General features: G+C 39.7%; 2 protein-coding genes across 8 annotated transcripts; both read right to left on the bottom strand.

Annotated features, from left to right (window-relative positions):
• Nucleotides 1-35,795: 35,795 nt before the first annotated feature.
• LOC103289170 (cytochrome b5 reductase 4) lies at nucleotides 35,796-102,483 on the bottom strand. 7 transcript variants are annotated; one of them, XM_008145048.3, is made up of 16 exons: nucleotides 102,260-102,483; nucleotides 97,268-97,421; nucleotides 81,485-81,585; nucleotides 79,642-79,723; nucleotides 73,323-73,352; nucleotides 67,661-67,721; nucleotides 66,313-66,370; nucleotides 64,308-64,401; nucleotides 61,477-61,509; nucleotides 59,395-59,517; nucleotides 53,424-53,564; nucleotides 51,391-51,543; nucleotides 48,198-48,348; nucleotides 47,791-47,877; nucleotides 37,774-37,938; nucleotides 35,796-36,317 (listed from the first exon to the last, which is right to left on the bottom strand). In XM_008145048.3, exons 1-16 carry the CDS (start codon nucleotides 102,332-102,334, stop codon nucleotides 36,263-36,265), a joined length of 1,563 nt encoding a protein of 520 aa, XP_008143270.2. In that variant the 5' UTR covers nucleotides 102,335-102,483; the 3' UTR covers nucleotides 35,796-36,262. The 7 variants fall into 7 exon arrangements, with proteins under 7 accessions (XP_008143270.2, XP_027983884.2, XP_054578182.1 ...); XM_028128083.2 differs by lacking the exon at nucleotides 53,424-53,564; XM_054722207.1 differs by lacking the exon at nucleotides 61,477-61,509.
• A 2,414-nt stretch (nucleotides 102,484-104,897) lies between these two features.
• On the bottom strand, nucleotides 104,898-108,952 carry RIPPLY2 (ripply transcriptional repressor 2). The gene is made up of 4 exons (XM_054722574.1): nucleotides 108,843-108,952; nucleotides 108,579-108,657; nucleotides 108,204-108,259; nucleotides 104,898-105,045 (listed from the first exon to the last, which is right to left on the bottom strand). Exons 1-4 carry the CDS (start codon nucleotides 108,950-108,952, stop codon nucleotides 104,898-104,900), a joined length of 393 nt encoding a protein of 130 aa, XP_054578549.1.
• Between the last annotated feature and the right edge of the window lie 11,143 nt (nucleotides 108,953-120,095).

The following is a 120,095-nucleotide window of genomic DNA, read 5'->3' as shown; positions in this document are numbered from 1 at the left end:
ATTAAATTCTGACCTTTAGTTTTCCAATATTTGAACTAAGTTCTGCAGTATTATCACTGGATTGCATTTACCCAGAAGTAGAGTTATCTTGTGGCATCCTGGGCACACATATATGTATACACATATGTACACATAACGTGTCATATATTTATAAAGGCATGTAACACATTTATATATTATATGTAATACTTGAAAGAACATTGGAAGGGGGAGGGGAAGAACATTAGGTGATAATAACTTAAAGCTCACATCTACGTAGGTAGATGGGAAAACCCGCCAAAGCTCAGTCCTGAAGAGAGCTCCATACTCATGGGTGTCTGTGCCCTGGCAAAACAATCAGCCACCCTTGTTCATTTGAAAAAAAAAATTAAAATTGATTAATGAAACAAAGCTGTTTGGTGGGATCTAAGCATTTAAGGAGAAGCAAAGCAGCAGGCGGTGAGAATGCAGGGTCAGAGTTAAAGGGACCTGGGATCAAATCTGCTGATGCTGCGTTTGGTGACAAAGCCTCAGTCGCCAGTCCTCATAAGTAACAGCTAATTCTGTTTCAATCTCAGAGTCACATAAAAAGTGTAATCAAGGATGGGCTGCTTCAGACGAGCATCACCGTGAGATCTGAATGGGTTTTGCTCAGAGAGACTTTCCTAAAACTGGAGCGCCTCCCGGGGCGCCGAAGCAGCTGCTCTCTGTGGTGCATGCGGTGGTTTCGTTCTGTGCCCAAGAGCATCTTCTAGGGCTGGGTTACTTCCTTCTCACAAGAAATGGCGGCAGCTCGGGGAACTCAAGCAAAACATAATAAGGGGCAAAATTTGCCAGGAAGAAGTATTTCCAATTCAAGCAGAAAAGGAGTGTCTCACTGTCTGCTGTTTTGGAAGGTCTCAGAACGAGGCTCTTTCTTTCTTCTTTTTTTTAAAAAAAAATATATTTTATTGATTTTTACAGAGAGGAAGGGAGAGGGATAGAGAATTAGAAACATCAATCAGCTGCCTCCTGCACAGCCCCTACTGGGGATGTGCCCACAACCAGGGTACATGCCCTTGACCGGAATCGAACCTGGGACCTTTCAGTCCGCAGGCCAGCGCTCTATCCACTGAGCCAAACCGGTTTCAGCGGTGGCTCTTTCCTACCATGACAAGAGTGGACTCTGGGAAGAATGCTTTCCATATGGGTTCCCCAGAGCCACGCTCCCCCAGGCTTTCCAGTGAGCAGCCACTTTATCACAGGAGGACAAGATTAGCAGGTCTGCAACCCATCCTCCCTGCTGTTAAGTGGGCAGGAAGAATGGATTGCAGGAAGTAAAGAATGTGACTTGATCTAATATCCTTGTAAAGATATTAAAGGCAGGTCTCCCGCCTAGCCAAGTAATTGAATTGGTAGTTGGAGAGTCCTTCTCTGAGGACAGGCTCAGCCATGTGTACCAGCTTGCCTAGGATGGCTTCTGCTAAACAAAACAGATTAGTGAATTTCTGGGGCAGGGCTCTCTGAAAAGTCAGGTAAGCTATGGAGCTGCTGAATAGAAAGGGGAGAGGTCTCCAGACTAAAATGGTCCTCTTCTAAGTGAGCGATTCGACAGCGCACATTGCTTCATGACTGCGCAGATTCACCCGGGCCAGATGCGATCCAGTACTTTGAGAATGGGCCTGGGGACGTGGAGCTGGTTCTAGACAGGTTCCTGCTTACCCTTTGTCTCCTTGAAATGCTTAGGAAAGCTTGAGCCTGGGTAAGGTCTCTGCTTTGTGTGGGTCTGATTTGACAGTCCCATCCTTGTGACCTGTCAGGAGTCTGGTAAAGGAGGAGGGAAAGGTGCGTTCAGGTTTTCTGTAGCAGATATCAGGCTGTGGAGGCAGCTACATGCCTTCTTGGGAGGTCCAGAAACCGAAGACAAGTATCCATTTTTTGTTGTTGTTGTTAATCCTCACCTGAGGACATTTTTCCATTGATTTTATTTTTATTTTTTAGAGAGAGTAGAAGGGCGAGAGAGAGAGACAGAGAGAAACATTGATGTGAGAGAGACACATCGATTGGTGGCCTCCCACACGAGACCTGACTAGGGCCAGGGATTGAGCCTGCAACTGAGGTACATGTCCTTGACCGGAATCGAACCCGGGACCCTTCAGTTGTCAGGATGATGCTCTATCCACTGAGCCAAACCAGCTAGGGCAAGACGGATATCCATTTTGAATGGCCTTTGAGATCTGCCATATGTAAGGACTTGAGACTTGGTACTCAGAGAAGAAATAGTCTAGATTACTATTAAGAGGATAAAGGGATGGAATTTAGAAACCCAAGTATAGATATCATTCGCATCACACAGATTTCTCTCAAATTCAAAATAAAGGGCTTTCATTATAAACTGCTCTTTGACTCTGAATTCAGCAACAAAGCTAAACCTTGCCAGATGGATGAACGTTTGAATAAAAGTGGTCAATCAAACAAGACAATCATGCCAAGCAGGAATGCAGATATTTTCCAGGTAGCACGTGCATCAGTGTGTTCTTATCCTGCCTCCTGCCTGCCCCTTACCAACTCCACCACTTCAGTCTATAAAGTTCACTTTGTCCCCAGACTTCCTAATTATTATAATTTTCTACCCATTTCCTCTTACTTTTATTTTCATTCCTCTGGGCTCAGCACTGGCACGATACTTGCCTTAGAGGATAAAAACCAATGTTCCCAAGAACTTTCTAATAATGGAGAGAGTGTTCATTTCCTTTAGTCCTCCTGAAATAAGTCTGCTGTACAACTCAAATGAGTCAGTAAGCATCATGCCACCTGATTGGATTCAGAATATGAATGTGCGTGTGGTGGCTTTAGTCACCAGAAAGTCACCAGTGAAGTGGGGATGAGGAGATTGAGCTGTCGGGGCCCTCCAGGACCAGGTGAAATCATTTAATGCACAAATCAGACAAACTAAGCAAGGTACATCTTTAGAGGGCAATTAAATTGTTTGGAAACCAGTTCTTCCCTCCAGCTTCTGATGAAAACTCAGGGCTTGCAGTGCTAATGGGAGAGCAGTTCCTCCCAAACTCTAATGGATGTTCCCTCAGATTTTGGAAGCAGAATGAAAACCAAAGAGCAATCAACTGTGGCTCTATTTCAGACATCTCATTGGGCAGGAGAGGTTTAACTCCACACCAAATGCAAGGTTTAAATCGACAACACATGCTCCTTAAATTTCATGCAGACATCATGGGTTTCTGCATCTTCTAAAGAAGATAAGAAATATAGAGTATTTGCAACAGAATCAGAGACCAGAGACTATCACACCTCTCCCCAAAGACAATTGTTTACATTTAACATACATTTATATATCATTTACTACAGTTCATGCATTGTTATAAGTACTTTATGAAAACTAACTCATTTCATTCCCATAACAACTATATGAATTAGGTAGGTGTTGTTATGGTCTTTATTTCCACTTTATAGTCGAGGAAACAGAGGCACTCTGAGTTTAAATGAGTTGCCCAGGGTCACACAGCTTCCCTGATTCAAATCTAGAGTCTGTTCCAGAATCTATACTCTTACATACTCTGCTACTTTTTCAGGAAAATATTTAAAAGCATTTAATTTATTCCCTATCTTAAAATCTTCCTCCTCTATCTACAAAGATAAATGCATGGAAACCTCGGCACGTGGGCTGAAGACTCTCCAGCGAAGAGTGCACAGCTATCACTCACAAGACGACGGGCAAAGTGGGCAGCTGTGCCTTTGATTCCACCATCCTGCCTAAGCCTGCAACGTCCCCTCTTGTCCCAGTTCTGCCTCCATCAATTGGGTCTGAGTGGAGGGTCCCACCTGTTTCCTGTTTCCTGTTCCATGCCCAGGCTCCCACATTATTGTTGTCCATTGAGGATGCCAAACGACCCTCCTAAGATCACTTATTCATTCATTCCATAAACTCCTTCCATGTGCCAAGCCTGTACTTGGCATAAAAAATAATTGAGAGCATTTTCTAGGGGAGTGAGGATATGAGAATGCTACCAGAAATATAATAAAAACTAGAGGCCTGGTGCACGGATGCATGCACTTTGAAAGGAAATTAATTAGAAGGTAGCCAGCAGGGTGGGACTGGGCAAGACGGGCAGGATACGCCCTGGAGCCAACCTCCTGAGGTCCTTCCCTGGCCGCGCACCTGGGGCAGCGCTGGGGCTTGAAGGGCATCTGCAGAGTGAGCAGGGTCCCTCTGGCAGGTGGGGTCCCTCAGCCTGGCCTGTGGGGATCAGGCTGAAACTAGCAGTCCGACATCCCCTGAGGGGTCCCAGAGTGCAAGAAGGCACTCTGCAAAGTTGCTGTCGCTTGGCAGCTCCTGCGTTGAGCGTCTGCCCCCTGGTGATCAGTGCGCATCATACCTACCGGCCAGTCAGCCCATCGGCCAGTCACTTAGCCTTTTATATATATAGGTGGGGCTGAAAGGCCCTGAAGTTAATGCAAGTTACTCTAGCTTAGGCAGCCAGACCAAAGGCCATCTCTTCATTCCACTTTTATGGTACAGCAGTGCTAGATATTATGTTATTGTGAATCAAAATGAACATTATTAACTGCCTTTATATTCCTGGCTCTGTATTAGGCTCTAGGGATAAATTAGTGAACAATATAAACTTTGCCCCTGCTTCCCAAAACATACAGGCTGCCATTAAAAAAGCAAGTGCAAGTATAAATTATTTTAAAATTCTAAATATGTTTCCAGGTTTGACTTAATCAATGCTGAGACTCCCTGATTTGGCAGTTAAATTCTCAGGAGCATGATGTCCAGTCAGACAATTGTTTATTTTAGAGCTTTTAGAACATACATGATACTGGGCACAAAGCAACTGAATTGTAATTTCCGCATAAGCTGGTGCTGCTGGGTGGAAAGAGAGACTCCATAGTTACCCTCACAGTGGGGTGCAGGGGAGGATTCTCAGTGGGGAGAGATTCTTCCAGCCAGAACATACTGGAGGGGAGCAAACCCTCCCTTAGAAGTCAACAGACAAAGATTCAGTACATAAACTCTATAATTGGAGCATATTAAATTTTTTAAAGACAGACTTAGTCATAAAGGGCCCTGAGCAAAAGGCAGAAATTAATCCAGTACAGATGGTGAGGGCAAGAGCCACAGGGCACACACCTGAGTCCTGACCACTTTCTTTGTTATTATCATTCTCCTAAGAGTGAGAAGTGGTGATTGGCACCAGGACCCACTTTGCAGTCTCTGCAGATTGTTACTTACGTATAATGAGCCTGCATATTCTTCTTAGACAAACTGGCTATCACTTCTTCCTATAATTTTCATAATTAGCCAAACTACGTACACAGAGACCCCAAGAGCTATTTCCACCTTCTTCCCCAGAGCTGAGTTCTCTGCTCTTAGCTTCATTCCGCTGCAAGTGGCCAGTGTTTTGGAGAGGGACCATCTCATCAAGCAAACATCGATCGGTTTACTCACAGCTCCATCATTTCCTCTTGGAAGAGCACCTTGGCTCCAAGCAAAATGGTCAATGCAATAGCCTTAAGCATTGTGTATGGTGAGCGTTTCATTTCCATACTCTCTAGGCAAAGCCCCCAATACCCTTTGGAAGACTTCATTCATTTAATAGCTATTTATTGAAACATGTTTAAATATGCACAGTGAGTGGTAAATGTGCCAACCAGTGTGACAGGGCAAATCTAACTGAAGGATCTCTTGTCTGGAGAAGCTCAATGCCCTAAATAGTGTGGACAGAAGCCCTTGGCACAGCTACAGATTGGCAAATAAGTCTGTTTAAGGAAAGGGAGCTGGGAAGAAAGATCCGAGTGGTGACCTGCAGTGACCATGAAGCAATCGCCAGAGCTATGTGCTAAGAACCATGTTCTGAGACACCCCCTCAGGCAGGTAAAGGAAGGCTGCTCCGTCATGCTGATGGAGCAGGTAGGTTTACTTCAAAAACAGGCCAACCCCCTCACCCCCAGCAAAAAATCAGTTGTCCCTAATGATACCTGATTAAATTATTGGTGTTGTATGACCAGTCTGGGGATTCAGAGTTACATAGAGGCAACATGTTGTAAAATGGGATGTGGTAAGCGACCACAGGAAAAAGCAATTATGGACTCAGATATGGTTTTTATGTCATTTCCATTTGAGACACAAGATCTGAAGAAGAGATTTTAAAAAACAACTCCATTCTAATGGACACATGAGGGCTTTAATTGATAGGGTATAGGAAAGAAATATAGGTTAAAAAAAGATGCTCAATCAATACTTCCTTTCGAACCGGTGGACACACAGATAAGGATTTGGGAGGCAAAACGTAAAATCATGTAACAGGTCACATAGCCTCTGACCAGTTTATGGTTTGGGATTAGGAAGACCGCTGGTTTAAAGACTCCCACACTTGAGAGTGTCCGCAGGTCTCCCCAAACCAACCAGTATAACGGTTCCACCAAATTCCCCTTCAGCTGGAACACTGGCACTTTTATTTCCTAGCAGAAAAGTACGCTTATGAGCTCACACTTGTTTTCACTATGATAGCCTGACTATTCCTAAGCAGCCAGCACATTACCTGGGGCCCCACGTGTCTCTTTAGAAGGGAGTCCAAAGCCACAGAACAGAAAGAAAGAGAAAAATTCGATCATGACTTTTGATGCTGGGATTCCAAGGGCTTGTAGTACCTCCTTTGAGAGAGCTACAAAAACATCAGGAGGTAGAGATTCACAAGGTTATGTGGTGTGGCAACAGGGGAAAGCCATTTTTCAGCAGTTATGAGAGCTTGAGAAAGCATTATTTTAAATCTCTTCACCAGGCAGTTTCTGGCTCCTATCATTACTCAGGATGACCATCCTTGTCCTAAGCCACACAGGTTGCAATGACCACATAATGCAGATTATGTCCTTCTAGCCAATCACTTACTGTGCTAACCCAATAACAGCAACTGACCCTAAATTCTGGGAAAGTTCAAGGTCTGCTGCCTCAGATCCTGATGCCCAGAAATGCAGCTTCTCAAGAATGTGGCTCTGAATTAATAAAGGAAAATGGCGATTGAAGTTTTACTCTTTTACTTTCATCCTTTTGCCAAATTTTAAGAACTTTACCATGAAAATCACAACAAATTAAGGAAATTAAACTCACAATTATAGATGATTAAAAATTTTTCACTTCTTATTTCTAAAGAAAAAAATTATATCATACCTTTATGTGTACTTGTGTTCTAAGTACAAGACCAGGAAAATATAATTTAGTGAGGAAATTCAGGACAAAAGCAGGGGAAAAATTGTATTTAAAATAAGCCAGAAGTGACTTAAATTTTGTTTGTGTTTTTTTACAAAATTATTTTTCCATCACTTCTTTCATTTGGAGAAAGAAAGTCTGTTAGCAGAGAGAGTATGAATTTTACCAAAGGAGTTATAAGCATCCTTCTCTGAGCAAAAATCACAATCTGACCAGAATGTCTTGCTGGCGTTACCACCTAAATGTGACCCACAATTAGTCACGGCTCCTACTGGTGAACTGTATTTTCACTTTAGTATTTTCTAACTGAGGTTGAAATCATCATTTATGACATGGTGTGGCTCTAAGAAATAAAGAAATGAACAGTGAGATTGTAGACAACAGGAAGAGATCATGTATGATCATATTGATCCTTGAAGTTGTGTCTACAGGACTCCATCATTTTGGCCAGTGTATTGTATCCTAGGATTGTCATAGCAAAATCCCATGAACTAGATGGCTTAAAACAGCAGACATGTATTTCTCACAGTTCTGGAAGCTAGAAGTTCAAAATCAAGATACTGGCAAGCTTGGTTCCCTCTGGGGGCTCTGAGGGAGAGCCTGCTCCGTGCCTCTCTCACAGCCTCTGGTGGTTGCCAGTAATCTTGACATTTCTTGGCTTGTAGTCCCATCATCCTAATATCTGCCTTTATTATCGCATGGAGTTCCTCCCTGGGTACCTGTCTGTGTTTTCTTAAAACTATGCTAGTCGTAAGGGGCCCACCCAACTCCAGCATGACTTCATCTTAACGGATTACACCTGCGAAGACCCTATTTCCAAGAGAGGTCACCTTCACAGCACTAGGGGTTAGGACTTCAACATAGTTTTTTGTGGGACATAATACAAAACACAACAGTAAGAATTTTAACAAAAATGGCTGAAGGGCAAGAAACCATTTTGTATCCATTAACTAGCTGCTAAAAATGTCAACATTTAGCTTAACCTATGAGATCTGGATGTCAGCAAGTTATGTGTCATACAGGTCAAAACTGACAAGTGACTTTTTATTTAAAAGAGACCCATCTAGTCAGTGCCCTTTAGTCTCATTAAAGTCATTCATTTGAGTTGCTACACTTAGTCTCTAGCAACAGCCTATTTGAAGTTGACTTCTGGCATCCAGACTTCTCTGTATGAGACCAAAATTTAAGGTGTTGGAGGTTATGCCACTTACATATTGGATGACAAGATAGGAGACACAAAGCTGGCTACCACTTTGGAAGCTTCCTGAATGACCCACCAAAGTTGGACTGCTTCCAACGGAATGCCAAGACAAGAGTGCTTGGAAAGTAGCTTTTCGGATTTCAAAATAGTACTAGGAGAATTGCCTTAGCAGACGTTCCACTGAAATTGGCTTCATGTGGTGTTGTTCCCGTCATCCTTGGAGGGGTCCTGGCCAGGAGCTCCTTACTTTGGACATTGAGGTTAAGACATTCAGTCTCTTACCAAGTCAGTTGGGTAGCTTTGAGAAAAAGTCAGAGTAGAGAGAAATCATCAAGCTTTGTGACTGACTCCATTTCTATCTGTTGGAATTAAATATGGGAAGCCCATGATTTGGGAGCATTGTCAATGCCGTGAAATTAACAACTACATAGTAATTGCTTTCACTCCACAATCTTCCCCAACATTTTACAGTGAAAAATTTCAAGCATATAGCAAAGTTGAAAGAATTTTACAGTAAAAATCACCTAGAGTCATTTATTAATATTCATTATCCTTGCTTTCTCATATATCTATGCACTAGTCCAACCCTCTAGCCACCTATCAATCTATCTGATTTTTATGCATTTCCAAGCGAATTACAGACATCAGCACCTATCTAATTAAATACTTCTGCATGCATACTGTTAACCAGAGATTTCTTTTTAAGCTGTAAGATAACCTACATCACCTAGGAGCTATTTATAGAGGAATGCATAGCACCTCCATGAGGATATTTCATCTCAGGGTAAGTGTTCAGGTAGCATATTCCTTTTCCTATTTCGGTGAATATCTAAAACACAAGACAGGCATTGTTATAAAGTTTATATTAAGATATTTTATTAACAAAATAAAAAAATTATTTGAGCCAACTTATTGACAAATATTGTCCCTTCATCCCTCCCTGGTCATATATATAAGAACTTGGATTGTTACTGTTTCAGAATTCAGGCCTCATGGGTAGCTGTCTTAGAAACACACTGAATGTGCTGGCAAGTTCTCTCCAAAGACTATAATGACATCTCTACTGGGGCATCTCTCATGCTGCTTACCTATACTATAATCTCCTCTCAAACACAGGTTTAAACTCGGCGTCTCATCAATAAAAACTCCATAAAGCATAACTTTATATTTTATTAATATTTGTCAAACTCTCTACCTTTTCATTAAAAAAGAATGTATTCTCGCCCCATCTATTTTCATGGCCTGCTATGCATTGCCTGGATAACATAGCCCCATTCTGACAGAAAAAGGTTCAGGTAAAACAGAATTGTATTGATTAAATGGAGAGCAATAACAAGGACAGGGAGCTTCATAAACTTAACAAATGAGTGAAGCAATTACCCCTCTAGAAGACCAGGAAATAAAATACTGTGAGGCACTTTCTTCTTTCCTCCTTCCACACAGGAGACTCTCTTTCTGGCCTGATTATAACTTCCTGTTTTTAAAATCTGCACATTTTCATGCCTCCATGCCTTTGCTGCTGCAGGTCTCACACTCAGGAATACCCTTCTAAATGCAAGTACCACCTTTGTGACAGATGTTTGGAGCCCTCCCTAGTTATGGCATAATTGGCTGTGCCCTTCCATGTCTTCCCATACCCAATGCCCACATCTCTGTTTTATTGTTCGATGGGCTATCCGATGATTAGTGGAATAGATGTTTGGTGCCTCATTACAATCGACAGATGTCAGATGTAATCTTTTTATCCTTAGGAGCCAATATGATGGCCTACAGAAACCAGTATGGTGGCCTCGAATTATGCTGACCGCATGGAGTATGAGATATGAAAACATACTTGGGAATGAGAAAATCCAGGCACTCATTCTGTGCTTATAAATTTCAAACATTTTGAGGAAATGGAATAATTACTAGTCTGCTCTACTATGTTTACAACAATAGGGACAGAATACAAGGCAATCCTTTGGGTGCACTAAATAGATCCTGAATCCATTGAAATAGATTACATTTCAAAAGATGCATGGTGGGCTTGCCATCAATGCTGTTATCCTCTGAGGCATATGAACATGCACAAGCTCCATCTGTTGTATGTTGATTGTACTTGAGGAAGGCGATAACTTGGGTGTGTACTTTCTGATAATTCTTATATTTAAAACTTCCAAACTGAATGTGCTATTAATTTATATTATCATTTTGTTTTGTTTTTTCCTTGAGGAGAAAAAGCCTATGAATGTTTCTGCTGTGACCTCACCAACACCAACCTCTACATCTCCAATCATAAAATAAATAGATATAGGACTTCTTTATGAAGCCTTGGTTTTGGAAATGGTTTCCTTACACATCAGAAAAAATAGCCTTTCATTTATATTTCATAAAAAGGTTCCAATCATCAAATTCAATCTCAGGTTCATATTTTATATTTAATATCCAAAAGCTTGTTAAAACGATTGAGTCCCTATGTAATCATTTCAGTTATCTTTAATTGAATACATTATCCATAATTATCATAAAGGAACACATCATTTAGCAGAAAATGGAATCAACCAGAGAAGCATATGCCTTCTTTCAGTCCAATTTCACATTGAATCTACCCAAAAAAAGTGGGAGCAAGCCCCTCTGGAGTGAGGCTCAGATGGGCTGGACTGCAGTTCAGTCACTACTGTTGGACCTTGGGAAAGTACTCATCCTCTCTAAACCTTTGTTTCATCCCCTATGAAAGAGGAGTAGTAATAACAACATGTCATAGAGAGCTTTGAATTATGAATAATAAAAAATCAATACATGTAGTGCCTGGCATATAGCAGGTTCACAATAAGTGTGTTTTTTATTATATTACTAGAGGCCCGTTGCAGGAAGATTCCTGCAAGAATAAGGCTTCCTCAGGCCTATTCCTGCAAGAATAGTGCTTCCTGCGGCCTGAGCAAAGCAGAGAAGGGAGCGAAGCCCGCCGCCTCTGCCCCGCGCTTTCCCTCCCATGGTCGCCACCGCCCTGCGTTCTGCTTTCCCTCCCTCTTCCTTCTATGCTGTCTTCAGTCTTCGCTCCAAATTAACTGCCATCTTTGTTGGGTTAATTTGCATACTCACTCTGATTGGCTGGTGGGCACAGCAGAGTGATGGTCAATTTGCATGTTTCTCTTTTATTAGTGTAGATGGTTTCAACTGCCAATTAATATTTTCTCTGCCTTGTTGCTGTTTCCTCGGTCTGGAGAGCATCCCTTGCTCATCCTTAACTCAACCAATCAGTTAAGCTCATCTTGGTCCTTAAATACCAGGGTCAACTCTGGAGAAAACGTCCTGACTCCTTCTCACTTCTCCAAGCCAGGTTAGTCACCCTTGAATGTCCTGCTTACTTTTGTCATTGTCCTTATTATACACTGTAATATAATATTTATTTACTCATCTGTCTCCCCTGCAAAACTTAGTGTAAGTTCCTGGAGAAGAGAGATTGAGTTTTGGTTTTTATTCTTTTAGTATTTTTACTCCTAGCACCATGTCTGCATTTGGGAGGGAAATAAAAATAAGGGGTCTTAAAATGCTTTAATTCAGACAGCTAAAATTAAAAGAAACTAGGCATTAATGGCATTTTAATTAAGAATTCAGAGGGAAATTTCCTATTGTGCCAAATATTTAAAAAATTCAAATTTCTGAGTTAGTCATTACTCTCCTCAAAAAATAAAAGGCTAGTTCTTTTCTGTTAATCTAAAGAAATTTAGATTCTGGATCTAGTGTTTTCTTTGACTACCATATAAGTAAAATAAAATGGCAATCTGTCATAGGCAGATTCAAGCATAACATGAACAATGTCCAGAATATATGTCCATATTGTCCAAAGTCCATAATAGTGCCTCAACAAATCTATAGGTGAATAAAGAGTGAAGGAGAGCCCCTCTTTTTTAGGTGAAGTTAAAACAAGTTTGGGGAAAAGGTTAAGAAGGTTCAATGATGAGTATGTGAAAGCTGATTCTATGTTTTTAATTCTCTGGTAAACTGTGTGTGAGGGTGGTGGAGTGATGCTGGTTCCAAACTGGGGCTGGAATACGTAAGAATCCTCAATATTTCCCCCTTCAATCCCTCCTCACACACAAATGTTTCATCAGTTAAGGTTAATTTAATTAACAAGGTCATCTTTCAAAGTGGGAAACACCACAGCAGGGTGGGAAGCGGAGTGAGGAATCATTTGAAGGCTGTGATGCCGCACTCCGTCTGAATTAGAATCACACCTTGCTAAGTAAGGAGGCAATCTTGCACTAGAGAAAATGAGACAAATCTGGGTCTGAAAGGCTCAGGCTCCCACTTTGACTCTTTATACTTTTGGGGCAGAACAGCATGCCCAGATTTTGTTCCTGTGGGAATCTGGAGAGGCACTCTACTTCAAACACCAAGAAACGTGGTTTTCAAACCAAACACATGCAGAACCTAACATCACACAGTTTTTTAACACAAACAAGTAAACAGAGAAAAAAATATTTTAAAGTTATAAGTACCCCCTTTATCTAAGAAAGAAAGATTCTGCTAAGTGAAGGATTTTATTTATGACTAGATGCATGGTGCACAAAATTTGTGCATGGGGAAGAGGGGTCCCTCAGCCCAGCCTGCACCCTCTCACATCTGGAACACCTCAGGGGATGTCCCTCGGTGGACATCCCTCTCGCAATCTGGGACCACTGGCTCCTAACTGTTGGCCTGCCTGATGGCCCCTAACCACTCTGCCTGCCTGCCTGATCACCCCTAACCACTCACCTGCCTGCCTGATCGCCCCTAACCGCCTCTGCCTTGGTCCCCGCTGCTGCGGCTTTGTCCAGAAGGATGTCCGGAATGACACCCAGAAGGTCGTTTGGCTATCCGGTCTAATTAGCCTATTATGCTTTTATTATTATAGATGACATCTCACTTCCTTAAAAGATGGTTTTAAGAGATGGGTGTGAGGAGGCCCAGCTGGAGGAGTGTGCACCATCATGTGGGTCTGCCTCGGAGTGGAGATGTGGAGGAAGGAAGGGCTGGACGAGGTAGGAGAGGAGGGACTGTGTGGCAGGCTACAATGAAAGATAAGAGGAAAACGTGTCCCCAGTCGGGAGCAGGTGAAAGGCTCTGAGCTCTGTGGCATAAACCAGCTTCCCCACCAAGCCTTCACTGAAATGTCCATTTCTCACCAATGCCTGAGGAGATCAATGAATTTCCTTACTGACAGAATTGAGAGAAAAAGATAAACATACTCTAACCAACAGAGGAGATATATATATATATATTTCCATCCTGCAGGGCTGTGCTCATGGTAACTAGTCAAAAACAGTCATGTTATTTAGAGTCAATAATGAATAAACTCTTTAAAAATCCTGGAAACCAAGTTGAATGGACCATGCTTCACAATGTCAACAGACAGAGCTGTAAATATTTCCCTTCAAAATCACAACAGTCTAATGTAGGGTCTCTCTGCAGTAAATTCCTCCCTCCTGGCTGAGACCATCAGTTGCCATGGTAACAGAGTTAAAGCAGCAAGTGGCAAAAAATCGTTTTTCATCCCCAGCATGATGCCTTCCCCTTTTACAAAATAACCCCAACACTCAGACAGGCAAAATAACAAAAAAAGAAAAGCCCTAATTGTGGACACTCTCGAATTCACAGATGCAATCTCTTCCTTGCTCCACTAATCCATTTCCCCACACCACTCCATCCACACACCTGATCCCTACCACAGATATTTTTTGGTTCATCCCACCTCTTACTACCAATCTCCTGTCTCTTTGGACAGAAGTGCTAGTGACAGTGTCATTCCATGGTTCTTCACCAGTGCGCAGCCAGGAGCGGGGACAGCCCATAACACCCCATAGCCCCGTTCATCCACACTAACAAACCCAGCTAGACCCTTACCTGTGGGGGTAAATGCATCGCCTCCCCCTGCAAACTGGCCTTCTTTTCTGAGTTTCTTGTTTCCTCTCAAGATGGGGCCACTTTCCTTAGTCCCAGGTTCCTAAGTGTGGTGTCACCTTTTACTTCTCCGTCTCTTCTGCGGTTTCACCGGCTGCTGAGGGACGCAGACACGTCTTTGTCTTGTTGCTCCACGCCAGCCCTTCTCTGCCCTCCCCAGCCACGTGGCAAACGCAGAAATTTCATGACAGACACTTCACCAGCTGCCCTCTCTCCCCGCATCATCTTCCTTCTCTTCTCATTTCCCCTCGGACCTATTTCTTCACCCTCTGACTTTAATGCAGACGTCAAAGAACATTTTTCTACTCTCTGCCTTGAAAAACAGAGAACTCCTGGTAGGGCAAGACCTGTCCTTGCTGAGAGCATCAACTGCATTAGAATCAGCTGCTTTGGGGTAGAAGCTCCGCCACATAGGATATTTCTTACATCAATTAGCCTATAGTAAGATTGGTTGTGTTACTCTGTACATCATTTTGCTTAAAGTCACAGAACCCCGTAGAGCCGTGGTGGGCAAACTGCGGCTCTCGAGCCACATGCGGCTCTTTGGCCCCTTGAGTGTGGCTCTTCTACAAAATACCACAGCCTGGGCGAGTCTATTTTGAAGAAGTGGCGTTAGAAGAAGTTTAAGTTTAAAAAATTTGGCTCTCAAAAGAAATTTCAATCGTTGTACTGTTGACTAATTAGTCTGTTGACTAATGAGTTTGCTGATCACTGCTGTAGAAGATGTTAAGACTTACTGTATCTCAACTTTTATGGAATTTCTTTATTTTCTTTCAATAAAGTTTTATAATTTCCTTCATAAAAATATGTACATTTTCATTACATCCATTTTAGTATCTTGCATTTTGTTGCTATTGTATGTAATATGCTTTAAAATTTATACATATTATGTATACTTTGGTTTGTAGGAATGTAACTGATATTTATATATTTATCTTATGTCTAGTATACATTCTGACCTCAGTTACTAATTATAATAATTGCTCTATTTTTCTCTTCAACTTTCTATTTAGATAATGAATACTATCTATGAATAATGATGGTTTTGTTTCTTACTTTAAAATTCTTACATCTATAATTTCCCTTTTTTCCTGTACTGGAAGTTGACCCCCTCCTCCCTCCAAAAAAGAGTAACAGTGGAAAGTCCTTATCATTTTAAAGGACTTCCAACATTTCACCATTAAATAGTATATTTGCTTTAGTTTAACAAATTTTATTAGATTAGGGAAGTCCCTTTTTATTTTAGTTTGAAAAGCATTTTAAACAATTTCAATGTGTTAATTTTACCAAATTTTAAAATTCTGTTTTCTACATTAAGTATGATTTTACTGTTGCATTAAAACTTTTATTAGGTTAAGTAAATTTTCATCTGTTCAAGTTTGCAAAGAAATGTGCTTTGTTTTCTAAATCATCAATTTTTAAAATGTTTTGTCTGCATCTGCTGAGATGATTTTGTTTTTCTCTTTTAATCAGCTAATGTGATAATAGATAAAATATAGACAGATAAAAACAATAGATTTTTCTAAATTTAACTCAAACTTATATTCTTGGACTAAATAAACCTAGTTGGATTAAAATTACTGTTTTTTGATCATTAAATTTTCTTTGGTTATATTTAGGATGCTTTATCAGTATTCATAAGTGAGATTAGCATATTATTTTTACTTTTTAAATCAAAGTATTACCAGGTTTTAAGTGTTTTGGAGTGGGTGATTCTTCACTTCTGTTTCAAGGTAAAATTCCCATATGGCAGGAATCTGCTCCTTCAAAAGTTGGTAGATTTCATTTGTAAAACTATTTCATCCCCTGATTCCATGGGCAGATTTTCATATTCCTGATTGATTGTCTTTAATATTTTTAAGTCTGCCTTGAGATGTCTTAGACTGTTTGGGCTGCTATAACCAAATACCACACTGGGTGGTTTATAAACAACAGAAGTGTATTTCCCACAGTTCTGGAAGCCGGAAGTCAAAGACCAAGGCACCTGCCAGGACACATTCAGGTGAAGGGCCTCGTCCTGGTTCATAGGAGGCAGCTTCCTGCTGTGTCCTCACAGGGCCGAGGGGCTAGAGGTGTCTCTGGGCCTTTTCTATAGCAGCACTAATCCTGCCCATGAGGCCTCCCCTCTCATGGGGTGAGCATCTCCCAAAGGCCCCATCCTCTAACACCATTACCTGTGAGGCTTAGAATTTCAATATACTGCATGGATTTTGGGGGATAGGATGGGGTGGGGCACAGAATTTAGACCATAGCAGGATTCTGTGATTTTTTTTTCTTTGAGTCAGTTTTACCAACATATTTACCTAGAAAAGGATTTGTTTCATCGAACTCTTCTAATTTACTGGAAAATTTTGTTCAAAGTATTTTCTTGTTTCTCGTGTATCTGTAGTTAAGACCATTTTTTCATTTCTATTATTTACCAGCTCTCTCTCTCTCTCTCTCTCTCTCTCTCTCTCTCTCTCTCTCTCTCTCTCTCTCTCTCATTAGTCATTTCAAAGCTTTTATTGGCATTTTAAAAGAATGAATTTCTAGTTTGCCCACCGTTTCTAATGTATTTTTGTTCCCAGTCTCAATACTTCCGCTCTTACCTTTATTATCTACTCACTGTGGATGCTTTATTACACCTCCCTTTCTTCCTGGGACTAGGAGCAAAGGTTGAGAGGAGGAAGAAGGAAATGTACTATTCTTGAAATGAAATTAAACCAAGAAAAATTAAGACTGGCATTTCCTCTGAGAAGGGCTAGACTCGAGTTGTTCTTTACAGGAGGTTTTGAAACCCTTCTTCTGAGCTATTTGGAAAGCCTGAAAAGCTATGTTCTAGGGGAATGTTTTCAGAGAATATTAATGTTTTTGTTGCATAATGAATTTCTATGAAATCTTAGAGGCAAAGGAAAAGGATTTTCTTTTTTTATGCTGTGATTCATTGCAGAACTCGTCACAAATGCTACATTACAGCACGGATGTCAAGAAAGAAGAAAATAAGAAAGCAATGACTATATAATTTATAAGTCACAATCCATGGCCTGAGCTTTTTTAGTATCTGGCATTCTGTCTAGCTGATGAGCTCCTACCCACATGTAGCCACGACCCACACAATTGGCAGGATTTCCCTATCTGCAAGCACTCAAATGCTACGGAAGTATTGGGGAGAGTTGGTTCATATATGTCTTTATTGCCATTCACCAATGTGATCCCTTTGGTAACTCAGAATTTCTGATGTCCTCTGAGCTCACTGGGCTGATTCTTTCATCCCTCAATATAATGGAGTTTATTTTTCCATCAGGAAGCTCCCAGTTTAATGTGCACAATTAAATCGACCAACAATGATGGTGCATGACAATAAATGCCACCCTAGAAATGTGCAAGGGTTGTTATGGACGAGAAGTAGAGAAAGAATCCCTCACTCAGCCTTAAGGAGCCATAACAGGATTCCTGGAGGAAGAATTGAAGTTGAGATTATCAAGCTGATGGAATCTCTTTCAAAATGGGCATGGATGGGTAAGAGGAGTTGGCACCAGATGGGTGATGGAACTGGTGGTCTGTATAGAGGCAGTGAGGCCAGGCCCACAAAGGGGCCAGTGTTCCCACTAAAACACTCTAGTAGTGAGAAAGGAGGCAGGAGAGGAGGGGTGAGCGGTGAAGTGCACCTTTGTTCATTGGAACGACTGTTCATTGGAATGGCTGGTGGTGCCTTCCCCCACAGAAGAGGCTCACCAACTCTCAGCTCCCACCCAAAGGGGAACCATGCCACTCACTGGACAGAGCCACTCCTAGAATGAGCCATCTGCCCTCGTCTCACCTGACTGGTTTGCTGCCTGCATGTGTGGCTGTTAACTTTATGTGGACGACTGCACACTTGTCCCAGTGAGATGATTTCTGGGTTCACAGCTGAGGTCCGCGGGGTCAGAGGACAGCTGCCTGCTGCTCTCTGCTGGAGCCTGCTTCTCCTCCCAGAGTCAACACTCTGTAGCTCAGACGTCCAGCACATCTCAGACCTGTCTTTCGGCTGCTCATATGGTTTTGTGTTTACCTCTGACCCATCAAGTGCCCTGCAATGAAGCTCACACATGTCACACCCACGTAGCCTGACTCTGCTCTAAGGATCTGCCTGCGGCTTTACCTCAGTGCATCAGGCGAATCCAGAACCATGAGGAGGGCACTGGGGCGGCTGGGAAGTCAGTGCTACTCAGTCTCACTGTGGCCTGAGCACTTCTACGCACACACAGGCCTGCTCTCACCTCTGTGTTCACGCTTCCTGTGAGTCCCTCGGCTCATCAGAGATGCCTCAGAAGTGCCCAGCATCACACACAAGTGAAGCAAGCACCATCTCTGCCTTCAGGGTGCCTACAGGCACTAAGTCAGACTAGATGATCAGAGCAGAGAAAAAGGCCTGCACCCCACAACCATACAAACCCTTAACGGATGGATCAAATGCATCCTAGATTTGGAGTTAGTTTTTACCCCCAAGCCAGAGAACTTGGCATAGGAGGGACAATTTTAATCTGGTTTGAGAAAGAATAATAGTTGGCAGAGAGATAAAGTGAAGCAAAGCTATAAAACACCCCACTGCACCCCAGATTACAGACTATTCTTAGAATTCTCTTTTTATTCTAAACTAGAGGCCCGATGCATGAAATTTGTGCATGGGTAGGGTCCCTAGGCCTGGCCAGCGATCAGGGCCAATCTGTGGGGTGACCAGCAGGGTGATCGGGGGGCCCTGTTGGCACCTGCCTTGGCCAACCTAGTGCTGCCCGCTTGCTGGCCCCCTCCCCTGCCCCTGCCGCTGATCACCCCCGTCTGTAGGGCAACCAGTGGGGCAATCAGAGTGGGGGGGGGGCGCTGGCACCCACCTTGGCTGGCCTGGGGCCTGTGGGCTACAGGCAGCTCCTGTATTGAGTGTCTGCCCCCTGGTGGTCAGTGCACGTCATAGCGACCGCTCGTTCCACCAGTTGTTCTGCCTTTTGGTCAATTTGCATATTAGGCTTTTATTATATAGGATGGGAGTATGACAACATTGGTTTGTGTTTCCCAAAGTGTGGGCCAAGAGCCCTTTTCCTAGAATCACAAAGGGGCTTATTTTAAGTATGATTTTGTGGACTCCATCCCAGAGCTAAATCAGAATCTCTGGGTTGGGGGCATGAGGGAATGGGGGTAGGGGTGGGGGTGGGAAGATAGGGGGATAGGGATGCTGGGAGTGTGTACTTGAACCAGATCCCAAATCTGAGACCCACAGCTGTTGGAAATATGGATTTTACTAACTTCATCTGTTTCCCAAATGTGCCTGGATCCTGAGGTTCTTGTTCCAGACTCCCAGCTCCTCCCTGGAGATGCAGGTTCAGCAGGTCTGAGGCAGGGCCCTGGAATCTGTTTCACAAGGGGCCCAAGTGATTTTTGTGATGGGGCAGGTTTGGGGAACTCTGATAAATAGCTGCTTAAAGCACATGTCATAATCAAGCTGACAGTTATTGAGTCCTAACTACTGAGCACTTTCCTGACTGTTCTCTGTTAGCTCACCTCAAAACAATCATATAAGATAGGTGGTATTCTGATCCCTCTTTCATAGAGGAGAAAATGAGACTTAGCAAAAGTAACTTGAGGTCATACAGCTAGTGAGTGCTGGAGACAGAACTTGAACTCACGTCTCGGGAGCCAAAGATCCTTGCTCTCTCCCATTGGGCTCCCCTGTCTTTCTTTTTATACCAGACTAACCACCGGGATGAGTGAGTTTTCTGTTGCATTGCACCTGAGAGAGTCTCCTCTACGTTGTTTTGCGATTTTTTGAACCAGGACATAATACTGAAGGTCATAAAAATCGATTTCTCTTTATTTTGCAATGTTTTTCTGATCAAAGCCTTATTTTTAGGTTTTCACTTTTAAAGTAGTTTTTCTGATGTTTTTATTATAGGTCAAATTTTCTTTGTTATCAGAACACCTGAAGTTTGTTTCTACACCATTGGCTTCTCCTCCAGGGGCCCTGTTGACTTTGCCTCTGTGTTGTAGCCCAGAACTCAGCATTATTACTGCCAAGAGGCTAGAATGGATGTCACAAAATCTCCCTCTGAGCAGCTGCAACAAAGACGCTTGGGTCTTAGGAGGTCTTGATTTTTTTTTTTTTTTAACGATGTCTGTTGATCATGCATAAATTTTGAGTCAGGCTAATCTCTTGAGCTCATTGACTAGTTTTGAAATTTGCTGAAGAAAGTTCATAAAAAACACTTTTCAGAAAACTACCTCCTGTACATACATATTGCCTGGAACTGTGATCCATCATGGGAAGGTTTGTGTCAGGGTTAGAGAAGGACATGGAAAGGTCCCTCTCCCTAGATGGGGGAGGGAGAAAGAGATGAAGTTGATCTTATCCAAATGAATAGATATTCTATGTCGTGTTTGTTGTTTTTTTCTCATTCAGCTTCAAAAGTGGGAAGAGCAGCTTGATGGTGAGCATGCTAAGCCTGAATTGGAGGGAGGGTGCCTTCTTGCAGGGTTCTTTGGTTCTGGGAAGTCCAAACTGAGTAATGGATCATGAGTAGTCCAAATGGACAGGAAAAACAAATTGGGAATTGTTCTTAAAAAGTAATTGCATTTCTGTGACCAGATGAAACAGTGGCCTCTTTAATTATCAGGAATGCTTTAGGCACCACTCAGGCCTGACTGCTTCGGAGTCTTCTTTTTGTCTTTGTTTTTTTCCTTTAAAAAAGGTTTTAACTTCTTTGAGGTTCAATCGGCATAGAATACACTGTGCGCATTTAAAGTTTATAACTTGATACGTTTGGGCACCTGTATACAGCTGTGAAACCATCACCGCAATCAAGACAGTGAACAGGGCACCACCAGCCAAAGTTTCCCTGTGTACCTAGCCTTTTGTAATCACAGCCCTCCCTGCCCATCCCTCGGCAAACCACTGATCAGCGTCGTCACTATTGACTTGCATTTTCTAGAATTTTCTAAAAGTAGAATCATACACTATGTATACTTTTTGTCTGGCTTCTTTCACTCAACAGATTTATTTTGAAATTTAATCTATGTTGTTGCATGTATCCATGTTGTTGTGTGTATTGCCTTTCTTATTACTGAGTAGTATTCCATTGCATGAATATACCAAGGTTGTTTATCCATCCATCTCTTGATGGACATTTGGGTCATTTCCAGTTTGTAGCAATTTTTGAATAAAGCTGCTATTTTTAATGTTTTGAGGAACCTCCACTCTGTTTTTCATAGTGGCCGCACCAATTTACATGCCCATCAACAGAGCATGAGAGGAGCATTTAAAGAGCCTTTAAATAACTGAGGCCTGCCTTCCTTTACCTAATACCAAAATTCAACAGTGGTAGTTTCTTCAAGATAGGCTGTATTGTGGAATCTGAAATGATATCAATGAACTTTTTATACTTCGTAACATTAAAAGCCACTAGTCTACCTTGCACTTTAAATGGATCTTTTATTCATGCATATTCCCACCAAATCACACATTGGTAATTAGTTCTCCAAGTTGTGCAGATTTTCCAAAGGTTGATATCTAACAGTTATACAATATAAAATAAATCACACTTATTAAAAGCTCCATCAATCTCATAAAAATATCTTGAAATATTAAGAAGCTGTCAAACTCACATTAGGATACAAGTTTTTCAAGATTCTAATCTCTTGAAAGTTGAAACTGAGTAAAAAAATGACTATTGATCATGCATAAATTTTGAGTCAGGCTAGTATTAATAATGCATAATATTTGAATTAAATATAAAATTAGCAAAAAATGTCAGTCCTGGCAATGACAGGTTACTTAGTTAATTTTCCAAAAAATGTCTGCAAAATAAACTTGTCTGAATAACCATAGTTTGTATGTCTCTTGTTATATCAAGTATAAATGGTCTATAAATTAAGCAGCTAGCTCAATTTGTAATTCAAAGTGCTTTTCCTTGAAACTACTGTCTTCCTTCAGTACACAGCAGAATGTATACTGTATACTAGCCATTTTGTCATACGCACTGTGTTTCTGCATTCTTAATTGGCCTTTTATTTTCCTGTCCTCATGTGAGGTTGAATACCCCCACTGGTGCAGAGCAATTACCTTAACTTGTATTAAGCCACCAGCAGTTTTACCCACCATTGCTTTGGTGTCTTCAGTAAAATGCCAACACATTTGTCCCAAGGATAAACCCTAAGATTCAAAAAAGTTACTCGGCACTTTGACTATTTCAGTGCCACTGTGGTTTGTTGCCGACAGTCACGTAAAAGAACCTCTTCTTTGTGCTTACTGGTGCTGATACCTGATGAAAGCAGGCAAAAAAGCATGTCCAGCCATTAATCCACTTGGAAGGCAGGAGCGTAAATCTGCAGAAGAGAGGTTAACGCAGTCTTTGTGTGTGTGGCTACATATTTTGTTGTTGTTGTTAATCCTTACTGGAGCATATTTTTTTCCATTGATTTTTAGAGATTTGAAGGGAAGGCAGGGGCAGGGGGGAGAGGGGGCGGGGGAGAGAGAGAGAGAGAGAGAGAGAGAGAGAGAGGAGAGAGAGAGAGAGAGAGAATATGAATGAATCATCGATGTGAGAGAAACAGAGAAAACATTGACGTGAGAGACACAGCGATCGGTTGCCTCCTGCACATGTGCTGACTGGGGCCGGGATCAAACCTGCAACCCAACACGTGCCCCTAACCAGGAAGCTGACCAGGAATCGGACTCTCAACCCTTTCATGTGCAGCGGACACTCTAATCACTGACACACAGGCCAGGGCTGCAGCTAAACCTTTAATTCAGCGAGTTGCTATACATTGGAAACTGGTACTACTGTGGTTTCCTTTGCTTACTTTCATCCCACAGGCATTCAGCATTGTCTGTCAAATTGCTAAAGACTTCGCTTGTCACTCAGTTACTGTGTGTGTTCCTGCAGTCACATGACTGGTCCTGGAAGATGATTTAAAAAGTTTTCATTTCCAGTTCCAAACGCTGTAACCAATACTTGTTGGTATGAAAAGAGCTCTTCACCACTTAAATATTCAAGTATTTCTTCTTTAAACTCTGACTTAGTGGTCTCAAAATTGGTGGTAGAGCATGACAACTGAATTGATACTCTACATTATCTGTAAAGTTTCTATTGCATAGAACACAACTAGGAAATTATTAACATCTATAAAATGAGGGAAACATAGCTTTGTCATTTGTTTCATTTACAGTTTTGCACAATTTTTATGGAGAGTAGAGAATTCTCTGTTATATCAGTTTTCATATTTTCAGCATTTTGAGACAAGAATGGTACAATTGAGGGCTGAAAAAGAAAATTTTCTAATCTTTTTATTCCCATAACTTATTTTTTTACTATAACGAAAACTTTTATTTCACAATAAAATTATTGAATTCTTACATTTTAAATAAAAATTTTAAATGTTTTCAATAAAATATTTAAAAGTGTTGCAAAATTGCATATATAACATGATCTCAATTGGTTAAAATTATATATGTGTATTTATCTAAACAGAAAATACATGCTAGAATGGTTACATGTTAATGGTGCTCACTTAATTTAATGGTGAGATTTTAGCCATTTTTCTTTATACTTTTCTGTATTGTCTAAAATTTTAGCATGTATTATTTATAGAATTTGAAAGCTATTTTCCTTATTTGTGAAGTGGAGGGAACCTTGCTCCCAGTGGTCACTGTGCAAATACCTTGGGTGCTACTTTATGAGGAGAAGAAAGGGTGAGAGGGACTAATCAATGATTTGGTAAGTACACCTGGAAATAATTTGGGAGGGAAATTGTCCACAATAACCAGAGCCCACAAAGGTGGATTTGGACACCAAAACGTGACTATTAATTTACTAAAGAGGTGTCCAAGTCCACTGGGATATCATCTCATTCTCTTCCAAATCGCAGAGCTGATTTGAGAAAACAAAGGACAGAGTCAGAGAAGAGCAGAAACCTGGGCCCCAAGAGGAGGAAGCATGTCTTCCCGGTCATGGAAAATCTTGGTGTGTGTGTGTGTGTGTGTGTGTGTGTGTGTGTGAGAGAGAGAGAGAGAGAGAGAGAGAGAGAGAGAGAGAGAGAGACGGGGGGGGGGGGGGGGGGGGGGGGACCAGTGCCATTCAGAGGGCAGGCATTCGTCCTCATTAGAGCCCTGATCTGCCAGCCCTGGAGAAAGTATCCCATCTCTTACTCTCCATCTCTCTCTTGTCGACATCGCCAAAACCTTCTGTAAGCTTCCAAGATCTCTGCTGATCCTGGTTTAATCACATTTTACTCCACAAACTTTGTTTCTTCCAGGCTTCCACCTCATTCTTACACCCGTGCCATATCTAAGTCTCACGGCAGAATGAGCAGCAGCGTAGGTGGCAGCGTTAATGCTCACTAGTATGACAGCAGATCCAATAGTATTTCCAGATTCCAGAGGTCAGCCTCTGCTGAACCCATCATTTCTATTCTTTTAGTGTTTTTGCTGTAAGAGTAATCAGACGGGAGGTGGGGAAGAATGACCTGGAACAGTAAGCAATAGATTGGGAGGAAATAAGGGAAATCATTAAAAAATAATCTATGGAAGGTACAGTCATTTCACTAAAAATAAATTGCTTGAACCTACAAAATGTAAAATTAAATTGTACTGAATGTGGCTGCTTAGTCATCTGAAAATACTTTGGAACAGTTGGGATATGTATTAGGGTTTTTCAGAGAAAGAGAGCCAACAGGAAATATGTAGATAGGTTGATAGATGGATAGACATAGTTAAATATATATTTATAAGCATATGTAAATAATATATATTTATTTCTCTATAACTCTATCTATTATGTATGGAGGGAGAGAGGTGAAGAGAGAGAGAGAGAGAGAGAGAGAGAGAGAGAGAGAGAGAGAGAGAGAGAAGCAGAGTATTGTGTATCAGTTACCAATCCCAGGGGAGCCAGATTCCTGCCTTTACATAAACTGATGAAAATATAAGAAATTCTAATACAATGTGCTTACATTTCTTGTTGCAATAGCTTTGAAGTTCAGGACCTCTGTGCTGACTCTAAGCACATGGCGGGTCAGCCTGTTGGTAAACCAGCATGGATTTCATCCTGTTCTCCTGTCCAAACACCTGGCTTTTCCAGACCAAATCAGCCTAGGCCCCAATCCCCTACCACCCTGGTCTCACTTAGCTGATACTTTCTTCTAGAAGTGACAGCGTAGGTTAGCAAATGTTGTGGTCCAGATTAAGAGAGAGAGAGAGAGAGAGAGAGAGAGAGAGAGAGAGAGAGAGAGAGAGAGAGAGAGAGAGAGCACTTATCTCCAAGTAAGTCATTTGAACTGAGGGTATAACTAGAAGCAAAACTGCGTCCCCAACCTGGGGGAGCCTCTTGCTAAATAACTGCCATCTCCAAAATGGACATGAGCGCCTGTGGGCAGGTGAGCAGTGGGGGTGGGGGGTGGGGGGAGCTTCACCCGGCATCCGCCGCCTCTGAAAATGGATTCACTCTGTCCTTAAAAGCCAACCCAGGCACTCACGGCTATTTTTCATAATGTTCCAATTCAGAACTCTGCAGTTCTTGAAGCTCATCTAAAATAATGATCAGGGAGCTTTCACATCCTTTGATATGTGACAATATAAAAGCTTGAAATTTACCTCTGAGAAGCAGCAGCAGTTAGAGAGAGTTAGGAGGAAGAATAAAAATTTGGGGAGCACTAAAGTCTATTCTGATAGACTTCCTCCAGGATATATCTTCCTGTAATGACATTTAATGTCTCATTTGCTGGGAGAGTTCTTGGCAAGTGATTTGCACTCCTAGTTTCTCAGTTTCTTCCCTCCTGGTCCACAGCCAGACACTGGGCAGGTCATGTGCACACACACCCCTCTCCTAAGAGTGAGGACTAAAGCGCTTTCCACAACTCCACAGGGATCATGCGGCTGAATGATGAAAGGATAAGTAGCTTACACTTAGAATTATAGGTAATAATGGAAATTGTCAGGATGAAAGTTTTCTTACAAAAATTCTGGCAATCTCAGTGTGCTGAATAAAAGGTTTTGCTAAAAAAAAAGGGGGGGAGTGCTTCTTTCTTTATTTATTTTTTCTTTATTGATTAAGGTATTATATATGTGTCCTTATCGCACCATTGCGCTTCTTTGTTTTTTAATGGCCACACAGGATAACACCAATAAACAAAAATCTCATTAGTATCCTTTTGCCCACACATACCTGCTCCAAATAGCTTAGAGGCAAAGGAAGGATTATTGTTTTGTATCATGAGCATGGAGGTCTTCAGAACATGAAACCATGAATCAGTCTGTAACAGTCACAAGTGACCTCATCATTAAGTTCTATTTGCTAAGTTCCCATATTCACAGAACTCTCCCAACTTACACATCTCAAGTCAGCTTGTAAACTTCATGTATTATTTTCCTCCCATCCTTTTATCTATCCTCCCTTCCCTACATATTAGTTAGACATGCTTTTAGCTTCAAGTAACAAAGCCCAATAAGAGTAGCTTAAATCATGGGCATATGTGTTGTTTACTTAATGAGGAGCCCAGAAATAAATGGTCTGAGGATGGTTGGGCATCTCTCTCAACAACACCATCAAGACCCAGACTATTTATCCTGTTGCTTCATCATCCTTAGTGTTACCCTACTGTCCTCTTGTTGTTCATCAAATGCTCATTAGATGGCGGGTGTGAGCCCAGCATCACACCCTTCCCACCATTTTCAATGCCAGAAAGCAGGAAGAGAAAGGCAGGTACAAAACCAGGCGGTTTGGCATTGACTAGTTTCACAAGCAGTGAAAAGAAGACTGGCCCCTTAGCATGGTGTACCTAAGGAAAAGGTGAAAACAAAGGCCAGTAACATTGAGCACCTTGTGCCAGGCATTACGCTTTACAATTGTTATTTAGTTTCCACACCAGTGCTGTGAGATGGATACTATTAAAATCCCATTTTATAGAAGTAAATATTTGATGTAACAAAACTAAAAGTGATTTTTTACCAAAAAATGTTTTTAAATGACATTTTACTCTACCATTTTATACAAAACTAGAGACCTGGTGCACAAAATTCGTGCACAGGTAGGATCAGGGCTGATAGGAGCCTTCCAGCTGCTGGCCGGGGCCTTCCTTCATTCTGTGCTGCCCCCTGGTGGTCAGCTCACGTCATAGTGAGTGATCAAACTCCCGGTCTCCTGGTCGAACTCCTGAGGGGACACTTTACATATTAGCCATATATATATGTTTTCGTCCCAGATATGGACATGTGTGGCTCAGGTTCCCCTTCAAGGAAGGAATTGGTGGCTACCAGGCATATTATCAGCAGCCTGCCTGTCCCAAGGTCACCCCTGCCTATCCCAAGGTCACCCCTGCCTGGAGCAGCCCACTTCCAATGACTGATTGGGGTGGGAGTGTGCAGGGCAGGTATTGCAGCCAATGGGGAAGCTGGACCTCACCTTCTGCCCACCCTGCTTCTGCTGGCCCTTTTCCACGGGTGTTGATCCTAAGGGCTGCCTGATAAACACCTTGAATCCAACTCAGACTCAGAGTCTGCTTCCCAGAAAAATCTAATTGTGACAGTTTTTAATAGCCCTTTCACAACCTGTCTGCACGTATTACATTTTTATTTTACGTTACTGCAGACATGGTGAAGTACTACTTTAATTCTAATTCTTCAACTTAGCATTCTATCATGAACAGTTCCTCATGTTATTACGCAGCCTTCATAAGTACTTATTCAAAATGTAGAACTAAAGTAACATCACCATATTACAGAATCTCTGAAAAAGGGAAAAGAGAAAGTGACTTATAACTCCACTTGATTTCATATTTTGATATATTTTCTTAATTTTTCCCTATAAATAGTTGTTACAAGGTTACAATCACAATGTATAAAGTGTCCCACCTTCTTTAAGATTCTTTTTTTTTCTCTTCAATTTAGTGCTCTCCCTTGGGCCAGCAAGGATTAAAGGTAGACTGTCAAGCCACATACATTTAGTAAAGTGTAAGCCCCTTAGCTAGGGGCTCCTACTCTGCAGATATTTATGTAAATACATATCCAACACAGGACACATGGCAAGTGAGAATCCAGAGCCCTCCTATGGTTTTGAGAATTTCTGACTGCTCGCTTGTTCATATTTTCCCCAGCTGCCTATCTATAAATGAGATGACTGGCTGCCCAAGTCCTGCCATGCCCACCTGGATTACACAGAACATTTAAAAATATTTTTTAAATTAGATTTCAGAGAGGAAGGGAAAGGAGAGAGATAGAAACATAAATGATGCGAGAGAATCATGGATTGGCTGCCTCCTGCATGCCCCACACTTGGGATTGAGCCCACAACCCAGGCATGTGCCCTGACTGGGAATTGAACTGTGACTTCCTGGTTCATACGTTGATTGATGCTCAACCACTGAGCCACACCAGCTGGGCAACACAGCACTTCGATTAGTTGCCGCATATACACAAAACCCCACAACGTAAACAAAACCAGAATCTACTTTCACCAGACATTTTGTGACTTTGCATACTTCACTAAGTTTGGGGGGGCTCTAGGGTGCAAAGACGTCTGCCATCTTGCTGGCTCCCCCATCCTTCCTCTCTCTCCTGCGGAAGCAACAGGCAAACCCCCTCACCTCACCTCACAGGACAAGGTCACCACTTTCAAGCCCTCCAGGCCAGCGGTCGTCAACCTTTCAGACCTCACGACCACCCGTGGTCCGCGGACCACCAGTTGGCGACCGCTGTCCTATGACATTTCATCAATGTTATAACAAAACAACAATGTGAAATAACGTAATTTGAGGACCTGATGTATATACCAGGTTCAAGGATAGGAAGAACAAATATTATAAAGCTGTTATTTCCCCCCAAATAATCTATAAAACTGAGGTAATTCAGTCACAATCCCAACAGTATTGGTCATAGAATTTGACAACTTTGTCTTAAAATTCATATAGAAAAGAGCCAAGTACAGACATGACAATTTTTAAGAACTTCAGGGTAAAAATCCTCATCCTAGCAGCTTGCAGACAACCCCAAACCCAGAAGAATGAAGCAGTGTGGTACCCAGGGCGGGGCCAGACTCAGAGACCTAGGAACAGAATAGAGACCCCCTGTATCGGCATATTCACATGTGAAAACCTGACATATGGCAGAAGCGGCTTGTCAAATCATAAATGAAAGGACAAAGCAGTCCAGTCTCTTTCACATTTTTTTCATATCAGCTACTCACAGTAAGAAATTTATTTTATATTGCAATCCAAACCACACAGTTTTGTGTACATAGGTAAACATACACATATAACAAAAACAAGGTTCAAGAAAAATAGTTATAATTACCATGTGTGATACATTCTGGTATTTTCTACTCAGTCCCGTTTTATAAAAATGTAAAACTCACAAAATTGCTGCAACCCGCAAAATTGATTTCATAACCACTGCACCATTTTGACCTTCAGTCTGAAAGTCGTGTATCGTAAGGTTCTGGATAAAGAGTTCTGCCAGTGCCATGCTAGTGGGGTGGGAGTGTGCAGGGCAGGTGTTGCGGCCAATGGGGAAGTTGTGTGAAACAACCGTTTCCTGCGGGTCAGAGAGGGAGTTCATTTGCAGCATCTGCCCATTTTTGTGCTATAAACGTACCCGCCATACTGATACAAGCTAGCAATGTGTTGTGTTTAAAGAAATTCCTCAGAATTCTAGTCCTGGCTCCACTGCTTCGCCTCACTTAGCTCCTTTAAGCCATCACTGCAAAAGAGAGTACTTAATACCAGCTCACTGAGTATGTCTGAGGGAGTTCATGAAAACATGCACAGTGGCTGGTCCACGCCGCTCGTGAGACTGTTACCCACTGGACAGAGCCAATGGTGCCATCTCTTCCCAACTCCACGTTCAGTCACCTCACACTGACATGGGCCACCGTGGAAACTGGTGGTTAAACATTTACCAGTAACCACCGCGGGGTTGTTGGAAGTGGCTTTGCCAATTGCAAAGCATTATATAAATATTAGATTACATATATAACACAATATATAATATATGTAATATTTCATGGCCAAAAGAACAAAGAGGAGACAACTTTAGGGCTGAAAACACCATCACAAGAATGTTCTCCATCTCACAGAGCACCTCATGCCAGGACCAAGTTTAAGGCCCTCCTCTGCGGCCCAAGCCAGCCTGGTGGTCCAGGCGACCAGAGTCTTTCAATCACCCAGCACAAGGGGCAGAGCCCCAGGGTCAGCGAGCAGGCCGCATCTCCCCGTTACTTTTGACGGTGCTGTGCCCCTCCTGAAACCCTGCTAAGTACAGGGAACCCCGCCTTTGGGCCTTCCTTTTCTGTTTCCTTTGCCACATCTTAACGGGGTGAGGGAGAGTATTCCTTCTTTTCATCGTGTATTGTGCAGAATTCCCACCTCACCAAAGGTTTACAATAATAAAGATTTTAAAATGTACTTATCTATATTTAAAAACATCGCACTTAATAAACGGTAACGATGAAAATCTACATGCTGCATAATGATTTCTGTGATTTTTTCCTAAACCCCACGAGAATGTGGCAAGTCCGAGAATTGCCTGTGACAACTGTTATATAAATAAAACAATAACTTTCTCAGAAAGTGAGAAATCCTCAGCATAACCAAACACCTGAATGTGTTTTAGTGAAAATGTCAGCAACCTTTCCTCAGACATGCTTAAAGAGCAATTGCAGAGCACAAATAACTACTTTTCCCAGCATGTTCTAAATGAGAGGAAATAGACCGTAATGAACCTACACAGGCTGCCTCAGCAAACACTACAGAACAAACACTCCCCTTGCTATTCTATCACCGGGGGCTGAGACGGCTAATTAGAAAATCCTAAGTCAGAACACAAGCTCTCTGAATTCGAAAAAGTTACCAGCGCATTTTCAGGTTTACCTCCAAGTCTCCTGTAGCTACAAAGCAGCAGACGGTATGTGCTACAACGTGGAAATGGTCTGTGCCCCGCCTGCCTTCATGGCTGCAGTTATGACTTCCATTACTTACGGCGTTCCCCACAGAAGCAGAGTAGGTGTCTTGTCACCCCATTGGCTGCTGCCTCCCAGACTTGTCCCCTCCAGACGTCCCATCTGCTGCCAGAGTTCTCTTCCTCGGATCTGTCATCCACATGTCAACTTCACAGTTGGTTTCTGTACTAATATTTATTTTATTTTGCTCAAATCTAAATTGGTGTATGTCTCTAAGCTTGTTCATGCCCTACACACTAACAGCTGTGAAGCACACTTATGATTTACTGTCACACAACAGAAAATATTCATAAAGCATATCTGATAAAGGATTTGGGTATGGAATATGTAAAGGCTGCTTACAACTCAATAACAAGGAGAAAAACAATCCAATTTAAAAATAGTAAAAGATTTAAATAGACACCCTACAAAAGATAATACACCAAGCCAATAAGCACATGATGATGATGATGATGATATGATCAGTAATCATTACACATCAGACAAATGCAAATTAAAACCCCAATCAGCACTAACACTAAAATTTAAAAAATTAATAATTCAAAGTTGGTGAGAATCTGTAATAATAAAAGTGTAATATGCTAATTAGACCAGACGACCTTCCGGACAACCTTCTGGACAAACCCGGGGCTGCAAGGGAAGCCCAGGTCCTGGGTGCCTGCTGGCAGCCGGAGGGAAGTCCGGGTCCCAGGTGCCAGAGGGAAGCCAGCGCCGGCAGCCAGGGGAAGGAAGGCCTACTCTTGCATGAATTTCGTGCATCGGGCCTCTAGTGTGGAATAATTTAAAGTCTCTTACAGTACTGGCAACAGGATAAAATGGTATGGACCATTTGTAAAAATAACAAAACACAACAACACAAATAACTTGGTATTTCCTTAAAAGTCTGAAATAGTATATTAAAAAAGCATGATTAACAGATATGCATACCTACATTAGGCCTAGAAATATGCACAGAATAAATTAGGGTTAAAATAAAGTTATACAGTTAGCATAGAACCCAGCAATTTCATTTCTAGTGAATCATTTCTTTCAAGAAAAATGAAATATGATGGCCCCCAAAAGACCTGGACCTGAATGTTGGGGATGGGGACAACAGCAAGCTTCTCTCGAAGAGCTGAGCACTTGCTGGAGGGTGGGGGCAGCAGCCCAGGGTCCTCCCAGCTTGCTTTCCTGCTGTGGAACCACTGAGTCACTCTAGGGCTCAGTATTGGAGTGCTGCACCCGACGCAGGGCCTGCATTGCAGGAGTGGGGATCGGGCCGCAGAAGGGAACTTGAACGGAGAAAGAAAACTCGTCTTTGCATTTAGATAGGTTGCTCTGGCGTTGCTTTGAGGTCTGCCAAACTGGCAACCCAGGGTGAAGATAATTCACACACACACGCACACACACACACACACACACACACACACACACACAAAGCAGAAAGATAGCAAGAGACTGGGACAGGCTGAGGTTTAACTTTTCCTTTTCAACAGCTTAGCCACAATTTGAAATATTACAGACCAAACGGGGTCTGGTTCATTGGTCCAAAGTTGGGGGCCTGTGGTTATCAACAGAACAGCCCCAAACTAGCTTAGGTCAAGTTCATGTGGCAGCGTAGGTGCACCACAGAGGAGGGTGTAGCCAAGTCTTGGCCAGCATAATGAAGCTGATTCAGGCACACCTTGTTTCATTGCACTCCGCTTTATTGTACTTCACAAGGTGTTGCATTTCTTACAAATTGAAGGCAAGACCCTCCACCAGCAAAAAGATTATACTCACTTTATTGAGAGACTCCCTTTATCACAGTGGTCTGGAAGCGAACCCGCAGTATCTCTGAGGTACGCCTGTTTTCTGGAGTGTGAAAGCTCGTCTCACTACTCCCATTTACATTAAGGTGCACATTGAGGGCCCGTAGTGATATCTAGACAAAACACAATTATCTTACCTTGGACAGGTTTCTCTGTTCTTTATAGACTGTAGTAAACAGAACGGCTCCCCCAAGATGTCAGCACCCTAATGCCTACAACTTTGAAAATGCTATATTAAATGGCAAAAGAGACTTAGCAGCTGCCAAGTTAAGAGTTTCAGATCTGGAGATCATCCCAGGTGATGTGGGTGGTCCCACTCTCATCACGTGAGGCCTCTAATCACCTGAGGCCTTACAAGCCCGTGAGGCCTTCTAAGCAGTGAGCTTTCTCCAGCTGGGGCAGAGAGACCCGTGGCACATGCGAGAATACCCGACGCTGGAGGAGCACAGAGGCAGCCTGAGAAGGGATGTGAGTGGCTTTTACCAGCCAAGACTGGACCGAGGCTGCCAGTTAGCAAGGAAGAGTGGAACTCAGCCTACAGCGACAGGGAACCGAATTCTGCCAGCACTGAACGAGCCTGGAAGCACAGCCTCCCACAGCCTCCGGAGAAGCGCCCAGCCCCGCTGACAACCCAGGTCCAGCCTTGGGAGGCCTTCGGCAGAGGGCCCCGCTGGGCCCAGTTGTGCCCAGATTTCTAAGCCAGCTAAATGGGAGATAATACAGGGGTGTGATTTTAAGCCACTAAGTTTGTGTTGATTTGTCCTGGCAGCAATAGAAAACTAATACATTAACACTTTTTTTTTTTTTTTTTAAAAAAAGCAAGCAAGCAGAATTCTTAAGCAAAAGTGACTGAATATAGTTCTCTTTCCGCACTGCTCAAGCACAATAGTTACCACCTCTACTCCCCTCTGTGGCCCACTGTATATTGGGAGACTGAGGCTCTATTTAGGGGATTTTCTCTCCAAAGCATGCTAGAACACCCTGGGATGGAGAGTAGGTTTCAGTGAGAGCACACCTCAACAGGAAAACCAATCATCAGGTTCCTGTACTAATCCAGCGGAGGGAGGGCATGGTCAGCTGGTATGAGATCCGATTGGAGAGGGAGACGCTGATAGCCAATGGGTCTAGAAAGGCTGGCTAGGTGGAAAGTAGTCCCAGTGAACTAGAGATGGAATTTAAGAGGAGGGATAGACTTGGGGAGAAATGATCATGGTCTAAGTTTAGTTTGGGACATGTTGAGATTGAGAGGCTTGTGGAAGGAATATCGAGGTGGTATCCAGCAGGTAAGTGGGTATTGGAAACTGAAGCTCGGCTGATTTTCATTTTGGGAATTATTAACATATAGGTTGGTAAAATCATATGGGTGCAAGAGATAACCCAGAAGATGCTTATGCGTTTTCTTTTACTTTAAAATATAATAAGAAAAGGAATGAAGAAGAGATACATATAGGAAGTAACTGAGAGATTTTGTTTGCATGAGGTAGTTAGAAAAGGATTGGAGGTGAGAGAAAAAAAGGAAGGAGTTAGAAAAGATGAGAAAGTGTCTGGACAGAACATGCTCCCTCTTAGAGGAGAAAAAGGAGGTGGTGGGGAGGTGTGAAGCTAGAGAATGTTCCTATTAGCCAGCAAGGAGCACTGCTGGCCCAAGACAGCTAGATCCTGCCTGGGCGAATGGTGATGTGGGTAGAACTGGCCACTCATAGACACACAACAGCATGGTGATTACCAGAGGGAAAGGGGGGTAGGGGGAAGGGGGTAAATGGTGGTAGAGATGGGTAGAGAGGGGATAATGGTGATGGAAGACAACTAGACTTTGGATGGTGAACACATTATAATATACAAATGATGCATTATAGAATCCTAGGTAATTGTATTAACCAATGTCACCCCAATAAATTCAATAAAAAATTAAAAAAAGAAGAGGGAGGCACAGGAAAAGATGACAGTGTTCAACCAGCCACTTGTACACAGGGAGCTTCATAAGCTGGTGTTAGCAATTTGAGAAATATTAATACTGGGTTCCACTTGGTGCATCACTCATTCAGTGAAGATTGAGCTATTCCAAAATCATTTGCAGGGAAATTTGAGACCCCTCCCATCTCCCTATTTGTGTGAAAATATTGCTGCTATCTTAAACCAGACTGAAAAATCTATTAGCTTATGCAAACAGTCACCTTTGCATTCAATAGTTTCCTCATGAAAGCACACAAAGACTTGTCTTGAGAGCCTGTCTGCATCCCAACCTGGGAAGGCATTTGAAACTGTGCACACAGCAGCAGGGAGGGAGAGGAAGTGTCCAGTGTGAAACAGGGGGCTCCCTGCCGAACTGCCAGCCGTGTGGAAGCAGCTGGCTGTGCTCTTCACTGTCCCAGCTGGTCTGGATGGGCTCAGCAACAATTAAATTGAACCCATTCCAGAGCACCAAAGGATTATTTTAGGCCATGGGACCAGATGCGACACCTTCGTTCTCTTTCCCAACGCCTCTGGTTTGGGCCGAGAATAAAACCAGCTGTCAAGGTTCTTTTAAATTTTTCACCACACCTGACGTAAGCTGCCAGTGTGAGCATCTCCAGGATCTTTTATTGTTGCCTTTTAAAATTTCCCTTAGACACGGGCCCAATATTGTTGCATTCAAATACATTTCTAGGTCAAAGATTAAAAAGTACTTATATTTTTATTCTACTTTGTATCAATGCCACACACACACACACACACACACACACACACACACAAATTGTTTATATCACTTAAGTTATAACATTCCATGTTTTAATATTAATAACAATAACATAAATGATCATTTCCTGAGTTAACAGTGCAATGTGAAAATTTAGTCTGTATTGCTAAGACATTTTACAGCATAGAAACATGATCCAAATGATCATTTACTTTATCATGTCATAAAACACAAGAGCTCATCATAGAACAGTGAGACAATTTAAACAGTAAGAAACCTTGTGACTCATAACAAACAACCTGCATGTGTTTGTTGTCATGATTGACTTTCCAGGTCAAATAGCAGTAGTAAAATAATTTATGGTATAAAATAAAGTCAACAGGTTATCCATAGTGATGGAATATTTGATTTCATTTAAGAAACAAGCCTGGAGTCTCGTTAACCTCTTAGTATATACAAAAATGTTGTCTTAAAAAAACCCTAAGCAATCACAAATTTAGATAAAACAGTTGAGTAAAAGACAACGACAGCTCTTCGTTATGCAGTAAAACCATGGATCTCATCTTTGGAAAAGTGAAGATCATGCAGCATCCTGGAAAACAAATACAAAGCACAAGTCTCTTAGGGGAAGAGTTTAAAAATAAAGAAGTAACATCAAAGTTTAGCATCATAAACATAGTACTTTTTCATTTTCCCCATTTACTATGTACTGTAAAAAAATCCACAATTATCACTTCTAAAAAATTAACAATAATTCTTTAATATTACCAAATATCTAGTCAGTGTTCAATTGTCTCATAAGTGCCATAATTTTTAAAAGTTTATTTTAATCAAGATCCATTTAAAGTCTACTCATTATGATTAGCTGATAAAATCCTATATAATAAAAGTCTAATATGCTAAGTGTCCAGTCGACCAGTCAGCCATTCAACCAATCAAAGCGTAATATGCTAATGATATGCTAAGGCCGCTCAACCGCTCACTATGATGTGCATTGACCACCAGGGGGCAGACACTCCAACCGGTAGGTTAGCTTGCTGCTGGAGTCTGGCCAATTGGGACTGAGTGAGACGGGCCGGACATGCCCTGCAGCCTTCCCGCGGTCCCTCCCGGCTGTCCAACCTCCCAGGTCTCTCCCCAGTCCCAATCGTGCACCGGTGGGGTCCCTCGGCCTGGCCTGTGCCCTCTCGCAATCTGGGACCCCTCAGGGGATGTCAGAGAGCCAGTTTTGCCTGATCCCGCAGACCAGGCCAAGGGACCCCACCGGTGCACAAATTGGTGCACCAGGCCTCTAGTCTTTTAATAAGATTCCCTTCCATCTCCCTCTCTCTCTCTCTCTCTGTGTACTGCAATTTATCTGACAAAAATCAGATCTTTACGCATCGAGTAACCCACAGTCCTCATTTTGCTGCATCGCTATGATAAATGTTAATAATATGAACTTATATCCTCTTATTGCCTGTAACTTAATAATTGGATCTAGAACCTAGGTCAGGTCAAATTCTTTTTGACAAGACTACTTCATAGGTAGTATTCTCCCATCAGGAAGCACATAATATCTGACTGACTCTCTTTTGGGATGCTAACAATTATCCATGATTTATGGTCTATCCATTAGTAGTTCATTAGGGTCTGAAATTCGTGATATTCTACTTCTACTTCTATCATTCTTTCTTCATTTATAAGCTGAGGGACTCTGTAAAGGAAAAATTCTCATTTATTATGTGGTTACCCTGTAGTACACCCCATATAGAAAAGGCAACATAATGCTTGATTTTTTTCCTTCTTTATTCACCAGTTTTTAAAGTAAGGAGTTAATCCCCACAGCATTCTATCTTTACTCTCTCTACTGAACCGAAAAAGCAGAAATACTGCTTATGGGTAATTAAACTTGGAAAACACTATAAATGGAGAATGAAATCTTAGAAATGGCTGTTTAAAACATTCCTGAACATAATAAACATTTATTTAGTACTTATTGTATGTAGTCACTGTGCTAAGCACTTCACATGCATAAGGGTTCTTTTTTCTACCACGTTACTACTCACCTCATTCCTTGTTCTGTAAATGGTGCTGGTCCACAAATGCAGATGAGAACTTTGGATTTGTCTAAACTTCTTTTCAAAAATTCAGAAAGAAGACCTGGTGAAATGTATCCCTTTTTGCCATTCCATTCAGCAGTAGGTTTTGAGAGAACAAATTCAACATCAAATCTAGAGGGAGAAAATATTTTTTAAAAAGTCCATTATTTTAACATATGATTAACATGTCTCAAGTTCACTAAAACATCTTTTTTCCCCTCTTGAAAATGATATAATATGTAAAAACTGATACACTCACTAGAAAAGCACTACAATGGATTATAAACAAAGATTTAACAAAAACATACAGGTAAATCCATATTTACTAAGGATTAGTTTTTGCTACAGAAAAGAGGAGTAATTTGGCATCTTTTATTGAACTCATTAGAAAGGGATCTCAAAGAATTACCCATTCCTATTAATACTCTGCTTAAGTCAAGTAAAGAGCAATCATCAGTGACATGTGCACTTTAATCTCTGACTCAAACCTTTCATGAGTTCTAGACCCTTATAACCAACATCCTATTTGACTTTGTACTGTTGCTGTCTCAAAGGCCTCAACCTCATCTTACAGTCTCTCTGCCCCACACCTGACGTTCTCTTTGAGGATGGTGCCAAGGTCCCCTTGGTTGCACAAGCCAGAAACCTGGGGTTTATCCTGGGGACCTCTCTCTGCATCTCTCCTCCATATCCACTTCCTCACCAAGACCTAGCTCCCAGCTAACTGTCTGCTTCTTTGAGTCTTCACTGCCATACACTTCCATTCTTGCTTCTTTCCGTAATGCTTCTATCATGTCCTATTCTTCAGTTCTCAGCTAAGCACCATTTCCACAGAGAAGTACTGTGGCCTTTGGAGTCCTTTGTTATATGTGTTGTAGAAATACTTTCCTTTCCTTTTCTTCATAGACCTTACTTCAGGTTTTAAATATGAGGTCACCAAAATGATAATTTTATTAATGTCTACCTTCCCCACTAGACCATAAACCCTGTAAGAGCAGGGACCATTTTCGCTTTGGCTATCACTGTGTCCCTAGTGGCCAAGCATTGTGGAAGGAAAGGTATGAGAGAAAAAGAAAGGGTACCAAGGGCCTATCTGACTTAGTTCTGTTGCTGTCTCAAAGGCCTCAACCCTCAGAATTAAAATGAGAAAGAAGAACATCAAACCAAGTTTCACAATGTGACTACAGACCATTTCCCACCACAGTTTTATAATCTGTTCAGCAAATAGCTGGTGAAGAGTAAATGATTCAAAATTGTATGCTGTGCCTGTTCCCTTTGCTCCATTTTAGCAAAACGCAAGTAATTCTTACCATTTTCAACAGCATCGGATCAATGCATCTGCACACTTTCCAGTGATTAACTGACATATTTTCTCAAGAGTAGAAGGAATTAATTACATATTAATCTCAATATTAAAAAACAAGTTGAACAGCTTCTCTTGTGAAGGGGCCTTGTGAGTCCAATATGAGAACAGAAACAGGATGTGGCTGGTGCAGCAGCTCAGGTTGCTGTGCTGCAGTTGGGTTAAGGTTCTCAAGAGCTGAGGAGCCTGGCACAAGCACACAGACCAACTCAGAGGGCCAGCCGGGGAGAGAGAACCGGCCCGGCTCTCACCTCGCCCCCAGCCTCTAGGCTTTATTTGTCCATTTGTGCAACAAGGTGCGAATACTACATCATCTCTTATAATTCTAATATTCTGATTTTATATTTAAAAAGCTCTACAGAATTATGTTTTTTCTTACCTTCAAGGTTCCCATTTAGTTTTAGCAGATACAGAGTGGGGCAAAAGTAGGTTTATAGTTGTCCATATGGAAAATAATACAATAATTAATAAATAATGCAAAAATAAACGGTTTCACATACTCACATACATCTACTTTTACTCCACCCTGTATACTAATCCACCTTATACAAAATAACCTCCCAAATACTTTTTCACTAACTTATTATTTCCCTTCTAGCACATAAAATTAAGATAGTTTTCAATAACTATGGAATGTAATATTTGTTTACTGTTCCATGAGGGCGAGATCCTTGTTTGCCTTGTTCATTGCTGAACCCAGGCCTGGCTCAAGGTAAGTGCATAAAAAATACTTGTTGAATGAATAAAGGGATTTGCTTACAAAGAAGCCGTACTGACTAAAAATAAAAACTGTCAATAGAAGAACAAAGCCATAGGCTGGCATCCATGAAATTACACATAAAAACGGCTGTGAATTCCCTAATGCCTTTTCCGAGCGAGAAGGTCCACAGCTCTCATCAGATCATCAAAGGAGACCCAGAAGCATCTGCAGAACCACTATCCTAAGAAATTTCCAATTATACATAGACAATTAGACCAAAGATAGCAATTACCTTGTTAAATTAAAAATAAAAATCATTGGAATAAAACTGGTAAGATACATAAGTCTTATATACTGGCATTCCTGTCGTCTGAAAATATTGTAACTTTCCTTTACTGAGGTACTTTAAAGAAGAAAAAAAAGCCTAGTCAGTGGCATACTTTCTGCAGGCTTCTGCTAAAGAGTGATAAGTACCCAAGATCCTTATAAAGATGGTGTACACTTCTCATGCATTCGTATTTATTAGCATAATGGTCTCTTGGGCTATCACTTAACTCCATAGAAAGAGTGAGGAGGGGCATAAATGCAACTTTTAAGGATACTGTAAAAAGCCTGCTATCCTGCTTATCTCCTCCTTCACAGGACTAGAAAAGAGCTTAGCTGGAGCAGGTGCCATCCCAAGTTAAGACTCAAGAATACTTTAATGAAGGATTTCTTATACCACATCAAGATGCAGATGGTTCCTGTGGAATCAGTTACCTCTCCTAAAGTGTGCTGAATGAAGGCCAACTCACTATCTAGCGCCATTACAACCTGAGGCCTGAGGGCACATGGGCAGAGCCTGCCATCATCCAACAACTAACTCTCCTCTAACCAATCAGCTTCAAAAACCTACCTCTGTCGTTTCCTTAAGTATGTCCCGTACATTCCACTTTTGGTGCGACTGCTCCAAATACTGGCCTCATATCTCTTGCCTAAAATCCTGCTCTAACACCCTTAGCCTTAATCCACCTGACACACCATTGCCAGCAGTTCTCCTTAATACCCAGACCCCATCTTACACTGTCTTTGCTTTAACAGCTTCAGTGGTTTGTCACTGCCCACAGAAGAGGATTTCATAGTATTTGGGGCCTCTGCCTTTTCTGGTTTCAATAGCTAAAGAAAAATATTAGAAAGAGCAGGAAAACTTGGTATTTGCTCCCGAGAAAAACAGCTTACATGAACAGCTAAGAGTTAAAATTATACAAAATGCACATATTGTGGAAACATTTCTCAAAACGAGTCTATTAAACACTAGTGTTCCTCAAGATGTTAGTGGTATTCCATGAAAAAAGTCCAACTATGAAATAAATTTGGGATAGTGGGTTTTAAAAAGAAAAAGTTAAATAGATTTATTTAGAATTTCTCAAAGCCTTAAATATGCTAAGTTCAGAGTAAGTCTTAAAGGTAATATGATACACATTATTTTCAAAGTTTTTTTTTTTGTGTGTTTGTTTTTTTTAATGACAGAGCCCTTAAGGGAGAACACATGAACATTCTATGAAACACCCATATGAGGAGCATCTGGGAGGAACAGAAAGTGGTAGAAGAGTCCAGACTAGAGGCCCACATATCTGTGATTATCACAGGCTGGGGGTGGGGGGGAAAGGGGTTAAGGCACATTATTTGATTTACTGCAATCACTGGCTTCTGCTGTCTTAAAGGGGAATAACAAACCACTCATCCCAATACTGACACCAGAGTGCAGAAACTCAGTGGGCCATTGTCTACGGAGCCTGTCAATAATGAAGAGGTAAGCTGCCCAGTGTTGCTGGGCCTTCTCATATCCATCTAATACATATTTATTTAATATATGAATTATACTCAAGGTTTCCCATCACCCGATTTTAGCCCAGCCTGTTTCTTCAATTTTAAGACAGGAGGATTAGAAGCTATCACCACTAAGGTTCCACATAAAGTTTATGGCTTTATTTTTACAGTTACTTTACAGCAGCGGTTCTCAACCTGTGGGTCACCTAAGACCATCGGAAAACACAGATATTTACATTACGATTCATAACAGTAGTAAAATTACAGTTATGAAGTAGCAACGAAAATAATTTTATGGTTGGGGGTCACCACAACATGAGGAACTGTATTAAAGGGTCGTGGCATTAGAAAGGTTGAGAACCACTGCTCTAGAGGCTATTTGTCAAAATGCTTCAACAGCCTTAGGACTTGGTGACTCTTACGATGTATTTTTATCCTGCATAGTTAGAGGGGTACAGAACAACTTCTTTTCACTATGTCAAACAGCAGGGGATTGGTTAAATAAATTATTGTATGCTCACAGAACTGAATACAGTGTAGCTATAAAAAATCATGGTATAGAACATCAAACCTCAGTGAAGGTAGGGGAGGGTGGGGGTAAAGGAGAGAGATCAACCAAAGGACTTATATGCATATAAGCCTAATCAATGGACACAGACAACAATGGACACAGACAACAGGGGGGTGGGGGCATGAATGGGGGAGTGGGAGGTAATGGGGGAATAAGGACACATATGTAATACCTTAATCAATAAAGAAATTAAAAAAAAAATCATGGTATAGTGCAGGTTTTCCCAGCTGGCACTATCAGCATTTTGAGTTGGATTTTTCTTTGTTGTAGGGACTGCCCAGTGCATTGTAGGATGTTAGCAGCATTCCTGGCCTCTACCAACAAGGTACCTGTTGAACCCCCTCCATCAACTGTTACAACAAAAAATGTCTCCAGACATAAATGTCCCTTAAGGTATTGGGGGGATGGGGACAACAAAATCACTCCAGGTTGAGAACCAGTTATTTAAAGTATTCTATATACACAGAATATATGCAACACACTAAGTAGAAAATCTATATATATAAAATCCTAATATGCAAATAGACTGAACAGTGGAACAACCGAACAACCAGTTGCTATGACATGTGCTAACCACCAGGGAGCATGTGCAGAACATGGCAGGCATTGGCCGCAGTGGGATGGTGGAGCAGGTGAGCAGGGGCACCAGACCAAGGCGGGGCACCAGTCACTGTCATCAGGGCGAGCCTCTGGTGGTGACTGAAAATTCTTGCTCCCACGCGCAGTGGTCCCACCAAGTGCTCACACCTGCTGCCAGCGCTGGAGCTGCTGTTCGTACCCACTGTTGGCACGTGGCACCAGTCCCGATCACTCAGCACCGTCAGTGGATGTGAGCAGTGGCTGCCGGCCCCAATCCCCCCTGAGGGCTTCTCCACCTCCCCCTGCTCCTGAGGGGCAATCGGGGCAGCAGCTGCTGCTCACACCGGCTGCTGGTGCCGGCCCCAATTGCTCCACACTGTCAGCTTGTGGGAGCAGCTGCGGGAGCGGGGCGGCTGGCAGACAAGGGACCGGGGGCCACAGCAGGAGGGGCTGTGCAGGGGCACGGAGGATGGGCCAAGACCTGCCCCTCCCACTGCAGCCCATAGTTCCTTCAAAGTGCGTGAATTTGTGCACTGGGCCCCTAGTGTAATTATAAAAAGTATAGCAGTACAACTATTTTATTTTAAAAATACAAAACAATAAAGCATGTATGCATGTGTCAGTGTGTGTGTGTGTGTGTGTGTGTGTGTTTGTGTGTGTGTGCCTGTGTGTGTGTATCAGAAAGCAAGAGAGGTAGAGAGGGAGGGAAGGAAAGAATGGAAAGATACAGACCATAAATGTTAATAATTGTTCTTTAAATGATAAGGTTATGGGTTATGTTTCCTTAATTATTTTCAATATAATAAATATGTATTAATTTTGTAAACAGAGCAGAAAAATCAGCAAATCAATAAATTCCATTATTTTAAAAAATATATTTTTTATTGATTTCAGAGAGGAAGGGAGAAGGAGAGAGAGAAATATCAATGATGAGAGAGATTCATTGATTAGCTGTCTCCTTAACATTCCTCACTGGGGATCGAGTCCACAACCCAGGAATGTAACCTGACCAGGAATCGAACGGTGACCTCCTGGTTCATAGGTCAATGCTAAACCACTGAGCCACGGCCAAATTCTACTATTTATATAAAAGTACATGCTACTAGCTTTACTCAAATAAGGTCACTGTCTCAAAAATGATTGCTTTGAAAGGGAGAAAAATACTTGTTATATTTATATATTATGAATGTTGCCCAGAATTCAACCTCATTGTCAAACTGTCCAATCCCTTGAAACTAGTTCTGCAAAGGCCGAGACAGCACAGTTGGTGTATTTTACTGAGGAGAGAGGTGGACCATTGTGGAACGCTGAGCCAGCTAGGCCTTAACACTGCTCAGTGAATTAAGAGATGAGGGAAACTTAATCTGGATCTCAGTGTACATAGTAATTAGTTACATCTGCTACTGTACATTTTTGCTTCCTGTTTAGCAATGTAGGAAAAGGAAGATACACATTCCCTGGGTCACATGAGAAAATAACAGTATCTTGTTCACTGTTGAACTCCTGTGTATAGGCAAATAATAGATACATGTATTTCATGAATGGATGAATGTTACTAATATGCTAATTCTGGGTTAGGCACCTACATATACTCTCTCATTGCCCCCATATCCAAACAATTCTGTAAAGTAGGTATTGATATACCTGTTCTACAGATAGAAAGACTAAAACTCAGTCAGATCAAGTAACTTGCCAAGATCACAAGGTTAGTAAGTTTCCATTATACAATGACAATTCTAAGAATTTCATTTGCTAATGAATGATATAATCCAGATAAACTGAGGACAAACATAGCATGCTTGCTGAAAATGAAAATAATAGATAATACACCAGCCTCATTATCCACCCTTCCTATCCCTACAAAGCACTGAGTGGAAGGCTAACACCTAATACAGACAATAAAGTATTTCACTTGTTTTAACTACAAAATGTAAGAAAAGTTTATTTTATATATTCCAATCCAATAATAATTTAACCAAGAAATGTGTTCAGATGTCACATTTTGTCATCAGAAGCTTTATTACTAAGATTAGGAGTGACATGGGAGAGTGAAGATGTAGGAAAGGTGATTTAATATATAAAATTAGCTATGAATGTTAACTAAAATACAGATGTGGCTAATAAAAACTACCTTATATTGAATCTACTTCCCCTTTATGTATGAAACTCAACAATGATGTTTTTGAATGAGGGTACTAAAAACATTCAATAAGCCTTTAAGGCCAGGTTTCTCCTGTATTTGCATGAAACCTCAGAATATTTAAAACCCCTGATAAATGTTCCAAAGCCATCTCCATAAGCATGGCTCTTGATTCCCAGTGAGGGCCTGACCATGGGTCTCCAGGAAGCATTAACGCTATGGTGCTAGCAGTCAGTGCCAAGGACAACCTCTGCAAGGTGCCTCCTGTCTCCAAAAGGAGGAAGAGGTTAGGTAGTAGAGAGGGTAAAGGCACATAGGAGCAAGCAGATGAGAGCAAGGAGACAGAGAGAAGGAGCCGTGTGGGAGGATAAAGGCAGGCCGGAAGCCAAACACTGTCACTTCTCTCAGCGAGCTGGAGAGTGACACTCACCTGGTGAGTGCTGCTAGAGCCAGTCATCCAGGTGAGGGGAAAGAGGGGTCTTTCCTCATCCTCAACACTGCAGCCTATGCCATTCCACCACCCAAGTTATGTAGATGGGAACAAAACAGAACAAAACACACAGGGGACTCTGTCAAAGGATACTTTATGCTCAGAGGCTATCAACACATTCCGATTTACTAATTACTTCTTAAATCAAATGCAACTCCTATTGACTGAAAGTACAATGTCTGTTCATTAAAATGTAGGTAAATTGACTGTTCTTTTATAAGGGAACTATCTTAAAGAATATAAGAACATAGCCAAAAATACTTTTTAAAAAAACCTAACTAAAAAAGCCTACCTTTGTGTGTTTAAATTATTTTAAATGTTTAGGAAAACAGGAACTCGGATAATACAGAAACAAAACACATGTATAGAGGTCCTCCATAACCACAATTCAAAGTATCTGAGGTAGGCGTCACAGTTTCCAAAGCATTCACCCTTTTCTAATCCTCACAATAGCCTTATGAAGTAGGAAAGACATCGTTTTATTTGAAGCTAAAGAAACAGGCCCACAGAACTAAGTAATTTTTGAATAAAGTTTCAAGCTAGTAAAGGTAGAATAAAAACTAGAATTTAGGTCTTTAGGCTTTTCAATAAGTGCTACTTCCAATTTTCCACTTTGAAAATTAGTGTAAAAGACACTTGAAAACCTAGGACTTTGTATTTTTTTCTAAATCATGCTCCAATTGCCATACAATTACCTACACATTGTAAGTATTCTTAGGTTTATGTCTTGACTATGTAAGAAGAGTAAATATTTCAAGGATAAGTAAGTTCAGGTCATCTTTTATTGTGAAAGTCATTTATTAAAAGACAATGAGGAGGATGGGAGACAATGGGAAGGTAAAAAAACTAGAAAAGACTTCAGTATTATCTTATTAAGAACTAGAGGCCCAGTGCACGAAATTCGTGCATGGTGGGTGTGTCCCTCAGCCCAGCCTGCACCCTATCCAATTTGGGACATCCCTCTCACAAATAGGACTGTTGGCTCCCAACTGCTCGCCTGCCTGCCTTCCTGATTGCCCCCTAACCACTCCCCTGCCAGCCTGGTTGATGCCTAACTGCTCCCTGCCAGCCTGTTTGCCCCTAACTGCCCTCCCCTGCAGGCCTGGTCACCCCTAACTGCCCTCCCCTGCAGGCCTGGTCCCCCCCAACTGCTCTTCCCTGCAGGCCTGGGTCCTCCCCAACTGCACTTCCCTGCAGGTCCGGTCACCCCCAACTTCCCTCCTCTGCCGGCCTGATCACCCCTAACTGCCCTCCCCTGCAGGCTTGATCGCCCCCAACTACCCTCCCTTGCAGGCCTGGTCCCTCCCAACTACCCTCCCCTGCTGGCCTGATCACCCACAACTGCCCTCCCTTGCTGGCCATCTTGTGGCGGCCATCTTGTGTCCACATGGGGGCAGTCATCTTTGACCACATGGGGGAAGCCATCTTGTGTGTTGGAGTGACAGTCAATTTGCATATTACTCTTTTATTAGATAGGATATTCAGCAAATATTCAGAAGAACCTGGAGCTCCCAGAGAAACAGCTGGGTTTGTGAGGTCTTTAATTTTATAAAGCCTATAATGATCTATACTATACTATTATAAACATAAATATTTACTTCATATGCTTACACAGTCCTGAAATTATGAGAAACAAGCATCTGATAAGTACAGACATTATGTTAGGTTATCCAATTCACTCTTCTTCTAAAAAGTTTATTTAGAATTTCCCACTGCTTTCAGATTTCTTAGGGGAAATGGGCATACATCCATTTAAATTATCTTATTATCTCAGAGGCCTGTGCTAGGGCCCTTTTTCCAATGAAACAAATTTTCACTTTGCTATCCTTGCTGCCTCATTCCACCACTGAGTTCAGCCTAACTCAAACTTTTCCTATTGCCTACCCTGAGGACCACTGATGACACAGCTATCAGCAAATGTTAATGTCAACAAACACAAACAAAGAGAAGCTTGTAAACAATGGAAAGTCACTATGGACATGAGCATATTAAAGGCAGTAAAAAAACGTGTTTATTTTTGCATAATCTATCCACCAAATTTATTTAAATCTTCAATTACCAAATTGGCTACACTGAAACCCAACTGTATAGATAACATAATATAAACATAAAACCCATATATTGATACATATATGATGTCACATTGATCTTAGCAAACTATTTCTTTGGGCGGAAGGTAGTAACATTATTTACATTTAGAAAATTATTGATTAGCTTTTGTTTCTTTGACAAAGCTTCCTGGTCAATTAAAAATTCCACCCAAAGGAAATACTGCCAAGACTGACTATACATGTATGAATATTTAAATATAGAGTTAGTACCAGTTTAATACCTTTTATCTTTAAATGCTAATTTCTCCAATTGGCTTCTCCAAATTATATCATCCTCTGTTTTATTGAAGAACATCAGCTTCACCTTCCTTAAAAAAAACACACACAAAACAAGAAAAAACAGCAACAACTCAAAAAGAACTATTTTAATTACATTTAAAATATGCATGAATTGATCTAAAAGTAAACTAGCAAAAATGGTTTTTTTTAGTGCAATTAGGTAACTAAAAGAATCAAAATAAAAAGAATTGTGTTTATAATATAGCTAGGACTTGAGGCAGAGTTAAGAAATGAATGAGAGAATGAGAACATGTCTATTAAGGTGCACTGAGGAATTAAACAATTTAGAATATCTTGTACTAATCTAATAGCCTCATAAAGGATAGTAATTAAAGATAAAATTACATACCTGAGAGTGGATATATTGGTCAAAGCATAATTCAGTATTTTAACCATTGGTGTGAAGCCTGTTCCAGCTGCCAATAAAAAGAGATCTTCTAATTCTTGCAACTGGGATATTTTAAAATTGCCCTCAGGATTGCTTATGGAAACAAAATCTCCTAAACAATAAAACATAAACTAAATCAGAAAAAAAAAAATCAGGGAAACTGAGAAGGCTACACCTAGCTGAATTTAGAACACTGGTGAGTCACAGGATGAATACTTAGCTTTCAGACCCCATCTTAGTATTTAAGATAGTATGTAAGGAGTTTTAAGAGTATTCATTAGGCCCCCAAGTATGTCTGAATTATATCACTATAATCAAATTATTAAGGTTTTATTTCGCTCATTTAATTACACAATTACTTTCCCAAACCATCTGGAGTCTCTAATTTCCAAACTACTGCCAAGTATTTAAGTACAAATTACCAATAAAAACAGGCTCTACATAGATTGCTAAATTAAATTATAAGCACCTAAAAAGCATAGTCCATGTCTCCCTGCACAGTACAGGGTAGAGAAAAGGTATTTTCTACTTACATACTGATTCTTTTTTTGTTTTTAATCCTCACCAGAGGACATGTTTATTGATTTCAGAGAGAGAAAGGAAGAGAAGTATCGATGTGAGACAGAAACATCAATTGGTTGCCTCCTGTAATTGCCCCAACTGGGATCAAACCTGCAATCTAGGTATGTGCCCTGACCAGGAATTGAACCTGCAACCTTTCTGATGTACAGGACGATGCTCCAACCAACTGAGCTACCTGGCTGGACTACATATTGATTCTTAACCATAGTAATAAGACTAGTAGGAGAGAAAATTGAAGTAAAAATGTATTGCAAAATCTTATGTTAGTAAATGTGCTGACTTCACTTCCATCAAATCTTTTAAAAGACCAATGGATTAAAACAAGAAGAGTTTGTTCTTAATTCACTTCTATAAAAACAAAGCAAGTTCAGAAACTGTACTTGGAGCATGCTACTTCACAATATAGAATCAAAATAGCTGAGAAAAACTATTTTCTGAAATGCAGTTGAAATAACCACTACTAGTATGTACCACTCATATAAGAGAACTGCCTTTAGGACATTTCAGAAATTTTCATTGTAATTTGAAAAATAAAAAATAAAGCTGTCCATATTTTAAAAAACAATTTGAATTTTTAAATGCTGGATCTTCATAATTTTTCCTTTATTTTCCATAGCAGGATAGTAAGAACCTTGCAGTAATTGATTAAGTAAGTGTTAGAAGTAAAAGAGCTCCTTGTTATAGTTTGAAAGGGACCATAAGATCAGAATATCCCCAGGATATTACCAGAAAAGCTTCACAGAACAATACTAACTTGGTAACTTTTGTCCACAGTCCAGTCCTTCCAACATCATTTCACTGATTAGACTTAGGCAATGTACCTGTTGCTAATCAAGTTCACAAGAGATTCAAGTACACATGCCAGAAAGGTCATTGACTTCCAGCCAGGCTATCTGCATCTACTCACCCGAAATTACACACCCTATCTAGGGCATCTCATTCAGTTGACACTTGATAGGCCAAAATAATCACATAAAAGTTGCTTGGTGAACATAGGATTGAACAAAGTGGATAACATTATAGTGCAGTTTGTTTGGGACATAATGAGGCTGCAGTTATCACTACCATGCCAGCATACATGCCTCTAAGTCAAACAAGTGTGCGTGCCATGTCTAGCCCTGTGGATAGAGGTGAAAACACACTGATCCTGAGCTGCAGGCTTTCCTTTTCCATGTTCTAGGCTCACTCTCCACCTTGCTCTGCTCACTCAAGCTCTAAAAACAGGCTACAATACCGCTGGTTGTTTCCACTTGCTGTATTACAATCACGTGTCAGTCCTTCACAAAATAGATACCATCACTAGATTTGTGGATATTCCAAAATTCTTTAGGTTCCCATTTATAGCCAATATTTTGATTTATGTAACCCAAGATGACTCATCACATCACTGCATAAATATTTCTAAGCTTAACTTTCAGAAAACAATGTAATTTTTTTATTTCCAAATTTTACTGATCTACCTCACCGTTACTCCACTGTACTTTAATACTGCCTTAAAAAGGGGAAGAACACTTTTACTGTTAGGCTCAGGCAGTGAAAAACTGAAGGCATAGAAAAAGGAGTAAAAGCAGAAAGAAAATTCTCTAAACCTTAATCAATTTCATTATAGTCTTTTTAGTCATTCTTTCAAAGTATATTTATTGGGAGCCTTTTATGTGCCAAGTGCCATGCTAGGTGCAGGAAATACAAAGATAAATAAGACACTCTACCTTTAAATTCAAAATCTTGTAAAGAAGAAATACTATTTATTCTTATCCTAGAGCTATGAACAACGTGTTAGGATTTGCAGGGGTTCAGAGGAGGAGGGGAATGTTCATAGAAGAAGTGATATTTTTGTTTGGTTCTTTAAAAAGGGCACTTTATAGATAGAGACAGGGTTGATGGGCATCCTAGGTGAGGCAACTCAGAGGTGAGGTACCTATGAGTGAGTATGCCAGACTTGTGGAACTCTGAGTAGCACCAGGATCTGTACACTGAGAGATGAAGCTGGAAAGATCATGAAGTATTTGTAGGTCACGCAGGGGACTTGATCAGTTAGGTAATGGAGACTCAGCAGAGGCTTTAAAGCTGCAGAGCAACATGGTAAATCTATTCTCAGGGCAGTTTGGAAAAAGAAGTGGAAAATTCAGATAAACAGAAAGAAAAAGACCCCAGTTAGAGGCAACTAAGAGAGACCAGTTAGAGGCCAAGAGAGAAATGATGAAGGCTTGATCTAAGAGGGTGGCTGAAGGGACAGAAAAGATTAGAAAGTCACGGGGAGGTACACTCAACAGAACAGAGTACCTGACTGGATTGGGAGGAAGAAAATGGGAAGACTCAAAGATGGCTTAAATCTCCAGATTGGGTCAAGAATGAACAGTGAGTGATGCTGCAAATAATAGAGATGAGTATGGAGTAATGATAGGTTGGGTGGGACAAAGAGAACATGATTTTGGTTGCAGACATGTTGAGTTTAAGATATTTGATAGACTCCCAGATGGAGATAACTAGAGGGCAGTATAACATGTGATCCAACCTAGAACACAAATGGGGTAAACAAACAAACAAAAAAAAACAAACATAAAATACTAACCAATCTGAAGATGATCAAGCTCTGGTGTAAAGAGTCCAGCAGGATAGATTTTGATCAGAAAGTAGATGTATTTATTATTGGGAATAACTGGTTCCTTAAACTCTGAGAGTAAGGAATCAGATACAGGTGTATATGGCTTCACTATTTCAGTACCTAGAAAAAGTCATGACAAAGAAATTCAATTCTAAAAATCTAAAAAGCTCTGAATGAAGATAAAACACACAAATTTTATGATGCAATCAATCAGTCTATATTAAAAACTGTAAACCTAATGTTTATATAATTCTATGGTCTATGTGTGTATAGTAAAGATAGTTATATATACCCCGAGTTAATGTGAGCTGAAATAATTTTAACAAATCAATATTTTATCTATAATATAAACAATCTGTTTTTATTAAGTGTGACATATAATTGGGATTTATGTTAATAAACTCTCAGACAATCATCTCTTCTATCAGCATATAAACTTTGTAATAAGCCACACAAAAATGGCATAAAAAGTTTACACAGAGACTTAAGTAGGTACTGACATAATTTTAATTATACATAAGTTTTTCACAATGGTTGCTGATCATTCATTTGGGTTTGAGAAAGGGAAGAATTTCACATTTTACTTTATACATTTTAAATTGTTTTAATGTTTAATATAGTATATACTGCTTTGGTAACTGGATGAAAAGAATATTAATCCAACTACTTTTAAGAATAGATTTTTAAAAATATATATATTTTATTGATTTTTTACAGAGAGGAAGAGAGAGGGGTAGAGAGAAACATCGATGAGAGAGAAACATTGACCAGCTGCCTCCTGCACACCCCCTATTGGGGATGTGCCCGCAACCAAGGTACATGCCCTTGACCAGAATCGAACCTGGGATCCTTCAGTCCGCAGGACGACGCACTATCCACTGAGCCAAACCAGTTAGGACAAGAATAGTTTTTAAAAAGGGTAATGTTAATATTTCATGTTATAATAAAAGCGTAATATGCTAATTAGACGGGACAACTTTCCGGATGAAGTCCAGGTCCCAGGTGCCTGCCAGCGGCCAGAGGGAAGCCCAGGTCCCGGGTGCCTGCCAGCGGCCGGAGGGAAGCCCAGGTCCTGGGTGCCAGAGGGAAGCTGGTGCTGGCAGCCGGGGAAGGAAGGCTTACTGTTGTACGAATTTTGTGCATCGGGCCTCTAGTTTCATGTTATATTTTTAGCTGGCCAAATTCCAAAGAGAGGGGAATCATCACAAATTTGCAAGAGCACAATACTACACATGGCTGCTTGATATATATAAAATGAATGTATTTGTAAATTACACTGCACTGGGGAAGATACCAGTTATTGAATGATGACGTGGCATTAGATGATGACGAGAGAGACTTCATAGTGCCATCATAACCAACCACCTCCACCAGAGCCTGACTGGGAGTCTGTTAGATTGATGGCTGGAAACACCTTGACTGACATGAGAATGTTACATTTTGCAGCTTCAAAAAGCCAAGAAAATGTTACACATCAGTAAGAAGGGTATTTAAAACAAATAAATGAGGTAATTTTAGGATGAAAAGGAGAGAAAAAGACTTCACACAGTAAGGAATTTACAGATCTTATACTGGAGGCACAGATAAGGAAATAATTTATAATCATTCACTCATCTTGAAATTTTATAAATTCAACTTTGTAAATGACAAGACTGCAAGTGGCTTCTAAGAGATGGATGCTGGTATGTTTGCAGGAGTTGTCTTACGAGGGGCATTTGTGCACTCCTGCACCTTTCCTCTAAGGCTTGGTTAGTAATAAATGATGGACCCATGTCTGTGACTAGTGGCAGTTTCTTTGTTCCATGCAATACTATGTCATGGCTGTGGTTCCAACATGCAGGAGCACTGCATCCCCAAACTTAGAATCTGGCCATCCCTAAATCCAGCTGCCCCCAAACACTTAGTAATAATCTAAATGGGTGCTTTCTAAAGAGACTGAACTGTTTTTGAACAGCTTATAAAAGAAGAAACTGTTCCTCCAAAGGCTCTACTTGCCTTACCTGTAATAGTTAGCTTGAGGTAAACATGTTGCCCAATTGGCACCTGAAGGTGAGTGCTTGGTGGCAGCATCAAGCAGAAAAGCTTCGTATCAGGAGTGGCATCTTCCTTGGAAATTAACTGGCACTTTCTGTAGTACAAACCTAAAAAGTGATTCATTTTCTCTTATTGATAAATAAGTTAAGTAAGAATAATACTAGACCCATTAAGTGAAAGCACAAACTCAGTTTTTGCTCTTTGGTTGAGCTTGAATTTCACTAAAAGACCTATATGTTTTTAAAATTTATCAGTACTTTGAAAATTGTGTAGTGTTAATTTTTTCCATTTTATTTCCTGAGATATCTATTTTTCAAAACCTGTTAATACTTCTATAATTTGAAAATAAATTTTATAAAATAAATGAGTATTATATTCCTCATGTCTATTATAGCATGTTAAAATTACATTCTAAGTAATTAAAACCTAATTTATTTCTTCTTAAATTCACTCTTTTTTATAATTCCATTTTAAAGCCTTATTTTAACCAGTTATATAAATTGTAGATGTGAAAAATATTTGACAAGAAACAAAGTTACATTGTAAATTCTTTTCTTACAGAATTGAGAAGTTCTGAGACTCAACTATTGAAACTTTAACAATATTAGCCCTACTAAATAACTTTAGAAATATTTCTTTGATAAAGACTGGAAAAATATACATTTCTGTGTCTCTATGTTTATACTATACATATGTATTACATACACACACACACACACACACACACACACACACACACACACACACTAGGGGCCCAGTGCATGAATTCGTGCACCGTGAAAGGAACTGTGGGCCGCGAGGCTGTGGTGGGCACAGGGGCAGGTCTCAGCCCATCCTCCGTGCCCCCACCCGGCCCCTCCTGCAGCGGCCCCCAGTCCTCTGTCTGCCAGCAGCCGTGTTCCCACTGCCACCACCGCTCCCATGGCCTGACGGTGCCAGCCCCGCTTGCGCCCGCTGATGGCACAGAGCGACTGGGGCTGGCACCAGCAGCAGGTGCAAGCGGGGCTGTCGCTGGCAGTGAGTGTGAGAGGTAGCTGCCGGCCCTGATCACCCCTCAGGAGCAGGGGGAGGTGGAGAAGCCCTGTGGGGTGATCTGGGCCAGCAGCTGCCACTCGCACCCACTGATGATGCCGAGTGATCGGGGTCGGCGCCATGCACAGGCAGCAGGTGTGAGCAGCGGCTCTAGCACCGGTAGTAGGTGTGAGTGGGGCCGGTGCCAGCAGCAGGTGCAAGCGCCTGGTGGGACCGTGGTGCGCAGCAGCAAAGAATTTTCAGTAACCACCAGAGGCTCGCCCCGATGACAGTGACCGGTGCCCCGCTTTGGTCTGGCACCCTTGCTCACTTGATCCACCATCCCGCTGCAACTGATGCCTGCCATGTTCTGCGCACGCCCCCTGGTGGTCAGCGCATGCCATAGCAACCGGTTGTGCAGTTGTTCGGTTGTACAGTTATTCTGCCGTTTGGTCTATTTGACTATACTAATTTCAACATCTTTCCTACAAAAGGCTGCTATCATTTCAAAAGAACATCTTAACTATAGATTCTAAAAGTTTTAAGAAAAATTTAAGAAAGTTTTCCTATTTCAATTGGACTGAGGACAGAGAAAGTTATAGCTGACACAATATGAGGAAAAAGGAGTAGAAATCAGATGTGCTGGCTATTGCAGTCTGGACAATGCCATTATTTAAGTTTAAGAGTCAGGTTTTTGGCTCTGTAAGCATAGATAATTACACAAGAAAATGTCAAAGTAAATTCTAAATTTGACATGAGAAGACACTGCATTAAAAGTATTCAACTTACATGTATGTTTATTTTCAAAGTAAAATTCCTTTAGCTAAGAAATTTCAGTAGGAGGAAGCCAGTATACTAATCAATAATTTAAGTTATCTATACTGAAAACCTAAGTACCATGTGATGGACTAAACATTTAAAGATACTGACATCAAGTTAATCATTATACTTTGATGACATAAATATTCAGCTTTGCTACAGTGAATAAAATAATCTACAGCCTGGCCAGTATGGCTCAGTGGTGTCAACCTATGAACCAGGAAGTCACAATTACAGGGTATGCAGGATGCAGCCAATCGATGATTCTCTCACCATTGATGTTTCTCTCTCTCTCTCCTTCCCCTTCCTCCCTGAAATCAATAAAAAGATTTATTAAAAAATATAAATTTAAGAATAACGAAGTGCCATAACATAATTCAAAATGATTCATTTTTTAAAAAATCTACAGCTTTTATTCTGGTTTAAGAAGGGAAAGGAAAAATAAGAAATTATTTTTGTTAATTTATTCACATATATGCAAATATCCCCTAAATTTTGAGTCATTTAACAAAGTAGGAAACCTAATTTACTGAAAAATGCATTCCTGACTCCAATTTCAGACAAGAAAGCTAAAGCTACCTTATGGTGGTTCATACCTCAAGGAGAAATGTATGGCTGGGATAAAGAATTCATGGAAAGCCTTGGGAAATTACTGAGAAGAATAACTGAGCAATATTCATTCTATTTCCAAATGGAGGTCAGCCTTGGTTCTCAATATCATTTATTTCTTGGACTTGGCTTTTATAACGGCAAAATATTTCAATTTCATAATATCTCTTTTCATTTTATTGTCTTTTACCTAATCTCTTCAGGTCTGTTAGATCATACTGTTATTCCTTGACATTCTCCCTCCCAACCTAATACCACAAAATTCAGAACTACTGCTCTGGTAAAATGAACCTATTTAACCATTCCCACACATGGCTTACTCTTCCCCCCTCTAAAACCTGCAAAATACCTACCACAGTAAGTACCAGTAACAACAATTTGAAGCTCTACCTGGAAAGACTTTCATAGTTTTTGTAATTTTTTTGAAAGCTACTTTCAAAACATTGCTTGAAATCCACCTTCTTCAGTGTTAAATTCAAGGTTAAATTCATCTGCATCTGTTCCCTTGAGATTACCTCAGAATATGCTCTATTTGTACTATATAATGTGCCCTTATCAGCTTGTTTCATTATAAGAGTATTCTTTTAAAAAATTTTAGAGAGAGGGAGACATCAATTTGTAGTTCCACTTATTTATGCATTCATTGGCTGACTCTTGTATATGCCCTGACTGGGGATCAAATCCACAAGCATGGCATATCGAGATATAAAGTTTTAGTCAACTGAGCCACCCGGCAGGGCAAAAAGTATTCTTCAATCTCATATTTTGTGTAGTTTTTCCTCCACCTGGGAAAATAATTTCTGATGCCTTTGATTTGTTTCATAACACAGTACCTAAAAGAGGCTTCAACACATAATAAGTTCTTAAAATATGGCTACCTGATACTTTTCTGAAAATTAAAATATTATCCGCAATCATCTATAATAATAAAAGCATAATATGCTAATTAGACCGGACGACATTCCAGACAAAGCCAGGGTCAAGAGGGAAGTCGAGGGAAGTCCGGGTCCCGGGTGCCAGAGGGAAGCCAGTGCTGGCAGCCGGGGAAAGGAAGGCCTACTCTTGCATGAATTTTGTACATCGGGCCTCTAGTATTTATATAATTTTAAATATTTAAAGATGGTAAACTGAATACATGCAGTTAGTTCCTTCTAACTCCCCCACACCCCAAATAAAGGCAAAGATGTTTTTTGGGTGTGTTTGGTTGTTTTTTAAGGCATAAACCGGCAAGGATAGAAGAATGAAAATTTTAAATAGCAACAAAATTTTGCGAGCTGAGAAGCCAAAGGGATGATTAATAACTGACAGGCGCAATAAAGCTAAATCCTAAACTAGAGAAGTACAGAACGTCAAGAATCAACAACCCATTTGTAATACAAGATCCCTTTAAGGCTCAGAAATTGGCAGGACCAAATACCTCTGGATCAGAGGCAAGGCAGAGCTAGAACCACTCTGCGGATAGAAAGTTCATTTAAGAAGCTTAGATGCCCTCCCATTCTCAACTTTCCTGAAGTCCTCCCCTATTTAGCACAGTCACATAACTGAACCTCTCTTATTCTGGCAAAACATTTGAAGCTTGCTCTCCAGAGAGGGTAGAACATAGGACCTCTGAATTTGGGTTTATGTTATAGGCCAAACTGTGTCCCCTTCAATTTTCATACGCTAAAGTCATAACTCCAGTTCCTCAGAATGTGACTGTATTTAGACACAGAAAAAGAAAATTACATAAGTTTACAGGCACCTAGCATTTTCCCCCCACATGACTTCTGAATTGCTGGGTGCAAGGTAGGAGAATGTTCACTCTGGAGACTCTGACAAAATAATGGCATCAGACTTTCCCAAAGAAATGATCAGCCATACAGTGAAAATGTTACTGTCAACAAGTCACACATATATGCACAGTTTCCAATCAGCTTTTAGAGTTCCACCCTGAAATATGAGCAGATAGTCAAGGATAAACAGACATTCAAAGAAAGCATCTAATATTAAAAACAAAAAAACCCCACAAGTTTTTCTATAAGTGTGGCTCAATTGGTTGAGCATCATCCCATGCACGGAAGGGTTGCTGGTTCAATTCCAGGTCATGGCACATACCCAGGCTGCCGGTTCCATCCCCCTAACCTAGTGCATATGGGAGGCAACTGGCCTCTCTCTCTCTCTCTCTCTCTCTCTCTCTCTCTCTCTCTCTCTCTTCCCCTTTCTCTCTTTCTCTTCCCCTTACTCTCTCTCAAATCAGTAAAACATTAAAAAACAAACTTTGAGGACATAGAGATTTCACAGAGAAAAAAACACTATGGTAATTTTTAAAAACGTAAGAGAAGCTAATTAGAATAGGATACTAAAACAAAGAAACAAAAATCGAGAGGTCTTAACAGTTAAAAATATAAGAATAGAAATAAATAATTCAATAAAAGAACTGGAAGTCACAGCTAAAATAAAATCTTCCACAAAGTAGAACAAAAGGACTAAACTGAAAATAAGAGAGAAAAGATAAGATAATTAAAGGACTGGTTAAGGAGGTTTAAAAAAAGAATACTTCTAGAAAGACGAAACAGACCATGTAGAAGAAAAATCAGGGTCATTAAGTTTCCATAACAAGGATTAGCACAAAAGGATGGATATCCTGCCCAAAGAATGAAGAGAGACCCATACTAAGGCATATCAAATTGTGAAACTTCTAAACATTTGGAACAAGGAGCCAATCCTACCAATTTCCAGAGAGAAAATATAGTGTGTTGACTCTGAAAATTCATTAAGTAGAACAAAAATATGAACGCTTTTCTATAAATATGTTATACTAAGATAAAATGCTTAAAAAATAAAGGAAGTGAATGAAAAAATGAGATGAAGAAAGGAGTAAACTGAGGAACTGGTTTAGGTAAGCAGAAAAACAATAAACAAGACTTTTTTTAATAGAAAAAAAAAAGATGAGCATAGGAGGCATTAACTTAAACTTGTTTTGGCACCTTTTATGAAAATAAACCTGAATGGTTGGGTAGCCTTCTAAACACAAGTGGCTTCTCCATTCAGGTATCATTACCTAATGACTTCATGTTATGCCTAAACATTAGATAGTAAAATCTGAAATTTAATCTGTTAAAAAAAAAAAAAGTGCCCCATTTCAACTTTTTTTTTCCCCTTTTATTGAATTTATTGGGGTGACAATGGTTAACAAAATTATAAGGGTTTCAGGTACACGTCATCTGTTCACCGTATTGTGTGTTCACCACTCCAAGTCAAGTCTCCATCCATCACCATTTATCCCCCCATAACTTCCTATAGCACTCCCCCTTACTCTCCCAGCAATCACCTCACTGTTGTCCATATCCATGAGTTTTTTCTTTTTTGTTCAATCCTTCCATGCACACCCCTCTCCTATTTCAAATAGAAGGAGATACAAGCAAAAGCTCATCCCAAAGTGGCCTTTCACGCTCTGAAACAAATGTGCCAACACAACAATTTCTTAAACACAGGACTCAAAATAACAGCACAGCATACCTGTATCTTTCTTTGGAATAAGTGAATTATGATTCTCCAGGGGATGACCAAGACATTCCCAAGAAGTATTCTCCTTTTTCTTTAGGACAATTTCTATCTTTCCCACATTCGCAACAACCCGCACTGAAAAAATATAAATTTCATTTATGTTCATTAATACTAAATATAAAATTTTACTTTAAAACCAATCTTTCTCAAACAATCCAAATGTCCCAATCTGTATGAATGACACTGATAATTAGTAAAATAAATACAATTTTGTGCACATATTCATCAAAATTTTTATACCTTATATGATGTTAGATGCTCAACCACTGAGCACCACTGGCCAGACAGGTTTAATTTATTTTAAATTTAGATTAACTTCTTTCAAGCTAATTCATCAAGGACCAAACTACTATGTATTGCTAATTTTCATACAAGCTCAAATATAGCCATGGCAACTACTTAACATATATAAAAAAGGAGAGGGCTGATATATACAAATCAGCCATTGAATGGACCCATAAAAGCAAATATAATTACACACTTAGTAAGGATCTGAGGGGTCTTGTGAGTGAATTCAGTAGACCAATAATGAGGCTAATAAACACAGGAACCGCCTCAGAAGAATGAGGCCCTATAAAGTGCATGTGAATCTTTGATAATTAAAGTCTTATACATTGTCTTTATTTTTGAATGATTAAAATAGTTTAGAATAAATGGGTAAATAAACTATAGACTTCCATAACACTGATTAAATTTTATAAATTGAATGTGTTGAAGACCTGAAGTATATATCATTTTGTCTTTAGTAACAATCTGTCTATTCTTCCTCACCATAAACACAAAATTTTATAGCAATTTGACAACTTCTTATGATAGTCAAATGAATTCAATTTAATAAGCACTGATCTGAAGCTTACCAAACATAAAAACATGGTTTGTGACTTTAAAGAGCTAAATTTATGCAATTTATAGCTACTCTGTATGGTATATAGAAAAGGGGAGACAGACTCAAGGTAAGGTATTCTGACAGTACTTTAAAACAAGAATACACACACACAAACACAAAATGGATTGTTATTAAGCCTTAAAAAAGAAGGAAATCCTGCCATGCAACAACATGGGTAAATCTGGAGCGTGTTATGTTAAGTGAAATAAGCCAGACAGAGAAGATGAATATGACATGGTATCTCTTCTGGTGGAATCTTTAAAAAAAAAAAGGTGAACTCATAGAAACAGGGACGGGGGGAGAGGGGGGCAGTGGGGAGGGAAAATTGGGAAGGGTATAAACTTTCAGTTATAAGATGAATAATCTGAAAATCTAAAGTATAACATGGTGACTATAGTTGATAATACTGTATTGTATAAATGAAATTTACTAAGAGAGTAGAATGTATGTTCTCACCAAAAAAATAAAAAGTAAATATGTGAGATGATGGATGTTAATTAATTCAACTGTGCGAATCCTTTCACAATATATACCTATATCAAATCATCTTATTGTACATATTAAATGATTTTATTGTATTTAAAATAAAGCTTAAAAAATCCCAAGAAACCAGCACTCTATAACGAGTCTTCTGTTGTTAAACAGCTGTGTAAAATCTACATTGTGTATTTATATGCAGCAATATTTACAATTTAATATACTTTATCAACATTAAACAATCAAAAAAGAAAAATTTATCTAGTCTAGAACATTTCTACAAGCTGAATGTCAGGAGTAGGGCAGAGATAAGGAAGGAAGGAAGAAGGAAGGAGGAAGGGAGGGAGGTTGGGAGGGAGGGAGGAAATATAAAAGGGAGACAAATTTTTTTCCTAAGGAGAAGAAAAGGTAAGAGTAAAGAGATAGAAGGAACAAGCGGAAAGAAAAAAGGTGGGGGGGGGGAGACCTGAAATCAGAGGGAGAATATATTTAAAAATTAATGCATTTATCTAAAAAATATCACATCTTTATTTTGAAACAGGAATATAAATATGAAAAATAAAACAAATGCTAATTTCCCCCTCCTTCATATGTAGGTATGTATGTATGTGCATATGTGTATATGTATATATATATATATATATACATAATTATTTTTTGGTAAAGCGTACCAGAAAAATCTTCTTGAATCGCATGGCTTAGCTCTGGAAAAGAAAATGTATATATTTAGTTAAAACCCAGTAACCCCACTTCTAGGAATATATCCCAAGAAATCTGAAACACCAATCAGAAAGGACATATGCACCCCTATGTTCATAGCAGCACAATTTACAATAGCTAAGATTTAGAAACAGCCTAAGTGCCCATCAGCAGGTGAGTGGATTAAAAAACTGTGGTACATCTACACAATGGAATACTAGGCTGCTGTAAAAAAGAAGGAACTCTTACCATTTGCAACAGCATAGATGGACCTGGAGAGCATTATGCTAAACAAAATAAGCCAGTCGGAGAAAGATAAATACCACATGATCTCACTCATTTGTGGAATATAGAGAACAACATAAACTGATGAATAAAAATAGATCCAGAGACAGAGAAGCATCGAATTGACTGTCAAACCTCAGAGGGAAGGCAGGGGAGGGGGCGGGGGTAAGAGATCAACCAAAAGACTTGTATTCATGCATATAAGCATTACCAATGGACACAGACACTAGGGGAGTGAGGGCATGTGCTGGGGCGGGGGGGGGGGGGGCGGGGAGGGGGGAGAGTGGCCAGGGAGAAGTCAATGGGGGAAAAATATAATATTGTAACAGCTATGTGTGGGCCAGGGGAGGTACTTGAAATATTAGGGTGACCACTCTGTAAAGTATATGATTGTCTAACCACTATATTGTACACCTGAAACTAATACAGAATAATATTGAATATAAAAAAATAGAATAAAAAAAACCCCAACTTTAATTCACACAGTTCATGAACATCATATAAGATCATTTAAATGGTTCTTTCATGCACTATTTCAAATCTCTCAAGATAAGTAAAACACATTCTGAGAGACCAAAAGAAAGAAACTGTACACAACCAAAATGTAGAGTCAAATCATTTAAACATACTACATACATTTCTTCAGTTCTGCTTAATTCTCTGCCTATTAAGTAAAGAGTGAACACTCAATTGCTCACAGGTGGTAACTTATACTGCTCTAAGTGTGGGTCCCAGACTGATGACTCTACAAACCAAGAAGAGAGCAGGGGAGGGAGCGAAGTGTGCACGTGCACATGTGAATATAGGCCAGGCCAGTTTAGCTTGGCTTTTCCTTTCTCGTTGTTCTCTAAAGCTGAATGCTCCAGTTACTGAAGAAAGTTCACTGAGCATCTGTGTGTGCCATGCACTTTCTAGGTGTTATGGGCACAGCCATTGGTGAAAGAGAAAAATCCCTGGAACTTACATTCCAGAAGGAGGAGATGCAAGAAATATTTTTTACAAACATTTGCTCTAAATTTCACTGTGATAATATGGTTATCTAGAACTTAAAATTTTACATTATTTTAGTTTTCTGATCCAGTATTACCAACCAAGAGTTTCATTTTTTGAATGTAGAATTTTCGTTTGTTTTTTAATAAATGTGCAGAGATATGTTAGCTACATGCAGTGTGAACACTATTAGCCATAATATTTGAAAAATAATAGATGCTGGCACAGAGGTTTCATTTAAAAGAAAATTATGACAATGCTAATTAATAATGTATATTTTTCTAGACATCTAAGTGTTTTCTAGACATCTCCCATAAGAGGCAATTTACATTAGACCTTAGGCTAACAAGAAGTAGGATACGACACATTTCTAGGAGAAAGGTTTGATTTTGATTAATAAATGAAAGGAAATAAGAAAGAAAAACACATTTATCAACTCTGACCAAATTCAGGACTATAGGCTCTTCACTAATATAACAAAGCATCAAGCAGAATCCTGAGTCAGCTGAGATCTAGAGAATTTCAGTCTGTGTTTTACAAAAGTAAATGAAAGGTTGTTTACATAAGAATTCATGCTTAAACCAATTACCAAGATTATTTTCTTCTTGCTATTGTTTTATTTCATTTCTACCTTCTAATTAGAATATCATTTTCATAAAAGGAGAAAAGAGTGAAATCCAGAGTCAAGTTCATTATGGGTCAAAAATGGATTCAGAATCTGATATCTTTTATTCCAGATTTCAGTCCTGATTTTCTTTCTTTTGATAGGTCTGTAATCTCTCAAAACAGACAGAAGTGAATTCTTCAGTTGGTCTCTGACCATGGAGGGATATAATACAACCTTGCAGTCCATGCTGCTTCAGTGCAGCCTGACTTCCTTGTGACCCAGATGGCAAGAAACAGGCTGATGAAACTAGCACCCAGTGACGGGTGCCTACTAGAAGCATGTGACAGACAGGCTTCCAGAGATTAGTCTGTAGGTGTCAAGAAGAGTCTTACAAAGCTGGGCCAACAAATATTTCATATTATTATTTATTTTGATTACATCTAATTATTTAAACTTGGGAAAGGTGAGGTTATACTGTCATTTGCTAGGAATTTCTTTAATAGAAATGAAATATCAGAAAAAAAGTGGTAAAAATGATAAACCAAAATAATAGCAGATAGCCCTGGCTGGGTGGCTCGGTTGGAACGTCATCTTGTGCACCAAAAGGTTGCAGGCTCAATTCCCAGTCAGGGCATATACCTGGGTTATGGGTTTGATCCCTGGTCAGGGCACATACTGGAGGCAACCAATTGATATTTCTCTTTCGCATCAATGTCTCTCTCTCTCTTTTTTTTTTCCTCTCTCTCTTCCCCCTCCTTTCCTCTCTTTCTAAAAAAAAAGATCAATAAAAAGAACATACCCTTGGGTGAGGATTAAAAAATAATAGAAGATAAATATTTAGTACCTAGACTTCAGACCAAGTTATTGGCATATGTAAAGGACATTGGAGTTGTTTCCACTAATAAAGAATAAAGTACTTACCAATATGTATAAGATATGAATAATCCTTGATGATAGTTTCTGCTCTAAAGGAATCATACTGATGATCAACTATTACTGAATCTAAATTGACATCCTTAAATAGAAAGCAAAAAGAGAAAGATTAAAAGGTTTTTGCCAAACTTCTACAACTATACTTTTTTAAAAATATACATTTTTATTATTTCAGAGAGAAAGGGAGAGGGAGAGAGAGATAGAAACATCAATAGTGATAATTGATCAGCTGCTTCCTGCACACCTCCTACTAGGGATGGAGCCCGAAACCTGAGCATGTGCCCTGACCAGGAATCTAACTGGGGACCTCTTACCCTTCCCTTTTCTTCCCCTTAGACAAAAAACACTGAGAAACACCAGCCAGGCCAAAAGAATTTTTAAAAGATATAATACCTACACTTGATCTTAGCTAAAAATAGAAACAGAGGCATAGATACGTGGAACAGACTGACAGTTGCCAGAGGGCAGGGAGAATGGGAACTAGATGAAAGAAGGTGAAGGGATTAAACAAAAAACATTTACATAACACAGACACAGATAACAGTGTGAGGACAGCCAGAGGGAGAAACGAGGGTGGGGCCTAGGCGAAGAGCTGGGGGACAGAGAGGCAAAGAGAGTATGCCTGGGGTGGTGAGTGCACCATGCAGTGTGCAGATGGCGTTTTATTGAATTGTGTGTGCACTTGAAATCTGTATGGTTTTGTGAACCAACGTCACTCCAATTAATTCAATAAAAAACTTAAAAATGCAATACCTGACTATTTAGGCAGGGCTACGGACTTCTTTTCCCGTAGACTGTCAAATAAAATAAAATAAAAATGACAGCAGCCAACACAATAGCGGTCCAGTGTGAACAAATCAAAATTATACCCATTTTTTGTTAAATTGGCAAGAAATAGCATATTTTTTGGTGTGCTGCAGAATTTTAGTAGTTAATGTGTGCAATGAAATGAAAAAGGTTGAGAATTGTTGATTTATACCCTACACTGAACACATAACAACACATAGTCATCTGTGCCTCACTGATACTACTAATGGCAGTAAACCCCAGCTTCCTTAGGCGCTGCCCTCTTGGTTTTGGATTGTGCAATGAGACAATAACGAGGGGGAGTGGAAGGCGGGACAAGCTGTGCCTGTGGCACTCCTGGCTGTATCAGGCAGAGGCTGGTGGCGCTTATGGAATGGTCAAGTCCTGCTATAAGAGTCAGAGGAACTCACTGGCTCAGATGTGGTTTTGCTACTACAGAAGTAGCATGGCTTCTCAGAAACTCCTAGCTGCTAGAAGTTGTCTTTAAATCCACATGGTTTCTCAAGTGGGGGGACCTTGTCAGTTGCTGGAGGATGTGTTTGGAAATGTTGTAAGTTGCCTGTTTATTTGTCTGATTTCCCAACTGAACTATAAGCCCAATAAAAGCCAAGTCTCTATGTATCTGGTATATTATTAGATCCCTGCCATCTAAGAGAGCACTGCAAATAAAGTAGGTGTTCAAGAGATGGTGAATGAATTATGTCCTGAATTTTAATTTCAAGAGGGCATCTGAACCCCATTAGTGGTTTACCTATTCTAAGCCACAGCAATAGCCTCTCCTGTCTCTCAAATCCCAATTTATGGTCAGGAAATTAGTTCTCATGGTGAAGTTAAGTGGGATTCTTACTTTGCCATCCATGCTTAAAAAAAAAAAATCATAAAAAAGCACATATAATGCTTCTAGTCTAGTTTTTTCTAAGAGGCTATAGTGTGGTTGTTAAGAGCATACACAATGGAGCTAGCCTGCCTGGGTTGAAAATGCTAGATCTGCCACTTACTATGTGACTTTAGGTAAATAACTTAATCTCTCTTTGTTTCCTTATCTGTAAAGCAGGAATGACAAAAGTATTTACCTCATAGAGGTAAATGGTGAGGGGTAAATAAGTTAATACAAGAAAAGTGCTTAGAAAAGTACCTGGCTCATAGTTAACACTTATTTTTTTTCCGACTTTAAAGATATGTTTACCTTCTGTTTAGTATATATGACAATGGTGACTAAAGAATCTGTTTGGAACCAGTCATAGCTGTAAAATATCAAGAAAAAAATGAATTATTATATCAATAATCATGTGCATTAACATGATTAAAATAACTAAAAATCTACAGTAAGAAATTTAAAATACCTATACTTCCATGCTTCAACTTGGATTAAAAAAAACACAAACAGGTATTTCTGACAAGACACTTTTTATAAAAGTTATACATCTCCTTACTAAAATCTTCTTTCATAAGAACAAACAAAACACAGTATTTTTTTTTAAGGAACATAACAAAATCTACATGCTTATAATTACTTTTACTCCTCCCTGTCACAAATATTATTACTCAAGAAATTAATTCATCAAGGTGGTTTATTGAGTAAACGGTAAAACTTAAGGTAAAACTAAGTCTTCTGTTTTATAATAGCTATTAATCAAACTGTTAGTGTTTTGAACTTATTACCTACATACAGGCACCCATAAGTAAATCCTAGAGGAGGGGTATCCTTAGGGCCTTAACATATATAAAATAATTTAGAAGATTGCATATGAAATAATTTAACAAATATAGGAGGATGCTGCTATATAATATAGACCAATGATAGGGAGAAAGGCAGAAAGAGAAAAAACTACAAAGAACATAAATAACCCTGAGGACATCTGAAATATCCATAGTCCATATATATGTACGGACTATGGACTTTTCATAATTTACTAATTTACTAAGACTGTTGGTGTTAAATACATTTTGAAAGATTTATATTAAAAATTGTATAACAAATTAGATATACAAAGAACAGAATAGTTCAATAAATTATGGTATGGTCATATAATGGAATGCAGACAAAAATGCTTTTATAGAATATTTAATAACATAGGAAATTGGGCATAGAATATATTGTAATACCAATATTTTCAAAAGAGAATAATATTGAAGTAGGCATTATATGACTCAAACTGGGTGGAATAAACCAAATATTAAGACCATATATCTAAGGTTGATGGTATTAACAATTGATTTTTATCATTTTCTTTTGTATTTCCTGCATTTTCCAAGTTTTCTACCATAAATGTATATTTTATAATAAAAAATATTTTGATAGTTTTATTAAAGTATTGGTGTTTAAAATGAATCAAACTTCAGTTATATTAAAAACTCAAATTTACAGAATAGTTCATTCTCCAATAATGTCTGATAAAGAAAGCTCTTGTGTCAGAGAAGCATGACTAATATAGTAAGCAATAAATCAAACCCATCGCTGTTTTATTTTTTTAATGTGTATATTTTGGTCTAAAACTGATTTAGCTTTGAAAGAGAAAAACAAGAATGCATACCTTGGAGAAATTGGGCCTTCTTTGGCAAGTGCATCTGGCACTTGGCTCTTGGGAAGCATGCCTTCACAAAGAAAACAAACAAAATAGCCACAGTTCATCGATGCAGCACTTTTCTTTATTTTAACCTTTTCAGTAAACTTCTTATTGAAACATTATAAAAGGACAAAAATCACGGATGTATTACTCAATAAATGTTCATAAAGTAAAACATATCCTGTACCCAGCACCCTGTTTGTATAACCCCTTCTGATCACCACCCTTCCAAAGGTAATCACTTTTAACATCATGATTATATTATACCTGTATTTGACCTTTCTAAAAATGGAATCGTATGACATGTTCTCTTCTGATCTGACTTTTTTTTATGTCCAGCATTATAGACATTATAGTTCTTATGTCAAATAAGCATGATTGATAGCAATAAATCAAACCTGGAGCTTTCTGAGATTTTATCCATGCTGTTGAATGCCTCAGTAGTTTGTTTGTTTTTATTAATGAGTAGTATTACACTGTGTAAATGTACCAAAATTTATTCATTCTTCTGTTGACAGACATTTGGGCAGTTTTCACTATTATGCAAAGTGCTGTTATAAATATTATTGTACATGTACATTCTTAAAAAACATATATCCACATTTCTGGTAGGTATATAGGGTGGGCATATGCTTAGCTTTGGTAGATACTATTAAACAGTTTTCTAAAATGGTTGTACCAATTTACACTTTTCACCAGAAGTGTTTGAGGGTTCCAGTTGTTCTGCAACCTCACTGACATGTGGTATTGTTTTTTTTCCATTTCAGTCCTTCTTTTGGGCATACATCAATAAAACATTCTAAAAGTCCATTAAAGCTGTGGTTTTCAAGTTGTACTGGAAAACTCTGAGACATGGAAGAATTCTGTAGATTCTGTAAACATGAAATATTTTCCTCCCACAACAGGAATGCACTGTTGTATCTATAAATTTTCTTTGGAAAAAGAGTACTGCTGCGAAAAGACTTTTGAAAATCACTACATTATTTCTCAAACTGTGTAGGAAAGGAAAGTAATGTTTAGTTTCTGGTGAGCCTTGAAATTCTCAAATTAGAAGTCACAGTATTTATATAAAGTTAGAGTTGGGAGGTACCTTTAAGACAAACTAGTTTAGAGGTTTTCAAGATGCTTTTTAGTTGGAAAATCTTCTGTTGAAACACAAGCTTAAGTGCAAGCACAGGTGTCAAACAGCCATATTTTTAGGATGAGGTTGACTGAGAGCCCTGAATTCAGGCCTCCCTCACTTAGTGACCGTCTCATCCCATGGAACACTGCAGAATACACTTAATTTTCAGATAAACAAAGGAAGTCTGAGATGTGACATAAGGCCAAAGATATGAAGCAATTAGCAGTGAGCCTAAAGAAGAATGCTCTACCACAAAACTACAGGTATAATAAAAGAGACAAGACTACAATAAATAAAAATATATTCTTTCTAAAATGATAAAAACAAGAAAAAACTAAATTAAGTTTTTGAGAAGCCCTAAAAGATATTTTATTAAGAGATATATAGAAGCTCGGAGAGGAACCAAGATGGCGACATAGTAAACACCTGAACTTGCTGCCGCGCACAACCACATCAAAACTACAACTAAAAGACAAAACGGATATCATCCAGAACCATGGGAAGGCTGGCTGAGTGGAAGTTATACAAATAGAAGGAAAGAGAAAAGCACACTGAGACTGGGAAGAGGTGTGGAGGTACGGAAGTGAAGTGTGGAGGTGCGGACGTACGGAGGTGCGCGTGGAAAGGGGCTGGTAACTGGGGTATGCTGTTGTCTTTTTCAATCGAGAGGGAGATACAAGCTCCCGACTGGTCTGAACTCCAGTTCTGGGTGAGACTCTGGGGACCCAGACTCATAAGAGGAGAAACTGGACTGTCTGGGATTGGGCCAGAACACGAGGGCAGCTTTCTCTCAGAGGTGCTTGCAGCGATCATTGTTCCTGCACGGTGCCACGGGACACAGAGACCTGGGGACCTCTTCAGGGCAGGGCTGACGGTCAGCCATTGCTGTTTGCTCCACCCTGAGACCCCACCCCACCCAATTTACAACCCCACCCAAGCTGTGCACAGAGGCTTTTGCATATGAATGGCCTGGCCTTTTGCTATCTAAAACCTAACAAACTGCAGCTGGGTCAGAGAGCCCCAGAGCCTCCAAAAGAAGGCTCAAGGCTGGACAGCAGCTTGCATTGCTTCACAGCTGGGCCTCATCTGGGCACATCTAAACCCTGAACAAAGAGGAGGAATCTGCAGATCTCTCTGTAGCTCCTGCTGGGTGGCCTCATGCAGTGGCTGACTTTGCACCTCCTTGGAGATCCAAGAGCCAGTGAACCAAGTGGACAGAGTGAGACCATCCAGATTACAACTCTTCACACCCATAAGAGACACACTCAGGGGGCAGACTCAGTGAGCACCAAAGCCCCACTGAAGCAAGTCTTGTCTCATAAGGGTATCTCCAGCACAGAAGTTCTCCCATTGTAGACAAAGCTGATTCTCACAGCCAATTGGCCTGGAGGTCAATTCCTCCCAGTGATACCAACAGCAATCAAGGCTTAACTACAACAAGACTGTGCACACAGCCCACAGAGGAGTGCACCAAGAGTGTTCACCTCAGGTAATTGGGGAGGCTGAGTCACTGGGACCTATAGGACACCTAGCACACAAAGCCACTCTATCAACACAGGGAAGCAGCCAAAATTCGGAGACAAAGAAACAGGTCACAAATGAAAAGAAATGGAGGAAAGCAAACTACTGGATATAGAGTTCAAAACCATGGTTACAAGGTTACTCAAGAATCTTCTAGAAACCTCAGAGAAATTTAGTGAGACCCTCAAGGATATGAAAAAGGACTAACTAGAAATTAAGCATACACTGACTTAAATAAAGAATAATATACAGAGATCCAACAACAGAATAGAGGATCCCAAGAATCAAGTCAAAGATTTGAAAAGAAACAAAAAACACCCAACCGGAAAAGAAAAAAGAATCCAAAAATATGAAGATAGTGTAAGGAGCCTCTGGGACAACTTCAAGCGTACCAATATCTGAATTATGTGGGTGCCAGAAGAAGAGAGAGAGCAAGATATTGAAAACCTATTTGAAGAAATAATGACAGAAAACTTCCTCCACCTGGTGAAAGAAATAGACTTACAAGTCCAGGAAGCACAGAAAACCCCAAACAAAAGGAATCCAAAGAGGACCACACCAAGACACTTCATAATTAAAATGCCAAGAGCAAAAGACAAAGAGAATATTAAAAGCAGCAAGAGAAAAGCAGTTACCTACAAGGGAGTACCCATATGATTGTCAGCTGATTTCTCAAGAGAAACTATGCAGGCCAGACGGGAGTGGCAAGAAATATTCAAAGTAATGAATAGCAAGAACCTACAACCAAGATTACTTTACCCAGCAAAGCTATCATTTAGAATTGCAGGTCAGATAGAGAGCTTCACAGATAAGAAAAAAGTAAAGGAGTTCATCACTGCCAAAGCAGTATTATAGGAAATGCTGAAAGGTATTCTTTAAGAAGAGGAAGAAGAAGAAAAAGGTAAAGATAAAAATTATGAACAACAAAGTGACAACAAATACATATCAACAAATGAATCTAAAAAGCAAGTGAATAAAAAATCTGATGAACAGAATAAACTGGTAAATATAATAGAATCAGGTGCACAGAAAGGGAGTAGACTGACAATTCTTGGGGGGGGAGGAGGTATGGGGGTGTGGGAAGAGACTGGACAAAAATCGTACACCTATGGATGAGGACAGAGGCGGGGGGGGGGGGAGTAAGGGCAGGAGGTGGGGTGGGTACTGGGTAGAGGGAATCTATGGGGGGGAAAAGAGGAACAACTGTAATAATCTGAACAATAAAGATTTATTTTTAAAAAGATATATATATATATATGTATATATATCATCTTTTGGAGGCCTCTTATATAAATAAACACATCACAATCTAAGAATTTCTATAAGAAGAAACTATAAACAGAATTAATAAAAATGTTCTAAAAACTACATAGTACCATACACATATAAATTATTAGGAGAGAATAATGCCATAGGCCAAATAATACACACCTTACACATTATATCCTTGGGATAAGTTGAAGGAATCTAAGATTAATGTGGGGTAGAGTAAAATAATTAGGTAATGCAAGTTGGACTGAATGGATATTATTCCTCTCCATTCTGATTGATGGACTGATATCAAATTGAAGGGATCAAGTCTCTAATGGAATACTATAGTAGTCTTTCCATTCAGTATTTTAAACAACTGTATGAATAAAGACTTAGAAGGCAGGTAGATCACATCTACAAATACATACACTTACCACCAAGATTTAAACGAGCCGAACATAAGAGGCAGCTAATACAGCAAAAGTAGGTTTACAGTTGTGAGTAGGTAAAACAAAGTTTATTCTTGTATTATTATTATTTTTCCTTATAAGTGTAAACCTACTTTTGCTTACCCATGCATGTATATGTGTGTGTATAACAATCTCAGAGATCTAAGGTCTTAAGAGGTAACTGTGCTAGCCAGACCGCTGGTATGTTATAGTCCGTTTTTAGGGCCACCTTTAACTGAATAGTAGTTAAATGCAGTGCATCCAAAGTAGGGCAATAAAAAAGTAAAGGTTCTGGAAGCCATATGCGGTGGGAAATGAAATGCCCAGTCCATCAGTAATTAGTCTTTAAGTGAAGGTTGTTTGTGTAGTATTACAGAAGAGCCAATCATCAGATGAAATTTAAGATCAGTGCCTCATTTATGCAGTGTTATACTATTGGATAAGCAACTTTGGTTGTTACATTGCAAACTGCATAAATTAGTCTACAGTACAGACTATTTCCTCTACTTATAAAAACACTAGAGGCCTGGCCTGCAGGCATCAGGCTGAAACTGGCTCTCCGACATCCCCCAAGGGGTCCCGGATTGCGAGAGGGTGGTTCTCGAGTGATGCACCCCAGAATCAGGCTCCCTCCTCTCTGGTTCCGGGTGTGTCACCGAGAACTGCAGCTGCCAAGTCATCGCAGCTCGGCAACTCCTGCATTGAGCGTCTGCCCCTTGGTGGTCAGTGTGTATCATAGCTACCAGTCGGATGGTCGGATGGTTGCTTAGGCTTTTTTTATATACAGATAACTCATCTGGCAATTTAGCTTATTAGCTGAATTTCTAAAACTTTCTTATGCAGAGAGAAAAAAACCCTATTACTAAACATACAGTAATATAGTTCAGTCATAATTCCAAGTCATACTGAATGGCTGAAGAAGGCACTGCTGCTGAGCCCAGCTAGAGAAGAGTGGGTTAACAGGCTATGAGCATCTGTACGTAAATACTGGAAGTGACCTCACATGGCCGAGGGAGGTGACTTGTTCAGTTTTGCCTCCTAATGACTACAAGTCTTCAAGCTGAGGACAGATGAACACATGTTCAGGGATGTCATAGAAGGGACTACTATAAGAGTAATGGCTGGAATATGGGATCTATAGAGTTCTGTCAATCCTTTAAGTTTGGGAAAATAAAGACATCATTAGCATAAAAATATATATGGACACCCTAGGTGATTCTGTAAAGCAATATTATATATTATCAAATGAGTATGATTCATTTTTCACTATAAAAGTATGACTTACCATTTAAGACTTTCTTTTCCTCATGATAGTCTGTACAGTGATTTAGAAAAAAAGTCAGATAAGAATATTATAATACCAAAAAGAGTATCCTATATAATAAAGAGGTAATATGCTAATTGCCCATCATGCTCTCACAAGATGGCAGAGCCCATAGCCACAAGATGGCGGCGTCCAGTCCCCTCAGCCCCGCTGGGGGCAGGGGGGTTGCAGGCACGCTACGTGGCTAGGCCCGCCCCCAGGCGGGTCCAACCCCTCCACGCGCCTGCTGCCAAAGTCCCCCAGTCCCCTCAGCCCCGCCAGCAATGAATTTTCATGCGACCATTACCTTTTTAAAAAATCCTTACCCAAGGATATGATTATTTCTTTTAGATCATCTGTTCTCAGGGAGCAGGCCTAAGCCAGCAGGTGGGCATCCCCCAAGGGTCCCAGACTGTGAGAGGCGTAGGCTGGGCTGAGGACCCTCCCCCCCCCCCCCCCCCCGTGTGCATGAATTTTCATGCACCAGGCCTCTAGTCAGTTAATATTATTGACTTAAAGATATCAGCCCTTCTTTCTTGAAGGGCTTTCTTTTAAGCTCTGAGAGAGAAATAAGGGCTCATGTTTCAAACAAATTTCATCTCTGAAGATTGGCAGGCCATCTCTCCAGGCATTTCACTGGGCTTTTTATCTACTTATTTGATTATTTTTCTAATAACCCTGATTAACTTTTTAAGAAAGCATATAAAAACCAAAGTTTTTCCCAGGTTATCATATTTTAAATTAGTCAAAATTAACAAGAATTTATTAGATTATATTCTAGAAATGAAACATACATATTAACAACCCAAAGGATAATACTTTATAATGTTTCTTTTTTATCTAGGTCAGTATTTAAAATCACCACTGTTACTCCAAATTTAAATGGCCATAATGCTGAAAATATGTTGACTTTCACATGTATATAAAATGCAATTATTAGTGTTACAACCCAGAAAAAAAATTTAACAGGTATTGTTTTTCAGGATGGCAGCCAACTCACCAATCTATATAGCTTGATCACAAGAGTTATACCATATGGTCAAAATAAAACCCTCAGCAAGTTGCCAATGTTTAAAAAAATAACTGAATGACAAGCTAACACAAACTATCAAGCAGTAAAATGAGATCACTTGTTAGTGTGATAATACCTCGTTTTAAAGAAAAAGAAACTTAAATCAAAGCTTTCACATTTTTTATGTTCTGATTTTCAATCAACCAGAGAATCCCATAATAACCTCCATTTCACACACCTGTCATAAAATAATCATGTTTAAGGGGGCCAGATGACCAGCCTTTTTGTTTATTTTCGCCATTTTCCAAAATAATTTCATAGCTGAAAGGAATCTTAACAACATATAGGAAATTATCATGTGATACTCTATTTATGACTGAAAATCAGAGGTCCAGGACTTGAATGAAATCCACAGCTCTTAAGCAGCAAAGCCAAGATTAGACTCCATCTTTTCTGAAACTTAGCACCACATTTACTATAACATTACTAGAGTTAATACTCACTGAAAACACAAAAGACCTAAAAACCATTTAGACTGTACCTCAAAATGAGCTTTGATCAAATGCCAGATAAAAATCTAGTCATTATAATTTTCAAGGGACCGCTGATGTCCCTGTTTAGTCACTCTCATTCAATCAGTTTCATCTGTCTTTGCTATTGCAGTTGTGATTCTTTGTTTTATCTTAGAACAAACAGCAGTATCACAAGTAAATCTATTTTCAGTGTACCACACAGCTGGCAGTTTGATGAATTTCATTTATCATGTAAAACAATTTGTTTTTATCTAAGAGGCTCACAGATTTTGAGAAATTGCCCAAGTAATTAGTTTCTACTGAAAAATATGTATTTACTTCTTGCCTGATCTGAATTGATTTGAATCTGTCAGAATTTTCTGGATCCTGATAAATTAGTAATTTTTCCCTGGTTCTTTTTTTAATACAAAAAGTATCAGTAGGAAAAGAACTTCTAACCAAATGATCTAAATTATCTTTAAAAACTCCATTAGTCTACTTTTGCAGCTCTTTTCAAAAACTGAGTCATAGAAATAAAAAGACAAATTTTTGGGCTATTAAGCATATTTATATCTGAATCATTTTAGTCACATGAGACACTTTTGCTGACTATAAATCTGTTATTCTGTCTTGATAACTAATTGTATCATTTGGTTGGCTCCATGGCCAAGAGAATTTATCTTTTCTCATAATGTTGTATGAACTGCATTACTCTGTTTAGAACCTCTGCTTTCTGGAGAGGTCGGGGTCATTAGGAAGGCTAGCACTGTGACCTATCAGCATCCTGCTCTTCTTTGGTAAGAGGGCTAGGTAAGCACTTTTAATTGTGACCCCAATCTAGTTCACCTCTGCTGAGTGGAGCCACAGGCAGATCCCCTGGGGCAGTGGTTAGCAAACTCATTAGTCAACAGAGCCAAATATCAACAGTACAATGATTGAAATTTCTTTTGAGAGCCAAATTTTTTAAACTTAAACTTCTTCTAACGCCACTTCTTCAAAATAGACTCGTCCAGGCCGTGGTATTTTGTGGAAGAGCCACACTCAAGGGGCCAAAGAACCGCATGTGGCTTGCGAACAGCAGTTTCCCGACCATGGCCCTGGGGTAAAAAAGAAACAAAAACCCTGCTTTGCCAGTATGCTCATTCTTTTAACATATACCTGTTGATCATCATCTTAACAGGGATACTGACATAATAAGAAACTATTTGGATAAAAAGTTAGGACAATGTAAATATATAGATAGTTTGCCTATACAGGAATTAAGATAATTTGGAATGACTCACAATAAAAGTAGTAATATGGTTACCTTTGTGTGTGCATGGAAGGAGAGAAGGGTAGATGGGAGACAAGTATGATAAGGGCACTTCTCATTCTTGAATCGTGTGAATGCACTACTTACTCAAAAATTAAGTAAACCTAACTAAAATCAAAATGTCATTATGTTCTTTTTAATACAATGTGATAAATGCTGTAAAAGATGTATGTAGAAGGTGGTACGGAAGCCTACAGAGGGTGGGCATCTGTACTTACAAGGAATTAGAAAGACTCCACTAAGGAAGTAATATTTTAGCTACATTTTAAAACTATACAGGCATTTGTTAGAAAGGCCTTGAAAAAGAAAAAAAAAACATTTTAGGAAGACATATACTAAGCATTTATATCAGAATGTTTTCCATTTATCATGTAGCTACATACCTCATCTTCCCTTCTGACTCTAAAAGATTGATATCATGAAACCATCAGATATAAGTTTAGTCTTGTTACCAGAGATCTTAGTCACAAAGTCCAAAACATACCATCGTGTTCCCTTCACTGCTTAGCCTTGCCAGAAGACTCTTTGGCTCTCTACAATGTGTTTAACAACCATTTTTCTCTAGACTTCTTCCATTATCTCTAAATGGAACTCCTCATAACACAACTTAGGCCTAATTCTTGATTTTGTTTCAAAAGTTATATACTCATTTCTCATATCTTATAAAATTTCATAATTTTTATATTTCTTAATTCTCTTTACCTTTAACTTTCCTCTATTCATCTTTGAAATCATCTTCTGAATCATCTTTAAATGTTATATATCTCTCAAACTTGAAGGTCCAGAATTACTCCTTATCCTAGAAGCAGTTTACTAGTAGAATTACAATAAAAATAGAATAGTTCAAAATACATACTTTGAAAAATCCCAGGATTAAACTAATACAAGAGACTCTTTAGTAGCAAAAGCAAATTAAGGCAACCTGAGATAACAAATTTGTTCATTCAATAAAGGTCATTTCACCATGACACCCTGCCCTTTTCCTCCACTAGTAACTGTCTTGCTTCCCCCAACATTAGCCTCCGAGCTTGTGTTTTGCCCACCTACTTGAGCCCTGAACTGTCCCCATTTTACCAATGAGGAAACTGATGCTCTTAGGAAAAAGAACACTGACTCTTTAGTAGCTGAACTTCCAGCCCATCCAATGCTATCTTGTTTACATACCAACTTCACAGACATGTGCCACTAATACCATAATTTTTTAAGGATAAAAAATTAATTCATATATGAGGGTTTCTGTACTTCAAAACAATAAAAATTGGGGGCTGGATAATTCTTTATTGTGGGAATCTATCCTGTGCGTTATAGGGTACTTAACAGCATCCCGAACCTCTCCTCTAACCACTAGAATGCCAGGAGCATTTAGCTTAGTTGTGGCAACCAAAATGTCTACAGACATGGCCAAATACCTCCCAGGAACAAACTCAACCCCAGTTAAAAACCACTGGCAAAAGAAAACTGACTATGTAAAAGTGGATAATTAAATAACTATAGCCTTTGGAAACGTACATATACAAACAAGCCTCAGAATCCTCACTTTTAAATTGAGGGTGTTTAGAGCAGCTCTAAGCACCTCTTCCACCTCTTAAGTATTCTCTGGATCCATGGTTCTAAGTGAATTATAGTTATTAACTGCTTGAGAGTGGGTGTGAAAACTAAAACATAAAGTATTAGAAATCATGATAAAGCAATGAGAAATTAAAGAAGAAACATTCCTGAGACGGCACTATGCCATTGGAAAATATGAGATTTTAGAAATGAGATTTATGGTGAATTTTTTAAAAGTTCATTTATGATCTAGAACGGCACTGTCCAAAAGAAATGCAATGCGAGCCACAAGTATAATTTCTAATTGTCTATTAGCAATGTAAAAATAAATGGGTTAAATTAATTTTAATAATATATCTTTACTTAATATACTATATCTAGAATATTATCATTTCAACATATAATCAACATAAAAATTATGAGATATTTTACACTCTTTTTTTCATACTTAAAGTCTCAAAATGCAGTGTATACTTTATACTTTCAGCACCTCTCAATTTGGACTAAGCATATTTTGAGTGCTAGATAGCCACATGGGGCTAATTAGTGGCTACCATGACAGAAAAGGACTAGAATAAGGGCAAAGAGTAAGAACATTTTCATCTTTGCCAGAGAATGTAAAGAAATTATCAGCAACTAAAACTTAACTTTTCAAAGTTTCCTCTTTTATTCTTTATTGATATCTTTCTAAAGCATAAACCATAATATTTTTTAAAACAATGGAATATAAAAATCACAGTTAGCTTAATAAGGATCCAGTAGTATTATCCTATATAATAAAAGGGTAATATGCAAATCAACTGAACAGCGGAATGACCGGTCGCTATGATGCACACTGACCACCAGGGGGCAGACATTCAATTCAGGAGCTGGCCCCTGGTGGTCAGTGCACTCCCACAAGGGGAGTGCTGCTCAGCCACAAGCCAGGCTGACTGCTGGCAAGCACAGAGGCCTGCCTCCATAGCAGCACTAAGGATGTCCAACTGCAGAGAGGGCCTAAGCCAGCAGTCGGACATCCCCCGAGGGCTCCAGGACTGTGAAAGGGCACAGGCCGGGCTGAGGTATCCCCCCCCCCCCCCCGCCCCCACAAGAGCACGAATCTTGTGCACTGGGCCTTTAGAGTTTTATATTGACTCTGCTGGCTTTTCTGTTTCCTTCCTAGATACGCAGGCATTTCACCACTGCCATACTAGAAACCACCAGATAAAATGAAAACTACACTGCCCAACTGTGCGGATGCCCACAAAATGCCAATTCTGGATGCCCCTGCATTGATGTCTGGCAGGTGACCCCACCTAAATGATGGTGTCAAGGGTCTGGTATTGAGAGAAGGCCATATATAAAATTCCTCTTCAATATATCCACCGTCTCCCCACCCCCACCCCACCTCCACAAATCCTCATCTCAGCAAGTCTCTTTCCACCTACTATTCTCATTTTATCTCATTTCACTCTCTGTTCCCACTTCATGTGTTCATTCTCTATTTCTACTTAATCTATTTTCATCCTCTAGTCTAACTTCATCTCTGTTTCATCCTCTGCTCTTATTGCACCCAGGAGTTCTGATTATAGAGTGAACACATGCCCTGAGTTGTCAGAGTCAATTCACTACGTTATCCCAGCATAATTACTAACAGAATCAAACCTGTCCCAGTTTGGACAGTTACACAGTTAACCCATCTAATAATAGTCTCTGTCCGTAAGTCTCAGGCCAGTAGAGATCAATGATGAATCCCTGACTATAAAGGAAGAGTTAGTCATTGTTTTATTCTAAAGAAGAACTAAGGTAAAACCTTTATAGTGGCCAATGAAAATGAGAACAATATAGTGATATATTTAAATCTACTTGTTGAAATCCAAGTTAAAAAAGTTCAGGTGTGTCACACATCAATGTCAGCTTAGCACTGGCACCACTTACCTTTGGGAACAGCAGGTTTCACTGCCATCCTGCCAACCAGGCATTCTTTCAGCATAGATTCATAATTGACCCAACGATGAACCTGGTATGGGATAGAAATGACAGAAAAGCAACATGACTAACTCCATGAGATGCTCTGATTTTATTCTGAGCAAAACTAAAACATTTTTTACACTGCTCTGAAAAATGAAGAAGCAGATTATTTTCCAACAAGGGAGTGATGGAAAGGCAGCATACACAGGGTAACAATGTTCCCAAAGTGTTGTCTATAGACCCCTAGAGGTTCCTGATGCCCTTTCAGATATCCATGAGGTCTCGATTAGTTTCAAAATACACAAAAAATTTGCCTTTTCCACTGTGTTAACATTGGCACTAATGTCAAAAGTGTAATGGTGGATAAAGCTGCTTTCATCTTAGCATAAATTAAGGTAGTGATTTCAATCATAATCTTCACCAGACCCATGGTTTCATTTAACATCTTTCAGGAAGTAGAAAATATTATTAATTTTCTTAAATCTCAACCCTTGAGTACAAGACTTTTCTATATTCTGTGTGACAAAATGAAAGTCCTCAAAAGCACTTCTACTGCAAGGTAAGATGGTATCCCTGCGGAAAATCCCTTAGGCAATTGTTTGATTTGCAAATTGAAGTGAGTTTTCTTCTTGAAAGGCTGTTCCAGGCTTAGGAGAAAAAGAATAACCTATAAACAAGCTGTTATTCAGGCAAGCATCTAACAGATATTTTCTTGATAAGGGACACAGTTTCACTTAAAGGAAAACGATTAGGGTATTTGTTGCCAGACTTATAGTGGGAATTTAATTTAAACAACTTTTCTGAAGGGTACCTTCCCAATATACGTACAATAAAAGCCTTAAAATATGCAGCTCTTTCATTCATTTTGAAATTTACTTGAGAAAATATTTGCATTTGTGTATATACACAAAGATACAAGTACCAGGATACTCATCACAGCACTATTTATATCATCAAAATACTGGAAACATCCTAAATGTCCAATTGTAAAAGACCAGTATAGGAAAATTATACTATTATTTGATAAAATACTATATAATCACTAAAATAATCAGGTCAAATACTTCTGATGTCAGAATCTTTATGTATGTTCCTGAGCAAATAAGTATATACTAAAAGAGAAAATATGTAAAGAAAATATGTAATTATAAATAGACACTCATTTATTAACATAAATTAAAATTTCACTTACAAATATTTTTGGAGCATCCAATAATGTGTAAAGCACTATCTCTGCTTTCCTCTCATCATCACTGCCTCCCATAAGTCAGTCATAATCATTATCAAAATTGATCAAAACTGAGTAAACAACTGCCAACAGAGGCAATAAGCACTTAAGAGTAGATGACTAGTTCAGTCAGTGTGCTTCAGCGGTTGAGCATCGACCCATGTACCAAGAGGTTGCCAGTTCGATTCCTGGCCAGGGCACATGCCCAGGTTGTAAGCTTGATTCCCAATGGGGGGCGTGCAGGAGACAGCTGATCTATGTTTCTCTCTCATTGATATTTCTATATCTCTCTCTCCCTCTCCTTCCCTCTCTCTCCAAAAATTAATAACATATTTTTAAAAATTGTTTTTATAAAAGAGTAGATTCCTAGACACAGATTTGAAATCATCTTTAAAAGTTTAGTAAAATAATTCAGAGGCAACCTAAATGAACTGTTGTTACTTATATCTGAAATGTATGCAACTATTTTCTTTTTTTCCTACAACTATCACACTGCTAAATCTGTGAGTACTTTTCCATTATAACACTATGATTACTTTCAGTAATCTTACCTGATCAAAAAGGTCTTTGATCAGATCTTACCTGATCAAAAAGGTCTGTTCCATCTGAGCCTGCTGCTTTCATTAATTCATCTTCTCCACCAGGATGATACTCCATATATGGGCTAACATTGTAAACAAACCCTATGTCAAAGCAAGGAGAAATAATATCCTAAATAAACTTCTTAAAACTTGTACAAATTACAAATATAAGTTCCAATAAATCTTTGAAAATACATCCTATTTATTATGCTCAAGTATTAACAATAAAAAGGGTCTGATATTTCACCATACTTAGAAGCTAGTAAGTTAACCTGAAAGTTTCACGGGTCCTGTAAGAAAACATGAGACTACTAGGTCATAGACATAGGACAGTTTAATACTCACATCACTACCTGCAGCTAGAACAGCAGCATGTGCACAGTCCCCTAAACCCCAATTCCCCTCTTCTATGTGAAGAGGGCTAGATAACACCCGTATACTCAATGTGTTGCAGAACAGGAAAGAAACTCTGAGCTTAGGAAACTTGAATCTTTGTAATGAATGGGCAGTAAGTATGCCTGCCCTTTATTCTGGAGGGAGACATTACATACTTAGCAGTAAGCAAACGTGTCAGAGGAAGACACTAGCTCTACTACTGTTCAAGGTTGTTCACCATGCAAACATCCCTGAAAAGACTGTCTAGTGCAAAGACAGTCATGCCTCTGCTTTCAAGATCTCTCTTCCCTCTCCTCTCCCCTCTCTTTTCTTTCCCCTTCCCTCGCCCTTCTCTGTCTCTGTCTCTGTCTCTCTCTCTGTCTCTCTCTCTCTCTCTCTCTCTCTCTCTCTCTCTCTCTATCATACTTCCACCCTATCATCTTCTATTGCCCTGAACAATCTGATGGAAAAAAGAATTGAGCTCTCATCCAAGTGTCTGATCATCTCAGGAAAGGTGGAGCAATGTGACCGGGCCACGTAGGCATGCTCTATGAAAGCAAGTATAATTCTTTCCTGCAGGCCAAGGAACAAAGATTATTTTCTTGTTTAGAACTTAATAATCCTTTTATCTTCCCAAAATATTCATTACATCTGGTCATATCTTTAACTATAGTTTTATCTTTTCATAAAAAGGAATAGGAAACAACAAATAGAGAACAGCTCAATTAATAGCCTTACCAGGGAAGTGAATTGCTTTTTAATCCTTTACTTGAAAACCAGATACAGTAAGAGGCAAATCTAACGAGTGCAATGAGAACAACTGATTTTCTTATATCTAGGACTTGTCCCTCCTATATGATGACTCTCAGGAATTTAAATAACCCTGGATAACTTAAAATGTTCATTCTATATAATAATCTTAGAAGAAAAGAAAAATTTGTATTTCAGACCCAAGAAAATAACTGCAGTTTTTCTACCAATTTAATTTTAGAAAATAACCAACCAGTCAGGATGTCTTCATAAAATTGCTCAAGAGCAATTTAGGTAACAAAAAGAAGTAAATTCGCAAAATCTCCCAGCCGTACTCAAAATAAGTCTAAAAAAATGAACTGGTGGAGTCCTTCCTTTCTCCTGCCATACATCTTTCCATAGACCACAAATGTTGGAGGTAAGGATTAGGATCAAGATTATTCCCAATAGACTTTTTAAAACAGAGAACCCCTTTCCAAACAAAGGAATTCTGAATGTTCTCTGCCACCAAACCTTGACTAGAGTTCTAGAGTTTCTCAGGAACATGGTATCTACAACACATGATCATCTAACCTTCTGTGATAGAATTTCATGTGCTTCAGCAACCAGCAGGAAGATAAACAGGTAGCTTTACTATCTACCAATGATCCTATCTAATAAAGAGGGGATATGCTAATTGACCCTCACACAGTCGCAAAGATGGCGGCGCCCACAGCCAATAAGGAGGGAATATGCTAAATGACTGCCACACCCTAAAAGATGGTGGCACCCAGTCTCCTCAGTCCTGCCAGGGCAGCAGGTGCCCGGCCACTCTGCGCGCCTACCTCCGGAGTCCCCCAGTCCCCTCAGCCCCCCAGCTGCCCCGGGCCGGCCCGAGGCACAGGCAAGCCTTGGATGGCGGCTGCCCAGCTGCCCAGGGCTGCCCAAGGCTCAGGTAACCAGGGCTGTCCGAGGCTTGCGCTGCTGGCAGTGCAGCAGCAGAGGTGTGATGGGGGTGTTGCCTTCCCCTGATCGCCGGGTCGCCTCCCACCCCTGAGGGCTCCTGGACTGTGAGAGGGGGCAGGCCGGGCTGAAGGACCACCCCCTCCAGTACATGAATTTTCATGCACCGGGCCTCTCGTTAGCATATAAAGGATGAAATGTCCCATATGTGTTCTCTGCTTCCTCTAAACTCTTTAGACTGACACCCTCTCATAATCTTCCTTTCCTTTCTGATAGACTAAGACGCAGACCTAAAGAACTTCCCATCCTCTTCAAATGGACAAAACTAGGAAGGATAAAATCCCTCACTATAAGGAATTAAGACTGTTAGAGCCAACCACACCTGGCAGTGTCGGTGATTTGCTGATAATGAGTCTTAAACCCTGCTCCTTAATGCAACTGGTACATTTCCACTGGTCCAGAGGCTCTATCCTCCCTCTTAAGGTCTCCTTCCTTTTTTCCTTTTCAAAATCATTTTCTAACAACTAAAAGTTGGACCCCTGAATGTGGCAGAAGAAAAGGAACACAAAAAACTTCATTCTATGCTTTTCCTTCATGCTTTATTGTACTCTATTTGTACTGCACATGGCTTTTAGACAGCCATCTCTCCTGTGCAAGCTTTTCACTCCTATCACCTGGTGTTTAGAAACTAATTTTGCAACTCTCTAAATTTTGCAATGACACAATTAAATTCTTCCTATTGCTCTAATGGCACAGGTGTGGCAGATATGCACAACAATATAAATAAATAGTATTTATGGATCCATCAAATTGGACCATCTCAATTTGATGTTAAGCTATTAATTCAGCAAAACCCAAATCCTATTAATGACATTAAGAACTAAAACAGGCAGAAATAGATTCATGAAACATCATGAATGGTGCTTTTAGATCCATTTACATGGGGGACCTTTAGTAGCAGAGGGAGATTTAGGGAGTCAGTCTATTGTCGGTCTATCTATCAAATGGAGTCAGTCTGTCTAGCTATCTCCTCTTTGCTAATACTTTATTTTGTTTTATATTTTGTTTTTTAAACTCTAACCAGGAGTAGATCCAATAAAAGGATTGACTAATGCTAATAAGAGCAACTTAGTTTCATCAAACAATAAATTTATACAATGTTATTTTCAATTACATCTCAATGAAACTAGGAAAAATGGTATTTTTTTAAAAGGAGGAAAGAGGAGGAGGGGGAGCAGCAATTTATTAAAGTTAAAATACAACAGTTCTGTTAGGAACATATACTCTAATGTTTAAATACATCATTTTTAAATGCCCTAGCAATATTCAGGGGTACATTTTATAGCTAATTCATCCTAGCAGAGGTGCTATACAACAGAAAACACACATTAGGACAATTACTATACTGAGTTCTTTAGGCAATGTACTAGTAGTACCTGTTTTAATAGTTTCACACTAAATTATCTCTTTTATATTATATGTCTGAAACTTTGAGCTCTCAAATAAATTCTTAGAATAAAAATTACCCACTTTAAAATGACCACTGAGTGCTTTATATAGTCAGAAACTTACACTGCCAATTCAATCACAGAATGATAGTCTTAAGTCTGACCTCTCATCCAGTACAGGATTCACCTCTACAGACTCTACAGACAGACTGTCATCTAGAATCTGCTTGAAAATTACCAGTGTCTAGGAGCTCACTGTTTGTTTAAAAATCTAGTTAAGGATCAATATTACTTTTATAACTGAAAACTAAAGTTGCCATTTTACATAGAAAGAGCTCTTTTCCATCTTGGCAGCTGCTGCCTCTAGTTTTTCACATATACTTTTTATATTTGTTGTAATTTAAATCCCAACTGCTACTGATAAAGACCACAGGCATCTTACAAGAGAATACTTATATTTGTGTGCAAAATTTAAAGAACCACACCAAAACATGTAAAAGAAAATACACTAGTCGCCTAACCTAGTTAACAATGTTACTATGATTGTTATTAGTCCTGAACTTCCTAGCAGCCAAAGCCAAAAGAGATACTAGAAACAGTGGTCTCATTATCCAATCTTAAAAAACATTACAAGGACACAAGCAAACAAACCACAAAAAAAGAGATTCATTAGTTCTTTAAAAGACAAAAACTCCCTTTGAGCATTTGCTATTGATATTGTGAAGAATTATGAGTCCCTATGCAGGGGCCATTAACCACAACAGATAGTACAACCTAACAATATGCAGAAACATTCTTCATTTAGCATCCCTCCCACCTTCCCCAGCCCTAGGTAAAATGTACTTTCTCCCTCTTCAGATTGCATATTTTGGGCCTTTTGTATAAATGGAAACATATAGTATGTGGTCTTTTATGTTTGCCTTCTTTTACTCAGTATAATATTTTCAAAGTTCATCCATATTGTTGCATGCATCAATACTTCATTTCTTTTAATGGCTGAATAACATTCCATGGATGGACATGCCACATTTTGTTTATTCATTCATCAGCTCATGAACATCTACATTGTTTCCACTTTGGGGTTATCCTATATAATAAAAGGCTAATATGCTAAGTGCTGGTCGACTGGTTGGCCATTCAACTAATCAAAGCATAATATGCTAATGATATGCTAAGGCCACTCAACCGCTCGCTATGGCATGCACTGACCACCAGGGGGCAGACAGTTGACTGGTCAACCAGTCGCTATGACGTGCACTGACCACCAGGGGGCAGATGCTCTGACCGTAGGTTAGCTTGCTGTTGGGGTCCAGCTGATCAGGACTGAGCAAGACAGCCCGGACACGCCCTGCAGCCCTCCCGCGGTCCCTCCCCGGCTGGCTAAGCTCCCGCATCCCTCCCCCGCCTTGCTCGTGCACCGGTGGGGTCCCTTGGCATGGCCTGCACCCTCTCGCAATCCAAGACCCCTCGGGGGATGTCAGAGAGCCGGTTTCAGCCCGATCCCACAGGCTAGGCCAAGGGACCCCACTAGTGCACGAATTCGTGCACCAGGCCTCTAGTTATAAATAATATTGCTATGAACATTCATGTATGAGTTTTTGTGTGGACATATATTTTTATTTCTTTTGAGTATACATTTAGAAGTGAATTTGTTGGGTCACATAGCTATCTATGTTGAACCTACTGAGGAAACAACCTGCCATTGTTTTCCATTCTCAGCAGCAATGTGTGAACGTTCTAATTTCAGAGAGCTCTTTTTCAGGCACTACTCCAACTCTGCATAGGAGAACATGCCTTTCCCACCAATAGAACCTGAGTCACACCACATTTCTCAGATAACTGAACTCAGAACTGGATTACAGCATGCTCCAACTTATTCTCAACCCCAAGCTCTATGTGAGACAGTACAATGTTAGGCTTAAGTGACATTTTGTACTTACCTATTTAATCTATCCCCCATTTGAGGCTCCCACAACTTTTCAGGTTAGGCAACCATACACAGGAACCTAATAGCCCTCCACCAAGGAGTGACCTGCATCTCCATGATTCAGGCCATATACTCACTAATAACTTTTCTTTTTTCCTCTGTCCTATTTTGTAAGTCAGAGTCTAAAGCATGGTCCAGGGGCTCCTGAGGGAGCTCAAGACTCTTTGGGTGGTCCAAGACCAAAACTTTTTGGTAGTATTATGAAGATGCTATCCGAAATAAAAAAAAATCTCATTCTTCCACGGGTGTATAAGATTAAATAGAAAACGTGACATGAGACTACTGTGGTCATCTATTAAGCAATACAGTAAAAATATCTGCCAAAATGTAAAATAATATCAAATTTCTCACTAAATTTTTTAAATGTAGTTATTTTTCACAAATATGTATTATTTATAACACAGTGAGCTTATTTTTAACTTTCAACTTTAAAATATTCTTTGCATTTCTTAATTTTCATTTCTGAAAGGTAAATATCAATAGCTCCATCATAAAGGGCCATCACAAAGCTCTTTGGGGTCCACAATAATTTTTAAAAAGAGTACACAGAGCTTAAAACCAACAAGTTTGAGAACTACTGCTCTAAGTAAAAGCAGTATTTTTATAATTAGATTTTAAAATAATTTTCGTTTCAAAATTTAATCAGATTTAACTTCAAAGCCCCACAGTATATTCATTCAAAAAAAAATGTATTTAATGTCTATTATGTATGTGCCAAGTATTACGGCACCATGTTGCAGTATTCCTGTTTATTTCATTAATTACCACTGTTCATTTTGTTGGCGCTAAAATAAACAAAGGAAAAAGGTATGTTCACATAATAAAAGAACTGCATATTTCACTATATTTAAGTACACATCCATTTTTGCAAGCACTGTGACTACTGTGCCATCTGGTGTTCCGTGGAGAAACTGCATATTATTATTTTAGGTCTACTGGTGTTTATTTAGTTCTTCTAACTGCTAAGAGAGGGTGTTAAAAATATGCAACAACGATTGTGCATTTTAATTATCTTGCAATTCTGTTAATGTTTGCTTCGTATATTCTGAAACTTTGTCAGGCATAAACATTCTTTCTGACTTTAGAGCTACAATTTTATTAGTTTCTTTCCCCAACCCCAAGTTTTCTTCCCCACCCTAACCCTGCAAATTTTGTTTGTGTCTCTGTTCCTTTATTTCCCTGACTTCTTTTGAGTTAACCTAATATTTTTCAGAATTTCATATTATTGGTATTTAGCTATACCTCTCTGTTATATTTTCAGTGGCTGTCCTAGGGCTTATAATATATATACTTAACGTTACCCAGTTTACTTAGGTTAATATTGTATATCCCTTCACATTTAATATAAGGACAATTTACCACTCTCTATCCCTATACTTTATATAACGTCACAAAACAATGTTACAATTTTTGCTTTAAATAGTCATGCATTTTTTAAATGGGAAAAAAGTAATTTTATCTCTTTACTCACATATTTACCATTTCCTAAAGATCTGAACTTCCATCTGGTGTCATTACCTTTCAACCTGATCAACTTCCTTCAGAATGTAACTGATTGCTCAGAATGTTGGTTAATTTTTAATGCTTTTACTGGTAAATTTCCTTTTAGTTTATTCTTTTTCCTAATACTAATAAGGTCACATACGATGATCTTTGGTAATTATGCCCAGATGACCTTCTGAAGTGCTCAGAGACCTTGATCACATTCTGTTTAAGTTATTCGGTGCCCTGAGTAGGAGACAGAGAACATGGCCACTGGGGAAGTGACAAAAGTACTAAGAAGACTCAGCCCCTGGGGCTCAGGTGCACAGGACCTGCCTAAGACAGGGGCTAAAATACTACAATTGCAAAACACCTTCGGCCCCAAGTCTTGCACCAAGTAACAAGCAAGAGCAGCCTGCCACTGGGAGAGGAGCAAGAGCATAAAGAGAGAACCTACCCAGGTACGTAGAGCAAGCTGTAAGCTAAGAGTAGGACAGGAACAATGAGAAAAATCCTCTAGCAGTGCTGGACCCATACAAAAAACAAGGTAGCAATAACCCACTGTTGAAGGAATTTGAGGTCTGTGGTGCACTGATGATATCAATAGCAACAATAAACACCAAACCCAGCTCAGTAACTAACTAGACTAAATCAATTTAACTGTCTGCCAGGAAAAGTATACCTATTTCTGAGTATAAATTTTACTATTCTTCGATATGCAATGTGTGACACTCAACCAAAAATTATAAGATGCATTTTTACAAAAGATAAAACAACCCATGTCAAGAGGGAAAAAAGCAATACAATAGAGATGCTGCAATGTTGGAACTATCAGATAGGGACATTAAAGTAACTATAATTAGTATCTTTTTTTTTAAATGTATTTTATTGATTTTTTACAGAGAGGAAGAGAGAGGGATAGAGAGTTAGAAACATCGATGAGAGAGAAACATCGATCAGCTGCCTCCTGCACACCCCCTACTGGGGATGTGCCCACAACCAAGGTACATGCCCTTGACCAGAATCGAACCTGGGACCTTTCAGTCCACAGGCCGACGCTCTATCCACTGAGCCAAACCAGTTAGGGCAGTAACTATAATTAATATCTTAAAAGACTATCTGAAAATGTGGATGACATTTTGCAGATGGGAAAGTTCAGCAGAGATAAAAACTATAAAAAAGAGTCTAATGAAAATACTAAAAATAAAAAACATGATATCAGGTCCAGCAGGTGTGGCTCAGATGGTTGAGAGTCATCCCATGCACCATTTATTATGTTAATCTCTTTAAACGGTAAGTGACTGTCTAAAGCAAACATGATAACACGTTGTGGGATTTATAACATGTAGAAGTAAAATGAATAACAGTGCAAGACATAGGAGAGTGAAATAGGAGTATATAAGGTTCTTACACTGCATGGGAGATGGTATAATATTATTAGATTGGTAAGTAAAAATGTGTATCATAAACTTAGAATAACTACTAAAATGAAGACAAAGAGGTATGAAGAATACATTAACAAGATAAATAAAATGAATTCATCAAAATATAAAGAAGATATTATCAACAATGAGTCAATCCAGGCAGGTGAAGGGTTTATGGAGTTCACTGCATCCCTCTTGCAGCTTTTTTTGTAAGTTTGAAACTTTTTTCAAAATAAAAAGTTTAGTTAAAAATATTTAATGACAAAATGGCCCTTAAGCAATCTTAAATATTTACCCAATCCCCACAGTGTACAAACCCCCAAAAAGGAAATATGAAGCTATACAAAGGAAATAGAACATATGATCCCTTCAGGCTACAGCTCACATTCTAAAATGAGGCTAAAAAAAAAATGGCCATTAATATATATTAGAAAATTATCCAGCAATAAAATTTCTGATTAGGGAACTTGTATATAACTTAACTCCAGGAGCCAATAATCTGGAAACAGCAAATATGCAAGTTCCTCAACTGGTTACTTATTTGTGAAATCATTAAGATATCCTTACCATAATGTAGTTTTAAAGTATTTTACATGATTCAAAGAACATTTATTGACCACTAATCATGAGCCATGCTGTGATAGGTGTCAGGCTTAGGGAGAAAAGCAGCATATTAATATTGAACTCAACTTAAATGGAAAGTCAGAAATATAAAAAGTGTTACAGATTTTCTAACAGAGGTCCTACAATAAATGCTGAGGAAGAAAGAAAAGTCAGAGAGGACCAGAGTCAGGTTTTCAAAGATGAGGAGACTGAAAGAAGCTGTTGGAAGAAAGAAAGAACTGAGGATGTTAAACAATATAGAATGAGCAACCAACTGCCCAAGATCATAGAGGAAGCTGGAGAGATTAAGAGAACATAAAAGGACTACACTTAGGAAAGAGAGTGTCTTAGGAAGAATGGAGTCTTTAAAAGGAGTACATCGTTCTGATGAAAGAAAAAGAAAAGAAAGAACACAGACATCACTAGCTTTATGTTCCTCATGTTCACAGACGGGTGTGTACGTGTGGAGTGTTTTCTCTCCCTCTCTCTCATACAATCACACCACCCAGCCTTTGCACATGCTTTTTCCAGGAGCCTGGAATATTATTTCTATTCCTCTTTGCCTAGTTAATTCCCATTTATCCTTCACTAGAGGCCCAGTGCACGAAATTTGTGCACTCGGGGCGGAGGGGCCCTCAGCCTGACCTGTGCCCTCTTGCAGTCTGGGAGCCCTTGGGGGATGTCCAATTAATGGCTTAGGGGGAAAAGGGGAGTGGGGGGTGCTGGAAGAGACTGAACAAAAAGCATACACCTATGGATGAGGTCAGTGGGGGGGGGGGGGTAAGGGCACAGGGTGGGGTAGGAACCTGGTGGAGGAGAGCTATGGGGGGAAAAAAAGGAACAACTGTAATAATCTGAACAATAAAGATTAAATTTAAAAAAAAGAATTAAACACAAGCTAATCATGAAAAAAAAATTAGCAGTATCAGGAATAAAAGAGGTCATATCTCAATAGAACCTACATATAATAAAGAGATAATAAGGGAATATTGTAAACAACTTTATGCCACTTTGATCAATAGATGAAATTAACAAATTCACTAAAAAATAAAAAAGTGACACAAGAACAAGAGAAAGTTTGAATAACCACGTATCTTTCTTTAAAACTGAATTTATAATCCAAAACTTGCCTACAACAAAAATTTCAAAATGTAGGCTGAAGTTTATTCAGCCAAACATCTCAGGGTTACATAAGGCCCCAGACCACAGTTTTTTCACTCTATTAGATTTTTAGTGAATGGAAGGGAGGTACAGAGAGGAAGAGTTAAAAAAAAAAAAAAAAAAAGTAGGAAGAAACTGAATGACAGTTAAATAGATCAAGATAGAGTAAAAGAAAACAAAAGACTTGGATACCAGTCAGACACAACTAACAAATAAAGACTAGATTATCTGCATTAATCCTATATAATAAAAGAGAAACATGCAAAAATGACCGTACCTCCACTACACCCACCAGCCAATCAGGAGAGAGTATGCAAATTAACCCAACCAAGATGGCAGCGGTCACGGAGCTAGAGCAAGCAGGAGGCTTGGGTTGCCCCTGGAGATGGAGGAAGACAAATTTCCACCGCCCTGGCCTCCGCTCAAGGCTACAAAGTTTCAATTATAGAAGATAAATAAATCCCAGATACCTGCTTCCAGACTATACTTGGGTCACCATGGGGCGTGGCCAGCCTGCAAACCACCACAGGCCCCTCGCCCAGGCTGCCCAACACCCCAAGGGAACCCCCACCCTGATCCAGGACACTCTTCAGGGTAAACCAGCTGGCCCCCACCCCTGCACCAGGCCTCTATCCTATCTAATAAAAGAGTAATATGCAGATTGACCATCACTCCAACACACAAGATGGCTGCCCCATGTGGTCAAAGATGGCTGCCTCCATATGGACACAAGATGGCTGCCACAAGATGGCCAGCAGGGGAGGGCAGTTGGGAGAGACCAGGCCTTCAAGAGAGGGCAGTTGTGGGCGATCAGGCCAGCAGGGGAGGGCAGTTGGGAGGGACCAGGCCTGCAAGGGAGGGCAGTTGGAGGCGATCAAGCCTGCAGGGGAGGGCAGTTAGGGGTGACCAGGCTGGCAGGGGAGGGCAGTTAGAGGCAATCAGGCTGGCAGGGGAGCAGTTAAGCATCAATCAGACTGTCAGGGGAGTGGTTAGGGGGTGATCAGGCTGGCAGGCAGAAGCGGTTAGGGGCAATCAGGAAGGCAGGCAGGCGAGCAGTTGGGAGCCAGCAGTCCTGGATTGTGAGAGGGATGTCCCAGATTGGAGCGGGTACAGGCTGGGCTGAGGGACACACACTCCCATGCACGAATTTTGTGCACCGGGCCTCTAGTGTTATATTATGGGCAACCTGAAAAATATATGAATTAGATTATAGAAATGGATGAATAAAGGGAATTATACTGTAAAAATTAGGAAGCTAATTATACCGTAAAAATATAATAGGGCTACACACTACTTCTTAGAATCAATTTCCCAAGATTTTTAAAATATGAAACAAACAAAATACCAACCCATTTAAAGTCACTTTGTCAGGGGTCACAAGCAGACCTCTAATTTACTAGTATATGACAATCAGTATTAAGAGAAATCAAAGCAAGTTCATTTCTAAGCTATAAATAAAATCCCATTTGGAGAACTTGATCCACTAAATTTTTAAAATAGGGCCACCAATCTATTGACTGTAATCAACTATTTCTACATATCATTTATTCAAATGGATTACTGGTCAAGCCACATTTCCTCTCATCCTCATTAAGATCAAAGATTGCACCATGCTGCCAAATGATGATTTCACAACTTAACACATCATTACCCACAGTGACTACATACTACAGTAAAATATATTACAGAAAAAAACAAAGTCTGATTTAGGTTCTATAGAACTCTCACACATGAGCAATTTAGATGTTTGCTCAAAGCTTTACATGTTTGTAAATCACTTTTAGTTCTTACGAGGGAGAAACAGCAATAAGGCAGAAAACCACAAAAGCACGAATGAGAGGAAAATTCAACAAAGTTTTTGAAAAAGCAATCTTTCCCCCACCCATCCCCTTAATGTTCTAACTCCTACTGCATTCAAGAAATTACAAACTTTACAGAAAATGGTAAGAATTGAGTGAACAAATTAGAAACTCCGTATTACCTGCCTTAGAGAATGCCCACATTTTACAGTTTATACAATTAAGGCTGTTGCCAGCCAAGTACTCTTCTCACACCATCATTTTTATGAACATGACCCAACTTGGCAGAAATACTCCTATATCTCCCCAAAAAGAAAAGTCCCCAAAATATTATCTATAAAAATTATTTCTTGAAGAGACTAACTGTGCCTCCTACAGCCCAGTCAGCTGAATTTTAACCTGATTTAAAAATGGGGAAAAAAAATATAATTAATAAATAAATAAATGAATAAATAAATAAATAAATAAATGGGGCAGTTGTTAAAGTAAATAAAGAATTTAAAACTTAAAAAAAAAAAGATACTATAATACTTTGCTTCTCTGTTCTACAGCTTTGATTAAAACTTGGGCCCAAACATTATTTCTGACCTGTAAAGCTAAGGTTGGCACACATCTCCCCTTTAAGGTATTATTAATATTTTAAATGAGAACAGCTAAGAAGAAAAGGATAGTTACGTTTAGTCATGTGCTTCCTTTTACTTTCATTTAGGATCCTGTTAGAAATTACAGTAACCTGTCTCACATTCATCCTGTAACTCTCCACTGTCTTTGTCAACATCCTGGTTCACCTACTGCCATCTGAACTTCTGTACGAAGCTAAATGCCTTCCTAGTCTCATTTCAACTGACTACACCGGCACCAAACAGATCTTTCCAAGGCACACTCTGATCACACTGTCCCTACATTCAAAAACCTCCCATAACTTACAGCGCTGTCTAAATTAAGAACACATTCCTCAGCCTGGCTTTCAAGGTCCTCCACAACCTGACCTAACATTCCTTTGCAGTCCTCTTTCTTAGAGTTCTCCACCAGCTAACCTAAGCTCCAGCACATACCGCAGACTTTTCTGGGTCTGTACTCTTGTTTAGACCTTCCCTCTATTTGGATGTACCTCCTCCTCATTTCCTGTTGAAATCCTGTCCATCACTTCAAAGTTCATCTCTACCATGAAGCGTCTCTGGTTTTCCTAACCCACATGCCTCCCTCTCTTCAATCTGATGCCACTTTCTTTACAGCCCTCTTAGGGCACTTCACTCAGACTTGTCTAATAATCATTTATCTTCTCCTACTAGAATTGAAACTCTAAGGGCAGGACTGTATGGAATAAGTGTTTCTGGATAAAATACAAAACCAAATTCTTCCAAAACGGGGGGGGGGGGGAGGCCTTATTATTAACAGAGCAGAACAAATTCTCCAACAAAAACTTGTAAAAATATATCCTTAAATTGACACCTTTACCAGAAGAGGAGCCATGCATTCAGACCAGTAAGGAGATATGTAACTGGGAGTAGTGACTCTAAAAGTATATGTTACTTTTTGAACATAGCAAACCAGTCCTTTAACTCCATCAAATGAATAATAAAGTATTAAAGTATGACTATATTACAACAGTGCCTCCTTTATCTGATATAACTAGGATATGAGGGGTTCACAAAAGTGAGTTTTCTGGAGAAGTGGCTTCCTACTGAAGAAACAGAGCTCAGACATGCCTACAGCCTGAGCCAGCTGAGATGTTCCTGGGAAACGGACACTCCCCCACCCCTTCTCCCCCCCCCCCCCCAACACCCACCCCCCCACCCCAGTCTAGCAGAAAGCACACAGGCAGGATGGGGAGGTCATTTTGTATAGTTACTCGCATCTGATAAATAGGTAGGCAGCATAGAGGAAGGGCAAGGAGGGTATTAAAAGCCCTATAAAATGACAAAAGGACTGTATGCATGGCAGAATCCTCATTCCAAGTTGTTGGTGTTATACACTGCATTTCCCTGAGAAACCTAGGGGAGTAGAGCCGCTGTTCTTCTGCCTTGGAATGAGTTATCTCATCACCTGCTACAAAATTCTGTCCTCTTTGCCACTGAAAACATGTCACACTCTAATTATTTCTGTTATGGGTTGAATTGTGCACAAACCCGAAATACATATGTTGAAGTCCTAACCATGAGTACTTCACAACGTGAACTTGTTTGGATGTAGTGTCATTGCAGATGTAACTAGATGAGGTCATACTGGAGTAGGGTAAAACCCTAATGAAATAAGCAAGGCTGGTGTTCTCATAAAAACAGAAATCTGGCCCTGGACGGTTTTTGCTCAGTGGTCAGAACATCAGCCAGCGGACCAAAGGGTCCCTGGTTCGATTCCTGGTCAAGGGTACATACCTGGGTTGCAGGTTTGATCCCTAGCCCCAGTCTGGGCACATGCAGGAGGCAACTAATCGATGTGTCTCCCTCTGACATCGATGTTTCTCTCTCTCTCTCTTCCTCCCTTTCTCCCTCCATCTTCTTTCCCTCCTTCCCACTCTCTCTAAAAAACAAAACAAAAAAACAATGGAAAAAATATCCTCTGGCAAGGATTAATGAGAAAAAAAAAAGTTAAAAAATCTGGACCCAAGTACACAGGAGAATGCCATGTGAAGATGAAGGCAGAGATCAGGGTGATGCTTCTACAGGCCAAGAAACTCCAAAGATTGGCAGCAGACCACCAGAAACTAGGTAACAGAACAGATTCTTCTTCACAGCCCTCAAAGGGAACCAACCCTGCTAGCACCTTGATCTCAGACTTTTAGCCTCCAGACTGTGAGACAATAAATTTCTGTTGTTTCCGATGCCCAGACAAAATACCCAGTCTATGGTATTTTGTTTGGGCATTCCTAGCAAACTAATTGGTGTCTACTGGTGTCTTTCCAGTTGTCATAGCACCAATCTACTGTGACAACCATACACCTCTTTAAGAAACCAAACGTCTTAAGAATGATCAGTTACATTCAATCAACAAACACATATTGATGACTTCTATGTTCCGGGCACCAAGGACAAAGCAGTAAAACTGACATGGTCCCTGCCTTTATATAGGTTAGTGTAAATAGTATAACTGACAATACACCTAAATTATACAACAACAAATTTGCAATTGTGGTAATAGCAATAAACGATACACTTCCAACAGAGAATAGCGGACATATTTAACCACGTCTGAGTGACTCATAAACATTGCTATGGAGGCCTATTGTACAGTTCTGTGCCCTTTTATTATTTTGCTCCAATCTAGATGTCAGGTTGTTTGATACCATAAAGTCTGCTTTTACCAGCCACCCTCTTATATTCCTGCTCACCTTCTTTAATCCACTCATTTCTAATTTGAAGCTTCTAATTTGCTATAGGCTAGAAAAATCAGGTAACTAATATTGCTAAGAAACATACATTAAATAATAAAGATGGCTACAAGTGAGAACTAAAGATTGGGCTTTAATATGGGCTTTCTGATTTACTTTAGATTCTCAGAGACATTTTTCTGACAGAATTCTGTTATAAAGCACTAAGGTGGAACATTATTCTTTATAAACTAGGTGTTACAGAGTAATTTTACTACTTTGGTATTAAATTGCCTGGCAAACACTTTTCTTTAAAAGAGAATATAGTGTGGATACTATATAAACTGGTATAGAAGGAAGAAATACTGCCCAAATTTGGAATTATATAACTTACTACCCAGTATAAGGCACATTTTTATTATCTACTTGTGAATCAAATAACAGGAAGCATTACAACAGGAAGGCCCACCCAACGTTTTTTGCAGTACTTCATAAATACCACCTACCTCTTATGCATATCCAACAATCATCTTTTTTGTTGTGTTTTTTAAGTTCTTCTTCAGTTACTTCAATTAACCTGCCTTTTAATCCTGTTAAGTCCTTTCCACTTTTGGTTAGTCTAATCCAATCCATAAGACTTCTGCCCTGTTTTAGAGGTACCTAAAAAAGGAAGAGGGAAGAATTATATGTGGCTTCTTCAAGTTAGTTGCTTTTTCTTCCCTCCTGCTGCTTGCCTTCAGGCTACTTCATTACTCTTATTCCCATTCAAAAGAATAAGAAAATGCAAATCTAACAATTTTACAAATATTCTTTACAGCTTTAGGAGACTGTCAAAATCATTTTCTTACAACTAGAATTATAGACAGAACATTATATAAAATTCCTGGGCTATGAGGCAGGGCTTAGAAATTGTGTCACACAAATGTTCATCATAATGGTAACATGAACAGTATTAATCATGGAGTCAGAAAACAGCTTTTGGTCCTGGCTCTGTCACTAATACATTATAGTCACTTACCAATTTGGACCAAAATTTCTTTGCCTTAAAAATCAAGAGAGATTTGATAGAAGAAAATATAAACAACTGGCTAAAATTGTTTTTTTTTGGATTGTCAATATACACAGAACAGTGGAAATCACTAGGCAGCAATTAATTTTCTAAGAATCCACTGAAAAACAAAGGTTATCAAATAATGGAAAATAACACTGTAACACTATAGGGAAGGGACTGACAAATTGGCCCATGCCTGTTTCCATATAGCCCTTGAGCTAAGGATAATTTTCACATGGGTGGTGGTGAAGAGACTGAATCCTTATGTGGCCCTCAAAGTCTAACATATTTATTATCTGGCCCTTTGCAGAAAAGTTTGCCTACCCTTGCCCAGAGGATTTATAACAGGATACTTGGTTTCTTGTGTGTGTGTTTGTGTTTTTCCCCAAAATAAATTTTCAAAACTTTCAGATGAGAGGTCTTTATTAGTGTTCTAACCAGTTAAGACAACCCAGTAGAAACTTTCAAGACATCCCTATGGAGTAGGACTACTATCTAAACTTGTATAACTAGTTTGTAACATGGGACCAGAGGGATGTTTAATGTAAAAGCAGACACATTCAAGGAAGTTTATTGTTACAGACTGAATGTTTGTGCCTCCAGCCAAATCCTTATGTTGACATCCTAAACTCTAATGTGATGGTAATTAGGAAGTGAGGCTTTTGGTAGGTGATTTGGTATTAAAGACAGTGTCTTCATGAATGGGATCAATGTCCTTATAAAAGAGGCCTGAAAGAGATGCCTCAGCCCTTTGAAGACAGGGGAAAAGTCAGCTATGAAACAGGAATGAGGCCTTTATGAGACACAGAATTGGCCATTGGCTGGTGCATTGATCTTGAACTTCCCAGCCTGCAGAACCGTGAGAAATAAATTTCTATTGTTTATCTGCCTCCTAGTCAATGGTATTTTGTTATAGCAGCCAGAACAGGCTAAGACATGTATATAGCTCACTTTCCTGAGTCATACCTATTTTAGGCATTTATTTACCCCCAAAATAATCAAGTTTACAGGTCTATGGTGCCTTTCCAATTTTACATTCCTTCCTATCAACCTACATCGTCTCATCCTTACCATCACTGAATCTTTCTAGGTCTTTTGTTCCCAATAAACAAAGTAAAGTGTAAGATTATGATCTTTCCCATCCCAAACCAAATTCACTTGTTTCTCTTATCTGTGTGGATTCCATACTCTACATCAGTGATGGGCAACCTTTTGAGCTTGGGTGTGTCAAACTTCGCCAAAAAACTGAGCATAACTCGGGTAGTGTGTCACTTTGAGGAAAAAACTAACTCCAAGACTCTAGTCGCAAATGTTTCATCCTCAGGAGCAGCAAATGTTTCATCCTCCGCATGCGGCCGCGTGTCATCAGAAATGGCTACGCGTGTCAGTGCTGACACGCATGTCATAGGTTTGCCATCACTGCTCTACATGGTAGTTAAAAGCAATCTTTTGAAAATGCTAAATCTAATCACGGGCCCTCCCTCCTCCTTTGGTGGCTCCCCACATTACCTTATAATGATGTCTCTAAATTTCCTATAGTGGTTACCTCACTAGCTCCATGGTTTAACTTTTGCTCCTTCCCATTTATATGTTTTAGCTAAATGGGAAAATGGAAACAGACTCCTTGACTGCAATGAAACACTTGCTCCATGCCTGGATCGATCACCCCACTCCACCGCAGACATTATTTCCTCCAGAAGCCTTCTCTGACCCCAACTTATCATAACACACTATTGCAGTATTTATGGCATTTATAACTGCCTGTTTACTAGTCCATGCAGCCTACTAGACTAAACTCCTTGAAAATAGAGACCTATCTGTAGAATAAGGTAGGTTCTCAGTAAATATTTATTTACTAGTGTTAGTAGAAATAATAATAGCTATCAAATATTGAGGGCATACTTTAGCTAGGCACTATGCTAAGGGTTGTACACAACAATCCTTGATATTTAAATAAAAGATGAGAGGTATTTAGTTACATTTAGTGAGTGCTTTCAGTATACCAATACTGTGCTAAGAGAAACATTATCTCATTTAATCCTATAAACAACCCTATAAAATGGGTACTGTCATTCCATTTACACCTGAGTCAAGGAGGTTAAGTAGTAGAGCTGGGAAAAGAATCTGGGTCTTTCTCATTCAAAAGTCTGTGCTTGCCCAGCTGGTGTTGCTCGGTGGTTGAGCATCGTTTTTGAGACTTCGGTTTGATTCCCAGTTGGGGCAGATGCCTGGGTTTTGGGCTCGATCCCCAGTGGGAGGCATGCAGGAGGCAGCCAATTGATGATTCTCTCTCATCACTGATGTTTCTTTCTATCTCTCCCTCTCCCTTCTGCTCTGAAATCAATAAAAACATTTTTTTTAAAGTCTGTGCTTTTTAACTATTATGATATACAACCTCCCCAACTAGGTTCTATTTCTCAGTCTACCCATTTCATACAATCCTGACTCAGCTTCTAACATGTTCAAGAGTAGCTTGTTTCACAAAGAAAAAAAACAAAAAACAGTCTTAGCTTCCCTTTGAGTTGCACAATAATCTTATTTTGTTCTCTTTTTGGACCCAAAGATTAACCTTTACCATCACCACCTGTGAATCTTTTGTCTTTGCCTCTAAATTGTCTCCTTTAAATGGATATTGAGAAAATGACTAGTAGTTTAAATGGAGAAGGGCAGAAACTTATAACCTAATTCATAAATTCTTTCTCTGGGAAAACAGACAAGAGAGTACAGTTGGGACCAGGTGGATCACTGCCTGGATGAGGAAACAGTGACACAGCCTGTAAGCTGAAGATTTATTTTATAGTCAGAGCACACAAAGCAAAACAAGGGGAGTGGTCAACATGTTTACAATGTTCTTGCTAGTTTCTTACTCAAGCCTTGTTTTGTCAGCACTTGCTGCACCTCCCACAGCCCATTAGCTACCTATGAACAAGGGAGGACTATAAGGTCAAGCTTAATTGTGCTAGGAGGGCTCTGCCCTCCAAGCTGGGACTTGTATGTGGCTCTGCCACAGGTCAGTCAGAGGCTTGACCCTATAGCCGCTCCCTACAGCTTAAGAAGAGAAACAGGTCAAATATCAAGGAAGAGGGGGCAAATAATTAAATGGCTGGATGACATGTGGAGCAATAAATTAAAAAACCACAGCCACAGAGTCACATCACATCAAGCCTGTAAGATCTAAGGCAACATTCTTCACCAGATTCCTTTTCTGTGAAATGGAGATAACAAATACATGCACTTCATAGGATCATTGTAAAGATTAAACGGGTTAATACAAGTAAAGCAATGAGAACACTTAGAACATACATGGCCATCAGTAAGCATTGAATAAATCTCGGCTGTACTATTATTATAGTTGGGTTTACAGACTTCTGAAAAGCTAATGAAAGCTACATATCCCTGAATCCATAATTCAGATCTAGAGTCAAACTCCAGGTCTTAGTGGAGGAAAAAAAAAGAAAGGAGGGAGGGAGGGAGGGAGGGAGAGAGAGAAGGAGAGAGAGAGAGAAAGGCAGTGAAGTTCCCAAATGATGCTAAGACCCAAGAGCCCAGAAATGAAAAAGGAGTGGTCCAAGCAGGTGGAAGTCTCAAAAACAAAACACGATGTGGTTACAGAATGAGGAACCAACTAATAACAAGAGCAAGCAATTCATGTTGCAATGAGCAAAGGGGACGATTTTATTAAGTTTTGCAAATGTAAAATACATTTGTATTCCACCTGTTGTTAACAGTAACTATGTTCAACAAAAACTTAAAGAGTATATTCACTTCAAAGTCATCAAGTGTTATCAGTGGAAAAGGCAGTGGTTAAACACACACACACACACACACACACACACAACAAAAACAACAAACAACAACAAAAAACTGAAGTACCAGGGGAAGAAAGAAGGGCAGTAGGACTTCAATAAGTCTCCGTAAACTGGAGGTTTGCAGACCTGTGGTCTCCCTTCTCCGATCTCCCCTAGCTCGGGGAGCCCCCACCCCTGCAGGGATAGTCACGGGTCACTGTCGCCACCGCCCAACCTTTCCCTTCCGCTGGGACCCCACATCACTGAGAACTCCCTCAGAGAGAGAACAAAAGCCCAGAGAGGAGGATAGGTTGAGGGAAGAAAGCTAATCCTCAGTCCCTATAATCAGGAAGCACAGAGCCAGGCCTATCGGTTACCCCTGAATTTAGTTCGCGGGGAGACTTGGAAGAAGGGGACTGACAGAACGAGATAAAGGCTGGGAAGAAAAGCGCCTCGGAGGTGAGAGGGAGGTTAGGAGAGTTCGAGGGCTGGAGGCAGCGTGGGATCAGGAAGAGGTTGCCAACTAGGAAAGGAAGGGCCGAATGTGGGAACTGGAGGTGGGAGAGGGGAGGAAGCGGAGGATGGACTGTGCGGGAACACGAAACGCCCGCGGGAGGCAAGCGCTGAGCCGGACCCGTCCGCGGGTGTCAGCCGCTTACCTTGCTACGCCCCCCGGAGGCGACGCGCTGCTGCGAGCTGGAGGCTGGAAAGGACTGGGACGGGATGTTCAGCATCCTGGACCCCTGGCCCGGGCCCTGCCTAGGGTCCGCCGCTGGACGGGATCGCTCGGCTGGACCCCTCCGGGGTTACACCTCCCGCTCCGGCTCCCAGGCCGGGCAGAGGCCAAGCCCCCGACCCACTTCCGGGGTCGCCCGGGGTGAGGCGCGCCATGACGCAGCACGTCGAGTCGCGGAGGGCGGGGCCAACGTGACGGACAGGGAGTTAGCCGGGGAATCAGGGGGAAGTACGCATGCTCCGTTAGTTCTGCCTGAACTTCAGCACCTCAGGGACGTGACAGCTATTCTGCTTAAGATAAAAGAGTGGAACTGTTCCTTAGCCTTGGTGCTGACCGAATCTAAGACCAAATGCTTGCAGACACACCCACAAGTGTCTGTCCACTGTTAAACAAGCACTAGCATTATACAACTTAGAATTTTGATTTCTCTGAAACCCTCTCCTCTAAGGCACCAAGCTGTACAGGAAAGAGAAGCTTTAAAAACCAAGGTGTCAAGTGCAAACAGCCACTCCTGTGGGGTGAAGAGAAACTTCACCTTTAAGAACCCTTGCTAATGACTGACATTATGAGTCAAAGGCGTTAGTAAAGTCTTCTGCTCCATTCACCTGTTCATGAGTTTTTCCTCTTCATCTAACTTCCTGCCTTCCCTGAAAGATACAAGGAATTGTATACTGATGCAGCCCACCCCCAACTGCAGTATTTAAGAGTCAGGTTTCATTTGGATGCCACCTCTGCACTAGAGCGGCCTTATGCAAGGTACTTTAGTATATCAATGCCTCAGTTTCCCATCTGCATAATGAATTTATGTTTTAGTAAGGATTAAATAAGATGATGTAAACTACATAATACAGTGCCTGGTTAAAGGAAGGCACTCAAACGTATCATTGGGTATGTAAATTAATTTGTATTTTCTTGAATTCTGAATGCATGGTATCATATAAATATGCACTCTTTGGTGGCACCCAGCTTTTTTCATTCAGCATGATGATTTTGAGATACATCATATTATTGTGGGGGGATAAGGACACATATGTAATACCTTAATCAATAAAGAAAAAAACAAAGGAAGGCACTCAATAAATGGCAGTGGTTCTTCATACTATTCCAACATATCGGTGAGAAGCACACATACCACGCAGGTAAACAAGTCTTTAAGTCTCAAGGTTTCAGATTGGAGACCTGGTGAGTATTTTCCTTGGGGAACACACACATCCTGAGAACAGAATGCAGTGAAGGGAGAAAGTTTTCAGAAGAATATAGTTCTAAATAACTCTCCACAGCCTCATTCCATTAATAATTTTTCCTGAGTGTGAACTATGGTTTGAACTTGCCCTATTTCAATTGCCTTGTCCTTAAAGTGCCTGTAAATTAATGTCTGTCATTTTTTTCTTCAGTTAGAAGGGAAAGTGAGGGAATATAAGTAGCCATTCAAGTAAGAGGCATTTCTTAGCTAGGTAACCAATCGCAGACCTTTACCTCTGCCTATTATCATTCTGAAATATTGCAGAAGCATTCTTTATTTGCAATTGAAATGTTTATTGTGAAAAAAAATTGTATTTGAGCTAAAAGGAACTTCATTCATTACCATAGTTTATTCTGTTACCTTTATCTTGCAAAGTACTCTTTTTCTCTCACATTAAAAGAGTTGTATTCTTCTATAAATATACTTTAAAACACTAATCACTAAGAATTTCTTATTTCTCTTTCCATAAGAAAATGATTTCATGAGAATATCAGAGCAGAAAACTATAGCAAAGGAAAGTGATGTTGTTGGAGAATGTTTCATATCTGCCCAAATTCTCCCTTGGACAGAAAGTAGAAAAAATACTATCAAACTCTGACCTTTTGGCTGCCCTTTTTAGACTCCATTTAAGTAGTGCCCATTTAGACATTTTAATTCTGGGGATTCCTCAATGTACTGCCATAAGTATTGAACACCCATGCTATTTTACTACTGGATTTAAAAACAGCAGAATAGTATTAAAGAGAGAATTACTTGACTCATCATTCCTTTAAAATGCCTAAAATTTAATAGTCCTGACACTAATTCCCATTCTCAATTACAGACAATGATTTAAAATGCTTTTCACCATCTGCTAGCAAATACATAATAATAATGTGTAATTGGGACATAAGGTGATTTTCTTCATTATCAAATAATATTCATCTGTAACTATAATATCCAATGGAAATCAATAGGAAATAGCAGATGTTACAAGATTTAGTTTGAAAATATTGTCATTCTATGCAAAAATATAACTAAATATTTGCAAAATTATTACTAAAGTAAACTTCATAGTTCGAGATCAAAATGATCTTTTGTAAGCTCCAAATGTTTACAGTACAATCAAGATATTTGTAAATGGCACCTACTTTTAAATTCCAGCATTGAATAACAGTGTAGGGATTTTTTAAAAAGGCCCAACTACTATAGTACTTACAAAATATTCATTTTATTAATAATTTACATACAAATAAATAAATTTAAAGAATTATGATACATTTGCACACTAAATTTAAATCCTACAAATGCTTAATATTAGCAAAAGTAACTAATCAGATTAATTTTCACAGATCAGTTCCTCAATTTCATCTTCACTATCAGAATCTTCATAAAATGAAATTGTGGCTTGAATTGGAAAATTTTTCAGAAGAGCTTCTGCTTCTTGATATAAGTAATCATAACATTTTGATTTTGGCCAAAATAGTCTGAAAAAAGCAGACAACATAATACACTTTATCTTTTTTATATTTAGAATCCTTATACTCATGAAATGCTCAAAGTCAAGAACTCCATGTATTTTTAACAATTGATTTATGCCTTTATACACAGTCTTAAGATATAGGTTTAAAAGTGCTACTATCACAGCTTTCGTGGAGTCTACTTGCCAAAGTATCAATAACTGGTTGATTATTTTAAATATTTATCCAAGTTGTAAATTGAGTCAAACAAATTCACACTGAACCCTGTGTAAACCTAAGATCAATATTTAGCTTACTTCAGGCATTATAGATATATTTATTCTTTAAAAAAACAACACAGGCTTGTCTTCCAATTTCCAAATTTCTTAGGGAAAAATTGAATCCTACCATTACATTAAAAATTCTGACAGACAATTTAAAAAAAACACACAATAAAATGTTATGCCCTTACACAGAGGCAGAAATTACCTAGAATCTTGCTTAAAGCTCACTCATTTAACTCTTACAGATGTAGCCAATGTAAGTTTAGAAAAGTACAAAAAGCAATATTTTTAAAAGTTTGCTTATGCACTCACAACTTGAGGTACAGCAAGGCTACCTCTGAGCCCAATCTTGAGCCCATCTCCCTTCCCTTTCCCCATCCAATTAAATTTGGGACACCATATGGAGAATGAGAATGACACTGGTTTCATACAAATAATTCGCATGTAAACATGTTTATCTCAGAATTTCAAATTTTTGAAAAACACCAAACTTGCCATCTAATCTATTATTTTTCATCCAAGGAAAAGAAAAGAGGAGGTATAAGGCTGAATGCCCAACAACAGCGTAGTCATTTCAGTGTAAATAGCCCCATGAACTCATATAATAGAGTGATTCTAACAAAGAGATGGTACATTATGCTCAGTATACTCTATTTTAAAAGGCAAAAAAAAAAAAATAGGCAATGTAGTTTATAACTGTTTTTAGCAATGTGGTAAAAATAGTTTACAATTTTGATGTCAAATTAGTAACCATTAATAATGCAGTCATTCAATAAATATTTCAGTGCCGGACATACTCATAATTCAAAGAAGAATAAATCACAATCCCTACCCTCAAGAAGTTGACAATTGAGTAAAAAGAATTAGAAACACACAATACTACTCAAGATAGAAAATTTTAAAAGTAAAATAAACTTAAGTACAAACATAATTCTATAGTAGTTCAGAATAGGAAAGAATTGCTTGTATATGAAACAAATTGATTTTTTAATGTGTTACTGGAATTGGTCAACCCAAAGAATGTTGTTTAATTGTTATCATATCCTCCCCAGAATTTCTCACTGGCCATTTTTCTTCCAGGCACCCCATACGTTCCTGAATTCCCCCTTCTGAATAAGTCTTCTCTGTCTCCTTTGTGGAGCTTCTTTCTCTGTATACAGGTTAGGTGTTGGCCTTCCCCCATGGTTTTATCACAAGTGATCATCTCCCCTCTTTGACTCCCCAGAATGACCTGACCCGCTGCCATGATTTCTCCAACTGTTCATTTACCAAAACTCCCAAGTCTGCCTTTCCACTTGAGAACTTGATGGTGATTTCCAGAATTACATATGCAGTTCCCTAATGGACATTGCCACTGGGATGCCCCATAGGCACATTAAATACCATAAATGGAAAACTGGACCCATTAGCTTGCTCCCCAAATCTGTTTTAGCCCTAATTTCTAATATAGTAATTCAGCATTCAACCTGGTCATCAGCCACAAACTTGAGGGCCCTTCTGTCTTTTTACCTCTTCTTCATCTACCATATCCAGTACATTATAAGCCTAAATCTACTGTCACCTAGGTATACCCTAAACTCACCCAGTCCCATTCCACCTCCAAAGCCTGAGAATGGCTCCTTATCATTCTTGTCTGAACAACGGCAATGACTTCCAATTTCACGTTGGTGTTCTAAGACTACTAGTATATACCATTTCCTCTGTGATTTTTCTGAAATATAAATCTAATCACACGACTCTTCTGGTTAAAATCCTTTGAGTAATCCCCAATACTACCTACAGGATCAGGACAAAACTCTGCACCAAGGTGCACAAGATCTGGCCTCTGGCTTCCTTGCTGGAATGACCACAGCTCCACACACCCCAATTCCAGCAACCTGATGCTCCCAGAGGAGCCATACTGTTCCATGACCCTGTTCTCTCTCTCTCCCTCTGCTGTTTCTTCTGGCCCTGCCTTCCCCACCTACAAACATTTGGCTAACTTGAAGACCACAACCTATAATACACTTCCCTGACTCTTCCCCACTCCCAAGACAGAGTTAGGCACTTCATGCCCTGAAGTGTAACACTAACCAAATTGAACTCTCTCACAACACTTCCCAGGGGGCCCTGATTATTTTTTTCCTGTGTCCTGCGCTAGTGCTAGCACATGGTAGGAAATCAAGCAACGTGTTATTTATAAACACATACACATTTTACAAACATCATATAGCTCTTCTCCTAACAGCTCTCTGAAGCAGGCAAACTGCAAAATTAACCTTTCACCTGAATAAAAGCTACAGAGAATCCTACAGAAAGGCTGACTTCCTGTGATTAGAATAGGAAACTAGCTCCTCATTGTTATGCCCTACAACCTGTGATCCCTTTTATGACCCTTAGGGACCTTTAGAATTTTCATCACATTTCTATTTTGTCCTCTGGCGGCAAGCTCACTTTGCTCCATTTGCTAGAAAACTGCAACTGTGAACATCTTTCTTCCTCCTGGTTTGCAGGAGAATGAGAATATACTAGTATACACTTTGCCTGGCGTGAAGTCAATTGCATTCGGACCCCTTGACCTTAAAAAACAAACAAACAACTTTTGCAGGCGCACGATGTCAACGTTCAACTTTTACTGTATCATCATTCACTTTCCCTATTTATACAATATTCCTTAAGCTTTTACCGAGTGTGCGCTGATTAACAGTTCTTCTAAGTGAGAGTGTGAGCGCCTTACATTTTTCAATTCGATGAGTAAAAGACCCCTGGGATTGGGAAGACAAAGTAACCTTGAAGATACCACCTGGAGGATTTTCCAATAGAGAAACTGCAGGACCAGCTGCTGAGCTGGGCCGTGCAAAGTCTCCGGCTCTTTCCAGGGGCTGGAGCAGCAGGAGACCTTAGGTTTGGCCTGTCACTCACCTGACTGGGTGCCTGTATCGCGAAAGCTTTCCAGAGGCTTCGGTCGTCCTGGGCATCTGGGGACGTAAGGAGATGAATCAGAGTTATCATTCACCTTTTTCTAGAATCTGGGAACTCGCGCGGCCAAGCGTTCCTCGCGCCCTCAGGGAATGTGACCCCAGGGCTCTCTGCAGCCTCGCTTTTGGCCCGATCCCCGTGTCGCAATGGCTCTCGCCTCATCAGCACCAACACGGCCACGGGTAGGAGGACCACCAGCAAGCGCGATCTTAAGCGAGGGGCTGGCCGGGCGCGTGTCTCCCTCGGGCCGGCGTCCCCAGCCCTGGAGAACCACCTGCGCCCCTCGGAGGCGCGGCCAGCCACGCGCGGCTCACTCACCACCTCCTCGGCGTGGTGCGGGTCCTCCTCGTCCTGCTTTCCTCGTGCGTCAACCCACGGTCTCCAGAAGCCTCCGGATCTGCGGAGTGGGGAGCAAAGGCGCGCAGAGGAGACGTGAGCCCCGACTCGGCAGAACCGATCGCCGCCGAGCGTGGGCCCCGGGGAGTGGCGGGGAAGGGGAGTGGAGGGCGGGGGCGGAGAGGAGGAGCTGGAGAGGCTTGGGCTGGACTGGAGGGATGCGGTAAAGGAAGTGCGGGGCGGTACCCAGAGTCCGCGCTCCCGGGCCGCGCGGGGCCGTCGGGGGCCGCGGGCTGCAGGCGGCAGCGGTGCGCGCACTCGCCGGCCCCGCTGTCCGCGCGCTCCGCGGTCTCCATGGCGCAGCGGGCCCCCGCCAGCTCGCGGGAAAACCTGCCCCTTCACAAACCAGGCCCGAGCCCCGCGCGGCTTATATAGCCTCCCCAGGCCTGCTGCACATTGAGAGGTTCGCTCCCTCTCCGCCCCTCTCTGCCCTGCTCGCCCGCAAAAACAAAAAGGCTGCGCGTGAAGGCGAAACGGGCTGAACCCGGGTGTGAACGCGTGCAGCTCCCAAATGGCCCGGGAAGCGGTTTGTCGAGCGAGTGTTAATCGCCCTGCACACATGGCTGCGGAGAGAAAAACAACATTCGCCCGAGCAGCCAATTTCCAAGTGAAAAGATTAGGAGGGGATAAAATTAAGTGATTCTACACGTTTTGTGTATTTCTGCAAATGGGCCAAGTGGCTGGTAATTAATGCTTGACTCGCCCAGGTCTCAGGGCTGTTTGGCCTTTGGCAAATGAAACTGGTTCTGCACCCCGTACTGGAAAAATGGGATGCGAATAAATGAAAAGGAATGGCCTTAACTTCTCTTTCCGGCATAATACAAGATGGGTGAATGAATGGGCCCCTTGTAAAAAAGAATATCTGTGTTCAGACATCTGCCTATTATTATTTGAAGATATAGTACGAAATTCAGAAGAGATAAATTGTACAACCTTAACTGTTCTAGCCAAGAGGGCCAGAAATTGGAGTCATAATACAATGTCGTGATTTTTCCCAACATATTATTAGTCCCCTGAAGATAAGTCTTGAATTTTATATACAGAATTCTGTCTCTAGTTGGCAATTTGTCACTCCGTGATGATTAGAAAATTATTTTGTGGAGGTAGAGTATGTATAGAATGATAATGATATCTTGAAAGTTATGATATGGGGCAAGTTAGTCAACTTCTCTGTGACCTGTTTCTCTTGTTTAAATCACCCCTCACTTACTACAGAGGTCCCTTACGTGTGATAAATAAGTGCTGTGCTTCAAAGGAAAGATGATATATAAATGCCATATTTTTCCAAAATGTTTTTAAATATCAGAGCTGACTTCCTCTTAAAAGTTGTAGATAAAAAATAAACTTTGAATGTAAGTATGGTGTCTCTGCTATTCATTCAGTTACAGGAAAAGAATCCATTGGGTTAATATCTAAGGCCTATTAGGAAGGTGAGATACGGTTTGCTTCATATAATGGAATCTGTAGTGAGAGGTACTTAGTGTCTGTCTCAATGCCCTAGAACAGTGATTCTCATCTCATGGCACACATAAACTACTAAAATTTTATGGCACACTAATAAATATATTTTTTGCCAATCTAACAAAAAAAAAATAGGTGTAATTTTGATTCATTCACACCAGATAGCTATTGTTGTGTTGGCTGTTGTCATTTTTTTTTAAATTTGACAATCTAAAGATAAAGAGGTCAGTGCCCCTGACTAAATAGGCACCGACCTCTTTATCTTGCACTCTATTAACAGATAAAAAAAACAACATCAAATCATCTGACCTGACTTTCCTCCTATATTCTCTGTTGCCTTATCTTTGAGCCATCACCATCTCTACCCACTTCACCAGGCCAGAAAACCTGGGGGCATATGTATTTTTCACTTTCATGTCCATCCACATTTTATGATTTGGCTAGTTCTGTAGATTTTATTCCCTAAGTATCCTTCAAATATATTCATTCTTTTTTATTATTATTGCAGCACACGGGTTGAAAATCAATGCCCTGGAATCATTGCCCTGGAATTATGGAATATTTACCATGGTGCCTAACACATAGTAAACTCTCAACAGATTTTAAGCTATTTAATAAAATATAGGCCTTGAACAATGTTGAGCAAATGGCCTATTGTTTCAGTTCTGTAAACATCCTTTGAGGTACCTGTAATATGCTAAGTACTGTGCTTTCCAGATATAATGGTGAATAAGATAGTTCCCCTCACTGTAAGAGGATATGGTCATCACTATCTATGGCCATCACAATGGCCACATATGCAAAAGTTTTTAAAAAGTGCCGTATTAAGTAACAAAAGCACATTTTACTCAGAGAAGCGGCACAAGGGAGGAAATAGATATGTCTGTTTGGGGCAACCACAAAAGCCTTCTTACAGTAAATGGCACCTAAGTTGTAATTTCTAGAAGTTGTAATTTCAGCCAAGAAATAATATAGTGTGTGTGTGTGTGTGTGTGTGTGTGCGCGCGCACACACGTGCACAGGAGAGGGAGGAGAAGGAACAGTGCTTCTAGGGCTAGGTATTGCTAGAGCAGAGATGTGGCTAAGGAGATAGAAAGGACTTGGACTATTAAGAGCCTAGTATGCCATGCCAAAGCATTTCAGTTTTATTCTGTAAGTGCTGGTGAAGATTTTCAGCAGGAGAGTGGAATGGTCAAAGTTTGCATTGTATGAAAATCACTCTGGCAGCCCTATGGAAGATGGATTTAAGGAAAGCTGATAATAGAGACAAGGGGATCATATACAAAGTCAGTGCGATATTTCAGGCAACAGATAATGAGAAGATAGATATGAAGGATATACTGTACGTGAAAGAACATATTTGAGCCCTATCTGGTTTGGCTCAGTGGATATAGTGTCAGCCCTCAGACTGAAGGGTCCTGGGTTCAGTTCTGATCAAGGGCATGTTCCTCCATTTCACGCTGATCCCCAGCCCTGGTTGGGGTGCAGGGGGGAGGCACCAATCCATGTGTCTCTCTTACATTGATGTTTCTCTCTCTGTGTCTCTCTCCCTCCTTTCCACTCTCTCTACAAATCAATGGAAAAATATCCTCAGGTGAGGATTTAAAAAAATAATGAATATATTTGAAGGATACTTAGGGAATAAAATCTACAGAACTAGCCAAATCATAAAATGTGGATGGACATGAAAGTGAAGACTACATACGCCCCCAGGTTTTCTGGCCTGGTGAAGTGGGTAGAGATGGTGATGGCTCAAAGATAAGGAAACAGAGACTATAGGAGGAAAGTCAGGTCAGATGAGTTGATGTGTTTTTTTTTTTTAATCTGTTAACTAGAGGCTCAGTACACAAAATCATGCGTGGGTAGGGTCCCTAGGCCTAGCCTGCGATCAGGACCATCTTCTTCCTGCTCACCAGTTCCCAGTCCTGCCCCACCCACCACTGCCTACCCCGGTTCCCCGTGGTTCCCCATTCGCCATCCTGCGATTGGAGCTTGCGGGCCAGGGGGAGGGACCGAGAGGTGGTCAATGCATCTCATAGCAACTGGTTGAGCAGTCATTCTGGTCATTACGCTGTTATGTTTGTTGGGCTTTTATTATATAGGATAGAGTGCAAGCAAAAAATTGATGAATTTGGTTTTGGATCTTGAATCAGTCAGGTCAGGCTGGGCCATATGGCAATAATAAAGAACCCCAAAATCTCACAGGCTTCACTTAATAGAGGTTTATTTCTCACTCATGCTATATGTCCAGTTTTGGTTGGTGGGAGATCTGCTGCACATCACCTTCACATAAGGATACAAGCTGATGGAACCTCTTTCCTCTGCGATGGTGCCACTTGCCATAACAGGAAGACGGGAATATAATTATGTGGGTGCCAGTTTTTAAAGGCTTCCGCCTAGAAGTGACACACCTCACTTCCAATATGTTTCATTGGCCAAAACAAGTCGTCTCACACCTAATTTCAAAGGAGCAGGTATACATTTCCACCATGTAACCAGAAAGAAGGGACATGGAAATAAACAGCATTATCAGAGTACCATAATCTGGCTACCAAGTATTTAGTTAACTTTCCTTCTTACATGTAAAATACTAAAAAGAAAGGAACCCAGAAGTGATCTAATAGACTTTAGAAAGCTTAGTAACACATAGGTGGAGAAGGCACCCAGGGGACAACCAGAAACATAAGATCTAGAGGTCAGCTGGGAGTTTAGGCTAAGGATTTACATGGAATCATAATAGACTAGGTGGCAACTAAAACTGTAGGAATTGATTGGTTTTCCCAGGTAAACTTTGTAGCTTGAAAACAGAACCAAGGACAGAGCTCTGGAGAGCAACATTTAATTGTAAACTGAGAGAGTATGCAAAATAAGTAAATAAAATAAACAAAACAACTATGATCTCACTGAAAAGGAATGGTGAAGGAGGTAGAAGGTACATTTGTGGAGCAGGTGTGGTGGAAAACTGGAATGAAAGAATTTCAACAAGGAAGGAAAGGTCCAAGACATTAAGTGCCACCAAGGGATCAACAAGATAAGGATATGTGTTAATTGAATTAGGCAATTAAGGAGTTTAAGTGACTTTAAAACAACATCTTGCTTGTATGCAGACAGGACCTTTTTTTCTTTTTTTTACAGTAAGCTGAACTGTAGAGGTAAAGAAATAAAAACAAGGAATGCTACCCTTTAGAGGGGAAAAAAAAGAGTCAAAAGGAGAATTCTGAGTCAATAGAGGAGGTTTTTATGGTGTAAGAAAGGATAAGATGATGAGCGGAGGTAGGAGAACAGAGCCTCTACAGAGAAGGGACTGGATGATATGGCTTATGGTCCCCTAGGAGGAAGGAAGAAATGAGGTTAGTAGCCCTGAGGAAGATTCTTATGTGTTGGAGAATGTGCATTAGTGATATACAATGATCTATATATATAAAAGCCTAAGCGAACATCCAACCATCAGACTGTCTCCCTGGTGGCGCACTGACCACCAGGGGGCAGAGGCTCAACGCAGGAGCTGCCGAGCTGCAGTGACTTGGCAGCTATGGTTCTCAGGTTACCCACCCGGAACCAGAGAGGAGGGAGCCCGATTCCAGGGTGCGTCACCTGAGAATTGCCTTCTCACAATCTGGGACCCCTCAGGGGATGTCAGAGAGCCAGTTTTGACCTGATCTCCATAGGGCAGGCTGGGGGACCCCACTGCACAAATCCGTGCACCAGGCCTCTAGTGAGTATATAAATGGTATGTAAATGATGTAATCCACATCTGGGAACCCTGGGGAAACAAGCTTAATCAAATATGGTGTGGAGGAGTGGTATAATGTGAGAGAACATCATTTGTCTTAAAATCGTGAAGAAAAAATGCATTACTAAAAAGAAAAAGGAAGAATCAATTGATAAATATATGGCAAGATTGACCAAGTTTAGGTAGACTGGGAAATATAAATATGGATTAATAGAGCTAGAAAATCCCAAATTTTCCATTTATAAATTCTGTTTATGCCACCTATTTACACAGGTGTTGAAACTGACTTCCAGTGTGGACAGACCAATATTACTTATTCATGCTACATTTTAAATTTGTTTCAGAATTCTATGTGGTCCCCCCAGTGCACTTAAAATTGAGATATAATTGACATATAACATTATAATCATTTCATGTATAGTGATTTGATATTTGGTATATATTGCAAGATGATCATTACAGTAAGTCTAGTTAACATCCATTACCATGCCAATTACAAATTCTATTTCTTATGATGAGAAATTTTAAAACTTACTTTCTTAACAACTTTCAAACATGCATTAGAATATTATTAGCTATAGGCACCAGGCTATACATTACATTCCCAGGACTTCTTTTATAACTGGAAGTTTCTATCTTTTGACCACCTTCACCTATTCCACTCACCCCCACCCCCTGCCTCTCTCTGGCAACAACTAATTCATTCTCTATATCCGAGTTTGGTGTTTTGGTTTGCTTTTTAGATTCCACATGTAAGTGAGATCATACAGTATTTGCCTTTGTCTGAGTTATTTCATTTAGCATAATGCCCTCAAAGCCTGTCCATGTTGTCACAAATGGCAGGATTTTCTTCTTTTTATGGCTGAGTAATATATATATATATATATTTTTTTTTTCATTATCAGTGGATCAAGTTTCCATTGATGGGTTGCTTCCAGATCTTGTCTATTATAAATAACTAGAGGCCTGGTGCACAAAATTCGTGCACTGGGGGGGGGGATGTCCCTCACCTAGCCTGCACCCTCTCCAATCTGGGACCCCTCAGGGGACATCCCTCTCAAAATCTGGGACTGCTGGCTCCTAACCACTTGCCTGCCTGCCTGCCTGATTGCCCCTAACTGCTTCTGCCTGCCAGCCCTGATCACCCCCTATCTGCTCCCCTGCTGGCCTGATTAACACCTAACTGCTCCCTTGCCAGCCCGATTGCCCCCAAATGCCCTATTTTCATGGAACTAAAGTTCTAAGACATCTAAGCCATTAAATTTTATATTTTACTAAAAGCAAGTGTTATAAATTCACATTACACATGTTGCATATGTAGCTAACATGTTTTATTGTTAGTCTTTGGATTTTTGCATGACTATAAGATGACAAAAAAAGAAGCATACCTTGAAGAAAAGGTGCTAGGTGATGTTCCCTGAGGAGGAAGAACAGAAGAGATCACAAGTACGTAAAAGCAATGTATATGTGTTTCTCTCTATTATCCAGAAAATATTAACCAATGAAATGGAAAATTAGAGTTTGAACTAGATTTCCATTTTAATGTGACCTGATGTTGCCCTGCCCTTTTCGATGGACAGGATGACCTCAGCTAGAGTATGACTTATTCTCCAATTAGAGGCTGTGGTGAGAAACAGAAGTGTTAAGGAATGCGAGGAATATAATCACTCAGTTGCTATTGCTACCATGTGCTATCTGAATAATGTTGGTTTTGCTTGTACAAAAGCGGGGTCACTCATTTCATACACATCCCCGTTTATCCGGGATTTTATGAAAATTATTTAAGGAAAACTGTAACAGATGCCTAGTTAGTCTCCTTTTTAAAAGTGTACATACTTTTGTAGGAAAATTAATCATTTGTCTCTGAATGCCAACAGAGTTCAATTTATTAACATTTTAACATTTTATTCCAAATATATTATTGTTTTTATGCAGAAAAGTTATGAAAAAATCCAATACAAAACCCTAAACTTAACATGCATGAGGGATCTTTTGGGAGTGATAGAAATGTCTAAAATTGGATGGGAGTGACGGGTACACAACTCTGTAACTTACTAAATGCCATTACCCTGAGCAATTAAAATGGGTGCATGTTATGGTGGGCAATGTACACCTCAAAATAAAAACTTTAAATATGACATTAAAGAGTTTCTAACCACACTCAGTCTGGACTTGAAGAACTAAACACCACAATCAAAATTCAAGCCCATTTTAAATGTTTCTGAGGTGTAGGTTTTTAAGAACATGCAACTTTGGAAGGAAAAGTGGTTGTTATAATGTCTATTAGAACTTTAGAATTTGTTTGAAGGCCTCTATTGCATTTACACTGGTCTCCAGTCAGTTCTTGGGTAGTTTTACTGCAGGGCAGTCTCCCCGACACTCCATGTTGGATGTTCTGGTCAGAGCAGGTTCTTTAGAAAAGATTGTATTGGGGCTACAATAAGGAGCTAGGCCTCCAACTATTGAGTGCAGGGACAAACCATCTGTCAGGTCTTTGTCAGTGAGGTCTCCACTATGGTGGGCTCGCCAGAACTCAGGAGCACACACTGAGGCCAGTATAACAGGAGCATTTGCATCCCCCTAACTTGGGATTGAATTAAAGAGCAAGCTAATATACTCAAGTTATTAGGAATTTTATTTTGCATCATGAAAAAGTTAACACATGAATGTATTCTAAATTTATTAGTAAGCTAATATATTCCCCCTCCCTTACAATTGGATGGGAATTTCTGTGGTCAACATTTTATGCCAAAAAAATCTCGTTTGAGATCGTTGATTTAATTGAAGTCTTTTTTTTTTTAATTTGAGGATCAGATTCTTAGCGAAAGGTGGCTTTCCAAGCTTCAGGCACTTGAGAATCTTCCCAGGTTTAAGTAAAGATAACAGTTGTGGTAAAAACTGCTTAGAACTGAGCAAAGCTAGTGTGTGTTGTTTTAAGCCAAGAATGTGCTCACAGATGGCTCAGAGAGAGATTTAGCAAGTCTGTGCTAATCACACTCATACATGGGAATATCTCCATTGAAAACAGCCACATTTCGTTGTACCCTTCAAGTAACTTTCTTACGTGGCTAATAACAACAATTACATATATTATTAAAAGGCCTGAAATAGTCCATGCTTTATGTTATAGTTACAGTTGGATGTATATTATTAAAACCACAATGAGACTCCTGAGGCAATTCCAAGTATATTGAAGGTACAAAATATTTGCAGATTTGTACAAATAAACTATTATGAGTTCTTGATGGCTTCACTTCTAGACATTTCTAAACTTCTGTGCTGGTCCCAAACAGGTTCATTTTTCATACCTAATAAGCTATAAAAAATATAGAAATGTATCAATTTGACATAAAAGAAATTTTCCTATATTTTACTGTTTTACCACATTTGACACCTTATGTTAAGTATCTGTTAACTATTCAATTTTAATATTGTATATTATTAAATATCAATGCCAAAATATAATAAACACCAGGGTTTGGTTTTAAATTTTGCTTTCAGATATAGCATAAAATAGAGAGATAATTCAGAAGAGAAATCTAGACTCAAATATCTATTGATCAGCCACTATGTGCCAGGCACTGTATTAAGCTTTGTGCATACAGTATAGAATAAGACCAACATATTTTCCAGCTCTCATAGTGCTTATATTCTAAATGGGAAACAGGAAATAAACAAATGCAAAAGGAGATAATTACAGATTTGCAAGAGTGCTATAGAAAGAATTAGAAGAGTGACTTAATACAAAGTAATTAGAGGAGGCCTCTTTTAAACAGGGTGGTCAGGCAGAGCCTCTGAAGAGATGACATTTAAACTAAGACATGAAAAAAACATTTTCTAAATGATCTATAAACCATTCCTGCTATAGCCGGACAACACAAAATCATAGCAGAAAATATGCACCTTCCTGGTTGGCTCATACTATTAGGGGGAGACCAGACAGCTGGTATGTAGGTTGTTCCATAAAGTAAAGGACATATTGACTAATATATTTTTTTGGGTATTTGTTTCTGATTTGTACTCATTATGTAGAGAACTTATTGTACTTTAGAATGAAATTGATATTCTTTAAATATGTGAATGGCTCCCAGTTTAATTGGAAGCCAAATTTTAACTGAAAGCATTAAGTTTAAAAGGTGTGATACTATAATATGTCAGCAATGACATAGGCATGATAATTAAGTAAGAAAACAAAAATGTAGTAGTATGAGGTTGAGTAGAACTGACTTTCTGTTGTTATTAAATGAGATATATATGGAATTTACAGAAGATGAAAAGTTAATAATGAACTGTCAATGAAGATTTAAGAAAATGAGACTTCCTATGCTGCTAGAAATTCAATGACTAATGATTAACTGAAAGGAAAAAAAAAAACAGGCAAGTATAATTTTTATACAACTTCTCTGAAATGTTCCCATTATCCCATAATAGTCTCAGCTACTATGATGAGAAATTTCAGTTGTCATGATTGTGTAAGAACCTACTGGTTGCCTATCCCCTAAGTATTCCCCACTTCCCCCCGCCCCCATTCTTGCTAAAAGCATATGTTGGTCTTATTCTATACTGAATGCACAATTTTGTGCAGAAATGAAGAAATCAAGTGCTTTTGGAAAAGCTAGGCCCTTCCTCAAACACAAAGAGAGAATCATGATTGGCCTAAGCCAATCATGGCAACTTCATTCCTCTTGCCAATGATTCGTTTGAGCAATCATGTGATCCAATTCTGATCAGTGATTTTTGAAAAGGAGTCAGTGTTAGATTGCCAGTGTGCTTGTGGGAAAAGTATTTCTTGCTGCCTAAAAGAAAAGCATGTAAGGAAACACATCACTCCTCCATGTTCTACCTCTTGATCTTGTATTTACGTTTGATACCAGGATTTTGAGCTAACAAAAGTTTACATGAGCCAAGATCCTGAAACTAGCAGGTTGGAAGGATGTAAAGATACTGGAATATTTTCATGCTGCAGAGCCTATCAAATAACCATCTGTGAAAACATCTAACATCTGGACTTCTTCTATGAGAATATAAATTTTCTTATTTTACTTTTAACCTCTTTTAGGTGAGTTTTAGTTATTTCCAGTTGTATATATCTTCATTAAGTGACTGGTTTGATTCTCAGGTAGTCTTAAATAGATTAACTGAACATACTCTTTTGTAATCCAAATGTACAATTTATTTGGTATTTCAATATAGATATGTCAAACTACTCTCCGCACCAACAGGCGAAGTTTTTATAATGCCATGTTCCAGTTTGTAAATACAAATTGTCATCATTATATTATTGATCCTTAAAATCCTCATTGTAGAGAAAATACTACTTAGTAGTTCTTTACTTTGAAAATTAAATTTACCAAGCAGGGTATTATTATCTAAGACAGTGGTTCTAACATATTTTAGTCTCAGGACCTTTTAAAACTATTAAAATATATTGAGGATAATTATTCAAAACAAAAAGTTAAAATAAAAATTACTGAGGGCCCCCAAAACCTTTGGCTTATGTAGATTATACCTATCAATATTTACTATATTCAAAGTTAAAAGTGAGAACATTTTAAATTGCATGTTCTTATTAATTTCTTTAAAATAACAATTACCCATTGCATATTAACATAAATATGTATTTATATAAAAATATGTTCTCCAGAACTGATTTTTTTGCACATCTCTTTAATGTTTGGCTTAATAAAAGAGGATTGGATTCTCATGTCTGTTCTGCATTCAATCTGTTGCAATATGTTGTCTTGGATGCAGTGCATGGAGAAAAGCTGGCCACAAGCAGATATATCTGGAAAAGGAAGCATTTTGTGGACTTATCTGCATTCTAGAGGTTCCCCAGGAGTCCTGCACACTTAATGAACCACTGACCTCAAATAATATAGGCTTCACTGATAAGACTTTAAGAAGCCATGTTGTTTTGCCTTTCATCATCAGGTAGTCAGAAGCAAACACAGCAGATTAGAAGAGTTAGATACAATCCTCTGTCTCCTCAGGAAAATATTACTATCCATAATAAATGTAGTTGGCTTATTCTATTAGTCAACCAAGTCTTTCTTATCTTTAAAAATTACTGAAAGCAAATTCAGGAGAAGACTGAAATGAGAAGACATGAGCTCAGAATTAATTGTGAAATGCTATATCTGGTAGTGACGAGTGTTCTTCAATAATTTTGGGATGCTCATCCTAAATACATTGCCTGGTGCACTTCTTCCCTGCTCCTTGAAGTCAGGTGTGGTCATGTGACTTCT

This window comes from Eptesicus fuscus, chromosome 10, assembly GCF_027574615.1.
Source record: "Eptesicus fuscus isolate TK198812 chromosome 10, DD_ASM_mEF_20220401, whole genome shotgun sequence".
Classification (NCBI taxonomy): Eukaryota; Metazoa; Chordata; class Mammalia; order Chiroptera; family Vespertilionidae; genus Eptesicus; species Eptesicus fuscus.
Note: the sequence above shows the minus strand (reverse complement) of the source record. Positions and strands in the feature narration are given on the sequence as shown.

What these genes read in the sequence shown, in the direction of transcription:
- RIPPLY2 (XM_054722574.1), bottom strand. Translation starts at nt 108,952, where the DNA reads ATGGAGACCGCGGAGCGCGCGGACAGCGGGGCCGGCGAGTGCGCGCAC. An exon ending in CCCGGGAGCGCGGACTCTGG is followed by an intron (nt 108,658 to 108,842) that starts GTACCGCCCCGC and finishes CCCACTCCGCAG; the next exon opens with ATCCGGAGGCTTCTGGAGAC. An exon ending in CGATACAGGCACCCAGTCAG is followed by an intron (nt 105,046 to 108,203) that starts GTGAGTGACAGG and finishes TGCTTTTTTCAG; the next exon opens with ACTATTTTGGCCAAAATCAA.
- LOC103289170 (XM_008145048.3), bottom strand. Translation starts at nt 102,334, where the DNA reads ATGCTGAACATCCCGTCCCAGTCCTTTCCAGCCTCCAGCTCGCAGCAG. An exon ending in TTAGCATTTAAAGATAAAAG is followed by an intron (nt 37,939 to 47,790) that starts GTATTAAACTGG and finishes TTCTCCCTCTAG; the next exon opens with ATTTGATGTTGAATTTGTTC. An exon ending in TTTACAGAACAAGGAATGAG is followed by an intron (nt 36,318 to 37,773) that starts GTGAGTAGTAAC and finishes TTTGTTTTCCAG; the next exon opens with GATGCTGCATGATCTTCACT.